Raw genomic sequence first — 144,179 nt, 5'->3', positions numbered from 1 at the left:
TTTGTCACCTGCCCACTCCAAACCCAACTGTGTCAAAGAGTGATCCCACCTGACCGGACCCAGGAAATAATCTCCATAGGAGAAGCAGAGATCCAGGTGTTCGGACAGCCAGGCATTAATCACAAGTTGGGCAGCTGTGTTCCTGGAATGCAGGCCCATCCCTGGACAGATCTACAGCCAGTGTCCTTCTCTGAGCTGCAGAGCTTAGACTAGAACATACTTGAGACAGAAGGAAAGGGCCTATCATCATCAGAACCCCAGGTTTGGAAATGAGAGGGAGGTGTGTGTGTGTGTGTGTGTGTGTGTGTGTGTGTGTGTGTGTGTGTGTGTGTGTGGTGTTTCCAGATCCCCTTTTCCACAGCACACAAACCACCTTCCCTGTGACTAGCCAATATCCTGTATGGAAAAGAGAGTGAAGCTCTATGTGGAACCCCCTCTTCAGAGCACTTGGACATTTAGTGACTTTTCGGTCTGATTTCCCCTTAACTGTCATGATTGAATGTGTCTCTCACTATTATCAGAGTAGGACTCTTCTAAGATTCTATGGGACCTGTCCTAGCCCCTGGCCAAGCGTTTCCTGGGCTAGCCGGAGCTGTCATGGACCTGTGTGATGCTGGGCACTGGAGAGAAGCTGCCATGGCTGGTGTGGGTGCTTCAGAATTCCTGATGGTGGCACTTGATAGAAAGGATGCATGTTGAGAGAGCATGCTAGTCCCTGGATGAGGGTTTCTACTCCACAGAGAGCTTGGGGACATTCTTGAAATTAACTAACACATGCATCTTTAGTTTACATGTCCCAAATCATGAGCAATGCCTCCTTAGTTGTGAACATGTTGGGAATAATACACCATGGGCCTTGAACAACTCTTAGAGCAGCGAACCTCAACCCTTGGGTCACAAACACTTAGAGGTCTTATGTCAGATATCCTGCCAATCAGGATTTGACATCACAACTCATCACAGTAGCAGAATTACAGTTATGAAGCAGCAAGGACTATAGTGTTATGGATGGGGTCACCACACCATGAGGGACTGCATAAAGGGCGGGAGTATTAGGAAGCTTCAGAACCCTCTTCTCACACTGAGGCTTCGCACTCTGGGGTGAAGTAAAACTTACTCTTTTCTTCACATCAGTCCCCAGCAGATCAGTACTTCTGCTGAACCAACCAGAGGAAGAGCGGACTATTAGAACAAAGAGACCTGCTTAAGACATCTAAACCCCGGTCCCTGTTTGATTTTGTCCTCAGAAAGACTCTGGCTGGGTGACACAGGCCTTCCTAAATGTGCATTGTCCCTCAGACCTGGGTAGACACTGGGCAAGGCAGCAAGATTCCACAGGAGGCACTGGCCTCTGCACTGGGCTCCACTAGCCTTTCATCTAGATCAAGGAAGGCCTGGCTGGATGTGCCTTTGTAGCCCACAGTTGTAGAAAAGTTCCTGACCACGGTACAAAGGGTCTACACGCCCTGAACACCGTGGAGGTATAAAATACTGCTCTATTTCCACAAACACAGGTTACCTAGGCTAACATTTGTGCTAACAGCCTCAGGATTTAGACAGGAAGGTGATGCCAACGCTAATTAAAATAGCAGCCACACAACACACACGCACAGTCCTGCTGTGGGAGCTCACATCCATTTAAAGCCTCCTCCCCACATTCTGTCCAAGAATGGAGGCCCTTTCCTGGCGGCAGCTCATGCTATTAGCATCGCTGACCTGTCTGATAGAGATTCCTACACTTGTGTTTGGGAGGGTCCCAAAGATTGACACATGCCACTAAGCAGGCTCTTGTGTGTGCTAACTATCCACCAAGTCATCAGAGAGATCCTTGAGAGACCCTTGCAAAAGCCTCTAACAGAGACCATGAGACTCATGGTGTTGGCCCCTCCTTTATGAGGGTCAAGACCCGGAGGCTGTTCCTGCCTTTATCCCAGGGACCCAGTGGAGACAGTACCATTCCTCACAGTGTACTGATTGGGAACTTGTGAATCAACTCTGCTGAAGCCTCACAGTGGCCCCGTCAGGAAGGCTGATCCCACAGGGCCTCATTGCACATTCTCTATCTCTGTCACAGCTTTCCCACGGTTCAAGGGAAGTCACAGTTGTTACTTGACATATAGCAGTCACAGTAGCATGACTTCAGATAATCTACAGGATAAAAATTAGAAAGAGACACTCTAGAGGAGTGTCTAACATCAGTGGACCGCTATGAGGCTCAGAAACCTGGCCATGTCACTTGCTGCAGTTGAAATAGATACACATGAAGGTTAGTTCCCCCCCACCCCCCCACACACACACACCACACAGGCACACAAAACCATCACACAACCCCTACACACACAGACAACAAACACAGACACACACACACACACACACACACACACACACACACACACACAGCACGCCACACCACACCAAACGTGACCCACACACAGACCACACAGGTATCCCACATGCTTGTTTTCTCATATGGACCCATATGAATGGGGATCCAGAGAAATAGCTGCTTGGATGGATGGACGGACGGCAGATATCACAGCTGACGCACCTGTCCTTACCTCGGGCAGCTCCAGCATTGATTTCTGCACCTGAGCTTTCAAAACAATGAGCTCCCTCCACAGATACGGCAGGGAGAGAGTATTATTTGCCTCTAGGGACTGTACTGCAGGCCAAAGATAAGCCAAACTATATAACACCCCCAGCGGAGTCAGACTCATCTGCAGAGTTCACGCCTAGAGCCAGTCTGTACATTGCCATCTGCTGGCTACTGTCCCCACCCCACAGACTGGGACTTAGGTCATCCTTAGTTGCCCATCATCAGGCTGAGGTACGATGGAGGTGGCACACAGTCCAGCCGGTCAGGGATCCCCTTTTCTCCACACTTGTTTCCTTCCTGCTCTGGGGCAGCACCTGCTTTCTCACACTCATTCCCTGCATTTGGGCTGCAGCCCATTTCCTTGTTATCCATTACCTATGTTTGGCCTCTCACTGTGGGCCCCGAGGCACTGACAGAAACCAGGGAGCCAGCTGCATGTGGAGGACTTGCTTCACTCTTGCACCTGACACGGCTGCTCTTGGATTCCTGCCCCGCTCCCCGTCTCCACACTCCCGTTGTCCTAGGTCCTCTCCCATCTTGGCTTTCCTGTCTCTCTTGGTTCCACAGGAGGCGATGGATCCACAGATCTTTGGCAGACAGCGCTCACAGGCATGTACTGGGCCCCGAGTGAGAGAAGAACACTCCACACCACCGAACACTCATACCCCACTTTGTCTTCCAGGCCATCCTTGGACACATGAACTGCTCCTCGAGAATGGATGCCCGTGTCCTTTAGCCACAGACAGCCACTTCACATATTTTGGGGTACTCTGAAGTACAGAATCATCAGAGCCCAATTCCTTATTAATGTGTGTGTGTGTGTGTGTGTGTGTGTGTGTGTGTGTGTGTGTGTGTGTGTGTCCCATTCTGGTGGTTGTTTAGCATCTCATGCTCTATGTCACATACATTCAGGTATGCTGAGCACATTGGATATCAATGTTATCCGTGGCCATACCTGCTCACCACACAAACATACCACATGTTTTAGTGTGCCCTCAAACAAGTCCGCCAATTCACAGGTACTTTTGAGGTACACATTGCGAGCATCGTATGCAGTCTCTGCTCCAGTAAGACAGGAAGGATCACCGAGCCCTATGAAGCCCACCAAGGGACGTTAACGATTTATTTGTACCTCCAGCTACTGCCCACCACGTAAGTCACTGAGGAAATCACACTACACGGTTAGTCCATATGACACACAGGTGCACACGGAATCACACAGACTCTTGAGAAGTTACCAGTGAATAACAAATGATTGATCTTTGGAGAAAGAGAGAAAATAAAAGATGGGATCTTAGCCTGGGCTGTTGCCCTAAGCTTTGCCTGGAAAATACAGTGAAGAGGCACAAGGTCTGAATGGTGTGGTCTGGATCTTACAAGACACAGAGACGAGGCGCTCTGCTGTGGTCATGTTTCTGTATCTGTGTCTGTCTGTCTTCCTGCCCCTGCTCCTCCTTCTGCTTATCTCTACTGCCTCCCTCTCCTCATCTCCTTTCTCCCTCTTTCCTTTCCTCTCACCTCCACCACACTGCTTCTCTGAGAGGGAGGAAATGCGTGAGAGACAGTAAACTTCCTCTTTCTGAGTGGCAGGTACTCTGAGATGGTGGCACATATACCACCTTAGAACACCAGGACACCAAACACCCAACTTCCTGGTGCCCAAACTGCACAGCTCGGGTGGTCAGAAAATGGTCATGGGCTCTCAGATCATTCTCTGCGCTCTCCTGGCTGTTCACCCTCCTTTCATGACCAGCTAGACACTGCCCTGAATGACAGAGGTAGACACTGTTATTGTGGAAAACAGGCTTCAGAATTCCCACCACAGAACAAGGCAGAGTGTGCAGTGAGTCTCTAGAGTATCCTGTACCTGCCATGGCAAGGAAGAGGAGAGTGACATGGGAGGTAGCAGGTCTTCACCTGGGCTAGAGTGTAGTGGACAGGACACGGTGGACCCCCATCCATTCTTGCCTGCTAGAGATCATGTCCACCATCATGTACTGTGGGTGTGCAAGTGTGTGAGCTCTGCTCCAACGGAGACCTGTGAACAGTGAGAGTAAGCTGCTTGTTCACACAGTGTGGTACTCAGGAAGAGGCAGACTGGCCATCTATTGGGCCTGATGTCACCAGGGCAGGCCTTCCTAGACTTTTTCGCCCCCAGAGCATGTTTCATCAGAGAAAGCTTTTCGGGACCCCAGACAAGCAGATATATGAATCAGGTACACAAATCAGACATATACGGATAATAAATCATAACGGTGGCATATTATGATAGTGGCGGTCAGGGAAGGCACATTTAGGGCCTGAGAGCCCAAAAGGTGCTTCCAGGAAGTGTCCACAGTTAGTGGCAAAACCTCCCCAGAGCTCTTGCATTCAGCAGGCACTGCAGGCCTTGTTCAAGTTGTACTCAACCGGCCTGCTCCAGCTTTGGCACATAAACGCCCTCAGAGGACAGCAGCAGCTCACACCCCGCACACGGACATCCAACTTGACCAGTTTGATTCAGACCGACTGTTCTCAGCCTCTCTTCCCGACCTGGGTCAGGCCTGATGGCTCCACCACCAACTAAGCAGCATGCGGACCATCTAGTGGAAATGTATACCACAGGAGGTCTGGCTGATGGAACCCACTGGGAAAGGGATCACACTGAGGGATTGCTAGTGCACCCCACACCGGGAAACAGCCCGAGTAGCAAGTCTTCCCCCAGCCTACATGAGAGTGTGCAGGACGAGCTTAGAGTGTCTCCATCACTTCTTCAGGTTGGCCTCTATGCCCTCCCATCTCCTGAAAGAAGGATCAATGCTAATGCCGGCTGTGCAGGACTGTTAGCAGTTTTCCAAAGCAACAAATTTAAATTGACCAACTTCTTAAAGACCTCGGTCCTGTCCTAACAAGCATTAGGATAGGAATTGTATTTCATGGGATTTTCTTGTCTTCTGGGCTCCCAGGGAATCAAGACAGGACATTGTCCTTGCTTTTGCTCCCACTTGCATACATCCTTTCTTTGGTTCACCTGCTCACCTCGGTAGCTAAGCATGTTTAGTACTCAAGGGAAGCTGAAGGCACAGACAGAAATCACCATCTTGCATTTCTGTTCATGGGGAACAGCAGAGGCTACCGAGATCAGTCCTGAGAGGATAGTCATCCATCTGGGGCGGGCAGCGGGGGCTACATGCACCTTCAGGAGCTCATGTGTCCTGAGAGACAGTTTACTTCCCAGGTAATAACAGTGACTTGTTGAACCACCTTGTGACAAGCAGAATGGAGACGACGGTCGTGTAGACAATAGCTGAGTAAGACTTGGTCCTTACACACATTAAATTTGGGTTTCTTTCTCTTTCAATAATTACTTACTCTATCAATTGAAAGAAATAGGAGCGAACTGAATGGTCCAACTTCTGTGAGTATTTCCAAATAAGCACATTTCCTGTCATGTATTAGAGCAGACAAACCGAAGCACCAGGAGACTACAGACATGCCCACACTCATATATAGAGACAGATTTTAAACAAAAGCACAGGCCCTGAAGCTCTAGCCTGGATGGATTACTTCACTCTTTAAGTCAGACTGCTTCAAAACAACACAGGGTATTTCCATAGATCTGGAGTGCCCCCCATAACTAGATGGAAAGCTTCTGTTGGTGAAAACACCACACATTCTGTTTGCAGGATACAGAGAACTCAAACTTGATGAAAAGGAATCTCTGCAGGCTAATACCCCACAGCAGACCAGGAGGCACAGTGCAGGTTGTTTGGGAGGCTGGGGGTGAGAATAAGAAGACATCAGTAGTCTATCCTGAGCTGCACCCTGCATCCGACCACAGTGACCTGCCAATTCAGAGGGTGTATGTAACATTGGTAACATTGTTTATGGGGGTAACCAACCACACTCTTGGTTGTATTGAAAGCCTCCTCCACAGGAGGAAATTCATGCCTGGGACTGTATGTAAACTAGCTTCAGAACCATGGCCAAGGAAATCATAGGCCTCAAGGGAGAACCTATTGATGTTGCTTTAAAAAGCATTCTGTTATCTCCCTGTCCACTGAAAATGCATCTGTTTATCCCTATATTTGTGCTGCTCTCCACACTGTGGCAATGGTACTGCTCGATGGAGAGACACAACACTCTTCAAAGTGTTGAGAATGAGAGACTCTGAGTGCTCAGACACAGAGAGAGAGGACACCTACATAAACCCTGCACCACGCCCCACCTGACCAAACACCCAAGGGCCAGGAAACATCCCAGAAGACGTGCCAGAAAGGCTATCAGAGCCAGAGAACAGGGAGGGGTGCTTTGAAAGGTTGTCCTCTGGACATGACATGGCCTTTGCCCACCTACATGGAACCAGGGCAAGATCAAGCCACTTAAGAATTCCAGCACATCGGGGGAGGGACTCCATCCCTAGACCAGCAGTTATTGGCAACTGAGTGCTGGTGTGGATAGGGAGAGTCAGTTTTCTTTGGAATGTGGCCTTTGGAAGTTTCTCAGGGCCCCAGTGGGTGACCCCAAGGCTCTGAGCGTATGGGCAGCATGAGCTGCACTCAATGGAAAAAAATGAATGAATGATTAAATAAGAAAATGAGCATTAAGTCAATGAAGACTCCTGAAGCTGTGGTGGGGATGGGATGGCATTGGTTTCTTTACCACAATAGTTTCTTTTGGTTCTGTTTGTTTGGTTGGCTGTTTTTCGAGACAGGGTTTTTCTGTGCAGTCTTGGTGCCTGTCCTGGATCTCTCTGTGTAGTCCAGGCTGGCCTTGAACTCACAGAGATCTGTTTGTCTCTGCCTCCTGAGTGCTGGAATTAAAGGCCTGTGCCACCACTGCCCGGCTGCTCTTGGCTCTTAAGCATTGTTACAGCGTACTGCCCTGTCTGTTCTCAGATCGTTTCAAATGAAGAACTGGTGTCAGCCAGCGTTTACCTGAACTCTCAAACTACTAGAGTGTTATGGACATTACAACTTCAACAAAAATCGGCACATGGAAAGGGATTGAAGCCCGTAGCTCACCACTACTGTATTTACAATTGCACAGATATGAAGGCACAAATTCTGCACATTGACTCTTGCATTTCAAGTATATACTCCAGTGAAGCCCGAGTTGGCCTTGAAGTCACTATGCAGCTCAAATTCTGATATTCCTGCCTCTGCTTCCCCACAGCTGGGATTATAGGGGTGTGTCCCCATGCCAAGTTTACAACGTGCTTGTCAAGGTCCCTAGCAGCAGAACTCCATTCTGTTCTCTGATACAGTCTTAACCTCTCCTACTAGAGGACATGGGAGTGGTTTGGGGTTTGGGGGTGCAGGAATGAGTCCATATGGCATCTCTCAGCTAGACTGCAGTAAACTATCATCTCCCTGCATTAACTGAGGCCTCCATATTGGGGAGTTACAGCCCTCCACCCCCCGCAACCTTCCTACACATCCACTCACAACATTTTCATGAACACATGGTGAGGTCACTCAGACTTAAACAGATTTCTCCCTGTGTGTCTCTGTCTCTGGCCCTGTATCCCTGCCTCCACCTCCCGCAAACACACCTCCATTCTCAGTCTCTATTCTCTCATCCTTCAGCCCTCCTTCCTTCCCTAACTTACTTTTCCTCAAGCCTTCCAACCTCATGTGAATCCTGCTACAACTTCCTATGGGAGGAAAGCATTTTCCTTACTCTTTCACTGTTGGAGACTGAATTCTGCTTCACAAAGGCCTCTCCCCGCCTCTTCCCCAGCATGCCCCATCTCCTAAAGGGAACACACATACTGTCCACCCCTAGGGCTATTGGAAGACCACAGATCCATGCAGAAAGAAGGGTAAATTGTGTTTCTCATATAAATATAGTGTCCCCATCATCCAGCTGCTTGTGGACGTTGCCCAACCCTGGCAGACACATCTCTGGGGACCATCATAGTCACTGATCCCTTTCTCACTAAACAGAGGCAGAGGCAGTGGGCTCCCGAGGCCAGGTGGGCACCTGGTATCCACTGGTCAAGTTTTCCTGTGATTCCCCCAGAAAACCTAAGTGCTGTAGGGCGTGAGGCAATATGTAGTAGATCTGTGGAATTTTAAAGTGATGTTTGAGCTGTCTGTTTGTCCCTAGAATTGAGGTAAAAGTCCTCCTGCATCCCATCATTGCCACACCCCATTGGGAATATTTACCCTTAGGTCAGGGACAAGCAGAGTTTCCTAATGATCCTGCCGGGATTTATCACAGTCTGGTCCACTGAAGGGTCAGAAGGAAGCAACCAAGAGCAGTTAGAACTGGTTTGTGTTTTCCAGAGAAATGTGCTCAGACAGAGATGTACGCACTGGGGGAGGTCGAACCACGGCACATGGCAATAAAAGGCACGTGGTCCTTCTGAGGCCCTTTGTGTCTATTTGCTCACCTACTGAAAACAGGCTGACTAAGGCAAAAACGTGGTAAAGACACACCTCAGAAAGGAGAACAGTGCTCTTCCAGAAGCATCCAGGGTCAACCACCAGGCTCATGAGACAGCGAATCCTTATCTCCTCCCATCCCCCACCTGTCCTTCTAAACCAAGACCCTGTGAGATATCCTTCCCCCCTGCAAACAGCTTGTCTTTCCCCCAACAAAGGAACGAATTTCGTTGTGAATCTGACAGGCATAGCACCCACAGGAACAGGCATAGACCTTCCCATCCCCTGAAAACCTTCCCTGGGATAACTGGGGACTAGAGAGAGGAGTGGACTGTGGGTGATGTTGAGGAACTCTTGCTCATTTTCTTGACTATGCTATGGTTCGGAGGGTATGTTTAAAAATGTCCTTATCTGTTTATTCCTGGAGGAAAGGATTTGATGTGTGTACTTGGCTCCTCAGCAGGACCCAGGAGGCGGGGATGATGGTGGAAGAAAGATGAAACAAGAATTGAAAAAAGTTAATGATTGTTGAAGCTGATGACTCTTGAGCCTAATGGGTACATGGAGTGCACTGATTACATTGTAGCACACTTTCTGCTTTCATGGGTTTGAAAATTTCCATAATAGATTATCAAAAAATTTTACAACACTCAAATACTCAGACTAGTGAGGGGCCGGCAGTGGCAGGGGGCCAGAAATCAGGACAGGAGAATAGCAAACTTGCCCTGTCGTGGGAACAACAGCAAATGGAACACAGACATATCCTGAGGACAGGTCTCTAGGCCTCCTTCCAATCACAGATGCCAGCACACAGAGGAAGCCACCCTCCACAACTGAGAAGCCACACACAGGGAAGGAAGAGAATGTCTTCCTAAGCTTTGATAGAGACCTTATTTACATGGGCTCCACTGACTGTCATTGCTTTTGAAGGACAAACAAGTTATATATATATATATATATATATATATATATATATATATATATATATATATCATAATGTATGTCTCAGGGTAAGGCAATTGGCTGTGGTGTACTGTAATACACACACACACACACACAAACTCGCACATGCACACGCACAGGCATGCACACACTCTCACAGGAATCAGGAATCCGCAGTAAGAAAAAGCCAGGTGGCAGAAATTTTTTTCTTAGTTTAGCAGAGAAGCCATCAAGACAGACATAGGTTTTACAAGGTCACAAGGAAGGTACCCTTTTCCAAAATAGTCAGGACCCTTTTCAGGCCAACAGCAACTTAATAAAGGATCCTTGCACCAGGAAGGTCCTTCTGGCTAACAGCTTCCTTCCCAGAGGTGGGGGTGACAATCTTTCCAGAGTGCAGCATCAAATACCATACCTAGGGGTGAGATGAGGTACTTAGCACCTGAGTCCAATTCCCAAAGTCTGTGTATGTGGGAGGCACACAGAAGTGCTTGGGAAGATGGTGCTATGTGTGTGGGTGCATGTCTGTGTGTGGATGCATGTGTGAAGTCCAATCTTAAGAAGTGGGGATCAAAAACCTCCCTCTGTGGGAAATGAAGAGTTGGAAGCACATTCACTCCTCATCACCTGCCTTGTAATACAATCTACATACGACAGTAACCAGAGAGTTTGAACTTCTTTGTTGCTCTTTAGTGGATGTCAGTATGCACATTTCTGCACTCAGAAAAATCACACTCTAACCCTAAGTCCACACCCATGAATATTATACATACCCACATACGTGCCTGTGAAGAATGAAAGCAACAGGCACTCCCTTTCAAACATTGAACATATGTTATAAGTGGTCAAGAGGACCCCAGAAGTGTTGGTCATGTGTGAGAGTTTTCCCCTTTACGTTCCTCAGCTGTAAAAGCAGGCATAGGAGTGAATCCCACCCAGCTGCAGAAACACTGAAAACAGCACAGCTTGCTTAAGCACACATGCACAAGTATTTGCACCAGGCCCTTGAACTCCACAGCATCCTGCCTACACAGGCCGCATGGATTCTAAGAGCAGAGGGGAAGGCCTCAATCTCCAGACACTAGAACCCTGTGAGGTGGGTGGTGGACACAGCAGGACAGGAGCATGTGGTACAGGGTTGAGACCTGACACACAGGACACTTGCTCCTTCTACCGTCCAGCTCATGCACAGTGCCTCAGCCCATAATTCGTGCACACACCAAAAAAAGAGGGGGTGGCAGAAACATACACGGACAGGCAATACAATCAATTCTAATGAAGAAGACTGAGAGGCAGAGGCGACCCACCCTGATTTCCATGACCACTTCCTCCTACTCCAATGGACCACATCACAGATGAAAATGGCAAAACCTTTGTGTCAGGTGTGGTACGGAGGGCATGAGGGTCAATAACCACCATGAGACACCACAGTCCCACTGAAAACAGAGGCCTCTGGGCTATCATAGACTGGTCACACTGAACCAAAACACCACGTTGTTCCTTTCCTACAACTGCTCTGTGGAAACAAACAAAGTTTGCCTTCCTATATCAGAAGATCAAAGAGAGAAAATGCAGTCACAGGCCATGATTGGAATCTTTAAGGTACAGGGTTGTCTGGCAGCTCTAGTGGTGTCCCCAGAACACACTGCACCTGCACTATACAGGAAGTCAATTGACTCACACCAACGTTGTTCCCCCAGCTTAGGACATTCATCTTGGAAGGCAACAGTCTCCATTCCTCTGAAGACTTTCATGAACCCAGAAACACAGGAAGCAAAGGAATGCTAGGAATGAGCCTGGACACCTACCCAGCCCAACACTTGGAGAGAAAGAGAGAGGCAGGAGGACTGTGAGTTCAATAAAGCTTAGGACACAGAATGCCATCTGCCTCAAAGAAAGAACTGAGAGAAAGGATCCTTGATTCTTTGTCTCTAAGTAAGTGTGACTTTTCTCCTCCATATGCACACTGAAAAGACAGGGCCAATGTAAACGTGCCTGTTTCCATTCATTCTGCAACTCCCCATTACAGAGCATTGAAAGATCTGATCCATTAAACAGGATGCCCACCTTGTACTGTCTGCACTGGTATAAAGGGGTGTTAGGCACTTCCCTGTGTTTCCTTGGGCTCCCTCTCCATCTTACTGAATCATGTTTTGCTAACTCTGGATTTTGAGACTGACTTGTGATCGTGCCTCTTCTAGGACCTATTCTGGGATCTACCCCTCAGGCCTTAGGTAACTCTCACATCAATGAGGAGGAATTAATGGCCAGGAAGGGACATGGCTGGTGTTCCATCCCTCCCAACCTAGCAAGCAACAGACTTTCAGCCGAAAGTCTTTCTTTGAGTAGATGTCTGGGGATGTTTGGTTGGCACAGACACGTAATCTTGGGAAGAGGTTGTGTAAATATTTCCCCCGCAGTCCTGGCTGCAATGTCGAAAGTGGTTTGATATGTTGACCCCCCCTGCCCCATCTTCTGAGAGAGCCCCTCTTTCCTGACTTACGTGTTATGTGAAGATTCACTAGAGGATAAATCATTGTACCTAGATAGAAAGGAGAGGAAATCATAGAGGGATGTCAGAATCTTGGAAAAGCCTGAGTCTGTGCTATGGGTCCCCAAAGGTTGATGGTGCTGTTCCCATAGACCTAGTTAGGGCAGGCAGAGGGTACAATCTCCCCTCTGGGATGCTGGCCTGAGGGCATTGAGATCACTGTAGGAGAACAGACCCAGGTTGGCAGACTGAACAGCGTTAGGTTTCAGTAAGGAAGGTCTTTTACAGATTCTGAGACAATGTAGCGAATAGCTAGACAGACATTTTCCTGGTTCCAAGGTTTCCTTTATCAGCATACATCTAAGATCCTTGTTGTACCACTGTATGTGGATATACAATGAAGATAACTCGATAAAATAATTCTGGGATCAGCTCTGCAGGGAAGCTTTCTGGATCTGAACAGGCAGAGCACCCTGTTCAGGGGGTTCTTTACATGTTCACCCATCGCAGTGTTTTTAAGTGCGCTGACGCCAGGCAATGTGCTATCTACTGGTTTGAACCTGAGCACAGAATACTAGGGTTACAAACGGTAAGGATGACAGGAAGAACGTATACGCTGCCACTCTGTGTAAACACGTCTTTGACCGATGAACTAAGGCTCAATGTGTTTATGGTTTTCCCCTGTAGAAGCAGCAAGTTGCTGGGCTGAGGTCTATTTCAGCCTGAATCATGTGCTTGTTTTTTTTTTTTCCTCTCCCCCACTCTCTCGATAATAACCTCTCCACTTTACTCTTGAGATCTGAATCTTACAGGTTCCGGAAGGAATACTGTAGAATTTGCCATCTTGGTAAATCCCTAACCTCACCTTGGTTAATTTGTTGTTGTTTTTTCTAGTTTCTTTTTTTTTTCTTTTTCTTTTTTTTTTTTCCTGTAGAGATTGCCATAGCCAGGTGAAGCCTGAGCCTGCTCAAGAGCTTTCTCTAAAATCTGTGGCTGTTGTTACCTCTGGTAGAATCCCTTTCAGGAAAGGTTTTTTCTGCCTAGGGGGACAGCGGTGCCATTCATCACTGCTGGAGGCCTGAATCCGGGGCTGGGGGCCCATACGTGGAGATGGGAGGGGCCAGGGGGCGGCCCCCTTGTGACCAGCCCTGAGGAGAGGTCAGAGAGAAGACTGGCAGAGGAGCGCCTGGACAGCAGCAGCAGCTGACTTTCTAGATCAAGCGCCTTGGGGCCCCAGGTAACAACCCAGACCTTTTTACAAATCCGCGGGCCGGGCCGGGCCGGGGAAGCTGCCGAGGTTGGGGGAGGGAGCAGGCACTTTGGGGGTCGCGCACTGTGGATGGGGGTGGTCATGCGTGAAGGGAGTCTGAATTCTAGGGGAAACCCTAGGAAATGAGAGGACAGGAGCAAGAAATGGGGTGTGAGGGCACAGGCACGAAAGAGCAAGAGAGGGCGCTAGAGCGTGGCATACAGCAAGTGCGCTTAGGAGTAAAGGCTGAAGCATAGGTAAGAAAGGAGCCTGGGGACACTTTCTTCTACTGAGTCAGTTTTTCCAAAGATAACCTCCTTTCAGCCATATTTAACATACATCGTTGACTTAAGGGTTTTAAAGATGCAAGGAAAGAACATAGAGAAAGGTGCACCAAAGCGAGGCTGCACAGAGCGCCGAAAAAGACAGGGGGTTGTGCCTTTTATAAAGAGTTGCCATCCTTTTCACCCTAAAGCTCAGGCCATCCCCCTTCCCCCTCCCCCGTACCCGCAGTTCTGGCGGCCTTTGGAGCAGGTAGCCGCGGGCTCGGCACGCCACGCGAGCCCCGGTGCAGGGGCGGAGCCCCGGTGCAGGGGGAGGGGCTGAGGCTAACGGCGCCGTGGCCATGACGCCGGGCTGGCCGTCCACACGAGTTCCTGTCTCCCTCCACCCACAGTCACAGCTCATTTCCAGACGCGTTTCTTCCCAGGCTTGGGAGTGAGCCGATGGCCCACGTTCGAGAAGCGTCCCGGTCCTCCCGCTCCTTCGCCAGTTGGAGTTCGGGAGGCGGTCGAGGAGCCTGTTTGGAGCAGGCGGCTGAGAAAGGAGCAGAAATGGAGCAGACGATGCGGGGTACACAGGGAGCCCGGGAGATGAAGCCGGAGCAGTGGCCGGAGCCCAAGCCCACGTCGGAGAACTTAACAAGGAGGGGCAGTGGCAGCGAGGAGAAGGTGCTCCCTTCCAGCCCGGCTGCTTGTCACACCAGCTCCAGCTCGGTTTGCCCGCGCCGCAAGCCCCGCCCTCGGCCCCAGCCCAGGTCCCGCTCCAGGGGAGGGCGTGGGCTCAAGGCCCCACCCCCGCCTCCCGCCAAACCTCCGCCTCCCCCGCCGGCGCCGCCACCTTCACCCCCGCCCCTGCTGCGGTCGGTGGCCCGGCGCAAATCCAGGCGTAGATCCAGGCCTGCACCCAGACCCCAAATACGAAAAAGCTGCTCTAGTGACCAAGGCTACTCTGGGGATCCAGATGTCGCAGAGAACAGGTTACTGGAGGTTGGGTCTGATAAGGGGCCCACGGGCTGTTCCCATGTAGAAAGCTTTAAAGTAGCCAAAAACTGGCGGAAGAACCTGCGGATGATCTATCAGCGTTTCATTTGGAGTGGGACACCGGAAACTAGGAAACGTAAGGCCAAAACATGCATCTGTTATGTGTGTAATACCCATAAGAACAGACTTCACTTGTGTCTGTCCTGTGTATATTTCGGATGCTTTACTGAGAAACATATTCATAGACATGCAGAGACAAAACAACACAATTTAGCAGTTGACCTCTATCATGGGGTTATATATTGCTTTATGTGTAAGGATTATGTATATGACAAAGATATAGAACAGATTGCCAAAGAAACAAAAGAGAAAATTCTGGGACTATTGCCTTCCACTGCAATAGATGGTTCTTATCAGCAGTGTATGACATTGGAGGTTGAAGAAAGTCAATCAACCTATGAGGCAAAAGAACAGGAGACCACACTGGTAAAACCCAAGAAAAAGAGGAGGAAGAAGACAGTGTATTATACTGTAGGCCCCAGAGGGTTAATCAATCTTGGAAACACTTGCTTTATGAATTGTATTGTCCAGGCACTTACCTACATTCCGCTACTGAAAGATTTTTTCCTTTCCGACAAACACAAATGTACTATGACAAGTCCCAGCTTGTGTTTGGTCTGTGAAATGTGTTCACTTTTTCAAGCGATGTACTCTGGGAACCAAAGTCCTCATGTTCCCTATAAATTACTGCACCTAATATGGATTCATGCTGAACATCTAGCTGGGTACAGACAGCAAGACGCTCATGAGTTTCTTATTGCAATATTAGATATGCTGCATAGACACAGCAGAGATGACAGCACAGAGCAGGAAAGTAACCCCAACTGCTGTAACTGCATCATAGACCAAATCTTCACAGGAGGCCTGCAGTCAGATTTGACATGTAAAGTCTGTCACGGTGTCTCCACCACTATAGACCCATGCTGGGACATCAGTCTGGATTTGCCTGGCTCTTATTATACCTCAGAGAGAGCTAGTAGCGCAGTGCGTAGGGCTGGCCACAAACCAAGAGTCCCCTCGCTTACAGATTGCCTACAGTGGTTTACAAGGCCAGAGGACCTGGGAAGCAGTGCCAAAATCAAATGCAGTCGATGCCAAAGCTACCAGGAATCTACCAAACAGCTCACAATGAAGAAATTACCAATCGTGGCCTGCTTTCATCTCAAAAGGTTTGAACATTTAGGCAAACAGAGACGCAAGATTAATACTTTTATCTCATTTCCTTTGGAGCTGGATATGACACCCTTTCTGGCGTCTACTAAGGAAAGCATAATGAAAGGCCAGCCCTTAACAGACTGTGTGCCCAGTGAGAACAAGTATTCTCTGTTTGCGGTGATTAACCACCACGGAACTTTGGAAAGTGGTCACTACACCAGCTTTATACGTCAAGCAAAGGACCAGTGGTTCAGCTGTGATGACGCTGTCGTGACAAAGGCTACAATGGAAGAGTTACTCCGTAGTGAAGGGTATTTACTGTTCTATCACAGGCAGGATATTGAGAATAACCTTACCCAGACGCTTTCCAGAAAAACAGAGTAAGGATCCTGCAATGATACACACACCTACCTGGATGGACAACAACCAGCACCTCTTAAAGAAACACAAAAATCTACCTGGAGTGGACAGTAACCGTAACACCTATATAAGTGACACTTGGGCAAAAAGGAACTGTTTTACCCTGTTCCGTGGGTCTATGGAAAGAAGACATTGAATTACCAGTGACCATTTAGCCTTAAGAATTGGGGGAAGGGAGGAGAGGTTGAAAAGGGTCACATAAAGCAAATTAAGTGAAGTCTCAAGGTGGAGGGAGGTGCGAATAAAATCAAATTCCTATGTGCTCTTTATTTCTTCAAAGATATTGTGTTAAGTTTGGGGGGTATCTTTTAGGAAAGGGGTTTTTAATTGATTGTAGTTCCAGTTATGAGTGCACAAATAGTCTGAAAAAAAAAACCAAATATTTTAAGAGAAAAACTTTAAAGCTTTAAAAGAAAAACGTTAGAAATACTTTTGAAAGTTTTAAGAGAACATTTTAAATGTCAAAATTTTAAGTTAAGTATTTTAGAAGAAATATTTTTTAAATGTTTTTAATTTAAAATGATTCGAAATTGTTAGTATGTGAAAATAGAGTATTTAGAAATTCTTACAATTTAAGACAAAATATGAAAATTTATAAGATAGTTATTGAAACAAATTAATTTAAAAATAGTAAAAGAAAATCTTTTAAAGACCCAATGTTTAAAGTGAAAATGCATAGATTCTAAAAATTTAAATCATAAAATATGTGCATTGGAAAACCAAAATTTACAAACGTATGCCTGTAATAGCAAAAAAAAAAAGTCAAAATATAGAATGAAATGAAATTTTAAGTTAAAATCAGATGAAATAGTTTAAAGGAAGAAAGTTTAGAACAATTCAAGGAAACAGAAAATTGGCTTTGAAGATTCCAAAAAAAAGCGAAATTTAAAAATGTTGAGAATCTTATGTAAGTTCAAACAAATTTTAAGTTTAAAAAGAATATTCACAAATTGACAACTGAAAGAACATGTAAATAAGAATGTACTTGAAAGTTGAAATTTTTATTTTGTACTTAAGTATATTGGAATATAGATGGATATAAAAGATATAATGAAAGAGAGAGTAATGATAAGATAAAAATGGTTTGTGAACATATGTATTTTTTTAGTTTAATGTCAATGCAGAATTAACTATATTGGAAAAAGTGGTGACATTCAGATTTTTCCCATTTAGAACTCATTACTCATATACATCCTTAGCTTCTGAAAGGGGGCTTTTCATAATTTTGTGGCTTAGAGAAATTAGATCATAACTGTGAAGTTCTGGCTTTTGGTGTTTCAGCCCCATGGTCTGACTGAGAAAGTAGCAGGGACCCATGCTAAGAAACTCCTGCCCTCCCTGCTTTCAGTCTTTTGCCTCATGGGGAAGCAAGCTCTTTAATTTCTACAGTAGAACTATGGCTTTGTGTTTTAACAGTCCTGCTAAGTCCTTATCCCTCTTCATGCCCACCCCATCCCCATTCCTGATTCCTGTGTCCCTCACTTACCTAGCCTTACCTAGATCAATATAACCCCAGCCTGCAAGGTTCCTTTCTTATACACCTGGTGACTTCATTCCTTCAGGATCATTCACAGATGGCTTCTCTGGAGCCTTCCCTGGATCCCCTGTGCAGGCATATATTAGATAATTGCCCCCATCTCTCCTATTGTGCCTCCAAAGTACTTTGTCTATACCTCGATGGATAGTACTTATTCAACTGTGATTCTACTGTAGCATTGTGATTGTCTGCCTCTCTGCACCAGGTCCTGAGAGCAGAGGGACAAGCCTTATTCACTTTTGTTTTAATAAATATTTGTTGAATGCAAAAGTAAGTTTCATTATTTTCTCTGTTCACCCTGCTAGGAATATATTTTCACACACTGACTCATTCACCAAGCTCTCATTAAATGCCCAGTGCTGTAATACAATATGATGAAGGTTGTATCTTGCCCCAGAGACGGTATGTGAAATGCTCCTTAGCTTTTGGGGAATAGCTTAACTAAGGTTATACTCACTAGGGGAATAGTCAGGAGAACCAGGACTAATAGAGGGAAAGCGCACAGCCGTGGAAGGACTGCATGGACACTGGGGACCCGCAGCTGCAGGAGAAGCTGAGCTCTCTGGTATGTATATGACAACCACCCCCTCACAGTTTCCCTCAGCTTCCCAGAGTGTCTGTAATTCCTCTATACCTAAGGCCCCATTGAGGCAGTGTACCTCACCACTCCACCGCAGTGTTGTATATCACACTGGGAAGCAGAAAAGTGATGTCTGCTGGCTGAGGTTCATCTGTTTAGCACTTTTGTTCTCCAGCTATTCTTTGTGGTCCAGGTGAGGGTATGAATCACTTTGCACAGTCTCTCCCCATGCCCATCATGTAACATAGGCTGTGTTAGTTTTCAGTTTTCCCATACCCCTCATACAGGAGCAAAGTTGTTTGGTTCCTAGTAGTTAGGAAGCAAAGTAGAAACTAGCAGGGGCCAGGAGCCCAGTATCTCCTTTAAGGGTATCCCAGTGGTATGACATCCTCCGACACCCCACCTCCTAAAGGTTTCACAACCTCCCAATGACTACAGACTAATGGCCTGTACTTTGGGGGGACATTTAAACTCCAAACCATAGCAACCTGTTAGCAGTTATTACCTTAAGGTAATATGGCAACTAGCAAGAATCCTAATGTGGTTGCCAGCTTGCTGATACTTGGCCTGTATCTTAGTTGCTTGTGCTGTTGAAATAAAATCCCTAAACCTGAGCAAGTTTAAGAACTTTGCTCTCACAGTTCTAGAGGTTGGAAAACCCAAGAACAAGGTGTCATTAGGGTTGGTGTCTGGGTGAGCACTATGCTTTTTATTATGATGGCACCTTGGTAACTTTTTCCCAAGACGAGAACATCCTGTTCTCAATTGGTGGACAGAGCAAGGAAGCCAATAAGGACCTAGTAGGGACCCATTCAGCCTTTTTGTAAGAGTACTAATTCACGCATGATGGCTGAGCATTTTAACTTCTTCTCCAAAGGGCCATGTTCCTTAATACTGTTGAATTGATGATTAATTTTCAATGTATGAATGTTTGAGATTCAGACTATAGCAGTCCTCAAGCTATGTAGTGTCCGTCTTAGTGTCTAGAAAGGCCATTGCCGATCACATGGTTCTGACTGCCACAGCCAACAGCAAAAGTAGAAGGCTGACTGGTTTCAAATGAGAATTCTTAATGTCTGTGAACACAGACAAAGCTCTAGTTACAGAAGCATTGGGAAGGAGCCCGAAGCCATGCCATGATCTCTTTTTTGTTGTTGTTTTTTTCTGTTTTTTCAAGACAGGGTTTTTCTGTGTAGCTTTGGTGCCTGTCCTGGATCTCACTCTGTAGCCCAGGCTGGCCTCAAACTCGCAGAGATCCGCCTGGCTCTGCCTCCCGAGTGCTGGGATTAAAGGCGTGTGGCACCAGCGCCCGGCTGCCATGATCTCGTGAATTGTAGTCATGTGTTCATATTAGTTTGTTTTCTCCTAGAGCAGCAGTTCTCAACCTACGGGTCGTGACCTCTTTGGAGGTTGAACGACCCTTTCATAGGGGTCCCATATCAGATATCCTGTATATCAGATATTTACGTTACAATGCACAGTAGTAGCAAAACTTCAGTTATGAAGTAGCAATGAAAATAACTTTATAGTTGGGGTCACCACAACATGAGGAACTGTGTTAAAGGGTCACAGCATTAGGAAGGATGAGGACCACTGCCCTAGTCTTCACCACAGTTTAGTTCTTTGGTTTTTTTGGTTTTTGGTTTTTGTTATTTTTAAGAATGAATGAAAGGACAGAAGCCCCATACTTTGGGACTTGGACCTTTGAACCTGTGGGGGATTTAGACCTTAGGTCTGGAACTTGCATCAGAAAGTGGAAGAGCACACATCCAAAGCTGCAGAAAGACAAGCAGAGGGAGGAGTGGAGTCACTGCTCGGTGCCCAGGAGGATTCTGGAGAAGGAGGGCAGAGAGGGGAAGAGGCACAGGGAGAGGGGAAGGGAGAGAGAAAGAAAAAAAAGGGAAGGAAAATGCCTTGCAATTGGTTGTTGAGTGTGTAGGTGGGTGGCAAATGATTTTGTGTTGGTGGCCGGGGAGGCAGTTCCTCCTGTCTGCCCTTGAAACGACTCTCTGTGTCGGGTTTTACTTCGTCAGCAGAAAATCTGAGAGCTATCAGGACATCCCCCATGGGCCTGCAAGTCGCAGTGGGGTCATCTCAATTGAAAATCACCCAGTTACCATCCATATGTACTAGTGTGAGTCACTCAATCATTGATGAGTCTCGTGTTCACCTAACAGTAGAGCCCAGAAACATTGCAACACAGAGAGGAAACAGATTCGGCGTCCTCTGGAAGCCATCCGTAATAGCCTGGTCTAGACAACCTCCATGGATCCTGCCTGAGATTGGACCCCAGTACTCTCTCCTCATTTCTTACTCGGAGCAGCCTTTGACAGCAGAGGGAAGTTGGCACAGAGCCACCCACAAAGGAGGAGGGTCACAAGAGATCTCAAAATCCCAGTCACACAGGAGTTCCTGAAGGGAGAGTGATTCAAATTATCCAATAAATTGTGAAGGAAAATGTGCTTCTTTTTCCTGTTCAATGGAAGAATGTTTATTTCCTTACCCACAGCTAATAAAGCGTCTTTCTGAGTTAGCAAATGTAGAAGGAAATTACAATTCAACTATTGGCTAGTTGTGCAAACTGTAGCTTGGATCCTCATCCTTCAGGGACTAACTTACATTCTTCTGTAAAGAGATTTATTTTTATTATTTTAAGTGTGTGTGTGTGTGTGTGTGTGTGTGTGCGCATTTGAGTACAGGTGCTGCAGAGGCCAGAAATATCAGATCCCCCGGAGCTGGAGTTACAGGTGGTGGTGAGCTGCCTGGCATGGGTCCTGTAGAAAAACAGTATGTCTAGACTGAGCCAACTCTCCAGCCACTGCTTTACATCTTCCATGTAAACTCAAGCAGGCATTACATGGTTTATAAATATAGTCAGAACAAAGGGAATGCTAGGTGTTTGTCAATTACAGTTTTCTAGGAGGAAAGACCCTCAGTTGAAAAAATGCTAAGCCAATAGGAGTGTTTTCATGATTCATAATTGAAATAGGAGAGGCCAGCTCACTGTGGACAGTGCCATTCCTGGGCAGATGGTCCTGGGGTATATAAGAAAACAAACGGAGCAGGTCACGGGGTACAAGAGGGTAAACATCACTTCCCTATGGTCTCTGCTTCACTGCCTGTTTCTAGTCTATGACTTGAACTCCGGCCCTGACGTCACTCGTGGAAAGAGAGTGAGCCTTGAGTTGCCAGCAGACATAAACTCCTCCTTCCGAAGTTATTTGTAGTGTGGTATTTTATCACAGCAGCAGAAACCCTGACGAGGATACTAGGCCCTCAGCGTCATTTGTCCACCACACAGGAAAAACAGACTTTACTATGCCAGGAACTGAAAATACAAACGATTACCTATTCACAAAGCAGATTGCTCATGGACTTGATGAGAGGGCATCAGGAAACCCACAGGAAAATAACGTTAGGATTAATGTCAGGTAACAAGTGGAGAAAGACCAGTTGTAAGCCATGACTCAACGTGGAGAAGGTGTGATTGCTACAGTGCTTTAAAAATGTTGGGAAGCAACTGGATGGAAAAGAAAAAAACAATCCTTAACGTGACCCGAAATATATCATCAGAAGACAAATGTCATTTTCATGGATCCATGTAGGAAAACCACAGGCAGGCACATTGCACAAGATTTCCAAAATTACACAAACAAGTCTGGGGGACTGGATGGTTTAGGACTTGGGGCGATCTCTGATTCCACTGATAGCATGAAACACCTGCATATGAATGGCCTCTTGCAGGTGAAATGAGTCCTCCCAGAGCAGAGTCTTTATCTAACAATTTCATCAGAAAAAGACCTTCCTTGCTGAAACCTAACGCTGTTCAGTCTGCCAACCTGGGTCTGTTCTCCTACAGTGATCTCAATGCCCTCAGGCCAGCATCCCAGAGGGGAGATTGTACCCTCTGCCTGCCCTAACTAGGTCTATGGGAACAGCACCATCAACCTTTGGGGACCCATAGCACAGACTCAGGCTTTTCCAAGATTCTGACATCCCTCTATGATTTCCTCTCCTTTCTATCTAGGTACAATGATTTATCCTCTAGTGAATCTTCACATAACACGTAAGTCAGGAAAGAGGGGCTCTCTCAGAATACGGGGCGGGGGGGGTCAACATATCAAACCACTTTCGACATTGCAGCCAGGGCTGCGGGGGAAATATTTACACAACCTCTTCCCAAGATTACGTGTCTGTGCCAACCAAACATCCCCAGACGTCTACTCAAAGAAAGACTTTCGGCTGAAAGTCTGTTGCTTGCTAGGTTGGGAGGGATGGAACACCAGCCATGTCCCTTCCTGGCCATTAATTCCTCCTCATTGATGTGAGAGTTACCTAAGGCCTGAGGGGTAGATCCCAGAATAGGTCCTAGAAGAGGCACGATCACAAGTCAGTCTCAAAATCCAGAGTTAGCAAAACATGATTCAGTAGGATGGAGAGGGAGCCCAAGGAAACACAGGGAAGTGCCTAACACCCCTTTATACCAGTGCAGACAGTACAAGGTGGGCATCCTGTTTAATGGATCAGATCTTTCAATGCTCTGTAATGGGGAGTTGCAGAATGAATGGAAACAGGCACGTTTACATTGGCCCTGTCTTTTCAGTGTGCATATGGAGGAGAAAAGTCACACTTACTTAGAGACAAAGAATCAAGGATCCTTTCTCTCAGTTCTTTCTTTGAGGCAGATGGCATTCTGTGTCCTAAGCTTTATTGAACTCACAGTCCTCCTGCCTCTCTCTTTCTCTCCAAGTGTTGGGCTGGGTAGGTGTCCAGGCTCATGCCTAGCATTCCTTTGCTTCCTGTGTTTCTGGGTTCATGAAAGTCTTCAGAGGAATGGAGACTGTTGCCTTCCAAGATGAATGTCCTAAGCTGGGGGAACAACGTTGGTGTGAGTCAATTGACTTCCTGTATAGGGCAGGTGCAGTGTGTTCTGGGGACACCACTAGAGCTGCCAGACAACCCTGTACCTTAAAGATTCCAATCATGGCCTGTGACTGCATTTTCTCTCTTTGATCTTCTGATTCAGGAAGGCAAACTTTGCTTGTTTCCACAGAGCAGTTGTAGGAAAGGAACAACGTGGTGTTTTGGTTCAGTGTGACCAGTCTATGATAGCCCAGAGGCCTCTGTTTTCAGTGGGACTGTGGTGTCTCATGGTGGTTATTGACCCTCATGCCCTCCGTACCACACCTGACACAAAGGTTTTGCCATTTTCATCTGTGATGTGGTCCATTGGAGTAGGAGGAAGTGGTCATGGAAATCAGGGTGGGTCGTCTCTGCCTCTCAGTCTTCTTCATTAGAATTGATTGTATTGCCTGTCCGTGTATGTTTCTGCCACCCCCTCTTTTTTTGGTGTGTGCACGAATTATGGGCTGAGGCACACTGTGCATGAGCTGGACGGTAGAAGGAGCAAGTGTCCTGTGTGTCAGGTCTCAACCCTGTACCACATGCTCCTGTCCTGCTGTGTCCACCACCCACCTCACAGGGTTCTAGTGTCTGGAGATTGAGGCCTTCCCCTCTGCTCTTAGAATCCATGCAGCCTGTGTAGGCAGGATGCTGTGAAGTTCAAGGGCCTGGTGCAAATACTTGTGCATGTGTGCTTAAGCAAGCTGTGCTGTTTTCAGTGTTTCTGCAGCTGGGTGGGATTCACTCCTATGCCTGCTTTTACAGCTGAGGAACGTAAAGGGGAAAACTCTCACACATAACCAACACTTCTGGGGTCCTCTTGGCCACTTATAACATATGCTCAATGTTTGAAAGGGAGTGCCTGTTGCTTTCATTCTTCACAGGCACGTATGTGGGTATGTATAATATTCATGGGTGTGGACTTAGGGTTAGAGTGTGATTTTTCTGAGTGCAGAAATGTGCATACTGACATCCACTAAAGAGCAACAAAGAAGTTCAAACTCTCTGGTTACTGTCGTATGTAGATTGTATTACAAGGCAGGTGATGAGGAGTGAATGTGCTTCCAACTCTTCATTTCCCACAGAGGGAGGTTTTTGATCCCCACTTCTTAAGATTGGACTTCACACATGCATCCACACACAGACATGCACCCACACACATAGCACCATCTTCCCAAGCACTTCTGTGTGCCTCCCACATACACAGACTTTGGGAATTGGACTCAGGTGCTAAAGTACCTCGTCTCACCCCTAGGTATGGTATTTGATGCTGCACTCTGGAAAGATTGTCACCCCCACCTCTGGGAAGGAAGCTGTTAGCCAGAAGGACCTTCCTGGTGCAAGGATCCTTTATTAAGTTGCTGTTGGCCTGAAAAGGGTCCTGACTATTTTGGAAAAGGGTACCTTCCTTGTGACCTTGTAAAACCTATGTCTGTCTTGATGGCTTCTCTGCTAAACTAAGAAAAAATTTCTGCCACCTGGCTTTTTCTTACTGCAGATTCCTGATTCCTGTGAGAGTGTGTGCATGCCTGTGCGTGTGCATGTGCGAGTTTGTGTGTGTGTGTGTGTGTGTGTGTGTGTGTATTAAAGTACACCACAGCCAATTGCCTTGCCCTGAGACGTACATTATGATATATATATATATATATATATATATATATATATATATATATATATATAACTTGTTTGTCCTTCAAAGGTAATGACAATCAGTGGAGCCCATGTAAATAAGGTCTCAATCAAAGCTTAGGAAGACATTCTCTTCCTTCCCTGTGTGTGGCTTCTCAGTTGTGGAGGGTGGCTTCCTCTGTGTGCTGGCATCTGTGATTGGAAGGAGGCCTAGAGACCTGTCCTCAGGATATGTCTGTGTTCCATTTGCTGTTGTTCCCACGACAGGGCAAGTTTGCTATTCTCCTGTCCTGATTTCTGGCCCCCTGCCACTGCCGGCCCCTCACTAGTCTGAGTATTTGAGTGTTGTAAAATTTTTTGATAATCTATTATGGAAATTTTCAAACCCATGAAAGCAGAAAGTGTGCTACAATGTAATCAGTGCACTCCATGTACCCATTAGGCTCAAGAGTCATCAGCTTCAACAATCATTAACTTTTTTCAATTCTTGTTTCATCTTTCTTCCACCATCATCCCCGCCTCCTGGGTCCTGCTGAGGAGCCAAGTACACACATCAAATCCTTTCCTCCAGGAATAAACAGATAAGGACATTTTTAAACATACCCTCCGAACCATAGCATAGTCAAGAAAATGAGCAGGAGTTCCTCAACATCACCCACAGTCCACTCCTCTCTCTAGTCCCCAGTTATCCCAGGGAAGGTTTTCAGGGGATGGGAAGGTCTATGCCTGTTCCTGTGAGTGCTATGCCTGTCAGATTCACAACGAAATTCGTTCCTTTGTTGGGGGAAAGACAAGCTGTTTGCAGGGGGGAAGGATATCTCAAGGGTCTTGGTTTAGAAGGACAGGTGGGGGATGGGAGGAGATAAGGATTCGCTGTCTCATGAGCCTGGTGGTTGACCCTGGATGCTTCTGGAAGAGCACTGTTCTCCTTTCTGAAGTGTGTCTTTACCACGTTTTTGCCTTAGTCAGCCTGTTTTCAGTAGGTGAGCAAATAGACACAAAGGGCCTCAGAAGGACCACGTGCCTTTTATTGCCATGTGCCGTGGTTCGACCTCCCCCAGTGCGTACATCTCTGTCTGAGCACATTTCTCTGGAAAACACAAACCAGTTCTAACTGCTCTTGGTTGCTTCCTTCTGACCCTTCAGTGGACCAGACTGTGATAAATCCCGGCAGGATCATTAGGAAACTCTGCTTGTCCCTGACCTAAGGGTAAATATTCCCAATGGGGTGTGGCGATGATGGGATGCAGGAGGACTTTTACCTCAATTCTAGGGACAAACAGACAGCTCAAACATCACTTTAAATTCCACAGATCTACTACATATTGCCTCACGCCCTACAGCACTTAGGTTTTCTGGGGGATCACAGGAAAACTTGACCAGTGGATACCAGGTGCCCACCTGGCCTCGGGAGCCCACTGCCTCTGCCTCTGTTTAGTGAGAAAGGGATCAGTGACTATGATGGTCCCCAGAGATGTGTCTGCCAGGGTTGGGCAACGTCCACAAGCAGCTGGATGATGGGGACACTATATTTATATGAGAAACACAATTTACCCTTCTTTCTGCATGGATCTGTGGTCTTCCAATAGCCCTAGGGGTGGACAGTATGTGTGCTCCCTTTAGGAGATGGGGCATGCTGGGGAAGAGGCGGGGAGTGGCCTTTGTGAAGCAGAATTCAGTCTCCAACAGTGAAAGAGTAAGGAAAATGCTTTCCTCCCATAGGAAGTTGTAGCAGGATTCACATGAGGTTGGAAGGCTTGAGGAAAAGTAAGTTAGGGAAGGAAGGAGGGCTGAAGGATGAGAGAATAGAGACTGAGAATGGAGGTGTGTTTGCGGGAGGTGGAGGCAGGGATACAGGGCCAGAGACAGAGACACACAGGGAGAAATCTGTTTAAGTCTGAGTGACCTCACCATGTGTTCATGAAAATGTTGTGAGTGGATGTGTAGGAAGGTTGCGGGGGGTGGAGGGCTGTAACTCCCCAATATGGAGGCCTCAGTTAATGCAGGGAGATGATAGTTTACTGCAGTCTAGCTGAGAGATGCCATATGGACTCATACCTGCACCCCCAAACCCCAAACCATTCCCATGTCCTCTGGTAGGAGAGGTTAAGACTGTATCAGAGAACAGAATGGAGTTCTGTTGCTAGGGGCCTTGACAAGCACGTTGTAAACTTGGCATGGGGACACACCCCTATAATCCCAGCTGTGGGGAAGCAGAGGCAGGAAGATCAGAATTTGAGCTGCATAGTGACTTCAAGGCCAACTCGGGCTTCTTGAAACAATCTCTCCCATCGTCGGGTCCACACAACCATTACCACTACCTCAACCAAAAAGTTTTGTCCTAGTTAGACAGCATTCTCACGCCAGGGTTCATGGCCATCTCAGAGTTTTGGTGAGCACAGCTCATTCACCCTGAAGAATTGACAGGGAATTTGGAGTAGCTCAGTCTACACGTGGGTTGGACAGACACACAGGGAGGCCACAAGAAGGCCATGGGCTGATTGGACAGAAATTGTAGAAATTCTACACATTATTATTTGATATAACATCCATTCAAGGAGTGTGTGTGTGTGTGTGTGTGTGTGTGTGTGTGTGTGTGTGTGTGCACTTCATGATGGCAATTCTGTAAGAGTCCAGTGTCTGAGACATACAATGTGTGATCTACTAAGTACACAAGAACTTGATTCATGTTTCCAAATACTCTTTCAGTGGTGAGTGCTCATTTCTCCCCAGGGTTCTAATAAATGCTCACCAGTGGAGTTAGTTCAGGAAAACACTAGATAGTGTTCTGCCACTGTTCTAGGTGTGGGTAGTGTCATAGGAAGGTGTCGGCAGGAAGGTGAGTCCTCCAATACCCCTAGAGAGACAGCGTCCTGTGTTCCAGCAGCCATCCCTGCTGCTCCTGACCTGGGAGGTGCTTCTACCTGAACTCAGTTTGTGCTTTCCCAGTGTGCTCCTCTGCTTCCCTGGCTCTGTCACTGCGTGCCCTCCATGCTTTCCATGAAGAAGTCAGTTGAGTTGGTATTGAGGTCTGCCCCAACGCAGTATGGCCTAATCATGATTAATGACAGCTAGGAACGTTTGAAACTTTGAAACAGTAAATTTGAGGGTGGAGTACCATTCAGCCCACAGACAGCTTCTGATGAAGAATATTAAGGCCTGCTGCAATAGTGAATTTCACACCAGACACTCACATTGCAGATCACCTCAAGTTAATGCTGAACTCTCTTCATCTAGCCACATGTTCAGAAAAGTAGCAGTCCAATAAGGAAGCAACACCCAAGTTGCACAGACACATCCTCAGGACCAGAAGGCTAGCACTCAGTCTGAAAGGGACCCAGAAATTCCCCTGATGAAAGTGACTCCTTTCCTCCAGGCTCCTGATTTCTACATGGGGAAGAAACGATGTAAACAGACTGTAGAATTAACACAGTTACTTCAAATTTAGTGGCTAAAGTGGAAGGGACTGAAGATTCTTTACCCATGTAACTGATCCCCTCTCGTTCCCACTGGAGTATATACTTGAAATGCAAGAGTCAATGTGCAGAATTTGTGCCTTCATATCTGTGCAATTGTAAATACAGTAGTGGTGAGCTACGGGCTTCAATCCCTTTTCATGTGCCGATTTTTGATGAAGTTGTAATGTCCATAACACTGTAGTAGTTTGAGAGTTCAGGTAAACGCTGGCTGACACCAGTTCTTCATTTGAAACGATCTGAGAACAGACAGGGCAGTACGCTGTAACAATGCTTAAGAGCCAAGAGCAGCTGGGCAGTGGTGGCACAGGCCTTTAATTCCAGCAGCCGGGCAGTGGTGGCACAGGCCTTTAATTCCAGCACTCAGGAGGCAGAGACAAACAGATCTCTGTGAGTTCAAGGCCAGCCTGGACTACACAGAGAGATCCAGGACAGGCACCAAGACTGCACAGAAAAACCCTGTCTCGAAAAACAACCAACCAAACAAACAGAACCAAAAGAAACTATTGTGGTAAAGAAACCAATGCCATCCCATCCCCACCACAGCTTCAGGAGTCTTCATTGACTTAATGCACATTTCCTTATTTAATCATTCATTCATTTTTTTCCATTGAGTGCAGCTCATGCTGCCCATACGCTCAGAGCCTTGGGGTCACCCACTGGGGCCCTGAGAAACTTCCAAAGGCCACATTCCAAAGAAAACTGACTCTCCCTATCCACACCAGCACTCAGTTGCCAATAACTGCTGGTCTAGGGATGGAGTCCCTCCCCCGATGTGCTGGAATTCTTAAGTGGCTTGATCTTGCCCTGGTTCCATGTAGGTGGGCAAAGGCCATGTCATGTCCAGAGGACAACCTTTCAAAGCACCCCTCCCTGTTCTCTGGCTCTGATAGCCTTTCTGGCACGTCTTCTGGGATGTTTCCTGGCCCTTGGGTGTTTGGTCAGGTGGGGTGTGGTGCAGGGTTTATGTAGGTGTCCTCTCTCTCTGTGTCTGAGCACTCAGAGTCTCTCATTCTCAACACTTTGAAGAGTGTTGTGTCTCTCCATCAAGCAGTACCATTGCCACAGTGTGGAGAGCAGCACAAATATAGGGATAAACAGATGCATTTTCAGTGGACAGGGAGATAACAGAATGCTTTTTAAAGCAACATCAATAGGTTCTCCCTTGAGGCCTATGATTTCCTTGGCCATGGTTCTGAAGCTAGTTTACATACAGTCCCAGGCATGAATTTCCTCCTGTGGAGGAGGCTTTCAATACAACCAAGAGTGTGGTTGGTTACCCCCATAAACAATGTTACCAATGTTACATACACCCTCTGAATTGGCAGGTCACTGTGGTCGGATGCAGGGTGCAGCTCAGGATAGACTACTGATGTCTTCTTATTCTCACCCCCAGCCTCCCAAACAACCTGCACTGTGCCTCCTGGTCTGCTGTGGGGTATTAGCCAGCAGAGATTCCTTTTCATCAAGTTTGAGTTCTCTGTATCCTGCAAACAGAATGTGTGGTGTTTTCACCAACAGAAGCTTTCCATCTAGTTATGGGGGGCACTCCAGATCTATGGAAATACCCTGTGTTGTTTTGAAGTAGTCTGACTTAAAGAGTGAAGTAATCCATCCAGGCTAGAGCTTCAAGGCCTGTGCTTTTGTTTAAAATCTGTCTCTATACATGAGTGTGGGCATGTCTGTAGTCTCCTGGTGCTTCGGTTTGTCTGCTCTAATACATGACAGGAAATGTGCTTATTTGGAAATACTCACAGAAGTTGGACCATTCAGTTAGCTCCTATTTCTTTCAATTGATAGACTAAGTAATTATTGAAAGAGAAAGAAACCCAAATTTTATGTGTGTAAGGACGAAGTCTTACTCAGCTATTATCTGCACGACCGTCGTCTCCATTCTGCTTGTCACAAGGTGGTTCAGCAAGTCACTGTTATTACTTGGGAAGTAAACTGTCTCTCAGGACACAAGAGCTCCTGAAGGTGCATGTAGCCCCCGCTGCCCGCCCCAGATGGATGACTATCCTCTCAGGACTGATCTCGGTAGCCTCTGCTGTTCCCCATGAACCAAAATGCAAGATGGTGATTTCAGTCTGTGGCTTCAGCTTCCCTTGAGTACTAAACATGCTTAGCTACCGAGGTGAGCAGGTGAACCAAAGAAAGGATGTATGCAAATGGGAGCAAAGGCAAGGACAATGTCCTGTCTTGATTCCCTGGGAGCCCAGAAGACAAGAAAATCCCATGAAATACAATTCCTATCCTAATGCTTGTTAGGACAGGACCGAGGTCTTTAAGAAGTTGGTCAATTTAAATTTGTTGCTTTGGAAAACTGCTAACAGTCCTGCACAGCCGGCATTAGCATTGATCCTTCTTTCAGGAGATGGGAGGGCATAGAGGCCAACCTGAAGAAGTGTTGGAGACACTCTAAGCTCGTCCTGCACACTCTCATGTAGGCTGGGGGAAGACTTGCTACTCGGGCTGTTTCCCGGTGTGGGGTGCACTAGCAATCCCTCAGTGTGATCCCTTTCCCAGTGGGTTCCATCATCCAGACCTTCTGTGGTATACATTTCCACCAGATGGTCCGCATGCTGCTTAGTTGGTGGTGGAGCCATCAGGCCTGACCCAGGTCGGGAAGAGAGGCTGAGAACAGTCGGTCTGAATCAAACTGGTCAAGTTGGATGTCCGTGTGCGGGGTGTGAGCTGCTGCTGTCCTCTGAGGGCGTTTATGTGCCAAAGCTGGAGCAGGCCGGTTGAGTACAACTTGTACAAGGCCTGCAGTGCCTGCTGAATGCAAGAGCTCTGGGGAGGTTTTGCCACTAACTGTGGACACTTCCTGGAAGCACCTTTTGGGCTCTCAGGCCCTAAATGTGCCTTCCCTGACCGCCACTATCATAATATGCCACCGTTATGATTTATTATCCGTAAATGTCTGATTTGTGTACCTGATTCATATATCTGCTTGTCTGGGGTCCCGAAAAGCTTTCTCTGATGAAACATGCTCTGGTGTTGAAAAAGTCTAGCAAGGCCTGCCCTGGTGACATCAGGCCCAATAGATGGCCAGTCTGCCTCTTCCTGAGTACCACACTGTGTGAACAAAGCAGCTTACTCTCACTGTTCACAGGTCTCCGTTGGAGCAGAGCTCACACACTTGCACACCCACAGTACACGATGGTGGACATGATCTCTAGCAGGCAAGAATGGATGGGGGTCCACCGTGTCCTGTCCACTACACTCTAGCCCAGGTGAAGACCTGCAACCTCGCATGTCACTCTCCTCTTCCTTGCCATGGCAGGTACAGGATCCTCTAGAGACTCACTGCACACTCTGCCTTGTTCTGTGGTGGGAATTCTGAAGCCTGTTTTCCACAATAACAGTGTCTACCTCTGTCATTCAGGGAGTGTCTAGCTGGTCATGAAAGGAGGGTGAACAGCCAGGAGAGCGCAGAGAATGATCTGAGAGCCAATGACCATTTTCTGACCACGCGAGCTGTGCAGTTTGGGCACCAGGAAGTTGGGTGTTTGGTGTCCTGGTGTTCTAAGGTGGTATATGTGCCACCATCTCAGAGTACCTGCCACTCAGGAAGAGGAAGTTTACTGTCTCTCACGCATTTCCTCCCTCTCAGAGAAGCAGTGTGGTGGAGGTGAGAGGAAAGGAAAGAGGGAGAAAGGAGATGAGGAGAGGGAGGCAGTAGAGATAAGCAGAAGGAGGAGCAGGGGCAGGAAGACAGACAGACACAGATACAGAAACATGACCACAGCAGAGCGCCTCGGCTCTGTGTCTTGTAAGATCCAGACCACACCATTCAGACCTTGTGCCTCTTCACTGTATTTTCCAGGCAAAGCTTAGGGCAACAGCCCAGGCTAAGATCCCATCTTTTATTTTCTCTCTTTCTCCAAAGATCAATCATTTGTTATTCACTGGTAACTTCTCAAGAGTCTGTGTGATTCCGTGTGCACCTGTGTGTCATATGGACTAACCGTGTAGTGTGATTTCCGCAGTGACTTACGTGGTGGGCAGTAGCTGGAGGTACAAATACATCATTAACGTCCCTTGGTGGGCTTCACAGGGCTCTCTGATCCTTCCTGTCTTACTGGAGCAGAGACTGCATACGATGCTCGCAATGTGTACCTCAAAAGTACCTGTGAATTGGCGGACTTGTTTGAGGGCACACTAAAACATGTGGTATGTTTGTGTGGTGAGCAGGTATGGCCACGGATAACATTGATGTCTAATGTGCTCAGCATACCTGAATGTATGTGACATAGAGCATGAGATGCTAAACAACCACCAGACTGGGACACACACACACACACACACACACACACACACACACACACACACACACACCCATTAATAAGGAATTGGGCTCTGATGATTCTGTACTTCAGAGTACCCCAAAATATGTGAAGTGGCTGTCTGTGGCTAAAGGACACGGGCATCCATTTTCGAGGAGCAGTTCATGTGTCCAAGGATGGCCTGGAAGACAAAGTGGGGTATGAGTGTTCGGTGGTGTGGAGTGTTCTTCTCTCACTCGGGGCCCAGTACATGCCTGTGAGCGCTGTCTGCCAAAGATCTGTGGATCCATCTCCTCCTGTGGAACCAAGAGAGACAGGAAAGCCAAGATGGGAGAGGACCTAGGCCAACGGGAGTGTGGAGACGGGGTGCGGGGCAGGAAGCCAAGAGCAGCCGTGTCAGGTGCAAGAGTGAAGCAAGTCCTCCACATGCAGCTGGCTCCCTGGTTTCTGTCAGTGCCTCGGGGCCCACAGTGAGAGGCCAAACATAGGTAATGGATAACAAGGAAATGGGCTGCAGCCCAAATGCAGGGAATGAGTGTGAGAAAGCAGGTGCTGCCCCAGAGCAGGAAGGGAAACAAGTGTGGAGAAAAGGGGATCCCTGACTGGCTGGACTGTGTGCCACCTCCATCGTACCTCAGCCTGATGATGGGCAACTAAGGATGACCTAAGTCCCCGTCTGTGGGGTGGGGACAGTAGCCAGCAGATGGCAATGTACAGACTGGCTCTAGGCGTGAACTCTGCAGATGAGTCTGACTCCGCTGGGGGTGTTATAGTTTGGCTTATCTTTGGCCTGCAGTACAGTCCCTAGAGGCAAATAATATTTTCTCCCTGCCGTATCTGTGGAGGGAGCTCATTGTTTTGAAAGCTCAGGTGCAGAAATCAATGCTGGAGCTGCCCGAGGTAAGGACAGGTGCGTCAGCTGTGATATCTGCCGTCCACCCACCCAAGCAGCTCTTTCTCCGGATCCCTATTCATATGGGTCCATATGAGAAAACAAGCATGTGGGATCCCTGTGTGGTCTGTGTGTGGGTCACGTTTGGTGTGGTGTGGCGTGCTGTGTGTGTATGTGTGTGTGTGTGTGTCTGTGTTTGTTGTCTGTGTGTGTAGGGGTTGTGTGATGGTTTTGTGTGCCTGTGTGGTGTGTGTGTGTGTGGGGGGGGAACTAACCTTCATGTGTATCTATTTCAACTGCAGCAAGTGACATGGCCAGGTTTCTGAGCCTCATAGCGGTCCACTGATGTTAGACACTCCTCTAGAGTGTCTCTTTCTAATTTTTATCCTGTAGATTATCTGAAGTCATGCTACTGTGGCTGCTATATGTCAAGTAACAACTGTGACTTCCCTTGAACCGTGGGAAAGCTGTGACAGAGATAGAGAATGTGCAATGAGGCCCTGTGGGATTAGCCTTCCTGACGGGGCCACTGTGAGGCTTCAGCAGAGTTGATTCGCAAGTTCCCAGTCAGTACACTGTGAGAAATGGTACTGTCTCCACTGGGTCCCTGGGATAAAGGCAGGAACAGCCTCCAGGTCTTGACCCTCATAAAGGAGGGGCCAACACCATGAGTCTCATGGTCTCTGTTAGAGGCTTTTGCAAGGGTCTCTCAAGGATCTCTCTGATGACTTGGTGGATAGTTAGCACACACAAGAGCCTGCTTAGTGGCATGTGTCACTCTTTGGGACCCTCCCAAACACAAGTGTAGGAATCTCTATCAGACAGGTCAGCGATGCTAATAGCATGAGCTGCCGCCAGGAAAGGGCCTCCATTCTTGGACAGAATGTGGGGAGGAGGCTTTAAATGGATGTGAGCTCCCACAGCAGGACTGTGCGTGTGTGTTGTGTGGCTGCTATTTTAATTAGCGTTGGCATCACCTTCCTGTCTAAATCCTGAGGCTGTTAGCACAAATGTTAGCCTAGGTAACCTGTGTTTGTGGGAATAGAGCAGTATTTTATACCTCCACGGTGTTCAGGGCGTGTAAACCCTTTGTACCGTGGTCAGGAACTTTTCTACAACTGTGGGCTACAAAGGCACATCCAGCCAGGCCTTCCTTGATCTAGATGAAAGGCTAGTGGAGCCCAGTGCAGAGGCCAGTGCCTCCTGCGGAATCTTGCTGCCTTGCCCAGTGTCTACCCAGGTCTGAGGGACAATGCACATTTAGGAAGGCCTGTGTCACCCAGCCAGAGTCTTTCTGAGGACAAAATCAAACAGGGACCGGGGTTTCGATGTCTTAAGCAGGTCTCTTTGTTCTAATAGTCCGCTCTTCCTCTGGTTGGTCCAGCAGAAGTACTGATCTGCCGGGGACTGATGTGAAGAAAAGAGTAAGTTTTACTTCACCCCAGAGTGCGAAGCCTCAGTGTGAGAAGAGGGTTCTGAAGCTTCCTAATACTCCCGCCCTTTATGCAGTCCCTCATGGTGTGGTGACCCCATCCATAACACTATAGTCCTTGCTGCTTCATAACTGTAATTCTGCTACTGTGATGAGTCGTGATGTCAATTCCTGATTGGCAGGATATCTGACATAAGACCTCTAAGTGTTTGTGACCCAAGGGTTGAGGTTCGCTGCTCTAAGAGTTGTTCAAGGCCCATGGTGTATTATTCCCAACATGTTCACAACTAAGGAGGCATTGCTCATGATTTGGGACATGTAAACTAAAGATGCATGTGTTAGTTAATTTCAAGAATGTCCCCAAGCTCTCTGTGGAGTAGAAACCCTCGTCCAGGGACTAGCATGCTCTCTCAACATGCATCCTTTCTATCAAGTGCCACCATCAGGAATTCTGAAGCACCCACACCAGCCATGGCAGCTTCTCTCCAGTGCCCAGCATCACACAGGTCCATGACAGCTCCGGCTAGCCCAGGAAACGCTTGGCCAGGGGCTAGGACAGGTCCCATAGAATCTTAGAAGAGTCCTTCTCTGATAATAGTGAGAGACACGTTCAATCATGACAGTTAAGGGGAAATCAGACCGAAAAGTCACTAAATGTCCAAGTGCTCTGAGGAGGGGGTTCCACATAGAGCTTCACTCTCTTTTCCATACAGGACATTGGCTAGTCACAGGGAAGGTGGTTTGTGTGCTGTGGAAAAGGGGATCTGGAAACACCACACACACACACACACACACACACACACACACACACACACACACACACACCTCCCTCTCATTTCCAAACCTGGGGGTCTGATGATGATAGGCCCTTCCCTTCTGTCTCAAGTATGTTCTAGTCTAAGCTCTGCAGCTCAGAGAAGGACACTGGCTGTTGATCTGTCCAGGGATGGGCCTGCATTCCAGGAACACAGCTGCCCAACTTGTCACTAATGCCTGGCTGTCCGTACACCTGGAGCTCTGCTTCTCCTATGGAGATTATTTCCTGGGTCTGGTCAGGTGGGATCACTCTGACACAGTTGGGTTTGGAGTGGGCAGGTGACAAAGTGAAAGGCCTTCAGCTCCACAGTAATGACTCTGCACGCATGACAATCCCTAAGGAGAAGAGTCATGCTGTGTGGGCCAGCTGGAGCAGGTAAAGGGCCTTGGGGTCAAATGTCCATGTGAGGACAGTTCTGTGTGTTGCTCTGGGCTGTCTGTGTGAGTGGCAAGCTGTCACAGGTAGGGACTGATGCAAGGAATAAGGACACTGAGAGCCTGGGCTCCTCAGCCTCAGGCACACAACAGTGCCAGCACACTGAGATTGTAGGGCCCTCTAGGAAAGTGGGGCGGGTGCCAGGCCTAGAGGCTGTGGCTTCTATGGCATCATTGACCGCGATAGGCCTCATCAACTGGGATGTCAGTCCTACTGCAAGAGGCTGACGGTCGTCAGTGCTGCCTTTTGATTTTGCTGAAGGTCCCAGACTAGGCTTTCAAAAATCTGGACAGACAGTGTGTGGACTCAGGCCTTCGGTCCCCTCTCCCCTGTTTTCTCTGTCTCCTGCCAGTCCACACCCTCCCCTTGTGAGCAGCTCTCTCACTTGAGAAATGGGCATTTTCATATGACCCATATTTGGGCCCTTTGAGGCAGGAGACAGCACTTGGGTACCTAAAGTGTGCCTGGCAGTTATAGATGCTCAACAGACCCTGGTACAATACACGGACTGCAGGCTGACCGCGGGCAACGGAGTTAACTGGGTCCAGAGTGCCTGACAGACCTCTAACCTGTCCAGATCCTGCTAATGGGCAACCTTTGATGGATGTTGGAAATGTGCCCTTCTGCCCTTCTGAACTATCAGTTCAGCTCTGCCACCCCTGTGCCAACCACTTCCCTCCCTCCACACCGTGTTCTCCACAGGCTTCTTTACCCCAATGTCAGCCATCTGGTGCACCTGTCTCCTACCTTGTGCCCACCTTTTGTCCACCCCCCACAGCAACACTGCACTTAACATGCTCATATACTCATTGGTCCTCTGCCTCCGTTGTCTCTTAACCCTCTGCAGATCAGGCTTGTCGTCCAATCCTGCGATGAAGTCGATCTTACAAATGTTGCAGAGACTTCCGTATTGCTGGAGGCAATGGCTGGTTTTCTGTCCCCTTTCAGCTGCCTTTGTCGTTCTAAGTAGTGTGGTCACCGTGGTCCTCTTGACAGAGTTTCCTTCTTATGGCTCAGAGAGGACTCTTGGTTTCCCTCCTTCATCCCTTGTGTGCCCTTCTCCAGCTCCTAAGCAACTGTCATTTCTCCTTGATGCTGTCATGCTCAGGATTCTTACTTGTCTACTGACCTTCTCCATGTACATTCGACTGCTACCCCCAGCTTAGTTCCGGCAAAGCTGTGGCCACCTGCATATCCACAGCACAGACCCTCTGTGCTGGCTACTTGTGTGTCAGCTTGACACAAGCTACTGTCATCTGAGAAGAGGGAACTTTATTTGGAAAAATGCCTCCATAAGATCAGAATGAAGGTAAGCTGTAGGCCGTTTCCTTAATTAGCAATTGATGTGTGAGGGCCCAGTCCGTTGTGGGTGATGCCACCCCTGATCTGGTTCTGTAAGAAAACAGCTGAGCAAGACGTGGAGATCGAGCCAGTGAGCAGAACCCTTCCATGGCCTCTGCATCAGTTCCTGCCTCCAGTTTGGGGTCCTGTATGTGTCCCTCTCCTGACATTCTGCAGTGAGGGACTCCTATGTGGAAGTGTGAGCCAATAAACTGGTTTTCTTCCCCAGGTCATGGTATTTCATCATATCATTAAGAAACCTAACAAGGACAGCATTCAACAAATTCCAGAGTTACCTTTGCCAGTACTTACTCAGTTCACATAGTACCAAGGGACATCTGGATCCCACATGGACTGTCTTCAGTTTCTGATGACCTCTCGAACTGTTTGCCCCGTTCTCCCCTGCAGCCCTCCCTATCCCTGGCCTTCTGACCACAGGTCAGTAACTTCCCAGAGGAGAGGAAGTGGAGGAAACAGCCAGAATCATTTCGCTCCTCCCTGCCATGCAACATCCAGTTCCTCAGGAAATCTGTGGAGGTTCCTTGAAATGTGGAGGGCCTTTGCTGTTCCCACCACACAGGAGTGTGTCCAGGAAGTCCTCAGTGCCCATCTCTGGCCTGGCTTCCTGCCTGTTCCCTGGGCTCCCCTTCCCTTGCCTGCAATTGCTCTATGGTTAAGACATTGGGTCAGGAGTGGTCCTCCCATCAGGCCTGTCCGGTCCCACCGCACAAGCCACACAGTGCCTCCTCCTGTCCAGGCTCACATTTTACTTGCAGACATGAGGGAGGGTCCTTCAAACGCCCTGCTTGTTTCAATGGAAGTCAGTGACCTGTTCTTGCCTCTGATTTTGTCTCCTTTTCGTTCCCCTTCAGCTCAGTGTACCTCAGACATGTTGGCTTTTCTGCCCTTAACTAAGTATGGTAGATGCTCTGGCATTAAAGCATTGTTCCTTATTTCAGAACAATCCTTCCTTTACATATCAGCAAGGTAAAGCCCCTCATGTCCTTTCTTTCTTTCCTATATTACCACCCTTCCAGGCAAGTCTACCTTGCCTATCCTAAACTATTGAGTCCAACTCTCAGGCCCTGGGCCAGCATTTCCAGCAGTCTGTGCGGTCTCAGCCAGCGCTGAGGGCCCTGCATATCTCCAGTACCACCTGCAGCCAAGGCAACCACCACCTTCTTCTGTAGCCTGACTCCTCGCTGGAAAGATGCTCACCTCATTTTCTACTCCTTTGCTACTATACGCACCATTCATGGAGAGAGGGAATTTGGGATTTGTTCTCCCTTGTATCACACAGGTAGACCGGAACCATATCTGAACTAATATGTACAGAGCGTGTAATAGCATGAATTGTTAGAGCACCCTGCCAGGTAAAATGAGGCAATCCAGTTCATTTTGGAGAACTAACAAGCAGAGCTGGAAACAGGAGGCTCCTTTATATCATCTGGAGCGTGGAGGGGGGCATGGTACCTCTGCCGCTTCTGCCCTACCCATTCCGAGATGACAGCAGGGAGGGTGCCTTGACCTTGTTTTCTGACCTTGTAGTTGTGCTCCAGCGTGATCTTCTTGCTATGACCCTGGGCTTGATGGCTTTTGACAACTCCTCCAAGGCTGTGTGGAGCCCTGGTGTCCTACTGAAGAAGTCCATCCTTGGAGCACTGGGATGCCAACTTCAGCCTTGACTGGGTCTGGTTTCCCATGCAAGCCTGCCATGGACCAGTCTTGGGACCCCAGGGGCCTGTGGCAGTGATGTTAGCTTCTGCTGTTCTCAACCTCGCCTGGAGACCCCTATCTCAAACTAGTGGCTGGCCCATGTATTAGAGACAATGCATGGAAACAGCCCAAGAAGTGCCTGGCATCATGTAGGTACTCAGTTGACGCCAGCTCGGTACTCTTGCTAGCCTTGGCAATCCCCCATCGCTGTCCCTTTCAGACTCTCCCTCCTACTCCCTTGTTCTTCCCTTAACAAGACCTTGTTCCCACTGCAGTGTTCCAGGACCCAGGTGTTCACTCCCTCTCCTTCAATCTTGCAAATTGAAACTGCAGCTTTCCCACTGATTTCTTGGAAACGCTGCAGGGGTGGGACCACTTTTGCCTTCAGGTTTACCGAAGCAAGGCATCAGAGTTTGCTGTCTCATCTCCACAGAATTCAAGGCTGAAAGAATTTGTGTCGATGTTACAGTGAGCATGCTCTTTGGCTCGCCCTCTTCCATGAGCCCCCTTTCCTGCCTCTCCCCAGTCCTGTCACTCATCTCACAACTACTGGGAATCTCGCCCTCCCTCACCTTTTACTCCACCGAAAGGAGGGTCACTTTGCAGGGCTTCGACGGTGTGGTGGGAGGACTGAACCTCCAGGGAGATGAGTCTAGCCCCTTGAAGCTTCCACCCCTGGGCTAAGCAGGCCACCCAAGCCTTGGTTTCCACATTCAAGCTGAGCAGAGCCTCCTGCTCAAGCTTTTGGGATTCCAGCAGCAATCTGTGGTACAGTGCAGCTGGAGGCTTACTCCTGTTCTTTCTCCCCATGTAGGGACTCTCCTGCTCTAGGGTCTTCATGAAGCTTCTTGGCCTGTACACAGCAATAACCACATTAGGCGTTTGGATCTTGTGCCCAAGGGAGCCGTCACAGACTCGGGCAGGTTTTAGATGATCATAAATCACATCCAGCCCTGAGCTAGCTGGCACTTCTGTAAAACTGGTTCATTGGTCATCATGGGCTGGGAGGGACAAAATGTGTCCCTCCTCTGGCATGCAGAAGTGCTGAAGAAACCTCTGCCACAGGCTCTCCTACTTCCTAGCTGACTTTGCTGGGGTGAACGACTGCTAAGAGGAGCCTCCGTGCAAGGAGATCAAGTGGGCCTCCCCTTCCATGGGACTGATGGCAGGGGGCTGAACCTTCACATCTCCTTGGAGGGCAGAGACCCTGTGAGTGTGCACTGGCAAGCCTTAACAGATGGCGGGGTGGCCTAGAGAAATTAACTCTGGGAGTGTGGAGAGGGACCCAGGATCTTGTCTCAGGCCCGCCCCTTCAGTGGCTCTGGCCCAGAAAGCCTACTGCTGACCTTCCCAGGTTTCCCTGGCCACCCACCTCTTTAGGGAGACTGACCCACATGTACCTTCAGGGGCAAGTGACAAGCCTCCTGACTGTCTGTGCCGGGCTTCTCGGGCCCTTCCTGCACCATAGAAGGTGCTCACCATATGTGTTGGGAGCCGCTGAAGCTTACTTACTTCATGGGCTCTGCTTCCGGATGAAGTCTTCTTAGCCTGCACACTGCTGGCTGTGGGTCTGTGCTTTGCAGGAAATGGTCTGCCACCCTGCCCTGCACCCAGTGACTGGGCCTTGTACTCAGCTAGGGGCCAGGTGAAATTGGAGTGGAGGCGGGCCTAATGCATCTTGGTCTCTGTGGTTTGTGTGGCATGCCTGGGTCAGGCACCTGTCCTTCGTGTTCCCCAGAAGGAGAGTGCAGTCTGCTTTCTTAGTACCTTCCTTGTGGTAAATGTGGTCAGCTCTAAAGCTGGAGAGTTCTCCTACATGTTCTCAGCCAGGTAGCAAGGAGAATGGGGAGCAGGCTACTGTATCTCCATACCTGCAGTCACCACCTTACCTCAAAAGGAAATCCCAACATTACCTTGACCCCGAAAACCCACACACAGACACACAGACACACACACACACACACACACACACACACACACACACACACACACACACACTGAACATTTTGAGCACTGTACAGTGCAAGAAAGTGTTACACCTGAGAAACTTGTAAGTGTCCTTGCTGTGAACTTACAGGTTTAATCTTCTCTCAGGCTCCTCCCACATGCTGAAGGCCAGATGTTTCAGGGCTTTTTTTCTAAGTGTCCCAGGGTCATCATGGCTATTCATGATTTTATTATCACTGCCTTATTGTAAGCTGTAACAGCACCTGATCAGTTCATTGAGGAATTTCTTATTCTTTAAATTTCTGTGTTGCCTTCAGTGACTGCAGATTTACTCTCACCCCAATATTACCTTTAGAACTCAGATTGACATAGCATCAAAAATTTTCTCATCATCTCCTCCTTTTCACTTTGAGGGTCCCCACAGCTACTTATTTTCTTCCTGCTATCCTTCTCTCAAGACAATTCCTGGTTATCTTCTATTTTAATCACATTCTAGAAAGGGTTCCAATCTTTGCCAATGGCTTTTCTGTCAAGGTGCATTAAGATTCCAATGACACACCCTATACCAAATAATATATTGGTATATATTATCATAATTGATGGCCCTTCCTCATCTCTTCTACATTCTCCAAGTGTTCCTTGGTTTCCCAGGCATCCTATGACACCCTCTTTTCCTGGTCTATCCCCTCAGGTGATGTCATCAGCTTGTCTACCTTCTCCTTACCTCTTAATTCTCAATCTCTACAACACTTGCTGCATTTCCTCCTTTTCCCCTCCTACACAGTGTAGAAGTTTCTTGGAAAATAGGTGCTTGCTATCTGCTAAGGACTGTTCCTAGAATGTAAACTTGAACCTCACTTAACAGGTGGACAATAAATGAAGAAAACAGACTATTTACTCTGCTTTTATTTATGCTATTTGCACAGATGTTTCTTTACAAGACATCAGACACAAAGGTAAGACAGAACGAGCCTGTTATTTTCCCTCACTCACGTTGTACTGGTTATTCCAAACTTTCAAAGAACAGCCCCTCTCCATGGTACAAATCTGTACATCCCACAACATGACAGAAGGCCTTCATTTAATAAGGTTTGCACAGCTGTTGTAGCAAATGTCAATGACATGAAAAAGAACATAAACATCTTCTCAATTATAAATTTAAACATATTGTGGTTCTTAATCAACAGTGTTATAAAATGAATACAAGATTACAACATCTAAAGCAAACACTATTTCGCACTTTAACAATTAGCACTGATCACAAATACCAAATACAGTGCCCTCCCCACCCTCCACATCATTTTGATTTTAGGACCCTGCCTATCTACTCCATGGAGTACTTTGGATTCTCTTTTCCACTCCTAAGGGTCTGCCTGGGATCTCTCTATGGAGTGGAATAACCCCTAGCACCCGAATTGAGTATAGCCTCAACCTCTGCATCATCATCCGAATCCCAGTCATAGTTACATGGCCAGTCTTTGGAGCATCGGTTCCGAACTCTTGCCACAAAATGCATGACTTTCAGCTTGCTGGACTCCACGTGTGCTCGAGGGCCCCAGAAGAACTCATACTCCACCGGACTGCTGCGGGGCACTGGCTTATAAAGCAGATACCCTCTGCGAACAAACTCTTCTGTAACGACCTTCTTCGGATCGCCAAAGATGCTGTGCTGCCTCCCAGGCTGCATCCCTAACTTCCCCAGGACTTTCCACACCAGGGCCTCCTTGGCGCTGTTGCCCATGATGAAGATGAGGGCTAATATGGACATGAGCAGACTTTTCTTGGTGCCCTGGAAATTGCTCCGGGTAATAGGCTTTTGCACTCGGGCAGTGCTTGAAGCTTCTTCAGGGGTAGTGGAGGCCTTCTCCGGAGTGCTTGTGTCTTCCTCAGGGCCGCTCAGGTAGTCTTCGGGTGTGCTCGGGACCACAGAAGCCGCCATCGGGGTCTTAGAGGCCTCTGAGGCCTGGATCTTGCGATTGTTGCGATTCTCCTCTGCAGCCTTTGCGTTCCGGCGGCGCCGACTCTTCCGTCCCCGAGGCATGGCTCCTGCCAAGCGCTCAAAGCCTGCAGCAGTTCTGGAGAAGGCGATCGGCAGCGTCGGAGTAAAGTGATTATCTTACGCGGGGAGAGCCGCCGAAGCGCAAACGCCAGCGGAGTCTTTGTAGCAAGGAACCGGTCGTTTCGGCCACAAAGCCCTTCCCCGAGCAAGCAGACTTGCGCAAGCAGTCGCCGCCCGCACTGGCCGCAGCGCCAAGCGCGCGAGAAACCGGAGCAGCGTTGGCCCCGCCTCTCCTGCCACGCACACGCCGAACACCCAAGAGGAAGTGGGACGCTCCCGCACAGGAACTTCCGCTCGCCGAAAGGAAAAGGAGCGGGCTGCATTTTGGGTCCCACAAGGGTAGATAAGACAGCTAAGGGTTGGCGGGGATTTGTCCTGTGCGCAGGAGAGAAGAATCTCGGTATTCTTTAGGCAGGTGCACACGTTATCCTATTGGTTCATAGGTTTTGGCAAACAGCAGGCCCTTCCATTCTCCCCGAAGGCGGGCTGAGCGGGGTGGGGGAGGGGCGCGGCGGAGCATAGTCTTGCAAGGGGTCAGCTGACCCCAGCCCTCCTTGGCTGTCTTGGCTTACGCAGCACATTCATTCTCCCGCCCGGGTTTCAGAAGGCGTTTCTGTGTGGCTAATTAATTCGTGGGCCCATGAGGGACCTGAATAATAGACTTAATGACCAAAGCGGTGGGTGAGGGGAGGAGATGGGCGTGCAGAGGCAGCTCGCAGTGCTCGAGAGGCGCAGAGCCTGGACGTGTTGGCCTGGGCAATTAAGCGGGGCAGTGAGAAGATCAGACCTAGATTTGCGCAGCCTCACAGAGGGCCAGAATACTTCCTGGCAGGCCACAGAGGAAGCAATTAGAATAAGAAGCAGCTGGATGAAAGTGAGCTTTAAGGCTGTTGCCATGGGGACTGAGAGACAGAAAGGCATTTGAAGGGAGACCACTGGCAGGCTTCAGACAATGGATGGGAATGGGGAGCAGAGAGATGGTACAGTGCAGTTGGATCTCGGCTTTCTAGGCCAGCGAGCCAGCACACCTGCCTTGCCCTGTTCCCCGGGTGCCCACTCTGACCTCTGTCCGCTCCTTCTTTTTGCTCAGATTCCTCTGCCTGAAATGCCTCCCCTCCATTCTGCACTGTCTGAGTTCCACCTGCTTGCTCCCAGGCATCTTCCTCGCTCAAGTTGATTTTGGCCTGCCCCAAAGAGTAATGAGTCAGTCCTTACTCCCCCAGGGGAGGCCCCACAGCTAGGCATTCTGCTTTTCTTGTGTCATCTGAAGCGTGAACTTGCTCAGAGCCTGGCTCCCCACCCCCACCCCACCCCCCTTTAAAGTGGATGTAACTCAAGTACTGGCTTCAGAGGGTTGTGTGAATGCAATGAAAAGCCTTGACTGCATAGTAAGCACAGGCTTTGCCTCTAAGTGTGTTTCAAGCAGCAGCAGGTGAGAGTGGCATTTAATAAGTGCATGTTGAAGGAATACGTGATGGAAAAGATGTTTACATGTGGTTTTCTAAAGATGTGTTTTAATTTGTGTGCATGCGTAGCAGAGGGCGTGGGATCCCCTGGAACCGAGTTGTAGGTGGTCGCGATCTGCCTGATGTGGGTGCTGGCAACCTAACTTGGTTCTTCTGGAAGAGCAGCAAGTGCTCCTAACTGCTGGGCCATGGCTCCAGCCGCTCCCAGGCGCTCTTATTTCTTAAAAGGCAAATGGATACTTTGTACTTGTTTGGCTAGAAGGGATGAAACGTGTACTTGACAGTCTGAGTTTATAATCCTACTGGGGAATGACCCCGTGGGGCTGGTAGACTCGGACATCTGCCAGCTTTTTGGTGGAGTTTGTGGAATCGGATATGGCTTTATCTAGTGAATGAACTCCGTGGCGGGGCAGTGTGTCACTGGCAACAGGAGTGCCAGGGGAACGTCACCCAGTGAGGCCCAGACTCCTGCATCTGTGGAGAAAGGAGATGACTGCTGGGGAGAAAGTCACTGATATCAGAGCTGGGCACATGAATTTGGGGCCAGTTTGTGTCAGTTCCAAGCCCTTGATGAGGTTATTGACTATCCCAGTCCTCTGACTTGTTCTGTACAGAAAAACCTGATCTCTCTTGCATTGTCTGTCCAGCTTGCTGTCAGTCTACGTGGAAGTTACCACTTCATACTAGTCATTTTCCAGTTTTTTATTTCCTTTTATTTTATTTTTGTGATAACAATATAATTACAACATTTCTCCCTTTCTTTTCCTCCCTCAAAACTGTCCCATATGTCCTTCCCTACTGTCCTTCCAATTCAGGACTCTGTTTTACAAGTTGTTATTGCACGCATATATGTATATTCATAATAGGTATATATTCCTAAATAGAAACTGTTCCTTCTCTATAATGTTACTTGTATGTATGTTTTCAGAGCTGACTGTTCAGCACTGGACAACCAGTTGGTGTCTCTTCCTCAGGGAATACTATTTCTTCTGTTCCCAGCTTTTCGTAGTTGCCAGTAGTTTTTTGTGTAGGGTTGAGAATTCATGGGTTTTTCCCAGTCCAGTTCACCTTGTTCATTGGTGTCATCCTTGTTCAACACTTGTTTAGGCTGTCATGTTGGTGAAACTTTATGGGTGTGCTTCTGACATTAATTAGAGACACAATCTCACAGCAAATTCTCTGATCCTCTGGCTCTTACATTCTTTATGCCCCCATCTTTCCCTATGTTCCCTGAACCATTACAGAAGGTCCCCTTGACTTAGGATTTATTTATTATATATTTATTCATTTATTACCATATTTGTGATTCTGTATGTATATTGAAAATTTGGGTAATTTCTTTCCAATTTTGATAGTACATACGAGAATGTAATTCCACTTCCTACTTGGTAAAGCAATTTGGGGTATATTTAATGCTGCCACACCAGTGGATTGAGGAAAAGGTGCCATTTCCCCTTGTCTTTACGTAAATGAACCATTGTTTCACTCCACAAGGACAATTCAACTCTGCATAGCACGATAGATAGAGCCAACTAACAATGTACAGCCGAGGGCCTCAACTCCCATCTAGTTTTCCTAGAGAAGTAAGTGGGAACAGGGCTTAGGCTCTAGGCTTTTTCTGCTAAGCCACAAAAACTGATTCCTATAGTGCTTTCTGGTCATTTATCTAGAGGAAAGAGTCATATACAGGTTTTAAAAGCATGGACTCCAAAGGGAGATATTTTTTGGCTCAGTTCCAGATTCTACCATATATGAGATTAAAATCCTTGGGATGTTGCTGAACCACTGCTATCTATGAAATCATGGAGACTATACTTGTCAGGTAATTTCCTATGGGAGGGATTAAATTAGTTATTATAAAGTAGTCCAAAATTAAATATTAGTGACAACAATAGCTCTGGACCAGAAATTTTATCTATGCAAGAGCCATAGTTATATAACATCTATTATGTGTTAGGCATTGATCCAAACTCATTGGAGTTTTGAGAGTGAGATCCCAGTCTGTTAGCAAAAACAGTTTAAAAGCTTAGCATTTTCAAAAAGCTTAGTGTAAAAGATGCTGGCTCTGATTAGCAGAACCATGCATGAGGCATCCAAGCATGAAGTGAGCGATATCAGATTAATTTAGTGTAATCAGGAAGGGTATATCTAAATAAATAAGTCAACATTGGGCTGAAACCTTACTGCTTAATGGGAGTTATGCAGTGGAAAAGGGAAAAGGTTGCCTACAAATAGATGTTTGAGGAGCTGAAAGCCAAAATGAACAGACTCAGAGGTTTCAGTGATTAGAAACTATTCTGTCTATGGCCAAATTTTAGTCCTATCATCAGTATGACATGCAGCTCTTGAGGCACACATAGAGTTTTTAGTTTATAATATTATATATGCTGTATAGTCACACCATAATTTATTATAGTATAACCCCACTGCTTAAACATAGTTGCTCACTTTTAAAAGCAACATTCCATACACATTTGTGTACTTGTCTACTTATCTGTATTTCTAATCACAGAATTAGTGATTTGGATGGCTTGGTACATATAAATCATGATGCAAATGTCCAGGCTTATTTCCTTGAATAGTTGTGTCCTTTCTTTGTAAAGCATCACCAGCAGTGAATGGATAGTATGTTTTTATCACATCTTCATCTTCCCTAAACATTAAGTGTATAATACATTAGCAATCTGATGGGTAAACTAGCACATCTTCTCCTTGTTATTTTTATGTGTGATTAGCATAAAGTACACATACTAAAATTGTACAATTTGATAGATTTTTACTTATGGGTGTAACTGGTACTAGAATTAATTAATTAATTAAGATAACCATTGCATTCTTTTAGAATATTTTTGTTACATTTGTTTCGTGGGGGTGCACCTATGCTGCAGTATGCTAACAGAGGCCAAAGAACAACCCTCAGGAGTGGGGATTTTTCCCTCCATTCTGTGGGACCTGAGGATTGAATTCTGGCTTTCAGGCTTGGAGGCAAGCATCTTTAGTCAGCCCGCTGAGCCATCTCACCAGCCCAATTGTTATATTATTCGTCATCGAATTTCTTCCTGCTCTGTTATAACTGTCTCCCTTTGTTGCTTTTCTCTACCTTTCCTCCATCCTAGGCACAGTTACCAGCTCTCTATCACAAGAGATTACATTACATTTCCTGTCATTTATGGGAATAAATTCAAACAGTAAGTGCTTTCCTAGAATTTTTAAATTGTCTTGAATTACCATGCAAAGTAATGGGGTTCAGAGCTTCATTGGCACAGCTTATGCCATTGTTTTTTGGTCTTTTTTCTTTTAATATTTCAATCATTTTTTAATTTTTGAGATTATAGTATAATTACATTTCTCCCTTCCCTTTCCTCCCTCCACACCCTCTCATATACGCCCCGCCCCACTTTTCTTCAGATCCATGGCCTCTTTTTCACTAATTGTTATTGCCTGCCCCTCCCCGCCTCCCCCCACCCCCCCACCCCCCCCCACCCCCGTTACCTGCTCCCCTCCTCCCTCTTGCTTTCTCCTTCCTCCTGAAATACTTCTTCCTCCTTTCATGTCCGCTCTTGTTCTACCTTCATCCCTCCCTTCTGGCACCTTCCTTCTCATAATCCCTTCTTCACTCTCATTTGCATATATGTACATAAACATGTAAATTTAGGCTTTGCATATGACAGAAAACTGAAGTATTTGTTTTTCTTTGTCTTATTTTGTTTAACCTAATGATCTCCAGTTTCAACCGTTGTCTTACAAATATCACCATTTCGTTCTTCTTTATGGCTGAGTAAAAGTCCATTGTATGTATGTGTATATAGCAAACTTTTTTTGTCTGCTCCTCTCCTGGTGCATATCAAACAGCAGTAAACAATGAAATAAATAATGAACATGTGCAAACATCTCTGTCAGGATGTCAAGTCCTTAAGGTCAATACCCAGGAGTGGTGTAGCTGGTCCTATGTGATTCAATTGAATTCTTTGAGGAACCAGCATACTGATTTGCAAAGTATCTGTACCACTTTATACTCCCACCAGGGTTCCTTCCTCTTTTCTTACATCCTCATCATATGTATTTCTTCCTTTGGCCAATACATAGTGATTTACAAAAAACAAAACAAGATATAATCTTGCTAAGTAGTCCTGGTTTTGAAGGGGTGGTCTTTCTGTCTCAGACTCCAAACTGCTGAGATTAAAGGCATAAACTACTACACCGAGATAGATAATCAGTCTTTTTTTCATTGTTTGAATGATTTCACTCATCATTTTTCTTTTTCTTTTTCCTGGATGACACATCAATGCACAGATGTGGCACACTTTGTTTAATCAGTCACCCGTGGGTCAGCATTTTAACCAATTTGCAGCTTGGGTCTATAATAAAAACCAGGTAGCAAGGACATGCTTTTACTTTTAAATAAACAGAAAATAACCTTCTTTTTAATTTACTAATTTTTATTAGTGCATTTTGTTCTTTGACAATTACTCATGTATTTTATCTTATTTATTATTACTAGTGTGTGTTGTGTGTATGATTTGTATGGGCACACTCATACCCTGACACACACATGGAGGTCAGAGGACAATTTTGTGGAGTCAGTTCTCTCCTTCCGCCTTTTCTAGGTATCAAACTAGGGTTGTCAGACTTTCATGGCTAGTGTTTTTAATCCCTGAGCCATCTTTCTGGCCCTTTTGAAATTAAAAATTAAGTTAGTATACAGCATGATGGGTTCATTACGGCATTTTCATACATACTTGTTCTTATCCACCTCCCTCTCCCAACGCTTTTCCTGTCCTGCCGCTTCCCTCTGGCTGGCTCCCTTTCCTCTTAATAGCCAGCCCATGCTTGGAAGCCATGTAAATTCCATTACCCTCTCTTTCTCCTTCCTCATCCCTCCATTAAGATATCTTCTTCCAGTCAAATGGGGTGGTACATGTCTGTAATCCTAACCCTTGAGAGAGGAAGGCGGGAAGTTCACGAGTTTGAGGCCAGCCTGGGCTTCATGAGAACCTCAAAAACAAAACAGAGGCCCATGAGATGCCTCAGTAGGGAAAGGTCTTGCAGCCAAGTCTGGCAGTCTGGGACTCACATGGTGGAAGGAGAGAACATACTACTGCAGGTTGTCCTCTGATGCTCTCACACTCACATGTGCACCAACACAGATACACACATGCACATAGGCACACACAAAACAAAATAAATAAATGAGAAAATGTAAAAACCCAGAAAAACAACCAAAAGAACCCAAAACAAAGCAAAACAAAACGATCTTTTTCCCTTCTCATGATCCCTTCTCTTATCCCCCTCCTACTCCTTCACTCTTCCCAACTAGTCCTCCTCAAGTGTGTGTGTGTGTGTGTGTGTGTGTGTGTGTGTGTGTGTGTGTGTGTGTGTTTATTAGAGCTGCTCGTATACCATGGGTAGGTTATTTACTGAAGCATGGACAATTTACTAGTGGCTCTATCACAGAAGACAGTTACTCTTCCTCCTCTAGCAACTATTAACTGCCAATAGCTCCTCAGCCAGGCAGGGGTGGGGGCCTCACAAGCCCTTCACCTATCCATGATAGAATGTTGAAGAGCTCCACCTTGTGTAAGCAACCATAGCTACTGTGTACATGATTGCAAAAGCCATATCATATCCAGAAAACACGGTTTCATAGTGTTCTTCTCCATCTTCCAGCTTTTACCCATTTTCTGCCTGGTCTTCCACAATGTTTCCTGGGCCTTGGAAGAGGTTATATAGAGGTCCCTTATAAGGGTAAGCACTCAACAGTTACTTATTCTCACGATTTTGACCAGTTATGAGTCTCTGCATTCACCATCACACACTGCAAAAAGAAGCTTCCTGCCCAAGGCCAAGAGCAGCACTAATCTATGGGGATAGATATAAGGATTTAGAAGGTAGCTTGACTATACACCCATTTAGCAAATTAATAGTAGTAGATTTCTCCCTGGGGTCCTGTGACCTCCACAGCCATCCGTTTAAGCCAGACATCAGACATGAGTTTCTTCCAGTGGGCAGACGTCAAATCCAATCAGAAAATGATCAGTTATCCTCAAAACAGTTATTTTAACTTTTAAGTTTTTAAGGTCTAGTCAACATATTTTAGGATTAAATCTATGATCTTTAAACACATATATAGATTTATGTTACTACCATCACAATCAAGATATAGAGTAGCTACAGCATCCCAAAATACTTCCTTATACAATTCTACCATGGTTTTACCATCTCTCACAACCTGATAAATGACCCCCACTGAATTTTTTCCTATATTCAGAGTTCTATCCTTTATTGAAATGTCATATATATATATATATATATATATATATATATATATATATATATATATGGGGAAATATAAAGTACTAGAATTTTCTCACTTAACAAGAGACCCACAATATTTAGCTTCATGGGTGCATAATTTAAGAGGTTTTTTTTTTTTTAAATACATTTGAGCTGGCGAGCTGGCTCAGTGGTGGGGCACACACTGTACAAGCCTGACAACCTGAGTGCGATCCCCAGAACCCATGTAAAGGAGAAGAGATTCCACAGGGTTGTCCTCTAACCCCCACAAGTCCATCTTGCCATGTGGGTCCCCACTCTACATGATGTACATATATACACAATAAAAGGATTACGTGTCTTAAGAGCCTGGAGGGCTGGCTCTAGAGGCCTCCTTCCTGAGGACTAGTTCTCAAGCCGCCAAAGGAGAAAAGCAGTCAGTAGTTTCACCTAGCTGTAGAGGCTACAAACCACAACAATGACTGGGGTGATATCCCCAGTAGTGAAATGGTGGCACTAATATCTTGGAGGTAACCAGCAGCTGTTGGTTTTCAGGCTAGCTGGATTTAAGGCCCACTCAATGGAAAGGAATTCATTCTTGGTACTATAAACATAGACAACTACCCTTGACTAGGGAGGTCATAGACCCTAGAGTAGAACATTTTACTGCCATTTACACAAACCAATATAAATTCTAAATATTTCTAAGTATTTATTCTTATTGCCACAGATAAGCATAGCCAATACCCATCGTCAAAGAAGTTTCCTTTTGCAACAGAGACTATTACAAAGATTCACAACTGATCAAAATGCAGAGACCAACAGACCGTGGGATGCCCAAACCCAATTGATATATCTACAACACAATTTCTACACCTAGGACTCAAGGGAAATCATGGAAGCAGGGGCAGAAAGAGCATAAAAGACCAGACCATCTGATGTGAGCCACTGTCCTCTAGACATGACAGGGAAGGTGTACCTAGGAAATCTCAACAGTATGTTGCCTAAACAAGACCATGACAACACCAGTCAACTCTTCAGCTTAGATGAGGCAAATCTCACAAGGCATCACACCTAAATGAAGACTTTCAGGAAATCATGAGCATCTGAGAGAGGGAGATTCAGTTTTCTCCAGGGATGAGCCACTCTGATGGATTAGCCAATCCCAAACGGTCATCTCTAAACACATACACATATAAGCAACAGTATATATAGATTCAGTAGGCTTCTGTGTATATGTGTATGTATATGTATATGTATGTGTGTAACAATAATGAAGAAGAGATTATTAATTTGAGAGGAAGCAGAAAAAGAGGAGAGGTAGAAATAATGTGATACAGTACTAATGTATGAATTTTTCTAAAGTAAACAATTGAAATAAATAATATCTTGTGTCTATGTGTGAATGTGTTCATGTGTATGGATGTAGGTGTGCATGTGCCATGGCGTGTTTGTGCAGGTCAGAGAACAGACAGCCTTAGGTATTCATCCTTGTAGCTAGAGTTTTCCTGCCTTGCCCACAGTCAGGACAAATCTCTGTCACTTGCCAGTCCCACAGCTGCTCAGACCCAACCAAGTAAACACAGAGACTTATATTGCTTACAAACTGTATGGCCATGGCAGGCTTCTTGCTAACTGTTCTTATAGCTTAAATTAATCCATTTCTATAAATCTATACCTTGCCACATAGCTCATGGCTTACCGGCATCTTCACATGCTGCTTATCATGGTGGCAGCTGGCAGTGACTCCTTCTGCCTTCCTGTTCTTTCTTTTCTCCTCTCTGTTAGTCCTGCCTATACTTCCTGCCTAGCTACTGGCCAATCAGTGTTTTATTTATTGACGAATCAGAGCAATTTGACGTACAGACCATCCCACAGCACATCCTTACCCTCAGCCTTGCTTAAGATAATGTCTTTTCGGTATAATCTGGGATTACAGATGCAAGCTACCACACTTGCCTTTACCTGGGTTCTGAGGTTTCAAACCTAGGTTCTCACACTTGCACAGTACTTTCCTAAGGGAGCCATCTTCCCAGCCTATCGTTCATCATTGCTGAGCGAGACAGTCCATTGTCTGGCTTTTTGTATATTCAGGAAAAAATACTCAATAAAATAAAACCACACAGTGAAATTTAACAAAAATCAGATAATACTTTTCTGACAACACTCAATTATTTTTACAAAACTGACCCTTCATTTGTTGCTAAATGATATTTATTATAGTCAAAACTTTCTAATATGATGTCAAGTCTACTGGGTATAAAATGATATGTGTCTTGTCTGTGTCATCCAATCTTCTGTAAACAACCATATTTAGCTGATCCCTATGAATATGCAGTTTAAAGATGCACATAACAAATATGGTAATTGTATTGGTGCTATGGCTCAGCAGATAGGGGTACTTGCTGCCAAGTCTGATGGCCTGAGTTGGGTACCTAGGTCCCACATAGTGGAAGGAGAGGGTTGACTCCCCCAGGTTGTCCACTGACTTCCACACAGGGGCATACACGCGCAAGATGGAGGGTGTAAATGTAAAAACACCACGGTAATGGTCACAATCTAGCAAATGGAACTTTCCGCATAAAGGACTTTGATGGAAAAATAAATCAGTTGCTATAGAAATACTGAATATCACTGTGACAACGGACCTCCTAGTCAGACATTTTCAATTTTTAAATGGAAGAGGCTGAAGCTTGGTTCCAATTTCCCCTACAAGCTTTAATGAATACTAACACTGACTGGTTGCCAGGAGTTGTGCAGGACTAGTGACCATCATAGGGACAATGCTGAAAAAGTTCTTACTATTTAGAATTTCACATTGTGGGCACAGGTAGACATCTCCATGATGTCCTTTATTTTTATTTTAAATTAACTTTCAAGTTAGCATGCCACACAGTGGGTTTCATTGGGACTTTTTCATGTGTGTATGTCATTATATTTTGTTCTTGTTTGTCCCTGCTCCCCACTTCCCAATCTATCTCCCTGTCTACTTCTTTTAAAAACATTTTTATTAATGCTTTGAGAATTTAAGACAATGTATTTTGTTTTGGTTTTTGTTGTTGTTGTTTTGTGGAGGGTGGGATGGGTGGGATTTTTCGAGACAGGGTTTCTCTGTGTAACAGCTCTGGCTGTCCTGGAACTCGCTTGGTAGCCCAGGCTGGCCTTGAACTCACAGAGATCTGCCTGCCTCTGCCTCCCCGAGGGATTAAAGGCATGTGCCACCACCTGGCTTATTTTTATTATTATTATTATTATTGTTATTATTATTATTATTATTATTATTATTATTATTATTATTCAGTGTATTTTAACCATATTCACTCCCCATTCCTCCCCCTGGCTCTTAACAGATCCATCTCCACCTCCCTACCCCCAGCTTCATGTCCTCTTTTTGAAAATGATAGCCCACTGAGTCCAACTTGTGTTTCATGTATGCTCATGGGTGGGGGCCATCTGATGAGTGTGCTTAGCTTACACCCTTAAAGAAAACTGGCTCTCCCTCCCCCTAAAAGGCATCAGCTGTCAAGAGCCATTCAGTTAGGGGTTGGACCTCTGGAGCCTGCCACCCAGCCCATGCTGGAATGTTGACTGGCTTGATTTTGTTCAGACAGCTACAAGTGCTGTGAGTTCACGAGTTTACTGGTCCTGTCATATCCAGAAAAGACCATGTAACTCCAGTCCCACCTGGCCTGTGGCTCTTACCATCTTTCTGCCACTTTCTTCCTCAGTGGTCAGCCCCTGAGCTTTTAGCAAGGTGCTAATGTAGATGGCAGATTTGTGGCTCTGCCGTACACATTTATTCTCTGTACTTGGACCCATTGTGAGTTTCTGTGTTAACCACTGTCAACAACACAAAGAAATTTCTCTGCTGAAGTCTGGGAGCCACACTAACATATGGGCATAGATATATGAATTTTCATTTACCCCACTCTTCCTGGACCCTTTCCCCTAAATGCCTCCCTTTGCTTTCTCATCATATGCATTTCATTATCCTCTCCATTTCTCCTCTAACTCCTCCTTCAAGATATTTTCCTCCCATAACACAGTCCCCTTTTTTAATGTACACACACACACACACACACACACACACACACACACACACACACATAAAAGAAACTGATAGTCCTATTCCTTACTGATAGAAACTATTCCTTACTGTAGTCATCAGGCCTTTTGCTTCTGTAATTTCCCTAAGACTTTCAATGTAGTTCTTGAAATCCCTCTCTTTCAGATAAGGAACTGAAGGAAAGAATTTAAGAAACTAAATGGGAGCTGGGCAGTGGTGGCTCATGCCTTTAACTCTGAAAAACAAGACAAAAAAAGAAAGGAAGGAAAGAAGGAGGAAGAAAGAAAAGAAGGAAGGAAGGAAGAAAAGAAGGAAGGAAGGAAAGAAAGAAAGGAAGGAAGGAAGGAAGGAAGAAAGAAAGAAAGAAAGAAAGAAAGAAAGAAAGAAAGAAAGAAAGAAAGAAAGAAAGAAAGAAAGAAAAACTAAGTAAGTGGCAAATTAGTAAGTAGCAAAGCCAGGGCTCGCATCTAGGTTGTGACATCAAAACCAAACCAAACAAAACAAAAAGGCCCAGCTGGTCCCAGGCTCTATACTGGTAATGGTTTACTTATACAATGTGCTCAAAGGTAGGTGTCAGCATCAGACAGTTAATAGCTTCCTTACCCTTCAGAGCATTATTAATGTCTCTCCGTTGTGTTTCTGTCCCTGTTCCTGGAGTTGCCTGTCTTTCCGTCCTGCCACAGCCATCATCAGTTTTTAGTGCAGTTAATGTGTTTGCCTGTTTGCCCACCTGCTTGACAATGAGATAAGAGCTCATATCCAGCCTGACATATTTCAGAGCTATCTATTTACTCAGCAGAACCTCAAACATACCACTCAGTAGAGAGGTGATTTGATTATTCATGATGATACATGCTCTTTGCTTGAAAAATAATAGTGACCCTTTTTTGGTCCTTTATAATAATCTGCAATATATTATTAAAGATAGACTGCTGCATCATTCCTAGTCTTATTTTGACTCTCAGGAGTATGCATTAGTGAGAGTAAAAAAGACTGGATGCTGTGTGCTTTTTACTCACACAAACACTCCTAAGGATGTTTCCTGTCAGGAGGCTTTTCTGAACATCTCTCCTCCAAGCAGAAAATGGAGATACCTAGTTTCCCTACAACCCATGTGATGACTACATTCGACTCTCCTAAAAACTGTGTACTTGAGAAATGAAGAGAGAAATAGTTGCAATGGGCTATCTCACACTGTGCTCCAGATAATACACATCACTTATGCCCATATGTCATTGGACAGAAGATAGGCCCAGCATTTCTCCTAGAACCAATTTGAAAGTGTTGCTGGCTGTGTGACCAGGATGAACTATCTTGTGTGACCAGGATAGAACTAGACGTCAATGAGCCTAACTGCCTGTGCCTTGTGGAGGGTTTTGTGTTTCATCTATGCTCTTGGATTAGAGCCTTCTGGTCTGTGTTTGTGTGTGCCTTCGTATCACTCTGCTACTTCACAATCAAGAAGGGGGCCTCACAGATCATTGAATACAGGACTGAAGAATTTTCAGGCAGGCAGTGACTGTTACTGATATAATCAAGGGCGTGATCTCAATCCCCAGTGAAATGCCAGGACAGGTGAGCTCTGTCGAAACAGGGAAAGCATGAGCTCTCTTGGTTTCTTGTTTGAGAACTTTTTATATTTGTGTTCAACTGGCTTCTCTCCAACAGAGTCCCTCACTCACACAGAGACCAGCACTTACAGGCTTATGCTTTACTTTTTAAAAACTTATTTTTTTAGTATTTAAAGAGCAGGAACCATGATTTTATAGCCTTACATAACCAGTTCTGAGCGTGGTCTGGGATATGATAGGCATTATAAATGCTTCGTTGATTGCTCGATTTTTATTATAATATTGATAAGAAAATTATCCTATACCTCTTAGAGCTCATATAGCAAGCATCTTAAGAAATGACATGTGTGTGCTGCTAGATGGCTATTTAGTTATGATTCATTTCTACTCTAGGTAGCTCATTTCCTACTCTGGTTATTCTTCAGATCATATAAATCTTTGCCTTTTACTATTTTTCCTTATTTAAGGAAAAACTTCCAAAATTCCACTAATTTTTAAGGCCACTGTCAAGGTATCTGTAATGTCTGATCACAACCCACACATTTTTAAAATTTTATTTTTAATTAAAATATTATATAACCCCCATGTTTTCCAGACTCCCTCGCAAATTCATGGCCTCTTTTTCTTTAATTATTATTGTGTAAGCCAAGTGTGGTGGTGCACACCTTTAATCCCAGCACTCAGGAGGCAGAGGCAGGAGGATCTTTGTGATTTCGAGGCCAGCCTGGTCTACAGAGTGAGTTCCAGGACAGCCAGAGCTACACAGAGAAACCCTGTCTTGAAAAAAAAACCAAAAACAAAAAAAGTATTATTGTGTATACATGAATAAACATATAAACACAACCTGTTGGTCCATTTAGTATTACTTACTTGTATATGATTTTAGGACTGACCACTTAGTATTGGGTAATTAACCTTTCTGAATTCATATGTAAAACTACCCTGCTGTGTGCAGAAACTGCTCATTTTTTTTCCGTAATTCCCACTTTTGGCTCCTACAATAGAGACCAACAACTGGTCAGGGTGCTGAGAATAGGAGACTACAGAATGCACAGGCTTCAATGAGGCATTTATATTGCACCCCTCCTCCCAAGGCTTGGATCATTGTGGAAGACAGGGTGGAAAGATTGTAGGAGCCAGAGAAAGGAAGGACAGGAGGGAGGGAGGGAGGGAGGGAGGGAGAAAGGAAGGGAGGGAGGAAGGCAAGCTTTTGAAATTTTCAATTAAAAATTTTATATCCTATTTTAAATTTTTTGCATTAATACTTAAAATAATTTTTGTTTTTAGTCATCTTCCATGAGCATTTGATATACCTTAAGGTTAATTATATTTAAAATTTATAAGGTATCATTTTCAAGGGAAATGTTAGTTCACTTATATTTCAAAATTTTGCATTATCTGAAAGTGCATAAATGTCACTCTGTTAGATTATACCCTCAGTACACTCCTAATATTGATTTGCCAGTCACAGTAGGGAGGTCACAATAGCAAAAGCTGAATTAACTTCTTGGATGGAACCAGGAATGTAAGAGAAAGTATACTTTTCAGCAGAGGTTTATTGGATACCTTTATAATTCCAAGTTGTTGTTAGAAATCTTGCTTTATTCCATTTCTTGCTGTGTAAAATTAGCACAATGCTAAAGTGCTGTTTATTCATCACTGTCTTATCTTCCAACTGAGATATTAAATGGGATATTGCATCTGCAAATGATAAGAAGTATGGTGTTCTAGTTTACTGGTGAGGAATCTAGTCTCAGACTATACCCTTAGATCTGTGTTACATTAGTATAAGTTTATACATTCATTTATTAATTTTCACAATTACTTATGATTTTCTACTTGTAAGATTTTGTACTTTGTGAGTATACATAGATTTATTTTTCCTTTCAATTTGAATCCCATTTACTATTTTTCTTATCTGATATTGATCTGCCTAGTACTTCCATCACAATGTTGACATCATGGATCTTTTCCTTGTTCCTAATGTTAAGGTAAATGATTTTAGTTTTCCACTTCTGAGTATTTCTCCTTACAGATTTTTATCACTAAGAGTTTGAGTACTTTAAATATTTGGCAAAATTAAGCCAGAAAGAATTGTGCACACCTGCAATTCCAGCACTTGAGTGGCAGAGCATCATGAGACCCAGGCCAGCCTGGGATACATAGAGAGGGCCTGTCTCAAAACAAGATTTGAAAATTTCAACAGTGAAACCAAATGAGCCCCAATTTGTCTTTGCTGCACGGTCTCTGACTACTAATTCAGTCTCCTCATTATATGTGTATTTAGATGTTGGGTGTTGTCTTTAAAAGACTTGGTGCATTTCCAGAAATTTACTCATTTAAATATTAGTCAAAGTTATCTGAAATTGAGGGTGGAGCCTACAGTGAATTGTAGTAATGACTCTCCTTTAATCAATGTTATTTCTGTAGTATCAGTAATAATATCCCAAATTTTGATTTTAGTATTTTTTATCAACTGTCAATCTTCTAAGTCTTTAAAGAAATAAATTTGGCATTTATTATTTCTAATGTTTTACTATTATCCATTTTATCTAACTCTACTCTAATATTTATTATTTTCTTCTTGTCAGCCTTGGTTTTAGTTTAATTTTATCTTTAGAATTTCTTGAGCTGCATTGTTTGTTAGGACCCTGTCCTCACTCCTGCACGTATGCAGTTTGGGGTCTTGTGTCTTACATCATCAGGGGGCACTGGCAACTACGTATGCGTGGTGTGGTCACACAATCTGTGCCTTAAAAGCTGGATGCAGACCCAATGCCTTCTCTGCTCTCTTCTCTCTGCTTTCTGCTCTCTGCTCCCTGCTCTGCTCTGCTCCCCTCTTCCCCCACCCCACCATCTTTCTCTCTCACCAGGCCTGGTCCCCTCTCTCCCCCTTTTTTCCTCCTAATAAAGCTCTGAATACTGATACTGGGTTCTGTTGTGACCATGACCTTTCCACGCAGTAACCAGCACCGCACACCGCAACCAGCACCATTTACCATCCTTTCATTGTTAGGTTATTTTGAAAATCTTTCTGCTTTTAAATATTGGTATATACTGCTATAAACTTTCCACTAATATTGCTCCACTGCAGCTCAGAAATTTTAGTATGTTGTGTTTCATTTTCATTTATCTCTAAGTGTCTTAGTTACTTTCCTGTTTCTGTGATAAAACACCATGACCAAAGCAACTTAGAGAAGATAGAGTTTATTTAGGGCTCACAGTTTCAGAGGTTTAGAGTCCATGACTGTCATGGTGGGAAACAAGAAAGCATACAGGCAGACATGGATCTGGAGCAATAGCTGAGAGTTCATCTTAATCCACAAGCAGGATTCAGGGGTTACTGAATGGGAACTGCATGAGCTTTTTGAAACTTTAAAGCCTGTGCCCCAGTGACTCACCTCCTCCAACAAGGGAATGACTTCTAATCCATCCCCATCAGTTTCACCAACTGAGGACCAAGTATAAAAATATATGAGCCTATGGGGACCATTCTCATTCAGACCACCACATAATAATTTCTCATTTTTATTGTGATTTCCATTTTGATGTCTTGGCTATTTAAGAGTTTGTTTAAATTCCATTATTGGCAAAATTATTTAGTGACCTAGAAGTTTATCCCAGAGAATGTTCCATATATCTGAAGTATAATTGATTTATAATTTTGTTCAAGTCCTCTGTGTATATGTTATATCTACTATTGAAAACAGAGTACTTTAATAATAAGCACTTATTGCATTGCTGTCTATTTCTCTCTTGTAGTCTGTCAGTTATGCTTAGTATTTCAGGGACTTTTTTATTGGTGAATATAGGTTTATAACTGTTATATCTTCTTGATGAATTAATCACTTTATTGTTATATGAAATTCTTCTATTTCCTATAAATTACTTGAACTTAAATATTATTTCCTCTGATATTAGTATGGTGATCCAACTCTTTTCCTTTGTGTCTTTTTTTAAGTTTGTTTTTATTTTCTATTATGTGTATTTGTGTAGGTCTGTGTGTATGTGCATGTATATCCAGATACCCATGGAGGTCAGTAGAGTTCATTGGCTCCAGGGGAGCTGGAGTTATAGACAGTAGTGACAGTGTGGATGCTGGGAACTGAATTCAGTGCTCTAAAAGAGTAGTAAGTGCTCTTAATTGCTGAGCCATCTCTCCTGCCCAAAGTGGCTTCTTCAATTTTTTAAAAATTATATATATATATATATATATATATATATATATATATATATATATATATATATATAGTGTGTGTGTGTGTGTGTGTGTGTGTGTGTGTGTATCTGTGGGCATGTATGTTCCATGGCATATGTGTAGAAGCCAGAGGACAATTTTCATGATTTGGTTCTCTCCTTCTAAGATGTGGTTCCTGTGAATTAAAATCAGGTTGACAGGCTTGATAGCTGGTGCCTTTACATGATAAGCCATCTTGATGGCCCCTGTGTATCATATACACTTTTTGTTCATAATTTATCTATAAATGCTTTCTCTAGTGTTTATGTTTTATCTGTGTTCCACTTTGAGCCCTTTTTCATTTCTTCTGTGTACATTATTCAGTTACTTGCTTTGTGGTTCTCATAATGACTCCTACTTTGCATAATAGCACGTAACCTCCCTTCCTATATAGTGTAGCTTCATTAACTGTTACCCATATTGTGTGATTATGTATCATTTGCCTTTCTGTATGTGGTTTATTAGACATAATATTCTCCGGTTTCATTCCTGTTCTCACAGATTATGGAATGTCATCCTTTTATGCTGGAAGCTATTCCTTGGTGTCTGTATACTACATTTCATTACCTGTTCATTATTCCTTATCAGTTGACAGGCACTGAAGTTTTTGGCTGTAGTAAGTAAGGCTGCAATAAACATAGGCGTGCAGGTGTGTATTTTACTTTATTTTAGTTTTCATCAAATTTCTTCTTCTTGCACATGTTCACAATGCATACTGACTGACTGTTCTCATTCCCCAATTCCCCATCATACCTGACAACCTCTCCTCTTCTCCACAAATCTCTCTCACACATTGAAGAATATCTATTTTGTTGGGGTTTTTTGTTCCACTGAGATTAATCAGTGCTGTCTTTGTGACCATTCACTGGAGCCTGATGAACTCAGCAGTGGGTACATTTATTAGTTACTTTTATTTTGATGTGATAAAATACCATGACAAAAAGTGAGCTATAGGAGAAAGAGTTCCTTTTTATTTGTGGTTCCAGAGGGATCAGAATCCATGATGGCATGGTAGCAGAAGCAGGAAGCTGAGAGATCACATCTCAAACAAAAGCATGAAGCAAAGAGAGTGAACTGGAGGTGGGGCAAGGCTTTGAATTCTCAAAGCCCATCCCCCAGTGACATACTTCCTCCAGCAAGGCCACACCTCCTAAACCTCTACAAACAGGGCCACCAGTGTGCAATGAGATTAGCCAGACTCGAAATCTATATATCTCACTGAACTTTTATATGGCTAGAATTGTCATTCTGAGGTTGGGGAATCTCACTATCAATTACACTTCCACTATTAGTTACATTTTATGCACTTATCTACCTACCACAAAAAAAGTCACAACAGAGTTAAGACTGTGTATACAATTAACTTTATATGCTCTTTCACAACTCATGTGTCCTTTACCTTCATGCTGTCCTTCCTCATCACCTAATATCTATCCTTTCTTGATCTCTTTCTACATGCATATATACTGTACCCACATGTACATTTGTTTATAAACACACACATATGTAATATATAAATGTATATCATATATATAACATATATATAGTATAAGCTAGGACTTGCATATAAGGAAGAATATGCAAGTTTTTTCTTTTGAAGATTGTGTGACCTTAATATTATACATTTAAAATCCATTCATTTCCCTGCAAATTTTTTTTTTTTTTTTTTGGTTTTTCGAGACAGGGTTTCTCTGTGTAGCTTTGCGCCTTTCCTGGAACTCACTTGGTAGTCCAGGCTGGCCTCGAACTCACAGAGATCCGCCTGGCTCTGCCTCCCGAGTGCTGGGATTAAAGGCGTGCACCACCACCGCCCGGCTCCCTGCAAATTTTACATTTAATTTTTCTTTATAGCTGAGTAGCATTCCATTTTATATATGTGCCAGATTTTCATTGTTTATTCATCTGCTGATGGACAACTAAGTTGGTTTCACTTCTTTGTTATGATAAAAAAAAATCAGCAATAAACATGATGATGAAAATACCATGCCCAGGAGTGCAATAGTTGGGTCATATGGTAATTCTATTTTAATTGTTTTGGGGGGAGGCTCCAAACTCATTCTGTAATGGCTTTATCAATTTGAACTGCCACCAGCAGTTAATAATGGATTTATTTTTCCCTGCAGTCTCTCCAATGCTTTTTGTCAGGTTTCTCTTTTAAATTATTATCTCCAATTTTATTTAATTTTTTTCTATTTTTATTTCTTTTAATTTTCTTTATGATCCTTACATGAATACGTACTATAAACTGCCAATCAACAAATGAGGCAATGAGTTGAAAACACAGCTTTTTTTTCCTTTTGTTTTGTTTTGTTTTGTTTTTTCGAGACAGGGTTTCTCTGTGTAGCTATGGAGCCTGTCCTGGATCTCGCTCTGTAGACCAGGCTGGCCTTGAACTCACAGAGATCCGCCTGGCTCTGCCTCCCAAGTGCTGGGGTTCAAGGCATGTGCCACCGCTGCCCGGCTAATACACAGCTTTTTAAAAGCCCACAAATGGCCAATATTTTAAAGTGTTCAGTATCCCTAGCCATCAGGGAAATGTAAATTAAAACTGCTTTCTGATATCACCTCATCCTAGTCAGAATGGCTATCAATGAGAAATCTAGTTAAGATCCTAAGGGGTGGGGGAAAGAAGGAGGCCTAGAGAGCGTTAGATAAATACAACCTTGGGCTGGAGAAATAGCTTAGCAGGTAAGAAGAGCACAGGCTGCTCATCTAGAGGACCCAGGTTCAATGCTCAACACCAACATCACAGCTTACAACCATCAGTTATAACAAGTCTTTCTCTGTCCCGCCAGCCAGCTCCCAAATAACGACACAGAGACATATTATTAATTAGGAAAGCTTGGCCTTTAGGTTAGGCTTGTTTTTTAACTAGCTCTTATAACTTAAATTAACCCATATTTTATTAATCTATGTTCTGTTATGTGACATGACCTTTCTTCCATCTTGCACCTCCTGTTTCCTCTCTGTGTCTCCTGGCATCTCCCCTGTGTCTAGATTCCCCTCCTCTTCCTCTCTCTCCCTGGAAATCCCACCTATACCTCCTGCCTAGCTATTGGACATTCAACTTTTTATTATACCAACCACAGCAGTATGTCTTCACACATTATACAGATACCCCACAACAATCAGTAACTCCAGTTCCATAGGATCCAACATCATCTTCTGGCCTCCACAGGCATATCCATGGTGCACAGACATACATGCAGGCAAAATACTCACAGCACATAAAATAAAATTAAGAAATAAAAAATTATAAATAAAGCCTTTAATCCCAGCACTCGGGAGGCAGAGCCAGGCGGATCTCTGTGAGTTCGAGGCCAGCCTGGGCTACCAAGTGAGTCCCAGGAAAGGCGCAAAGCTACACAGAGAAACCCTGTCTCGAAAAAACCAAAAAAAAAAAAAAATTATAAATACAGCCATTTAGTCCCTTTAGTGCTGCTTGTATTTATATATTTTTAGGATTGTCCATTTGGTATTGGATAACCAGTTAGGGGCTCATTCCCGGTGAAGACTGATTCTTTCTTTTTCAGCAGTCTTAGATGTTTGTAGCTCTTCATCTAGGGGTGAGGCCTTGAAAGAGTTCCACCATCTGTGCTGACATGTCAACTGATGATGTCACTGTCTGGGACATAAAATAATATAATTTCTGTGTTTTTTTAAACATCCCTAGTGTTAATTATCCCTCTTCCCTCCATTCCATTTGTATTGCTCTCTCTTATCCAATCCCCAGTTAAATCCCCCACTCCGTTTTCCCCATTTTCCCATTATAATACCAGTGACTTGCTATTTCCCTCTCTAGACCCACTTCCTTCCCCCACTCCTTGGTTCCTTAACCTTACATGCCAATCAACAAGAATCACAAAGCATTTTGATATCATAAGAAGAAATGCAGAGTCTCAGAGTCTCTTGGGAAGACAAAATGCTGACTACCTGCTTCTGCTTCATGTGTTGATGTGTGCATTTCCAGAGATTATGGATCAGAGTGAGCCAGGAAATGAGGAGGTCTGAGGGAGCGCCTCATACCACCTCCACCTCTCCCTAGCCCAAGAGGTGGCAATTTCCGTGCAGACCCCATTTAATCAGGCCTCCAGCTGCCAAGTGCAAACTCTTGTCAGTGCTTATAGCAAAGAGGGCATGAGCATCTGGTGCCTTTTAGTTGTCAGGGAGAAAGAAACATCAATAAGCACTCAGTGAAATGATTGAAAGGACTGTTTGCTCTGGGGCCTTCTTTCCGCTCCTGTGACTTTCCCAGTCCCTGATGAGGCTGCAAAAGTCCCATCCATAGGAAAAAAAACTCCATAATGTAAATAAATGGAAAGTCAAGCTTCCAAACACGCTTTGCTGAAGCTGCCCCCAGGATGCATTTGAATCTCCTTTTCACATGCTTTGTCATTTGACTTAATAGGAACTTAACTCTGTACATAGCTTAGTAAATGTACTGTATACATAAACCCAAGCTGTTAAATATGTACTTAGCTTATGCCATGGAAATTAGTTAATAAAAAGGGGAAAAATAAATATGGAGACTCAAACCCACACACCATGATAGGGCTATCTTCTCACTATGAGTTCACTTCCCTTGCATCCACAAAATGGTTTCATGTATATTCTTATTAGTCAATATTGATTCATCTAATGGTTTTAGATGTGCCTATTTATATAGTTTTAGTGACATTATAATATACACATAGCATAACTTATCCTAAGATTCTGGTACCATTTTATCAATGCATGTCAATTTTAAACTTCTTACCACCCTTTGCATTGCTGTGTTCTCCTTGACTATAAAATCACCATCTCAATACTTCCTCTCTAAGCATCTAGAAAACATCAGCTAGCATTGTAAGTTTTGTCTCAACCATTAAACACCATAGAGACAATTCTAGAAGAGAAGTCTGTTGATTTGTTCATGTCTGTTTGCTGTGCCCGTATTTCTTTCCTTTTTGAAAAGATCACTTCCTTTGTATGTGAGAAACTTCTTTCTATCATGCCTTTTAAGAACAAATTGTGTGTGTGTGTGTGTGTGTGTGTGTGTGTGTGTGTGTGTGTGTGTGTGTGTGTGTATGTGTACTTATTCCATGGCATACATGTACAGATCAGAGAAAATTTGCAGAAGTCAATTCTCTCCTTCCACTATGTGACTTGAACTCAGGTCTTCAGACTTGGTGGCAAATGCCTCTACTCACTGAGCCATATTGCAGACCTTTGACCATTCTTTTAGGGTAGAGGTGTTAGTGAGTAATTTTCTTAGTTTCTTTCATCTAATGCTTCTCTTAATATTGGAAAAATATTTGGGTCAGATATGGGCTTGTGAATTTGCAATGTTTTTCTCTTGCCCTTTGAAATGGTATAGCATTTCTTTTTTTAAAAAAAAAGATTTATTTATGTATTATGTATACAGTGTTCTGTCCGCATGTATCCCTGCAGGTCAGAAGAGGGCGCCAGATCTCATTACAGATGGTTGTGAGCCACCATGTGGTTTCTGGGAATTGAATTCAGGACCTCTGGAAGAGCAGCCAGTGCTCTTAACCACTGAGCCATCTCTTCAGCCTGGTACAGCATTTCTTTATGACATCTGTGTCTTCAGTTGAGAACAGCTGCTGTCACTGAGTCAGCTTTCCCATATAGGTAACGTTTTACTTCATTCTCAGTGATCTCAAGATAGTTTTTGTCTGGTTTTCAGATATTTCACTATGCTGTGTCTTGACTATAATTCTTTGGGATTATTTTCATATGGAATTATTATTGAATACAGGGCCTTATGACCTCTCTCAAACTTGAGGCATTATCAGGAATTGCTTTTTTTCAAATACATTCAAGCCATATTCTCTTTCTATTTTATGGTCCTCCAGTTTCCCAAAGATTTATTTTTCATGTTCAGTCATGTTTACCTCTGTTGTTCAGACTAATTTCTATTCATTTATCCCCAGTTTCAGGAAATCTTTCTCCTCTCTCTGCTCTACTCTTATGATGCTTTATTCTACTTCTAATTTCACTTTACTGTATTTTGCACCTTGCCTTTGCTGGAAAGGATGGAGCCATTGTTTTTCAGTGATGTTTGTCTTAAGAAAAGCAATTATGCCAGGCAGTGGTGGCGCACGCCTTTAATCCCAGCACTCGGGAGGCAGAGGCAGGCGGATCTCTGTGAGTTCGAGGCCAGCCTGGGCTACAGAGCGAGATCCAGGACAGGCTCCATAGCTACACAGAGAAACCCTGTCTCGAAAAAAAAAGAAAGGAAGGAAGGAAGGAAGGAAGGAAGGAAGGAAGAAAAGAAAAGAGAAGAAAAAAGAAAAGCAATTACTATCTAAAAGTATTATGTTAGCCCTTCCTTTGCCAGGTTCCTTGGCTAGAGTAAGCAAGTGTTTAGAAGACTCTATTATCTGCATAAGTTGGCTTTTATGGGTTGCTGCTTTTTCTAATACCCAGGCTGAGATATATTAGACAAAAACAAATGTATAGAACTCATCACTTTGTCGTTCCTTATGACTTAAGATCATATCTGTTCTTCTTCCTCTCTGTACCTTTCATTGTAGTGAGTCCCACCAGCCAGCTCCCAAATCATGACATAGAGACTTCTTACTAATTATGAAGGCTCGGCCTCTATCTTAGGCTTGTTCCTAACTAGTTCTTATAACTTAAATTAACCCGTTTCTATTTGTCTACCTCCTGCCACATGGCTTGTGGCTGTTACTTCTTCTCCTGCATGTCCTGCTTCCTCTGTGTCTCTCAGCACCTCTGCCTTCTTCATCCAGTGTTTTCTCTGCCCTGAAAATTCTGCCCAGCTATTGGCCATTTTGCTTTTTATTGAGCCAATCCTAGTAACACATCTTCACAGTGTACAGAAAGATTATCCCACAACATTTCATAGTATTATTATGTTTGTTTTGCACATAATATCTGGGGCTTTAGTTGTAGTTAACATAAAGAATATAAATATGTGTGTTTGTATTACCTCGATTCTCAAAAATCAATGTCAGATAATTTTCATGCTTGAAATTTTTTTTTGGAAAAAGTAACAAAACTAAGGTAATACAAACACCACAGAATATATAAACTGTTAAGAATTTAAAATTGAAACACTAAAAATGCTTGTATATTATCTGCTGAGTATAAGATCATTTACATTCACCACCATCAACTTTATGTCTTTACTCGTGGTCTTCTCAACATAAAAACAGGGCTGCCACCTCTTCTATAATGACAAACCAACAGGGACAATTAGTCCCGTATCTCATTAATGAGGCAAGCCTTCCTCGTTTGCAGAAACCTCTTTTCTCTTTTCCACAGCACACTCCTTAGTTATTTTTATGTAGATTGGGATCCTTATTTTATGAGCGCATGCACATACACACACACACACACACACACACACACACACACACACACACACACACACGCACACACACACACGCACACACACAATCTGACAATCTGGCATTCTTCAATACTACACAATATAGCTACCCAGTTTGTCACTTTTATAGTATGCTAGGTGGAATATATAAGAATAGAATTAGCTAGATGAAAACTAAATTTTTCTGCACAGAAAAGTGTAAAGCTTTTCCAAGACTTCAGAGAGGCAGATAAAAGAGAAGTTGTATGTCAAGGGAGAGAGGAAAAACCGAAAGACTAGAACCTAAAAAGACTTGGGGAGGAAGCATATCCAAGGTAGTTTCTGTTGTGAAATTCTAATGGAATAAACTCACCAATACCTTGAAGTCATTAGTAAAATTCAAACAGCCCACACAATTGGTGAGTGATTTTGAGTCATTTTATTTCAACTCTTGTTCATCGAGTAATTTGCATTTTATATATTTAGATTCTTTTTTTTTTTTTTCAAGTTTCAAAGACTCTGGATCTAGCCATACCAGAGAGTACTACAAGGCTAGGCCTCTGGCTTCTTCAGAACTAGAGAGTAATGGAAGACCAGGCCTCTGGCTCCAGTGAGATCAGAGAACAAAGGGATGACAAGGCCTCTGGCTTTCCCAGGAGCAGAGAGCAGCTGGCCTTCAGGGCTCTGCTTCTGTGGAACCAGAAGCAGTGTATGACTAGGCTTCTGGCTTCTACAGGACCACAGAGCACAGTGTGTCCACATATCTGGCTTCTGCAGGACCACAGGGCACAGTGTGTCCACATATCTGGCTTCTTTGGCACCAGAAAGCACCCCGCAACAAGGTCTCCATCCCAGTGACCTCAGAGATAAATACAGATAAATCTCAGCTTTGGCACCGAGTGTGCCCAGGGTTTCCCGAGAGACTGGGGCTTTGGTTCCAGTAGTCTCTAAGGCCAGTGTGGATGTGGGTTTCCAGAGTCTATATGACTGTGGTCTTAGAGGTTACTTTGAGTTCATGGCTCTATCCACAGCCCACTGATAGTAGACAGACTTTGGTGGGTCCGATGTTTGGTATCTCCCCCCTCCCCCCGCTCCCCGCATGTTCACAAAATCCAGAGGGTCACAAAGGTTTTGACTGTACCATGTCACCTTGCTGCTCAGCCTGCAGCCCCACCCTTGGTCCTGTTGGCACACTGACAAGTCCAGATCACATCAGTGACTGCATTTGACAATCAAAACCAAGTTTCGCCAGTCCCCGTAGCTAAACTTCAGGCAGATCTACCTCTCGGACAAATTACAGAAAACAAAATATCCAAATAGGATTGGGCAAGGGGAAAACTGAAAAACAAACCCACTATAATATGTGCAAAACACAGCAAAGAATATGATACGACCACCAAATGTTATCATCAGCCAACCAACTCCCCTATAAGGAAATCTAAAATTACAGAGAGAGCAGAAATATCTGAGAAAGGCTTCAGTCTTAATTTTTGAAAAGAATTCATGATCATATAGAAGAGTCAAACAAAAAGATGCAGAACGTATGGAAACTCACCCCAGGCCTCTACAAGACAGTCTCCAAAGTGAATGTCACAGTTAGTAAATTAGAGGCAAAAGTATGGGGGTGGGGTGAAGCAAGGATATTGAAACATTTCAAAACACTCAAACAGAAATACTTGGAACCAGGTGGACAATCAAATAAAATAGCAATACATGCCATCATCAACAGGCAAGACCATGGAGAAGAATTCATTTCAAGGATGGAGGACAAATTTGAGACAATAATACAAAGAGATGCATACAAGAGGGAAGAATGAAAGCATGTGAGCAATGTTTCCCCAATTCTGGGATATGCTCCAGAGGTTAAACCTGAAAATTAATGGTGTAGAAGAGCAGAGGCAGATCAAATGTCATAAAAGACAGTGGAATAAAAGCATAGGAGAATATTGCTCAAATTTAGAGAATGGAGGAGCCATCTAAATACAAGGAGCATGCAGAACTGCAAACAGACATGATCAGAGAAGAAACTCCTCAGGACAGATCACAGACAAAATGTTAAAAAAAAAAAAAAGTAGGTTCCTTTGAGACTTGGCCACTATTCCTGGTGTGAACCAAGGGTCTCCCTAGTTTTTCCTCACCACCTGCCTCAGCCATTCCTCCCAGGCCATCTCCAGTCTTCTGTGATTCTCCACCAAACACAGAACACTCTCAAGTGTTCCCATAGGCCACAACAAGGATCCCATAGCCACAACACTTGGCTGGGACCTAGGTAGGCTGGCTACCTGTGCCCTCCTTCCCCTCCTCCATTCTGGTCTCTCTTGGGTACCCCTAGGTCAGTTGCTACTGCATATCTCAGCCCCCTTTTCCAACCCATCTCCGTTCCCTTGGGACTCCTGCCATCTGTGGTTATATCCAGGCTGACTTCTGTGTCAGCCGCCCTTCATGAAGCTGGACCCCGAGTCCTGTTTAAGAGACCTCCAGAGTCAGCCCTTTCCCCTGCATGCTGGCTTTTCACCTACCCAACCCACTGTACCGATCTGAAACTGCTTGAGAGTATGAAACCTGCAACCCAGAGTGGCCACAAGATGGGAAACTAGTCGTCATTCTGCTGAGCCACAACACAGCAGACTGGCATGACAGCAATCAAAGACCCAAACGGTAACTCAACAAAGGTGAGATCAGGTATCCACACCAAGAAAAAATACAAATGTCATCACTCTAGATCCCTAGATCCCTTTGCAAAAGCACAAACATCAGCAACCAAGACAAATACCTCCTCCAGAAGCCAGCACCCCATTGTAAGATGCCCCAAGAAAGCCAATTTAACTACAAAAGAAATAAGGACTTCAAAATAGCAATTATGAATATGTTCAAGGACCTTAAAGAGGATGTGTAATTCATGCTACAATGAAGACCATTAAAACACAAACACGTGTATGAAATAATGAAAACAATTCAAGATATGAAAGAATTTAACAAAGAAATAGAATCTCTAAAGAAAACTCAAGCTGATTAAAACTCAAAATGGAAAACTCGGGTAGCCAAACAAAAGGATGAAAAATAAACCTCACCAACAGACTGAATGAAGTAAAAGAGAGAATTTCACATCTTGAAGACAAGGTAGAAGAAATGGATAGCTCAGTCAAAAACAATGTTAAATCTAAAGAGGATCCATGCAAAAAAAAAAAACACCCAGAAAATATGGGGCACTAAGAAAATATCAAACAGAGGAAGAAGAAGAAACCCAGGTCAAAGACACAGAAAATGTTTTTAACAAAATCATAGAAGAAAATTTCCCCAATCTAAGGAAAATATTGTCTATCAAGGTGTAAGAGGCACACAGAACAAGAAACAGATAGGACAAGAACAAAAATTCCCCGTGACACATAATGATCAAAACACTAAATGTTTTGAACAAAGAAAATATATTAAAAATGGCAAGGCAAAAAGACCAAGTCACATATAAAGGCAGGCCTATTAAATAACCCCTGATTTTTCAGTGGAGACTCTAAAAGCAAGAAGGGCTTGAATGGATGTTTTACAAGCTCTAAGACACCGTTACAGATGCAAGTCCAGACTACTATACCCAGTAAAACTATCAATCACAGTAGGAGAAAGAAGAAAAACATTTCATGACAAAAAGTTAAGTCTTCTGCTGAGTTCTCCCAAACAAGCACCATTGAGCCAGTCTGTGAGAGGGAGAGGGGCTACTCTGGGCCTGGGGTCCTCTTCCTCTAGGTTCTTCCTCCCCTGGGAACCTTCCCCCCATCCAGATAGAGAAGAGAGAGGTCACTGCCTTGGGAGATAAGTCACAGCTGTCCAAATTCTTCTTTAGGTCTGGTAGCCCATCTAGGTCAAAGGAAAAAGAACAGTTTACAAGAGAGCTGGTATATAGAAAATAACTTCATTCAACAGGAGTATATACAGAAAATTCAAGTTTGGTTTGAAATTTCATAAGCTTGGTACATTTTAAGATGTTCTAGCTGCTCAGGTTTGTCTCTTGGAACAGAAACCACATAGGATATTATTCTTTATAGTTTGAAATGGTTCATATGAGGCACAGAATACATAAAATATTGTTACTTTAAAATGTTTCCTTAGGAAGATTGGGTTTGCTATGAACTTTAATTTCACAGACTGAACTAAATCCCTAAGTCTTGCTCGGCCTAAAGTGTGACATGCTGAAACCCAAGCGGCAGCCATTGAACAGAGATTTAATTTCTTTCATAGCTGGGGTGTAGTATGCAGCTGTGAATGACTAAGCACTCTTTAAAAGCTGTTGTGAACACAGGCCAACAAATAAAGCTGAACCACTGACTACAACCAAGTGTTGTTGAAAAATCCGGCTAGTGTGCACTCTGGGCAAAGGTTGCCTAGTTATAAAGTATGTAGAATCCAACAAATTGAATGGCATTTAACCAGTGTTTGGGGCCTAAGTTCCTCATATGATTGGTGTATATGAATACACAGCTTCTGAAATAGTCTTTCTTTGGAAATCTGAGATATCAAAAGACTATTGTCCTTCCAGTTCGAAGGTTCTTGGGGAGCTGAGTTTGGGAGTTAGTATGCAAGTGTCCCCTCTCCCCCAGTGCTGTCATTTTTAATGTTTGGGAGGATCCTTGAGATTAAAGTTCTGGTTACAAATTATTTAACTTGAAAGTTTCTTTTTCATTGCAAACTCATATATGACAGGTTGGTACCAAGACCAGGGATCACACTTCTGTTGGAAGCCATACTTATATTTTCTTACAAATTGTTTCTGAATTAATGAAATTTAAGCATTTTTATATAATAGTCAAAAGGATATAAATGAAAGGCAAGGGGGAAAAGAGAAATAAAGATAGCACAAGTAAAAAAAATTCAGATTAAAGCTATAAGGTATCAGTAGTTGTAATTAAATAGAAATGGAAAATATACTACACATAAGAGACATGATATTTGAGAATAGATAGCAATGCGTGATACTGTGCTATCTGCAGAATGGATAACAATACACATCACAAAAATGTGCTATCTGAAAAAATTCATTAAATAAAAGGACATAGGGGCTGATGAGATAGCTCAGTAGATGAGCCACTTGCCACCTAACAACATGAATGAGATCCCTAGGATCCCTTGTTACAGAAAGAGAAAAGCAAGTCGTACAAGTTGTCCTCTAACCTTCACACACACACACACACACACACACACACACACACACACACCCCTCAGCACTGCAAGCTGAGAGTGCTGGCGGCACAGACAGAGAAGGACTGTGCTCTCCAAGGTATGCTTCAGAGACTGGACCTGGACCTTTCACCATATTTCATGTTCACGACTGAGATGATAAACTTGCGCACATTAGAGCTAAATGGACATTAAATTGACAATGCCGTGGAGAAAAACCTCTGAGGACTTTAAATGAGGATGCCTTCTAATTTCCATTTTCTATGGATGTGAATTTATGAGGCTAAGGAGAAAGATGCTAAAGCTGCCCTACAAAGCTTCCATTCTCTGATTCCTCAATAAGACATTCATATGGGTATTCCGGGGCAGACTTTTCCAGATGTAAGTTAAGACCTGAGTCAGCTGACCTTAAGATTACCTGGGAACGTGTGACCAAACCAGGACAGCCATTTCAAAGGAGTTTCATTGTCTTAGCAACAGAAGAGTAAGTGGAAGCAGTGCAGCACAGAGAATGGTTTTGAAGATGGAGAGGGCCGTAGAAAGAAGTCTCTCAGAACTGAGGACCTCAGACCAACAGATAGAGGCAAGCAACCCTAGTCCTACTATATGATAGGCAATATTCCAGCTGAGTTGACAGTTTGGTCTGTGGTTAGTGGAATAGTATGATCATTAGTCCTCTTTGTCAACTATTTTGGATTTGAAAATTAGTCCTCTTTGTCAACTATTTTGGATTTGAAAATTGCTAGGACATTAGAGAGGCATGCATTTGGATGTGTCTGTGAGGGAGTCCCTAGGGGAGAATTAACTAAAGCAAAACAGCACACTGGGAATGTGTGATTCACCATCCCATGGGATCAGGCTTGGGGGGCTGGACTGAATTCCAAGGAGAAAAGGAGGAAGCCAACTGAGGACTAGTAAGTACCCCCCCTTTCTCTGCATCCTTCCTTGTTCCAGAAGTGATGAATCCATGAGGAGATGTAGAATCCCAACCGCATACCTTCCTAGCAGTGAGCCCAAGTCAACCCCTCCTCCTCCAAAACCCTTTTTGTCAGATATGTTTTCCCAGCAATGAGAAAACTAACATAGCTTTATGATCTACCAAATGGGGATCCTGTCTGTTATCAGAGCGGGTTAGACTGTCTAGTACTACCTTGAACCTCTTGATTCGAAAATGTAACACTCAACTCAAAGGAAAGAAGAGTTCATTCTGGAGCCAAATATGAATCTTGGAACACAGATTCATGTTACCCCAAATACCATAGTCCAATGTGGTAACAGTTTCATGAAGTTTTTTATGGTAACAGGACGAAGTTGTACCTCAAGACACTTGAAGTTCATTGGCACATCAGATAGACAGGTTTGAGCTTGCTATGGGCCTCGGATGATATCTGGTGACATTCTTAGCTTTTGTGTAGCTGGGAGCTAGTGGTTTGCTCAGAATACATTTTAAAGTTTTGATAGTCACAAAAGTGTTTAGGTAATACATGGAGTGGCAATGAACAGCTTTCAAAGAAGCTAAAAGTAGCTCAAAATAATTTGGTTCTGGTCTGCAACATTTAACTCTCCATAGTCATGAAATTCAGTCATTTGACTTTGTAGAATCTCTAACACAGGTGCAGCTCTTATGGTTTATTTTTCTGGGACTATCAGGTCAGTTCCCAGTGCTGGCCCTCACACAAGGGCCACTAGTCCTCTTATTATATGCACAAATGGTATGCTTTCTTCCATGTGCCTGACAGTGTTGCACTGAACCACTGCAGGGACTTGGAGGCATGCAGCCGTAACCAATCCTGTGACTGAGAGGGGCTAAAACTGAGTAGCAGGGCTATTTCCATGTCTATAACTGAGACAAAGGTCTTCTAGTTTGTCTCCAGGGTCACAGACAGATGTGTCTCCTGGTAGGCTCCTACATGAGCAGTTCTGTTTTCAGAACACAGCCAAGATATTTGATTCCTTTGTCAAAGTTTATAGAGATACTAAGGTCAGAAGGTCAGCCTGTGGGGGTTACTGATTAATGTGGCTACCTCTGGGTTCCTATGTGGGCAAGTATGTCAAGCAACAATGGAGAGAAGTCAGGGAGGAGATTAACAGCTCTTTACCATCAGTTTTGATACTGATGTTAGAACGTCTGCCCCATAGACTAAGACATGTCTCTTAGCTTGGACTTTAAATACGCAGAATGTTCTGAGACCATGATTGAGAAGGACTTGGGATGATTTGAAGCAATTTCATATGTATTGTGTTATTGAGGTTACCAAGTGTATCAGTTACTTGTCTGTTGCTGTGATGAAATATCATGACCAAGGCAACTTATAGAAGAAAGAAGTTATTTTGGAGCTTATGGTTCCAGAGAGTCTATGCTACAGACCTGAGGCAGCAGACTGCAGGCATGGTATCCAGAGCAGAAGCTGAGACCTTGCAGCTGAAACCACAAACAGGAAGCAGAGACAGAGCACTGGGAATGGTGTGATGCTTTAAACAAGTGGTTCTCAACCTGTGGGTCTCGACCCCTCTGGGGTTGCATATCAGCTATTTACATTACGACTCATAATAGTAGTAAAATTACAGTTATGAAGTAACAATGAAATAATTTTATGGTTGGAGATCACCACAGCATGAGGAACTTTACTAAAGGGTCACAGCATTAGGAAGGTTGAGAACCACTGCTTTAAACTCTCAAATCCCATGTCCAGTGACATACTTCCTCCCACAAGGCCATACTTCCTAAATATTCCAAAGAGCCATCGACTAGGCACCAAGTATTTAAAAGTCCAAGACTATGGAGATCTCACTCAAACCACTGTTTTAGTTACTTTTCTATTATTGTGACAAAATATTATAACCAAGGCTACTTATAAAAGAAGCCTATTTGGCTTACAGTTTCAGAGGCTTTGAGTCTGTGATTGTGGGGCAAAGGCATGGTGACAAAAACTGTTGAGAGCTCACATCTTGATCTGCAAATAGTAGGTAGGGGAGTGCACCTTCGAACACTGGGAATGCTATGAGTCTTTGGAAACTTCAAGGCCCATCCCCAGTGACATACCTCTTCCCACAATGATACATCTAATACTTCTGGAACAGCTCCTCCAACTGGGTACAAATTAATCAAATATATGAGCCTATGGAGGCCATTCTCATTCAAACAACACTACTACAGCAAGCATGTTCCAGTGACAGATCACTGAAATCCCCAGGAAGCCTCCTACAGATGCAGGATTACTCTTAGTTTACAAGTCAGTGGATCTGGAGCCCAGATTTGGCCCATTTTAGATCTTCTGTGGTACCTAGGTTGGCAGACCTTGCCTGGCAATGATATATTCTGCTTTGGTACTTTGTGCATACAAAACTGATCTTAAATTACAGATCAGCAAGCTAGATATGAGTTAAAAGTTATTTCCAAAATTTATGGCCAACACTAAATTCATTGGTGCTGCTTCCTGAAACATTAATGTATGAGACTTCTCCAAGACTCCTTAGTAGTTAGTTAGTATTGATAGTTGGATCAAAGTCAGATAGAGGTGCAGATCAGTCTTCAGGCAAATGAAACATTTATGAGCATAGATCTGGGAACACATTCCATAAGTCTTCCACCTAAGTCAAGGTAACACCTCTGAAAGATTTTTTTTTGCTCTCGCTGGTCATTATTTTAAACTACCCATTCATAAGAACATTCACAGCATACATTTACAAAAAACATATTGTAAGTCATAAATCAATCTCAATGCTTTTAAAAAGAATTTCAACCATAAACCATGCTATCTGGTAATAATGAAATCAATGAGTAAAAAATAATGGGAAAATAAAAAAAAAAGAGGCTGGGGATATAACCTGAATTCATAGAAAGCTTACCTTTTATGTATGAGAGTTGAGGTTCAATGTCTCAGTGCCCCAAAAGAAAAGAAGAAAAAAGACAGTAAAATATTTATCCACTTAGACATTAAACATACCCTTCCAAATAATTCACTGATAAACATGAAGTATCAAAAAATAGATATAACTTTTAAAATGTAGGCCCTAAGTCAATAACAGTCTTATATTTAAAGAGTCCTTTTTAAGGGAACAAAATGAATAGAAATAAAGAAGGAGAAACATGATAAAGAATGGATCAGAAACTGATAATTTTGAAAATAGAAGACCAAAGAATATCAAAAAAGTAAAAGACTGGTTTTTAGAAATATCAATGAAATGGATAAACATTTAACAAAATTTGGAAGGATAAAAGGGATGGAAAGGGGGAGGAAAGGAAGGAGAGGGAGAGAGAGAGGGAGGGAGGGAGAGAGAGAGGGAGAGAGAGAATATGGTATCAAGAATGAAACAGGACATTCCATTAGAGTCTATTTCTATTGCTGTGGTAAAACACCCTTACAACAGGCAACTTAGGAAAGAAAGGGTTTAGCTCACTCCAGGTTGAGGTCCATTAAGAGGGAAGTCATGGCAGTAGAAACTTGAGAGAACTGGTCATATCACACACAGCCATAGTCAAGAGCAGAGAGAAATGAATGCATGCATGCTCAAGTGCACTCAGCTCGATCTCTCCACTCTTACATAGTTCAGGACCCCTGCCTAGGGAATGGTGCCGCCTAAAGTAGGATGGCTCTTCCTACATCAATTGAGTTAACTAAGACAATCCTCCAGAATAATGGAACAGGAAAGGTTAAATTGGAGTCGGGGAGAGGAGAGCAGGTTAGAGGAAGGAGTGTGGGAAGGAATAAATAAAGACCTTTCAAAAAAGCCATATGAAAACTACTACTGTAGAATCTTCCTTTAAAAAGAGAGAAGAGCACACCAATTGGTTGTCCAGTGCCAAATGGTCAGCCCTGAAAACATACATACAAGTAACATTATACTGACTGAGCAGGCTGTATTTATGAATATAAGAAACTGAAAAACAGCTATAAAACCTTGCCTCCCCTGATGGGCATCCCTGAATTTATTGGTTTTTTGTCCAAAGGAATTTGAGATTTCACAACATGTCCCTAAATGAGGACTGCAGGAGCATGGTAGAGATGACTTTCTTTAGGCTTTTTTTTCAAGACAGGGTTTGTCTGTGTAGCCCTGGCTGTTCTGGAACCCACTCTATAGACCAGGCTGGCCTCAAACTCACAGAGATCCACCTGCTTCTGCCTCCCAAAGGTGTGTGCCACCTCGCCTAGCTTCTTTAGACTTTTTAAGATATCCTTGTAAGGCATAGAGATTCATTTATTCAGAGACTAACAAGGGTGAGGTATAGATGCAGAAATTTTTGTCTCAACAACCATATCAGACCATTTTTCTATTAATTTCTCATTTTCTCTTAACACTTCCTCAAACTGCCATTTCTCATTCCAAATTCTTAGATCTGCTTAACCCAATGAGATCGTTTCATATCTCTCTCTCTCTCTCTCTCTCTCTCTCTCTCTCTCTCTCTCTCTCTCTCTCTCTCTCTCTCATGTGTGTATTTTAGCACAGCAATAGTGTTTTCTTGATATCTGTATATCTAATCTCCACAGGCTTACAACTTGGCTGATGTCACTATTTCTCAAAACCTTTCCTCATGGAAAGCGATATAAGTCACTCCTCAAACACACAAATGATTTCAAATAGGAATTTTTACATGATATGACATTTAACTCTTACTTTTCCTATACAGTTACAGTACCACTAGACTTTTGGGTAATAAGGAAGGCCAAAAATTGGTTCTGCATGGCCTGGCTAAGTACAAGTCTCATAAGAAAGCAAAGACTTTATTCCACAGAGTGGACGAGCTTCAGAAAACCACAGAGGTAATATTAGGGTGTCCAAAGAATGCAAAGAAAAGGATGGGCAGCCCAGTAAGGCAAACAGAAGGCAGCTCCAGCTGGGCTACTTGCCAAATAGGAGAAAGGAAGCAGATGCTCTGAACCGTAAAGCAGGTGACCCTGGTGCAATTCCATTGGTAGGACTATGCTTGCACAAGTCCACAGAACTCACGAGCCTCGAGTCATGTTGAGACTTTTGGTGGCACAGTGTTTCCTCCAGCAGATGAGTTAGCAATGGAGAGAGATCTCATTTCACCAGCCTATATGGTTCAGAGGACAGTGCTGAGATACCGATAACCTTGAAAAAGCATGTCATTTAAGAATGAGCCCCGCTCCCGGTGGGGGGACTGAGAAGAGAGAACAGCCATGAGCCAGGGAACCCCAGGGTATGATACAGCCCTGAGAGGTAGCTGTGGGAAGTAGGGGACAGGCTCAGCATGACCAAACAAAAGTGCAAGCTGCAGATGGTTCAGCTTAGGCGGTGAAGTATGTAACCTAGCCCCCAGCGGCCTGGAGCAGATCTCATAAACTGAAGAAAACAGCGACATTGGGTAGCCCTGAGTCTGAGGTCAGCAAGTGCATCATGTTCTTGAGCCATCTTTCCACTCTTGGCTGATACAGAGCCTGACAACTCTGAAGAGCATACGCAACTTAGGAGATATTGAATTCTAAAGACAGGTCCCCAGCCCGTATGCATCTCAGTGCTGTGGTTGCTTTTCAGGTTCCCATCACACTTGGGAGACGGTCCCCAGCTGGAACATGAGTCACACCAGAAGATGTGATCGAGGGAGCTTTGGGAGGGTCAGAGAACCTGCCTAGCCCACACACGGCAGAGCTAAATATGGCCAGCAGTGGCCCCTGGTATGTAAAACAGGGAAACGATATAAGAGGAATATAGCTCTAGTGGACATCATACACATGTTCAATACAGGCTCAACCCCAGCATAATCCATAGCAAAGACAAAAGCTCACACGTTCAGCTGACTCTCATCCCCTGGCCATATATTGGCAGTAGACAAGTTTTGAGGTTTGAAAGAAGTTTCTCCAACTCTTTTTGTTTGCTTTTTTTCTTCCTATTTTACCCATGTATTTCTCCATTTGTTTCTTTCTTTTTTTAACAGTTCGTGGTGCATTTTCTTAATTAGTGCTTGATGTGGGAGAACTCAGACCATTATGGGCAGTACCATCCCCGGAAAGGTGGTCCTGGGTTCTATAAGAAAGCAGGCTGAGCAAGCCATGGAGAGCCAGCCAGTAAGCAGCACCCCTCTGTGGCTTCTGTTTAGTTCCTGCCTCCAGGTTCCTGCCTTGAGTTCCTGCCTCAACTTCCCTTCATGATGGACTACAAGCTGTAAGATGGAATAAACCCTTTCCTCCCCTGATTGCTTTTGGTCAGTGTTTTATCACAGCAATAGAAAATGAAACACAATACTATGATACTGAAGTCATACTAAAAGCTTGCAAAGGAAAAAAAAAAAAAAAGCTCATGGCCAGCCAGAGTACCACTTCTTTCAAACCTTTAGGGAGTTAATTATCAACATTCCTCAGACTGCTTCACAAAATAGAAACAGAAGGCACACTATGAAACTCATTCTGTAAAATCAGTGTTACTCTGTAATCAAAACCAGATAAAGACAAGAAAACGAAAACTATGTCCCAGTTCCAAATATCAATGAACACAAGGACAAATTCTCAATAAATTCCTAGCAAATTGAATTCATGACTACATTAATGTGATCATGATAGGATAACCATGACCAAGTTGGTTTCATTGCAGAGCTGTATGGTGGGCTCAATATATGCAGACAATAAATTTAACACAGTACATACATAGACTCAGGGAGAAAAATCACGTGATCATGTCACTAGCCAGAGACTGACAAAGTTCAATACTGTTCTACAATAAAAGCCCTCAGGAAAGATGAAATAGAAGAAACACATCTCAACATAATAAAGACTATATATGGCAAACTTACAGCAAATACTATGCTAACTAGGGAGAAACCGAAAGTATTTTCTCTAAAAGCCGGAATGAGACGAGGGTGCTCACTCTCTTTACAGTATTGAATATGGGCTTGATGTTTTAGCTCCAACAAAAAAAATGATAAGAAAAGAAATAAAAGACACAGAAATAGGAAATGAAGATGTCAAACTATACATATCCAAAGAAGATATGATCTTATACTTAAAAGACCCTAAACACTCAGTCACAAAGCTTGGACCAGACACACATGTTCAGCAAATTAGCAGTTACAAAAACCAATATATGCATATCAGTAGCTTTTCTATATATCAATAACTAACTTGCCATGAAAGAAATTAGACATGGGATTAATACCTAGAATTACAATCCAAATACCCCAGATAGAGGATTAATATATAGAATACATTTTTAAAAACTGGAAAATTAAATACACACAGAAAATCAGATTATGAACTGTTGAATGGATTAATGAACTGAATTGACAGTTGTCAAAACAAGTAAAATAGCAAAAAGTATTTGGAAAGCTGTTTTGAAAAGTTAGCTTTCAGCCGGGCGGTGGTGGCGCACGCCTTTAATCCCAGCACTCGGGAGGCAGAGCCAGGCGGATCTCTGTGAGTTCGAGGCCAGCCTGGGCTACCAAGTGAGTCCCAGGAAAGGCGCAAAGCTACACAGAGAAACCCTGTCTCGAAAAACCGGAAAAAAAAAAAAAAAAAAAAAAAAAAAAAAAAAAAAAAGAAAAGTTAGCTTTCTCTGTTCTCTCTCCCCCCCACTACCTCTTCTCTGTCTCTCTGTCTGTCTCTCTGTTTCTGTCTCTGTCTCTCTGTCTCTCTCTCTCTCTCTCTCTCTCTCTCTCTCTCTCTCTCTCTCTCTCTTTCTCTGCTCTCTACATATGCGTCTCCCCCAGACCTGGTTCTTCTGCCCCACCTCCTCCTAATAAAGCTCTGATACTGGGGGAAAAAGTTAATCAATTAGAACCCCCTGTTTAAAACCAGGGTATATTTTAAGCCAACTGTTAGTATGAATGTATTATGTGTATTCTTAGGTGCTGATGTTCTTCACTCATTATGCATGAAACACAGTTAAATCGAATTGGGAGATACATTCGGTACCCATACTTAATGACTTAAAGTCCTCATCGTGTATTATTTCAGGGCTGACTACTTAAGGAGCTCATCCCTGGGAGAGTCTAATTCTCCTTCTCTCAGCAGTTGTTAGCTGTGTGTAGTCCTTTGTCTAGGGATGAGCCTGTGAGATTTCCCCCCTTCAGTGTGTCTGCTGCTGTTGTCCTTCTTCAGGTCTGGGTTAGGCATCTATAATGTTGAGGTGTCATGAATGGAAAGGGAAGGGGGAAGTGATGTAATTAAATTTTAATTTTAGAAATTTTTAAAAATTGTCAATCTAGGCCGGGCGGTGGTGGCGCACGCCTTTAATCCCAGCACTCGGGAGGCAGAGGCAGGCGGATCTCTGTGAGTTCGAGGCCAGCCTGGTCTCCAAAGCGAGTACCAGGAAAGGCGCAAAGCTACACAGAGAAACCCTGTCTCGAAAAACCAAAAAAAAAAAAAAAAAAAAATTGTCAATCTAAAAAAGTTAGCCAATTAGAACTGTTTTGGGACCTCAGTTCATCCTAGTCAGAAGGCCTCAGGAAAACAAAGGCACTAGGTGATACTGTGGCATGGGAAAAAGAAAAAGCCATAGCAATGCCAGTGGGCATATAAAGATTTTTCAATAGCTAGAAATTAGAGGCTGGAGAGATGGCTCAGCAGTTAAGAGCACTCGCTTCTCTTCCAGAGGACCCAGGTTCAATCTCAAGCACCCACATGGCAGCTCACAACTGTCTGTAACTCCTGTTCCAGGGAATCTGATGTCCTCTTCTGGGCTGTGATATACTTGCAGGCAAGACACCCATATACATAAAATAAAACTTATTCTTTAGAAACCTGGAAATAAAACTATCATATTACCCAGCTATATTATGCCTGGACAAATGTCCAAGGATATTTTCATATCCATTCTTTTGCCACTCTATTCACAATAGCTAAGAAAGTCAACCCCTCTTAGGTTCTATGGTAAAAGAAAATTTAGTATGTGCACCTAGTAGAAAATGTTTCAGCTGGAAAGAAAAACAAAATAAACCATGGCATTTTCAAGAATAAGGGCAAAATTAGAAATCATTATATTGAGTGAAATATGCCAACTTCAAAAAGACAGATACTACATGTTTATCCCATATTACACCACCCAGATTGCAAATTGTGCACGGGGGCATGGAGGTGAAATGGACCATAAAAGGGTGAGGGAAATGAGATGCATATGGCATGGAAGGAGAAGGGAGTACTTACTATTTGGGAGAAAGAAGAGGACCACTAACCATGGAGAACGAGAGGAGTGGGAGAGGACAGTGAGGAAACAGTGAATAAGAACAAAGTATAATAACCTATGTGTATAAAACTGCCATATGAAACCAGTACCAAGTTTATAACTTAAAAGTTAAGGAAAGTGCTGGGCGGTGGTGGCGCACGTCTTTAATCCCAGCACTCGGCAGGCAGAGTCAGACGGATCTCTTGTGAGTTCCAGGACAGCCAGCGCTGTTACACAGAGAAACCCTGTCTCGAAAAACAAGACAAAACAAAAATTAAGCAAAGTATACTAATTTATTTTTTTAAAAAACCTGCTCTTTTTGGACAGGAAACAGAGGAGCAGTGGATCTGGGGGAGAGGGGAGGTAGGGGGCAACTGGGAGGAGTAGATGGAGAGGAGGCTGTGGTCAAAATGTAGTGTATGAGAGAAGAATAAATAAAAAGAAAAAATATATAAAATAATAAAAATGACAATAAGTTGAATGTTCTCCTTATCATATATCATAGGTCATTCAGTTACACATAAGTATTATTCTATTTTTTTAATACAACATTCTACATTGCATGTTTACTTGCAACTCAATAGATATTCAGATCTTTTGCCTGTACTTGGCTCTCATATTCCTAGCTGACTTTGAAACTAATTATGCATGAACTATATTTTTTGCTTTTTTAAAAATAGAAATTGATTGAAAAGAATTCATTGTAGTCCCTGCCTTCATGAAATATATATATGTAATTTATAGCACGTACTCACATATGAATTTCATTATTTGTATATCTGTTATCAATAACTAAAAATTATCAAATGATATTTTGCAATTCTTTTTATATGAAATAATAAAAGAAGAGTAACCAACAAATGCAAAATAAGAGATGTATATTTTTGTAGGTTTTGTGACATTTTATGGTAGTTTTTTAGCCAGCAATTTGTATTTATATATTTATACCTATATATGTAACAATAATAATCAAGGAATAGAGTTCATTAATTTGAGGGGGAGTGAGGAATAGGACATGGAAGTAACTGGAGGGAGGGGACATGGGAAGGGTTAAAGGGAGGAAAGGGAAGGGTAAATGATGTAATTATATTTTAATCAATATTTTTTGAGACAGGATCTCACTATGTAGCTCTGGTTGTCTTGGAACTCGCTTTGTAGACCAGGCTGGCCTCAAACTCAGGGCTCTGCCTCTGCCTCCCAAGTGTTGGGATTAAAGGTGTGTGCCACCACATCCGGCTCAATTTTTTTTAATGAAAAAAATGTAATGCATTATAATGAGCTTCATTGTGAATAAAAATTAACTGATATATCTAAGTTTGTATTTACAATTTCCTACTTCTTTCTTAAAGCAGTATTTCCAAGTTGTATAAGCTTCAGGCTTATTTTCCCAGTCTGCTGCGTGTGGTGTTTGAATGGTATGTATAGAGGTAGTGTACAACTTTCTCTCTTATGCTTTAATTTTGCAAAGACTTTGTGAGAATCTGTTTTACATATATATTCATGTGTACATGTGTGTATGTGCATGTGAATATGTGTGTTTTGTGTGTGTATATGAATGCAGGATGCAACATAAAGTATTGAGAGAAATGCAGTCTCCAGGTATAAGACAAAATCTATAGATTTTGCTGTGTTTCAGTCAATAATCAGTCAATGCTAAGGAAATAAAGAAATGTAGTTTAGAATGAACTTATTTGATCAACACATGCAGTGTAGATGATAAATAATCCTTGTAGGTAGTTTGCTAGTCATTGGCAGCACATCTTTATCAGAGAACAACATTCCAAATTTTAATAAGACTTACAGAGTTTCCATCATTTCAGATTCTTGGAATGATTCACGTATTTTTTTTTTCATTTGGTTTGGACTAATTTTAGTTCATTATATATAATCTGCTCATCTTCTAACTTTTCTTCTCATGTATCCCAGGCTGACTTTGAACCTGCTATATAGCTGAAGATGACCTTGAACTTCTGATCCCCCTGCCCCTACTCCTAGTGATGGCATATACAGGCATGGCCACCACAGCCATTTTTGAGGGAGTCATTTTTGTCATTTTTGTTGTTGTGTAATGTGTGGCTGGGGATCAAACCCAGAGCCTCATGCATGTTAGGGAAGTATTCTATAGCTTAGCTATGTCCCCAGGCTCATTTTTAATATTTTAGTAAATTTAATGTTTATTGGTGTATATTCATTGTACACAGTATTGACTTGGATGAAGTCATTTTCTTTTTGTGTGGCTGAATGCATTTCTGTGGTGCATCCACATGAGGGTAGGGGTGAGACCCAAGCATGCAAGAGGGGAAGCCAGAGGAAGACCTTGGTAACTTCCTGATTTTTTAGACAGGGTCTCTCACTGAACCAGCCACATGCGGTTTCATCTAAGGTGACTTGCTAGCAAGCTCTTGGGACCCCCTGTTTCTTCTCCTCAACGCTGGGCTTACATGTGTGACGGCCATGCCTGGCTTTTTATGTGATATTAGACCTCAAGTACTCATGCTGCCAGAGAAAGTGTTCTTACACGCTCCCCATCCACTCAGCTCCATAAGGACATTTCATACAAGTAGATCATGTACTTGGTTAAACCATGTTTTTATTAATTCTTTGAGAATTTCATGCAATGTATTTTGGACATATTCACCCTCCCTCCCCCAACTCTTCCCATAACCACTCTTCACTACCTCATCCCTTCCCACTCGATTTTGAGTCCTTCTTCAATTTCTTCCTCCTCCTCTTCCTCTTCCTCTTCTTCTTCCTCCTCTTCTTCTTCCTCCTCTTCTTCTTCCTCTTCTTCCTCTTCTCTCTCCATCAAATTCAGTTTGTGTTGCTCAGCTAGTCTCAGTAGTGGGGTTTGAACTGGTGTGTGGTCAACCTAGCAGGTGTCACATCGTTAAAGAAAACTGACTCTCTCCTCAGCTAGTGGTGGGATGTTGTGCCCACCTTCCCATCTTTGTCCTGGGATTTTGTCTGGCTGGAGCTTGTGCAGGCTGTCACAATCACTGTGAGTCCCTATGTCCAACTGCTCTATTGTGTCTAGAAAAGTTTCCTTGATGTTATCAGCCACCTCTAGCTCTTATACTGATTCCGTTCACTGCTTCCACAAAGATCCCTAAGCCGTGTGTGTGTGTGTGTGTGTGTGTGTGTGTGTGTGTGTGTGTGTGTGTGTGTGTGTGTGTGATGTATGTCCCATTTAGTGCTTAGCACCACACAGTCTCTTATTCTCTGCGCATTGGCCAGCCAGAAATCTCTGTGTGTTAATTAATATTTACTGTAAGGAGAAGCTTCTCTGATGAGAGTCGAGAGATGCTTTGATCTGTTGGGTATAGCTAAAAAGTGTCACTAGGAATTGTTTTAATAGTGTGTTCATTCAGCAGAATAATAGTCTGGTTTCTCCCTTTGGGCCTATCACCTATCTAGCCACAGGATTTGGGCCCCTTTAATAGTGTCAGGTATGGATTCCATCTCATGGAGCAGGCCTTAGATCTGATCAGAAAGTGGTTAGTTACCCTCATAACACTTGTGCCACCATCACACCAGAGGGCATATCTGATTAGACCAGTCCTTATAGCTTTCAGCATTCACAGATGGGTGGTACTGTGGGTTATTTTTCTCTCCTAGCAGTATGCATAGCACCGTCCAGTGCCATACAAGCCAGCCAATAGGGATGAAGGTTTCAGGTGAGTACCACCTTGATTTCTCCATGTTTTGTGACTCAAATATGCAATGTCTGTAACAGTCGAGTCTTAATCATCAAGTTCTGGAAGGTGGTCAAGAGTACTGGCAATAGTCTATTATTCTGGGGAGGGTCTATGTGGCCCCCATTGACCAGCAACTCAAAAAGAGGTAACCTATTCCTGGTACTGGGGATTTTGTTTGTTAACAAAATGAGATGTCTATTTGGGGTATAGTACCTCCATTTAGGATAACTCCAATAAAATTTTATATTAATGTGTATGTATATATCTTATGATGCTTCTGTTGTGATAGGTCTCCATATGGCTTTTTCATAAGGCATTTAATGTTAGTTGTCTTTCCTCATATTCTATCCCCCACCCTCCCCTCCCATGTTCCACTCCAATTTAATGCTTCTTGTTCCATTTTACACCTTTAACATTTTATACCACTGTGTTCTATCTCCCTTCTCTTGAAAGGCCTTCCTAATGGCTCCTTACTAAATTTCTGACCTCTGTGGGTATTCCAAATGGACAATACCTATCTAAAGGTTCAAAGCTAGCCGGGTGGTGGTGCATGCCTTTAATCCCAGCACCCAGGAGGCAGAGACAGATGGATTTCTGTGAGTTCAAGGCCAGCCTGGTCTACAGAGTGAGATCCAGGACAGGCACCAAAACTGCATAGAGAAACCCTGTCTCAAAAAAAAAAAAAAAACAAAAAAAAAAAAAAAAAAAAAAAAAAAGGTTCAAAGCTAATATCAAGAACTGATAAGAAACATGCAATGTTTATCTTTCTGTGTCTGGGTTGCCTCATTCAGAATGATTATTTTCAACTCCATCCATTTACCTGTCAATCTCATTTTTTTTAACAGCTGAATAATATTCCATTGTGTACCACATTTTCATTATCAAATCATCAATTGATGGATGTCGTGGCTGTTTTCCATTTCCTGGCTATTGTGAGTAAAGCAGCAATGAATATAGATGAATGAGTATCTCTGTAATAGGTTATAGAATCCTTTGGGTATATGCCCAAGAGCGGTATAGCTGGGTCATGTGGTAGATCTATTTTCAGTTTTTTGAGGACCTCGACACTGATTTCCATAGTGGTTGTACTGGTTTGCACTCCCACAAGCAGTGTATAAGCTGTTTACATTCCCCCACATCCACACCAGGATATGCTGTCATTTACTTATTCGATAATGTACTTTTTATGCATGTGTGCACATTTGTGTACATGTGTGTTTCTGTGTATACTTTGGCACATGTATGTGAGTCTGTGTGCAAATGTATGTCCATGTGCATGTGAAGGCCATAGCACAGTCTCAGGTGTCATTCTCAAGAATGCCATCCACCACATTTGTAACAGGGTCTCTCATTGGCCTGAAGTTCGCAGATTAGCTAGAATGGCTGGCTGGAAAGGCCCAGAGTTCTCCTGTCTCTGCCTTTCCAGCACTAGGATTACAAGCACATGCTTCCATACTTTGTTTTAATGGTGAATTCTGGGGATCAAACTCAGGTCACCATGTTTGCAAAGCAAGTGCTTGATAGACGAGCCATCCTCCAGCTGATAAAGTGGACGTTAACCATGTTCAACCCATCTGTCCCCTCCTTCTCCCATTAGTCCCTCTCATTCATCTACAGTTTTGCTTCTAATTTAATACCACATACACATACATTAGTTCATGTTTCTAGAGAAAAATCTAGGTCCACAAATAATTTTAAAATGTGACGTTTGTCTTTCTGAATCTGAGTAAATTCACTTAATATGATAATTTCACTTGCATCCACTTTCCTGCAAGTGACATAATTTTACCTTAACAAAGAACGTAATTTTATTTTAAAATGTCATCAGTGTAAGTGCTTTAAATTTTACCACAAAATACATGAATTGTGATTACCAACTTATTTATTTTAGAGTTTTTGGCTTTCTAAGATTCTATATACTTTTGAGATGACAATGTCATGGTGAAGCTCATTCCTTTGTACAATTAATATGTGATTTTTTAAAGTCCCAAAAAAGCTATTCCAGCCTCAAGTTAATTTATCAATTTATTCCTAATTTTCAATTTAAATTTGTTTTATATTTAATTAGCTAGAACTCCAGGTGATTTTTATATATCCATAATAAAATGATATTATTGTCTGACACATTGCAACCTGGTCTGTGGGACAGTTGCTAAGATTTCATTTGAATAAAGATACTACACAGATTTCAGAAGACACTGTTTAATGATGGAATATGAGAAGGAAGGTTCCTTCCTATCATAGTATCATTTGGTATGGGGATATAAGTAGTCTCTGAGGTGAGGGATGTATCACTTATATAATTAGAGTATCCAAGGTAGAGTCTACTTCATAACATGGGACAGGAGAGGATGCTCTGTTTCTGTGTTGGAGTCGATCCACTCCTAGAAGCAAATTGATCAGAGTTGATATATTAAGAGACTTCTATCCTTTTGCAAATGTTTTCTTCATGGGGAGGATACAGTCCTATTTCCAGGTAAAGCCTTCTTTCATTGACAACATACTCGTACCCTTTTGTACCAGAAGTTCTGACATTAAGTACTGATGTAGAATTTTCTCAATCAATACACATCCAGAACAGATCTTACCTTTCATTTCACTGTGAAGCTCTGGAAAGTAGGCCAATCGATGGTGTTATTTCTTTGATCATTGCCAATGACTCTACCTCATGTTAGTCATATTCTATAAATGTCTCTCCTTTTGAATACATGCTTGACCTAGTGACTTGCTTCTAATATCAAAAAGAATGAGATGCCGATTCCAAGATAAGCATATGACTGTGGCTTCTGCCATGATCAGATTTCTGCTCTCCTATTTGCTCATTCCAATAAAGTACTTTGTCATGGTGTGTCCTATAGAGAGGTCCACATCTTCATGAGGAAATGGAGGTATTTTCTAGACAAAGATTAGCAACTAACTGAGGCTCTAGCAGGTTGCAACAGGTTAAATCTTTCTAAAAAAAAAACTTTATCCTTTTTATCTGGTCATTAATTTACTAGTATCTGATAAAGCTTTGGTGGAGAGGAACCCATTAAGGCTTGCCTGAACGCCTGATTCAAAATAAGTGAGATAATAAATATACATTGCTTTAAGCTGCTGAGCTTATTATGCAGCTACAAATAATTAGTATAAGGATATACTCCTTCACAGGAGTTAGGTATCCTCATGCCACTTTAATCACATTTGTTTTTCAAATCCACAATTAAAAATTACATTTATGTGGACAGCATGATGTTTTGAAACATGCATTATGCTTCACACATATATAATAAAAATGACTAGCCCTAAGTAAATTAAGTATTTATTACCTCCTATATTTAGCACTTCTGTAGTAGGAACACTTAACACCCACTGGCAGTATTTTCAAGAACATAATGTGTTGTTATAGTCACTGTATAGCACAATTGATCTCATGGGCTTATTCACCCTACTTAAATGCTGAAATTTTGTATACCTTGACCAACCTCACCCAACCATTCAACAACATAATCTCCTCACAACCACTCTCCTAGTCCCACCTTCTATATAATCAACTAGTTTAGGTTCTACGTATGTGTGGTGTTATGTGGCATTTATCTTTCTGTGCCTGCCTTATTTTCTCTATCCATTCCTCCACTGGATATTGAAATTGCTTTCACATCTTGTTGATTATTAATAAGTCATCTACTTTCCCTACTGTGTCCTCCCCAATCATGTAAATTATGGATCAGTTCATACAGAAGTTATACATTACAGAAAATGCTCTTCAGTTCATCCATATTTACTTTTCTTTGAGGCCATCCCCCTTCAAACAGATAATGAATTGATCCTAAGCCTTTGCCTTATTACTTAACTGTTCATCAATATCTAAGGCTATGGAGATAGCTTTCATGAAAGATCAGCAAACACTCTTTCTGTCCTCGCACTTCTGACAACACTGTGGTACAATCCCCTTGCAGATTCTAACACAGCTTGGGCATGGTACACTTACGAGCATAAGTTTTGCTGCTTTAGCTGAACCTTCACACCAACTTTTTATAGAAGAAAAATATTTTATTGTTACACAGACAAATAAGCATGCTTCAACCACAGTCAGTTTTCAAATTATGCTATTTTTTCACCAAAGAAAAACCAGGAAGAAGACAATCTTGTGAGCTAAACAACAAAAAAAAAAAATACGACCCCAGGTAATTTTAAATACTTTCTTTTAAAAAAAATAAATTTATACCTTTTATACCTTACTAATTCCTGAGACACTTTCGAGGAATATTTCCTATTGTGATTACAAAACACTTGCTTTCTTTTATTATGAAGAACTAACCTCAAACTGTGTCTCACAGAATCTAATTTGTGTTTCCTCGAATGATTTTCCTAACATGTGACCTATTATTTAAATGTACAGAAATCTATATTCTAAATCTCCAAGCTGATGTATTTCTACTTTTAAGTTTTAATGGCACTAATAATTGCAACTGCATCCTCTATGATGTTAGTGTTGATTATCAATTTGACAGTATCTGGAATCAACTAAGAGACAAACCTTTGAGCAGGCCTGTGAGGGAGCACTGTGATTAAGTTAATGGAGGTGAGAAGAACCACTCATCGTGATGGCGCCATTCCCTGACCCTGTGTCCTGAACCCTGCAAGAAGGACAGAGGCAGCTGCACACCAAAGCTCATCATTCTCTGCTTCCTGACTGCAGACGTAATGTGTAGACAAGCTCCCGCTGCCTGCCAGTGTTCCTGCCATGGGGGGCTGTCCCCTCACACTGTCTGCCAAAATAAATGCTTTCTCCCTGGAGTTGCTTTTGTCAGGGTGTTTTATCAGAGCAACAAGAAAGGCACCCTTAGACTGATCCTTTATTTGTACTTATTTTCTCAATAAACTGCACATCTTCATACATCTTTGCCCCTCCTCTGCCCATCCTATTAGAAACAGACAGTAACACCCACACTGCTGCCAGTCTGTGGTGCAGTTTCCTCCAGCAGATTAACTACTCTGTCAACTTGAAGTTTAGCTTCCCACAGAATCTCCTAAATGGATGAGATACCTCCAGCTTAGTGGTCACAGTGAAACAGGAGTGGCCCGCAGAACAATCTCTGTCAGATTGCTCATCTTTATCTGAAATCTCATCAGCCTGGCTGTCATCAGTCAGCATTCTGATCTATGCAGCCATCACCCCTGAAGCCACCTGCAGCATTCTAGGCTTTTTTGAGTTTGCTTGGTCCAAGTTTCCCAAACCTTTCCTGCAAACGAATTACCAATGCTCTTCCACAACATGTCAGGTCCAGCAACAGCTGTATTCTTTCTTTCTTTCTTTTTTTCATAAATAAACTATACTTTTTATTTCCAAATATCTTATCAAGATTGTTTTTAATAACTGTACAAATGTACATAATGCATACTGGCCTTTGCAATCCACCCTCTCCCATCTTCCTACAATTCCATCATGCACATTTTTAATTCACTCATTTCGTTAAAGTCTCCCATCATCTTGTAAGCCAAGGAATGATGCTCTCTTTTTTCTTTTGTGTCAATTTTTTTATTTTTGAGATTATACTTTGATTACATTTCTCCCTTCCCTTTACTCCCTCCAAACCCTCCCTCCCATAAGGCCCTCCCCACTGTCCTTCAAATTCACAAAGGTATTTTGGTACATTCCATTTACAAACACAAGTCTTGTTGCTTCAGCTGAACCTTTTCACCAAATTTTTGTGCTCTCAGAATCACCATTTTTTTTTTAGTTTGATCTGTCCTTTTAGAAGCTTTTAACCACCTCCTCAAACATTCTTCATTTCCTACTTAAAGAGGGAAAAACCCTTCCGAGTGTGTATAAGATGCACAGATAAAGATGGAACAATATTTTGGAATATACAATTAAATATATCAGTTCACATCAGAGTCAAATTGAATATAAATATAAATGCATATGACAAACTGAATATGAAAATAACTACTATAATTCTGTTTGTGGTGATATTGTGTCCCCCAATATATTGTGCACCCTAATAAACTTATCTGGGGTCAGAGAACAGAACAGCCACTAGATAGACATAGAAGCCAGAAAATGGAGGCACTGACACCTTTATTCCTAGCCTTCTAGATGCAGAGATCCATCCGGGTCTCTGTGAGTTCAAAGCCACACTGGAAACAGCCAGGCATGGTGACACACGCCTTTAATCCCAGGACTTGAGATCTCATGTCTTGCTTGGGAAAGACATATGACTTTAATCCCAGGAAGTGATGGCAGGAAGCAGAAAGATACATAAGGCGTGAGGACCAGGAACTAGAAACCTTTTTAGCTTTTAGGCTTTTTAGCAGCAGTTCAGCTGAGATACCTTCAGATGAGGACACAGAGGCTTCCAGTTTGAGGAAACAAGGTCAGCTGAGGAATTGGCAAGGTGAGGTTGGCTGTGGCTTGTTCTGCTTCTCTGATCTTTCAGAATTTACACAAATAGCTGGCACTGAGTTTTTTATTAATAAGAACATTTAAGATTCATGTTACAGTGTTTAAACTTTTTTTCTTGAATGGTTTCTACAGTCTGATTATAGCAATTTATTAGATTTATTAGAGAATTGCATAAGACCAATAACTTGGCCAAATAACAGTTTACTAAACAAAATTGAGACAAGGTCTCATCTATCTCAGGCTGGCCTTAAACTTGCTATGTAGCTGAGTATTACCTTGAACTTGTGATCCCCCTGCCTCTCCCTTCTGAGTGCTGAGATAACACCGATAACACCATGTACGGTTTATGTGGTATTAAAGGTTGGGAGTCAGTGGGTGCTCGCCAGGCTAGACACTGGAGGAGGATGTGGAAAGTCTGGGGATGGAGTGGGGTGGAGACAGCACAAAGTGTCCTGTGTGGGAACCTGGATGTTGGCTACGGCACAGGAGGAAGTGGTGGAACTAAGCCAGGGTTGGGGACCCTGCGGAAGCCTAGAAGTCCCTACTGCGAAGCACAGGTGTAGGTTAAACAACCAGCAGACCAGAGAAGAAATGAGGAGGAAGAGTAGAAAGTGCTGAGATGGATGAAAATACACTGTGCTAACCCCAAAAGATGCTACAGGAAGAGTGCTGAGGGGAAATTTATACTTACAAATGCTTGCCTGAAAGAAAGAGAACACAATCAAGACAATACACCTTATTAAAACCAAAAGTAAACTCAGGAAAAGAATTAATTTGCTGGGAAAATAACTACTATGTGAAAGAAAAAATAGAAAAACAATGAAGTAAAAACTGTAAACAAAGGTTAGTTGAAAAGGTCAACAAAACGATTAAGGAAGGTTTTCTAAGAATTCAGGAGAATTGCGGCGTAAGCAGAGTAGACACTGAAGAAGCAGTTAATCCAGTCAGTCCGCGCGTGAGTGAACTGAGCAGGCACTTGGCAGAAGAAGGTGCGAAAGGCCAGCCAGTCAGTGGGCGGAAAAGTACTTACAGATTCAGTCAACAGGGAGACGCAGATGGAAGCTACAGCAAGATTGTATCTTCCCCCAGCCCGAAGTCCGAAGAGTGGGTGTGGATGGTTCAGTGGTTAAGAACAGCACTGGCTGCTCTTGAGGAGGGCCTGGGTTTGCCTCCAGCATCCACATCACGGAGATGATGGAACAGTTCCGAATTCCCCTTGACAAATCACAGTGCTGAGTCCAGAAGACCTTGGTTGTAGCATCCCACCTTGTCTGCACCTCCCCACTCACCCTTCTTTTCTCTCTAAAAAGCAAACAAAAATAGGAAACTGGCCCACAAAAAAATCATAAACCAAAATATACAAACAAAAGATTAGTAAAACAAAAAATGTTCAAAGCATTATGAGATTAAAAAGTCTACAAAAGTAATATTAAGTTCATTTTCTTTTGGCGAGACTCCACTGAAGAAGACGTGTGTGTGTGTGTTTGTGTGTGTGTGTGTGTGTGTGTGTGTGTGTGTGTGTGTGCGCGCGCCCTTCATAAAAGCCACACAAAATACTAGTGAAGGATGCATGTTCAGTAAAGACTAGTATTGACAAACTTCTATAGTCTGATGAAAGAATACAAAACATGATCAACTAACTAATGAAGGACTATTTTGGCACAAGGTCAATCTAAAAAGAAGACTGAGAGGAACAGCTGGATTTTTAAATGCACAATTTTCATTGATATAGAACCCCATAAAGTGTGCAAAACAACAGTTTAAAAAAACTATCACATTTGGAGAAAGAAAGAAAATAAAGTTATCATGAACTATCCACAGAGAAACATAGGCAGAGGAGTAAGGAGTGAAATACTTCTTGGGAGTCAAATACTTCTTGGGTTTTGTTTTGTTTTGTTTCTTTTTGGGGTTTGGTTTTTTTGGGGGGTTAGGTTTTTTTCTTGGTTTTTTGAGATAGGGTTTCTCTGTTTCACAGTTCTGGCTGTCCTGCTGGCCTCTGTAGACCAGGCTGTCCTCAAACTATCTGCCTGCCTCTACATCCCAAGTGCTGGGATTAAAGGCATGCGCCACCACTCTTGGCTGTTGGATTTTTTTTTTTTTTTTGATACAAGATCCTTTGCTGTATTATATAGCCCAGGATGGATGGCTTCAAGCTTCCAGTTCTCATGCTCCAGACTCTTGAGTGCAGGTATTTCAAGCTCATTCTACAATGCCTGCCTTAGTCTAAGACCTTCAAACAACAGTCTTTGTTGTCAGGATTTATTTAGCGCTGTGTGTGTGTGTGTGTGTGTGTGTGTGTGTGTGTGTGTGTGTACATGTGCACACGAGTGTAGGTGCCCAAGAAGTCCATAGGATCTCCTGGAGATGGAGTTAAAGACAAGGAACCAAACTTCAGTTCTCTAAAAGAGAATCAAGTGCTCTTAACCAGCCCCACAGTGGCTTAAATATGTTCAAAAGGATAAAGAGAAGCACAGGGTACTAAGGTTTTCATTAAAGTGATATAAAATGAATACATCAACCAAGAGAAATAAAAATTATGAAAAGGAACAAAAACGATAAAAGCACTAGCAGTTCCAGGACCTGAACATACAGTAAATGTATAGAAGCGTTGAGTCTGCAATTCAATAGCAGATAGAAGGAATGAAATGAAACCTTGAAAACAAGGCATCTGAAATTGAGTCAAAGAAGAGACTTAAAAAGAGGAAGTGAACAGATTTGACAGAAAATATGGAATATGATCAAGTAGACCAATGCATACATCGTGGTAGTTTCAGAGGAGAGGAGAGAGACAAAGGTGGAAATGACTGCCTAAAGAAATGGTAACAAAAGATTCCCCACGAATGTACAGAAACCTGAATCCGAACACCCAAGAACCTCAATGAAATCAAATCAGAAAAGCAGAGACTCACATTGAGACAACTTATATTTAAACAGTTGATAGGCAAAGTAAAAGAGAAAAATTAAAAGCAAAAAGAAAATATTCATTACAATAAAATGATCCTCAGGCTGGAGAGATGGCTCAGAGGTTAAGAGCACTGACTGTTCTTCCAGAGGTCCTGAGTTCAATTCCCAGCAACTACATGGCAGCTCACAACTAACTGTAGTTGGAGCTAATGTCCTCTTCTGGCATGCAGGCATACATGCAGATGGAGCACTCATATACATAAAATAAAAATTTTTTTTAAAAAATGATCCTCAATGATATTATTAGTTTATTTTTCAGCAAGAAACTTTAGAGACCAGGAAGCAAAGAATGATATAACACACACACACACACACACACACACACACACACACACACACACACACACAAATAAAAATATTTAGGGTATGCACAAAAAGAAATGAAAAGGAATCAAATCATCTAATGAAAAAATAACTGAACACAAATTAAAGCAAGCATTGAATATATGAGGAGTAATATATCTATGTGATTTACAAAAAAACCAATGTAGAGAAAACTCATCACAATTATACACGATAAGTATTTCTGTAGTTTTTCTTTGAGGAGTTTTCCTTTTGTAACCTATTACAGATGCAACATACACGTAATGTAGAATAAAAGCTAAAGCTACATTTAATCACAAAGCAGCGGTGGGAAGCGCACTCACTTTGTTCTATAGCATCACCTGTCACTAATCTTCCGAATCTATTTTCATAACAATTTGAATATTATTTTTATTGTTTTGAAAGTGCAAATTTTAGTGTTTTAACCTTTTAATTCACTTTTTTGTAATTAACTCACCTATGAAAACATCACACATCTAGATTAAGGAAACTTCAAACAAACACTTGTCCAATCTCACACTACGAATCTCAGGGAACCTTTATATATTTAGAATGGCCGTTCTGAAGCCATGGAGTTTCACTCAGGGTTTTGTACTTTTACTACCAGCTATATTTTTATGGTCTGATCTAATACACATGCACACACACACACACACACACACACACACACACACACACACACAATTTATGGCAGAGTTGAAACTAAAAATAAATAGATAAGCCTACTGGCTTTATATTCCCTTTCATGACTGATGAAAGTCAAACAATGTAATGTAAAACATCTAGCTGAGCCAGGGTTCCTAAGATCATAAGAATCAGTAGGAAATATCTATCTTTAAGAAAGAGAAGGGAGGAGGGAAGAAACGGGAGGGAAGGAAAGAGAGATTCGTTATAAGGAATTAAATCACATAATTATAGAGAAAGAAGATCGATAATGAGTAAGCCGAGGAGTCAAGAATATTGGTGATGGCACAGCTTCATTCCAACCTTGAAGGCCTGGAAAGACCAGTGCTCCAGCTTGAAGACAGTAAGCCCAGAAGACAGGCTCTCACTTGTCCTGCAGTTAGTTTTAGTCAGTGGAGTGGGTGAGGCCCGCCCATACTGAGCAGTGCAATATGCTTTATTTATTCATTAATTCAACTGTTAATCTCACCCAGAAAGACGCTCAAAACCACATCCAGGATGAGGTTAACCAAATATATGGTCAGCAAAAATAATGCATACATAAAATTCATAATTCTACCATCATATCAATAGAATGAAGAATCAAAGTCTTTTGCGCCTTTCCTGAAACTCACTTGGTAGTCCAGGCTGGCCTCGAACTCACAGAGATCCGCCTGGCTCTGCCTCCCGAGTGCTGGGATTAAAGGCGTGCGCCACCACCGCCCGGCCAAAGAATCAAAGTCTTAATGCAGAAAACATTTTATAAAACTCAACGTGCTTTCACAATAGAAAGTCAGTGAGGAACTGTTATTACACTTAGGTAGGAAAAGTCACCTGTGGAAAAGCCACAGATAACTGAATACTCAGTGGCTGAAGGTGACGAGCGTTCTCTGAAACCTCAGACACAAAGCAGGGATGCCTACTCTCACCACTTGTATCTGACATAATACTGGAAACGTGAACTAATTAGGAAACAGATAATGAAAGAAGGTTCAAATCGAAAACTAAAGTAAATGATATGTTTATAGAGGACATGACTTCTTATGTATAAAATCCTGAAGATTCCACAAAATACACGTTAGAGCTAAGTCTGGAATAGAGCAGAGTAACTGGCAAAAGATCTGCCTGCAAAGGCTGCTTGCAGCTCTCTACCCATTGCTAACATACATCCTGGAAGGACAAATCTCCACTTGCAAGCTGAGTATGGTAGTGCATGCCAGGAGGCTGAGGCATAGAAACAAAATCATGAAATGGGATCAGCCAGAGTTACACAGGGACTTCTAGGCCAGCGTGAGCTGTACAGTGAGACTCTGCCCCTAAAACAAACAAACAAACAAACAAAAACAATTTACAGTATCATCAAAAACAATAAAATAATCTAGGAAGAATTCTTCCAACAGAGATCAAAGAAATGTACACAGAAGCAAGCAAACAAACTGTGGCTCAAAATAATTAAAAATAGACATAACTGGGAAAACATCATCATATTTTCATGGATTGGGAGACTGTATTACCCAAAGCAAATTATGTATTCATGGAATTACCGCCAGGATCCTAATAACACTTTAAAATATTCATCCTAAAATTCATAAGGAGTCAAAAGTGATCTTCAGATATTATAGAAGACAAGATGGGAAGAGACCCATTTCCTGATTTAAATATATAGTATAAAACTGTAATGATCACAAGAGTAGAGGAAGAATACTATCAGCAAACTTGTTCGATTCCGGCCCTGATCCCTTCATCAAAACATCAATATAATGGATATCCTTGGACAAAGATACCTATATGAGGGATATAGAGCCTAGATAAGAGCTTACAGAGCCACGTAGGGCCAGAAAACTGAGTAAGCATATTGAAAACGAGTAAAGTGCAGGGTGGGAGAGATGGCTCTGCAGTTAAGAGCACGGGCTGCCCTTCCAGAGGCCGCGTATTTGATGCCCAGCAACCACATGGCAGCTCACAATTGTCTGTGACTCCAATCCCAGAGATGCTGACATCCTTTCCTGGTTTCTGCAACAGCATGCAGGCATATGGTATGCAGAAATACATGTAGGTAAAACTGCCATTCACACAAAATAAAATTACAAAAAAAAATTGAAAAGAAAGAAAGGGTATCTCTCATGCCTAATCCTGGGAGTTTTATTAGATAGTCTATGGCTCTTGAGAGAGCATTGTCAGTCCAAGTGAAATAACTTCAATAAAAATATGTATGAATATATATCTACATACATATACAGTTATGCATAATACACATATGTGTATATTATGTGTAATTCTAGGTAAATAAATAATGTGATTCCTTATGCTTTCTCAAACTCCCTTAGTGTTATTTTTCCTCCGTCTGCATTGATCTCCCCTCCCACTCCCTAGTTACCCCCTCCTATCTGTTTCATTTCCCACTTCACATCGTTTGTATCATGCTCTGGCACTACTCACCCACCTCCCACAGTCCCTTTATACTTTTCTGATTTCTGCGGTTCTCCCAGGTTATATGCTCACATCTGAAGATTCAAAGCTAGGATCCACAAACAAGTGAGAGCATGTGAGATGTGTTCTTCTGGGTGCTAGCAAAACTGATTATCTCCCCATAGAAGAAGGAAATTCGATCTATATCGTCACCTTACATAAAAAGAAACTCAAAATGGATCACAGGCTTTAATTTAAAAGTGGAAACACTGAACTGCTAGAGGAAACCATAAGAAAGCACTTGAAGGTTGAAGTGTAGGCAACAATTTTCTGAACAGGACTCCAACAGCAGGGGAATTAGCTCTGAGAATTAACAATGAGATAACATGCAAAGAAGAATTTTCTTCACAGCAAAGGAAACTGTTAACAAAATGAAGAAACAGCCTACAAAATGGAAGAAAATATTTACTGGCTATACTTCATGAGCGGGATAAATATCTAGAATATGTAAATAATTGCAACGATTAAACCCCCAAACCCCCAAAGTGCTGGTTGAAAAATAGGCTCAGCCGGGCGGTGGTGGCGCACGCCTTTAATCCCAGCACTCGGGAGGCAGAGACAGGCGGATCTCTGTGAGTTCGAGGCCAGCCTGGTCTACAGAGCGAGATCCAGGAAAGGCGCAAAGCTACACAGAGAAACCCTGTCTCGAAAAAACCAAAAAAAAAAAGAAAAATAGGCTCATGATATGAAGAAGCAATTCTCAAAAGAAGAAACACAAATGACCAAAGTGAAAAGTTATCCAACATCTTTAGCCATCAGGAAAATGCACAGCAAAACCCACTCCAAATGGCTGCTATCAAGAAAAGAGAAAACAACAAATGCTGTGAAGGATGTGAGGGGAGAGGAATCCTTCTTCACTGCTGATCTAAAGTGTAAGCTAGTAGAGCTATCGTGGAAATCAGTCTGGAGGTTTCTCAAAAGATTCAAAAGAGAGCTTTCATTTAACCCAGCTATACCACTCGTGAACATATACCAGAAGGACTCTGTATCATACTACAAGAGATACCTACACAGCAGTGCTCATTGTTGATCTATTCATAACAACGAAATGGTACCAGCCTAGATGTCCAAAACAGATGAATATATACATACACATATATCATTTAGATGTATATTTATTTATGTAACTGTAAGGGAAAATGAAATAAATGTTTGCATAAAAATGAATAAATCTCAAAAGTATTATATTAAGCTAGGCAACCAAAACTTAGAAAGGTGAAGATTATATGTAGAACTGCAGAGGTGGCTCAGCAGTTAAGAGCACTGGCTGTTCTTTCCTTGGTCTTGAGTTCAATTCCCAGCAACCACATGGTGGCTCACACCCATCTGTAATGAGATCTGGCGCCCTCTTCTGGCCAGCAAGCATACATGCAGACAGAACACTGTATACATAATAAATAAATAAATCTTTTTTAAAAAAGAAAATTTTATGTTGTCTGTCATACATGGATCCTGGAATATAATATCTCTATGTATAGAAGTATGGGTATAGGCTATGAAACTAGAAAGGAGACTACAAGAGTGGGAAATGACGTACTGAGAATGATAGGGAGGTTGATATGATGCATGTGCCTTGAAAGCAGAAAGGAAGTCATCTGTTGGATGGGGTGGAAGTGTACAATGAGGAAAACAGAAGGATGTGGAAGAAAATAGAAGGGAGACTCGACAAATACTAATTTTGCTTGAAAATGTCACAATGAAACCTAATATTGTGTATACTGATTCATTTTTAAATAAAATAAATACTGAATCTGAAGCAAAAAAAAAGAAAGAAAGAAAAAGAAAAGAAAAGAAAGGAAGTACCAAAAATGACTTAAGAAATAAACCAAGCAGGGCGGGGTGGTGGCATGGGCCTTTAATCCCAGCACTTGGGAGGCAGAGGCAGGCGGATCTCTGTGAGTTCGAGGCCAGCCTGGTCTACAGAGCGAGATCCAGGACAGCCAGGAGTGTTATACAGAGAAACCCTGTCTCAAAAAAAAAAAACAAAAGAAAAGAGAAAGGAAGGAAGGAAGGAAGGAAGGAAGGAAGGAAGGAAGGAAGGAGCCAGAAAGCCGGGCCTAATTATGCAGGGTTGCAATCCTAGCTATTCTGGAGGCTACAGCAGGAGCACTGTACATTTAAGGCCTGTATACAGGGTGAGTTTAAGGCCCTTTTAAAGATATTTTAAATATATTTTTATGAAGTCTTTGAGAGAATTTCACACAATGTGTTTGACCCTAGTCACCCTCTCTCCCCCAACTCTTGCCAGATCTATCCAGCCTTCCCTTCTCACCCAACTTTGTGTCTTTTCCTTTCCCATCAAGGCCAAATTGTGCTGCCCAGATATTCTCGGATATGTGGTATTCCACTGGCATGTGGTCAACTTATCGGGGGCTCTATTCTTAGAAAAAGCTACCCTTTTGCTGCAGCTAACTTCATGCCCAACTCTCCTCTCCATGCTGTAATTGGGTAATTTTATATACAAATGTATATATACATCTAAATTATACAGATATGCATTTTATTTATTTATTATTTATTTTTATTTTATTTTATAATTTAATTTAATTTTACATATCAGCCACGGATTCCCTTGTTCTCCCCCCTCCGGAACCCCCCCCCCCGCCTTCCCCCCACCCCCTCATTCCCATCTTCTCCAGGGCAAAGACTCCCGTGGGGATTGAGTTCACAGATACACATTTTAAATGAAGTTATGCCAGTTGGAGTGATAATGCTCCCTTAATAGCCACCATACACTATCTACAATTACACCCGTGTCAGGCATGGGAAACCTCTCTTTTAGTTGTTGGTTATTGCTATTGCCCCTGGTCACCTCCCAAAACTTGGAGGTAAGACCTTACTGCTGAAGACACCAAACACCTCACACACAGGATTTGGAAAAAATAAAGCTGGAACTGATGTAGAACCTTTCTCCCTGAGGACTGGCTCTCAGTGTATTTAAAGGTTCTATGCAAACTCCCAAGGGAAAAAAATCATCAGTAGTCCTAACCAGCTGTGATGCCAAGAACAACAAAGGCAAGATATTCCCAATTGGACAATAGTGGTACTTATATTTCTGGTGATAGGCAATATCTATCTAATTGGATTAAGGCCCACTCAACAAGAAAAAAATCAATCACGCCTCTGGGTACTAGAAACCTAGCCAACCACATGGCTGGTGAGGTCATGGACTCTGGAGGAGAACCTACCATTGTCACTTTCCTAAACTAGTACAATTTCTAGTGCATTCTAAATATTTATCCTTATACCCACAGATAAGTGGAGTTCTCATCCCTCACTAAAGAAGTTTACTTTTTTTAAGCAACTATAGACTACTACAGAGCTCCATGACTGGTCAAAACACAGAGAACAGCTAAGCATGAGGGTACCCACCACCAACTGATGCATCTATAATACAACACCTACAACTAAGAAGGTTACAGAAGAGGGTTTAGATAGGCTGTGAGAGCCAGACGACCAGGGCATCTGCAGTGAGACCGTGTCTTCTAGACATGACACGGAAGCTACACACATGGCATCTCAACAACGTGGTTAAATAAAGACCTGAGCAATGACACCATTGGCTGAAATGACAATGATGGAAAGAAATCTCGCAAAGCCCCGAGGCTAGAGGAAGAACTACAGGCAATTAATGCTAGGAAGAGGGGGAGCATCAGTTTTCTCCAGGGCCAAGGCCCCGGAGAAGTTATCAAATTCTAAGTGGTCAGCCAAAAACACACAAGCAATATGAGCACCACTAAATGGACTCAGAAAGTTGTATTTACACACACACACACACACACACACACACACACACACACACACAGCGGTAACAATCATAATTAAAGAAGAGGTTATGAATTTGATAGTGAGTTAGAGACCGGGGTGGGGTGAAAATGATGTAAATACAGTGTTCATGTATAAAATTCTCAAACAAAATAAAAATTTAAATTAAAAAATTAGGAATAAAGGGGATACATTCTAATCAATACTACAGAAATAAAGAAGGTCACAATGCACTATTACACACCAAAACATCAACATAAAAGACACAGATAACTAAAACAATTTCACACTACCAAACTTGAGCAAACAAGAAACAGAAAACCTGAATCCATTAAAAACAAATGATGAGGTTGAATCAGTAATCAAAAAAATCCTCAGCTCCCAGGATCAGATGACTTCACAGACAGATAATACAGTTGCCTAAACAACCCTGAACAATGACAATACCAGTAGACATGTCAACACAGATGGGGGCAATATCACAAGACCCAAACCCTAGAAGAACAGGGTCAGCTCTACAGGCAGCTAATGGATGCTAAGAGGAGAATCGGTCTTCTCTAGGGATAAGCCCCGTTATGTTATTGAATCCAAGTGGTCAGTCTGAAACTCACGTACATAGAAGCAACACTATAGTGTGTGTGTGTGTGTGTGTGTGTGTGTGTGTGTGTGTGTGGTGTGTGTCTAACAATCATAATTAAAGAGGAAGAGATCATAAATTTGAAAGTGAATGTGAGGACACAGGAGGAGTTTTAAGTGGGAGAGACAGAGGTAGAAATGGTGTAAATACAGTACTCGTGTATGAAATTGTCAAACAAAATTAACAAATTAAAATTTTTTAAAATCAGGAATAAGAGTAAAAAGGGACCATGGTGTGGGGAAGCAACAGAGACAGAAGAGGTAGGGTAAAAGTAATTTGAAGGGAGAAATGGAGGCTGGAGGTAACTTGGGGAAGGGAGGGAGGTCAAAACACAACGAAAGTGAGAGAGAAGGGTAAAATAATGGTAAGGATGTCTGAAGAAGTCATGAGGAATCGTATTATCTATTTACCTAAAATTACATATAATACATATAAGTCTATGTGTATATATACTCATATCTCCATAGTTTAAATGAAATTTCCCCCCTGGGCTGGCAATGCTCCCATGAAGAGCCATAGACCATCTTAAAAAAATACCAGGCATGAGAAGCCTCCTTGTGAGTTGTTTCAAGAGACTTCCCAAACATTATAGGCTATTATTACAGCCCTTGGTTACCCACCCCCAGAAGTGGAAGGTAAGTCCCTCTTGCTGAGGACACCATGCATTTTGATACAGAACCCAGAGACTCTTGAGCTGAAACTGACCTGAAAGCCTCTTCCCTGAGGACTGTCTTTCATGGAACCCAATGATCCCATGCAAGATTCCAAGAGAGAGAAGTGACCAATGAATAGTCCTACCCCAAAATAACACTGTCCGAGTTAGGGTTACTACTGTTGTGATGGAACACCATGACCAAAAACAACTTGGGAAGAAATGAGTTTGTTTGGCTTACATATCCCGAGTCACAGTTCACCAAGGAAAGCTAAGATGGGAATTCAAACCAGGAAGGAACCTGGAGCCAGGAGCTGATGCAGAGGCCGGGGAGGGGAGCTGCTTAGTGGCTTGCTTTCATGGCTTGCTTAGCCTGCTTTCTCACAGAACCACCAGCCCAGGGGTGGTACCATCCACAATGGGCTGCACCCTCCCCATCAATTACTAGTTAAGAAAATGGCCTAAAGGACTGCGTACAGTCTGATCTTATGGAGGCTTTTTATCAATTGAGGTTCCCTCTTCTCAGATGATTCTAGCTTGTGAGAAGTTTACATAAAACTAGCCAGTACCCTTGAACTGCCACAATGACCAGCATGCCATGATAACCCTAAGGGTGCAATAACGGCACTTCATATCTTGGCCGTAACCAACACTTCTCTAATTGGACTTAAGTCCCACTCAACATGAGGGAAATCGTGCTTGGTGCTGGAAACCTAACCAACTACAAGGGTCCAGTGAGGTGATGGATCATAGAGGAGAACCTACAAGCGGCCCTTTTCTAAATCAACACAATATTGAACTGCATTATAAATAAGTATTCTTATATTTACAGATAAGTGTAGCTCACTCCTTTCAACAAAGAAACTTCTTTTTTGTAACAGACAGAGACCATTACACAATACTGCAACTGATCAAAATGCAGAGTACAAGTGATCCTGTGATGCCCATTCCCAACTAATCCATTTGCAACACAAATCCTATACCCAAGGCTCAGAGAACATCACAGAAGAAGGGACTTCAGAAAGATTGTAAGAGCCAGAAGAACAGAATGTCTTCTGCTTTGAGATTATGGCTCCTAGAAATGTCAGGGAATCTGTATCCATGAAGTCTTAACAAAATGGCTGCATGAAGAAAGCAGGAATAAAGATGGCACCAGTAGACATGCTAATGTGGAAGGGAGACATTTGATGGGACCCCAGCCCTAGATAAAGAACTACAAGCAACTAAAGAATGCTGAGAGGGAGAGAAATAGTCTCCTCCGAGGAAGAGCACATCAACTGATTATGCAATACCAAATGGCCACCCCTGAAATCATAAACATACTAGTAACATATGTATTGGGCATATAAATGTGTATATATATATGTGTGTGTGTATACATATGGATATATATATATATATATATATATATAAAAATAGGTATGTGTCTGTGTATAACAACAACTAAAAACAAGAGGCCAGAAGCCGTGAATGTGAGAGAGAGGAAGAGGAAGTGGATATATTGGAGGAGTTGGAGACAGGAAAATAAAGGTGGAAATAATGTAATTTTATTTTAATTTCAAGAATTAAAAATTAGGTGGGAAAGGGGACATACAACCAATACCACATAAATAATACCACATAAAGAATGAGACACCAGACAGTGACATGAAAGAAGCTAATAATTAAAACAATACACACCACCAAACATAAATAAGAAACAGAAAATCCGAATATATTAAAAACAAATGATAAGATTGCTTCTGTAATCAAAAACCTCCTCAAACCCCAGAATCAGGTGGCTTCGTAGATAACGTGGTTGCCTACAAAGACCTGAAAAATGATAAACACCAGTGGACATGCCAACATGGATGGCGGAAATTTCACAACCCCACCCCTAGAAGAGCACCTATAGGCGATCAATAGCTGCTAAGAGAAGAAAAATCATTCTTCTCTAAGGAAGGGGCCACTGAAGTGGTCAGCCCAAAATACATATACTTAGGAGCAACACTAAAGTGTAGAGAGAGGGACAGGGAGAGAGAGGGGGAGGGGAGAGGAGGGGAGGAGGAAGGGGGAAAGACTGACTCACTCTCAGGCCAGCCTGGGCTGCATAACAAGACAGTCTCAAAATAATGTGAATCAATAAAATTACAGGATAAAAAAATCAATATGCAAATTGTAGTCATTTATTTGTATTCGTTAATGATGAACTAACTAAAAAGAAAATCGAGAAATCAAATCCATTATGATATCAAAAAATAAAACTACTTATAAATAAACCTAACAAAGAACATAAGGAACTCATCTTATATACAGTTTATGTTTGTCTGTAGCAGGATCCTTTGTAAGGAGCAGTTTCTGTATTCACCCCAGTATGCACCTATGCTTCCTGCATACCACAGGCTGACTCAACTGAAGAGTCTTCTATTAGGAGGCCTCTACTTTTCTTCTCTCTCTCTCTCTCTCTCTCTCTCTCTCTCTCTCTCTCTCTCTCTCTCTCTCTCTCTCTCTCTATTTATCTTTTTTTTCTTTTTGTCTTTCAAGACAGAGTTTCTGTCCTGGATCTCGCTCTGTAGACCAGGCTGACCTCGAACTCACAGAGATTCGCAAAAGTATGTAGACCAATGAAACAGATGAAAAAAAAGAGAGCCAAGAAATTAGTCTACACGTTTGTTTGTTTGTTTATGTATTTATTTGTTGGTTTTTCGAGACAGGGTTTCTCTGTGTAGTCCTGGCTGTCCTGGAACTCACTCTGTAGCCCAGGCTGTCCTCGAACTCACAGAGATCCGCCTGCCTCTGCCTCCCAAGTGCTGGGATTAAAGGCGTGCGCCACCACCTGGCTAGGAGGTCTTTCTTTAGGCTCGCCATAGCGGCGGCGAAGCTACTCGCCACAACGGCGAAGCTGCTGCCACAGCAGCGAAGCTACTCGCCACAGCTCCTCCTTATAAAAGGCTCTGGACAGCAGCACTCTTGGCATATGGGTCCACCATGCCACAGACGGATTTACAGTTGACGAAACCACACAAAGGTCCATTTCCTTTCTATTGACAGGTTTAAAATTAGCCCCGCCTCCATGACATTTTCATCCATAGGCCAATTCTAGTGCTTACGTCAGCAGCGTCGTCCTATAGGAAATCTGGTTGAGACCCGCTTCTGGAACGTTCGGTTGGATTTTGCGAGGGCTGGCAATGAAAGGTTTTCCCGCTAGTTCCAGTGGTCTGTGAAGCTCTGCAACATTAGAGTCGTTTGTCTTCAATATAGGTAGGCTTTTGGTGATAATTTCACATACCCGTGGCCTCCTGTCGGTATTAGTACCCTCTAGGAGTTTTCCCGAACTTTCCAAAATTTCTTTTTAGTCAACTCTTCTGGACGGTATTCAGTATAACTACAAATATTATATTTCTAAAAGCTGCATAATATTCTTTAATGTGGTTTTGCTGTTTTTTCACCGGTTTCTATACAGACAGATATTGAGCCATTTTTTTTTCGTATTCCAATATGTTTGTAAAAATGGCAGTGTTCTTATGCTAGTCACTCGTCTGTCAGCTGATATGTTAGTGGTTTTTTTTTGGGCTTCGACTAATGTCGTGTGTGTGTGTGTGTGTGTGTGTGTGTGTGTGTGTGTGTGTGTGTGTGTGTTTAATACTGTTACTTTTCTAGGATGCCCACCTAGAAGCAAAAAAATTGGTGAATCTTTTTTTTTTTTTTTTTTTTTTTTTGGTTTTTTGAGACAGGGTTTCTCTGTGTAGTTTTGGTTCCTGTCCTGAATCTCGCTCTGTAGACCAGGCTGGCCTCGAACTCACAGAGATTCGCCTGCCTCTGCCTCCCAAGTGCTGGGATTATAGGTGTGCGTTCCGCTGCACGGCAGATTGGTGAATCTTAAGGTACACGGATTATAATTTTTTGTTTTCGTATATGTATTACTTATAGGGGAACATGCGGTGATGCATGTGGTGGTCCGAGGACAACTTCCAGGAGTTAGTTCTTCCCTTCACCGATAGGTGCCAGGGATGGAACACACACACACACACACACACACACACACACACGCACACACACACACACACACACACACACACACGCACGCACACACACACACGCACACGCACACGCACACGCACACGCACACGCACACGGTACCAGGCTTAGTGGCAAGCACCTTTAGATCTTGCTGGCCCCATATTATAATTTTTTTTTTTTTGGTTTTTCGAGACAGGGTTTCTCTGTGTAGCTTTGCGCCTTTCCTGGAACTCACTTGGTAGCCCAGGCTGGCCTCGAACTCACAGAGATCCGCCCGGCTCTGCCTCCCGAGTGCTGGGATTAAAGGCATGCCCCACCACCGCCCGGCCCCATATTATAATTTTTAATAAGTCATCTGGTTGAGTCAGTTTACCCTCCCACAGGTAGATGAAAATTTCCCTTCTTGTCAAAACTTGATGTTATTTCCTTATTTTTATTTTTATTTTTATTTTTATTTTTACCGAGATAGAGTTTCTTTTGTGTAACAGCCCTGGCTGTCCGGGAACTCGCTCTGTAAACCAGACTGGCCTCAAACTCACAGAAATCCATGTGCCTCTGCCTGCCGAGCACTGAGATTAAAGGCATATGCCACCACCACCCGGCATATTTCTTTATTTTTGATTTGCCAAAATAAGTGTGTGAAATGGTATAATGATAATTTCTCCAAGGTTACAGCCTCAGTTGGAACTCCATGTGTATTCCTCTTTAATTCTATTTTCCCTGTTTGCAGGAATTAAAATTCTTACTCCGTGTTTTTAAATTTGAATATTTAAGGTACTGTTGTTTTGCAGCGTTTCTAATTTCATTTAGATGAATGCATAACATCTATATTGATCTGCAAATTTTATTGTTTAAAATAATATCTTTTGCTGGGTGGTGGTGGCACACACCTTTATTCCCAGGGCTTGGGAGGCAGAGGCAGGCAGATCTCTGTAAGTTGGAGGCCAACCTGGTCTACAGAGAGAGTTCCAGGATAGCCAGGGCTACACAGAGAAACCTTGTCTCGGAAAAAAAACATAACAACAACCCCTCCCCCCCAAAAAAACAAAAAAATCCCATCTTTTGAAGTTAACCCATACCAAAATGTATATCTTTTGCTCAAACTCTAGCAGAGTAGTCCATTATAGTATTTATATTTAAATATACATAGCCTTTTGTTCACAGTGAATATCAGGTTGCTTACTTACTTTTTTGTTTGTTTATTTTTTCTTTTTATTATTGATTGATTGATTGATTGATTGATTGATTGGTTTTTCAAGACAGGATTTCTCTGTGTAGCTTTGCGCCTTTCCTGGAACTCACTCTGTAGCCCAGGTTGGCCTCGAACTCACAGAGATCTGCCTGCCTCTGCCTCTGCCTCCCGAGTGCTGGGATTAGAGGCGTGTGCCACCACCGCCCAGCTGTTTATTTTTCAAGACAGCATTTCTCTGTGTAGTCCTGTCTGTCCTGGAACTTGCTTTGCAGCCCAGGCTGGCCTCAAACTCACAGAGATTTGCCTGCCGAGTGCTGGGACTAAAGGAAAGTGCCACCACTGCCTGGCTGCTTTTTTCAGTCTTACTTATCCTCTGACTACCAAATGGGTTCCAGACAAGCTTCTTTCAAAATTTGGTTCACATCAATGTTCTGCTTTTACAACTTTTCCAGGAGTCTGTCTCATCTAATCCAAATTAAGTCTCTTTCATTTGTTTCTCTTTAATACAGGTTATGTTTGGGAATATATGTACACACACGCACACACACACACACAAGAATGTAGCAACAATTAAAAGAAAGAGAGGCCATTAATTTGAAAGAGAGCAAGAAGGGATGTATGGAAGGTTTTGGAGGGAGGAAAGGGAAAGGGGAAATGATGTGATTACATTATACTCTCGAAAATAAAAGAAAGAATGGGCAGGGACAGGTTAGTGGGTGCAGAAATAAATTGACAAATAATAACCTATGTAAAACATAATACCTGAAGGTGAATGCGTGCGAAAAGTATGGAGTGATTTCTCTTGTAGATATACTTAAAACTACAATTTCTAGGTTCTACCCTTAGTTACTTTCAAAATGGCTGCCTGTATGATGTATGATGTCACCTTTTTGTGGTTGTTTAGCTTGAGCATCTTTGAATAATAGCGAGGTCTCTAGTGATTTTGTTACTTGGGCCTTTTTTTTTCCCCTGCAAATAGAGCTCTGTATGTGGTTTGCCAGCTCTACTAAGTTGCTTGATCTTTTCTTATTGATAAGTCTGAGTCCCTTATTCAGTCTTAAGTTCCTTGTGTGTTCCTAAGTCCCTAACGCATTCCTGAACCCCTTAGGTTGTCCTGCCTGTGATTCCCCTAAATCTTCAAGTATTTAGTAGCTCATTTCTACCCTTCATTTACGTTGTTGTGGTGTCCGCAAGGACACACGATTTTTTAAATTTTACGCAATCAAATTTTGGTCTGTGTCTAAGAAGTCCTTCTCCAGCGACATAATGCATCTGTTTCTCTGTATTTTAAGAAGAATTCTAGCTTTGATTTCTTTACACCTGTGTCTTTATTAATTAACCAGTGTTTACTGAGGCTCCACATTTTTTGGCAGTAGGAATATCTAATTGAAACAGATAAATATCAGTCCTCATTGACCTTATTGTCTAATGGCCTTAGATAACAAATAATAGTTTTATAGCATGCTAGGGAATGAGTGCTAAGAAGACAGAGTGCTGATAACAGGGCTTATTTTTGAACTCACGTTCTTTGTCTTTCCTCATTAATAACACAGCTTAGTTGTAGTCTAGATATATAACAAGTCTTGGTCACTGGCACGATAAATCCCTTTACTGTGCTTTCTTTCTGTAACTTTAAGCATTTCCTTTTCCCTACACTATTGGGATTAACTTTAAAAGGATTTCTCTCTATAATCTTGAAGTTTTTATTGAAATATTGAATTTTTGGAATGTAATGCAAAAAGCTAGAAGTTTTTTCAATACTGAACTTTGCATATATATATATATATATGCGCATAGTTCATAGCTCGTCATTATTATAGACAACTTTTATGTTTTTTGATATGTTTTTTTCTGTCTCCTGTCTTTTTGGTAGGAGGCATCATTGATACTAAATGTGCTTTGGTTTTCAAAGCAATTGCTCATTTATAACTATAAATTCCTTCTGAATACCACTTTATTGTATCTCAAAAATTTTGGAATACCATGTTTTATTTTTGGACCTAGAATATGTTGTGATTTTCATTCTGAAATTTTTCACTAATGAGAATTTTGTTCTTAAGTTGGTTTTAATCATATATTTTATCATGTATAAAATATATGTATTAATGACTTTTTAAAAAAATTTTTGGTTTTTCGAGACAGGGTTTCTCTGTGTAGCTTTGCGCCTTTCCTGGAACTCACTTTGTAGACCAGGCTGGCCTCGAACTCACAGAGATCTACCTGGCTCTGCCTCCCAAGTGCTGGGATTAAAGGCGTGCGCCACCACCGCCCGGCTGTATTAATGACTTTTAAGGTGATATTTCAACACACATATATATACAGCATGAGCTAATCGAATACAGTCTTGTTTTAGCCACTCACTGTCCCCAACACTTCACAACCTTGGGCTGTCCCTGCTTTACATTTAGGTAAACAATTTTGGCTTCCACATTTGAAAGGAGCCACGTGACACTTACATTTCTTCATGGACTTAACATGAGAGCCTCCGGTTCCCAGTTATTTTAATGAGAAGACTTTGAAGATTCCAAGCATGTTTGTTGCTTTGTTACGAAGGGATTTTATGGCTTTTTCCAGTGTCAGCAGTGAAGCATCCGTATGTTGCAGATTGTGCAACATTTTTAAACTTCCCCCGTGTTTATGGCAAATTTTTGTAAATTCTTAACAATTTATGAAGTTCTTATTTTCTGTTTCTCGTCACTCTTTTCAATTGTATTCTTCAAAGCTTCCCATTATTATTTGTCTTCGCCTGTACAGTAGAGGGGGTTTTAATTTTGTCTCATTTGTGCAAATGTCTTCTTGCAATTCTGTCAGTTTTGCTTCACACATTTTAACCTAGTTTTTACATGCATTCAAGTCCATAGCTTATTGTTTTCTTTATTATTATGTAGTACTCCTTTTTAATGCAAACATACTTTTATTTTTATTTATGTGTACTTGTGTGTGCCTGCATGAGTTTCTGTGTACCCTCTTCATGCCAGGTGCCTGTGGAGGCCAGAAAATATTGTATTCTCTAGAACCACAGTTGTGAGCCGCCTGATGTAGGTGCTAGGAACTGAGCCCAAGTCCTCTGGAAGAGCAGTAAGCAAGTACTCTTAATTGCTGATCCATCTCTTCAGCCCTAGAACATCCTTTTTATTATTGATATGGTTTACTTCTTATTGTATTTCCCTGATAATATTGCTGCACGCCCTATTTCTGTTTTGGTAAAGCTTTTTTCTTTTTTGGTTTTTCAAGACAGAGTCTTTCTATGTAGTCCTGGCTGTCCTAGAACTTGCTCTGTAGACCAGCCTGGCCTCAAACCGACAGAGATCTTGCCTGCCTCTGCCTGGCATTAAAGATGTGTGCTACCACTGCCTGGCTGGTATAGCTTTTTATTTTTTATTTTTTCATTAATTGCTGTTACCTACATATGTGTATTTTTTAAAGCTAGGACATGATAAAGATACCTAATAATGACCTCTAGCCTCTGAGCACATACACAAACACATGCCTATAAAAACTAAATATCTTATCTTTTTAATAGGTTAATGCTTTGCTGTTCTTTAAGCTTTAATAGTCTATAACTCGATTTCAAAAATCTTTTTAGGTGTAGTTGTGGTCTCTGCTGTGGCCTAGGGTTAGATGCGCAGACTCTGTGGCGGCTTCAGAGCCCCTGCTTTTGGCCTTCTTGTGGGGCAATGACCTGCCTGACCCTGGACCCAGCTTGCAGCCTGCACCAGCCTGGCCAGGGACTCCGGACCTGGTGTGAAGCCTGCACTATCAGCCTCAGCAGGAGGAGCAGACTGATGGTGCCGCTTGCCTGCAGCTTGGCACCACAGATCCCACTGGTTCCAAGTTTGCCATAGACAGGCTGGTCTCACTTCTGAGGCAAGAAAATGTTAGACAGGTTTGTGTGATCAGGGTTCCTCCAGATGCAGACTACTTTGTAATTGGTAGTGAGACTGCCACCTAATGCTTACAAGCCATGACCTACTACATTGTGAAGATGTCCAAACTCCGGAAATACAGAAATGATCCACAAGATAGAATGTCAAGATAGAAAGGAGACACACCAATGACTGGCTGGCTGTGGGTGGACTTTGGCAGTATGGCATGATCCATTTGATGCTTCTAGAAATCTACAAATTAGAAAAATTACCGACTGGGCAGCGATGGTGGTGCATGCCTTTAGCCTTTAATGCCAGCACACAGGAAGCAGAGGGGGGCGGATCTCTGAGTTTGAGGTCAGCCTGATCTACAGCGGGAGTTCCAGGACAGCCAGGGCTACACAGAGAAACTGTGTCTCAAGAATCAAACAAACAAAAAATCAAAAAACAAAAAAAAGAAAGAAAAGAAAAAAGAAAGACAAAAAAAGAAAAAGAAAAATTATAGACTCTATGTTCTTTTGATGACAGTTCAGATAGCAGCTGAGCTGGGACATTACCTGAAGACTTCATTCTTGCAGCAGAAGCTGGCACTTCATCCCTGACTCCAGTGGAGTTCAAATGAGAATAAAACAAAGTGAATGTCTTTCATCCCTTAGATGTGACCTAGCCAGCTGGAAATGTAGGTCCTAGTCCCCACAGCTCGGTTGGTACAAGTCTTGTGGACTCCATGGACACTCGGTGGTGGCTTCTGTGCAGAGACTGTGGGTAAATCAGCTGACTAAGAGCTAGTAATTCAGTCCCAATTTTTCAGCATATTGTCTTTACTCTTGAGATCCTAGCAGGATTACCTCGGGTAGCCTTGACTTCATGATTAACTCAAACACTCTGCTCAGATTATTTAGTTTAAATGCAAATCTTATTTGCCATGGGATAGCTGAAGCTTGAAAAACAGCAGAAACCCCCACCCACATCAGGCCCCTGCAGCCCCCGCCCCATCCTGTTTTTCCAAGGTGACTGAGAGAGGGAGTAGTAAGTGACAGGACATGTTCTAGGTTAGGATCTCTGTAACCCTTCCAGAATATTCCAAGTAGAATTTTAGGGGAAAACATGAAAAACTGTAGTCTTAGTTCTTATTAAATAGCATAATCAAGGTTCACATTAACGTACTAGGAGCTGAGAAGAAAACTTAGCAGTAGGTTGGTTTGCTGTCTGGTGTAACATATACATTCACAGAAAAAGAAGAGAGAAAACAAACGAACAAAACCCTCAAGAACACTCATCAGAAAACACAGAAGCTGTGGCGAATGATAAAAAAAAAAACTTTATTCTGTGTCAAGGAATCTGGAAGATGGAGTTGCATTTGGGGGCACATTGTCAATGCAAAATTCAATCAGAGTTAATCTTAGTACTAGATACTCCAAACTCTCAGTGCTCAAGTGAAAGTAAAACATGATTTGCCACACTAACAAGCCAAATGTGAAACAGAAGAATTGAAACCAGCAGATAGAAATGCAGCAGCTGCCTGTGAAAAGCTCTGACTTAAGCACACACAGCCCTGAATTCCAAGCAGTTCATAGTTTGGTTTATTTTTTAAGAAATTTAAATTCATTGTATGAAAAACTATGAGTGCTAGATGAATTGAGTTGTTTAAAAGGGCACTTTTTGGCTAAAACTACAAAACAAACTGATTTTATGGCAATGTTTAGGAAAAGATCTTTTGATAATCTTGTCTTTACTCAGTGGGGTTAATTTGTTTGGATTATTTTATTGATACATTTTTCATTTATATTATCTTATTAGTTTTCTGGGGATTTTTGGTGTTTTTTTTTTCAGAGTTAGAATGGGCTTTATTAGAGAGAAGAGGGGATAGGACAGGAGAAGCCAGGCCTGGCAGAGAGGAAACAGAAAGAGAGGGGCGCAGAGAGAGAGAGAGAGAGACAGAGAGACAGAGACCGAGAGAGCCTATTCGTTTTCTTTTTAACATCTTCTTTCTTGGCTTTTTAGTTACCCTCTCCTGCTTTGGATGTTATAAATGTTATAAATGGCATTTATATCCTTATTATTTTGAACTTATATAGAGATAGATAAATAAATAGATACCAAACGGTAAACATTTCTATCGAAGCCTTCAGTAATTCTGTCCTCTTAACTATGGCAGAGTCCTCAGTATGCTTGACTCCCCTATTTAATGGAGGATTTTCAATAGTTTTATAATTTTCCATTTTGAACACAAAATATAAAACATAACTTTTTAGTTGTTTCTTTTCATCTGTTTTCTTTGTCTACATTTCCTTATAGTTAAAAATTATTGTGTATCTTTGCATATAGTGGTAATTTCTAAGAAACACTTGACTAATTCAAAAGCACAAAGATCTAAGTTATTTTATTTTAATATTTAAAATATTTCTAGCATCCACTGTTACCTGCACCAGTCTAATTGATGGTCCTTTAAAAGAAAGGCATTTTATCCCTCAGCTGGTTCTTAAGGTTATTTTTATTGTTTGTTGTTATTACTGTATAATTCTTTTTACATAAGACACAAGTCATCTATAGCAATAAAAGCTAGAAATGAACTGCAAGAATCAGTGAACACAAACTACAAAGAGGATAAGAAAATCCTCTATGGTTAGATGTTCTAAAAGTTATTCTGGATGGCATTTACATATATGTATCCATTTGTCAAAATCGTCCAAACTCAATATGTACATTCCATGCATTATAGGTATTATTTCTAATTTTAAATGTGTAAAGTGGTGATACTGCTTGTACAGTAGGTCTGAGCACCTTCTGTGTAGAGTCAAGTATTGAAGCAGCTTACTGCAGAAAGGTCTCGGTGGAGTCCCGATGAACTATTGGGAAAATTCTTCAAAGGAAAGAAGAATTGGTATCTGCATGTTCTTCAAGTTACACAGCAAGTCTGCATCAAACATCATTACACTGTAAAGTAAACCGGTGGCTTTCTGCCTGTGCTCTGGCTTGATCAATTACAGTCTTCACATAATTAATTAGTCTGCTTCTGCCACAGCCTCAGCATCGCTACCTACTGTTGTTTCACTGCCTCAGAAGAATAGGTTTAATTGCTGTCTCTTTAATTAGGTACATTCCACTGAAGTCCGGATTCCAGTGGCAGTGTAAAACAACATTTGTTCATCATGGTGATGGAGTTCATTCTAAACAATCCTGTAAACACTGGGGAAGATTATTTTAGATAAAGAACATGTCAGGAGTGGAATGTGTCTGACCTCTCAGAAATTCTGGGGACCAACATACCCCCATCAGCCCTTCCCGCTGTTTCTTTCTTTTCTGCTATGAAGTCTTTTTTCACTGTGTCTAGGAGTAAGTTGATGTTTTATGCTGCTCATTTAAATATGAAATCGTGTGTCGTTATTTAAATCTAGAGAATTATCAGTAATTTCTTTTCAGTTATTCATTCTTCATTCTTCACCTTATACTCCTCTGAAGATCCTAGGAGATGAATGTTACATAATCTCGGCATAGCCTCCATTTCTCTTGACTGTGCTTCGATATTGTTATGATTCCTACTATATGTTGACGGAGGCCATGAGTTCTGGTATTTCCAGTTCAGTGATCTCTTCTTTGACCATGACATTTTCATTTACCAATTGAAAAAATGTTACATGTATTGTATGTGCATGTGCACATGCATGTACTGTATTGTACATATGGAGGTCAGAATATAACTCCTTCAGACATTCCCTGGGAACTGAAGGCCACTCATTCGAGGGAGGCAGGTAGGCTAAATTCAGATCTTCATCTCTCCCTGTGCTCCTCCAAATCCAACCCTCCAGTCCCTGGCCATTCAGCAGAACACCTGCTGCAGCCTCCCTTCCCCCTTTACCCCCATCTCCAGTCTATCATACAAATCTTCCCCTGCTAACCTCCCTCCCCCCAATCAATGCTTATCCCAGCCCCCAACTCCAACAGACACTCCCTGGACACACACAGGCCACTCCTGCCAGGGAAGCGGGTAGGCTAACTGCAGATCTTCACCTCTCTCCACTCTCCTCCAAATCCAATCCCCCAGTCTCATCCCTAGCTCTGCAGCAGACCACCTGCTGAGGCCTCCCTTCTCTCCCCTGCCCCCATCTCCATTGGATGACACAATGGCCACCTCCTAATCTCCCTCCCCCGCTCATTGCTTTATCGCAGACCCCAACTCGAGCAAGCATTCCCTGGGAACCCGAAGGCCACCCCAGCCAGAGAAGCAGGTAGGCTGACTGCAGATTTCCACCTCTCCCTCTGCTCCTCCAAATCCAACCCCCCAGTCTCATCCCCAGCTCTGGAGCAGACCACCTGCTGCAGCTTCCTTTTCTCCCCCGCCCCCATCTCCAGTGGATCCCACAGATCTTCTCCTCCTGTTCTCTCTCTCTCCCTACTCATTGCTTGATCCCAGCATCCAATTCCAGCAGGCACTCGCTGGGACCCCACAGCCACTCCTGCCAGAGAAACAGGTAGGCTGACTGCAGATCTTCACCTCTTTCTCTGCTCCTCCAAGTCCAATCCCCCAAACTCATTCCCAGCTCTGCAGGAGAACACCTGCTGCAGCTTCCCTTCCCCCTCTACCCCCATCTCCAGTGATCACACAGATCGTCCCCTGCTACTCTCTCTCTCCCTCCCTTCATTGCTTTGTCCCAGTCCCCAACACCTGCAGGTACTCACTGGGAGCCTACAGGTCACTCTGAGCAGGGGAGCAAATGTGCGGACTGCAGATCTTCTCCTTTCCCTCCATTCCTCTAAGTCCGTCCCCCAGACACATCCCCAGCTCTATAGCAGGCCCTTTGTTGTGAACTCTCCTCACTCTCTACCCCCATTCCCAGGGAACTAAGCAAATCCTAGAGGAAAACTCGGCTTTTCTCCCTCCTGTGGACCCCCTCACCTTCCCTAACCCATCTCCATTCCTACATGTCAGCTCCCAATTTCCAGAAACACATTTTAATTGGAAACCTCAGTGGCCAAACCTATCAGGACCCCAGATGAATTTCCAAGGCAACAGACAGCCACCACACTCCTCTAAGAACCAGAGAGGAAACAGAAACCAAGGAACAAAACACCCACCCAACAAAGACATGACCAGACATCAGCACCTAGAATTACAATCTTCCCAAACACAGATGCCAATACACCAGCATAAAAACACAATCAGTAACAGCCAGGACGATATGTCTCCACTAGAGCCCAGCAACCCCACCACAGCAGGACTGAATATTCCAACAAAGCTGAAGCACAAGAAAAAGTCCTTACAGCAGCCCTTATGGATATTATAGTGGTCCTCAAACAGGAAATGAATAAATTCCTTAAAGAAATCTATGAAAACACAAACAATGGAAGGAAATGACTAAAACAACAGTTCAAGACCTGAAAGTGGAAAAAGAATAAAGAAAATCCAAACTGAAGAAAATATGGAAATTAAAAATTTAGAAACTCAAACAGGAACCTCAGAGACAAGCCTCACCAACAGAATACAAGAGAGAATCTCAGGCATTGAAGATATAATAGAATAAATGGATACTTCAATCAAAGAAAATTTAAATCTAAGAAACTCCTGGCACAAAACATCCAGGAAATCTGGGACACTATGAAGAGACCAAATCTAAGAGTAATAGGAAGAGAGGAAAGGGAAGAATCCCAGCTCAAAGGCCCAGAAAAATATTTTCAACAAAATCATAGAATAAAATTTGCCTAACCTAAAGGGAGAGATGCCTATCAAACTACAAGAAGAATACAGAACACCAAATAGACTGGACCAGAAAAGAAAGTCCCCTTGACATATAATACTCAAAACATTAAATGTAAAAAAAGAAAGAATATTAAAAGCTGCAAGGGAAAAAGACCAAGTAACATATAAAGGCAGAGCTATTAGAATTACACCTGACTTCTCAATGGAGACTCTAAAAGCCAGATGTCTTAGCCAGAGCAATAAGACAACTGAAGGAAACGAAGGGGACACAAATGGAAAAGAAGAAGTCAAAGTATCTTTATTTGTGGATGATATGATAGTATACATAAGTGACCCTAAAAATTCCATCAGGAAATGACTACAGCTGAAAAACACTATTCAGCAAAGTAGCTGAATACAAAATTAGCTGACGAAAATCAATAGCCCTCCTATATACAAATGACAAACGGACTGAGAATGAAATCAGGACAACACCACCTTTCACAATGGCCTCAAATAATGTAAAATATCTTGGGGTATTCAAGCAAATGAAAGACTTGTACAATAAAAACTTCAAATCATTGAAGAAGGAAATTGAAAAGATATCAGAAGATGGAGAGATGTCTCATGCTTATGGATCAGTAGGATTAATACAGTAAAACTGGCCATCTTACCAAAAGCAATCTACAGATTCAGTGCAGTCTCCATCAAAATACCAAGACCATTCTTCACAAACCTAAAAGGACAATCTTCAGCTTCATATGGAAACAACAACAGAACAGGATATTTAAAACAATCCTATACAATAAAAGAACTTCTGGAGGTGTTACCACCCCCAACTTCAAGTTGTACTACAGAGCTATAGGAATAAAAACAACATGGTATTGGCATCAAAAAAAGACATGTTGACCCGTAGAATCGAATTGAAGACCCAGACATAAATCCACATATTCGAATTGAAGACCCAGACATAAATCCACATATTCGAATTGAAGATCCAGACATAAATCCACATATCTATGTACACCTAATTTTTTTTTATAAAGAAGCCAGAAACACACCCTGGAAAAAAAAAGCATCTTTAATATGCTTTGTCTTTGGTGCTGGTCAAACTGGATAGCTGCATGTAGAATAATGCAAAAAATCGAAACTTATCACCCTGCACAAAACTCAACTCCAAATGGATCAAAGACCTCAACAAAGAGCTCAAGTTATACTGCACCTGATAGAAGAGAAAGTGGGGAATAGCCTTGAACTCATTGGCACAGGAGACAACATCCTGAACAGACCACCATTAGCACAAACAAGTACTAAGATCAACAACTAATAAAAGGGACCTCATGGAACTGAAAAGCTTCTGCACAGCCAAGGATACCATCAGTCAGACAAAGTGGCAGCCTACAGAATGGGAAAGGATTTTTACCAACTACGCATTTGATAGAGGGCCAGTATCTAAATATATAAAGAACTCAAAAAACTAGATATCCAGAAAACGAATGACCCAGTTTAAAAATGTGGTATAGATCTAAACACAATTCTCAAAAGAAGAAATTCAAGTGGCTGAGAAACAAATAAATGTTCAACATGCTTAGTTATCAGGGAAATACAAATCAAAACTACTTTGAGATTTCATCATATACCCTTTAGAATGGCTAATATCAACAAAACAAGTCAAAGCTTTTAAGACCTGACAAGGATGTGGAATAAGAACACTCCTCCATTGTTGGTGGGTGTGCAAACTTGTACAAGAAATCAGGGTGGTGGTTCCTCAGGAAGGTGTGGATTGATCTACCTCAAAATCCAGCTATATCACTCTTGGGCATATACCCAGAAGAGACGTCATTCTACCACAAAGACACTTGCTCAACCATGTTCATTGCTGCTCTATTCATAACAGGGAGAAATTGGAAACAACCTAGATGTCCCTCAACAGAAGAATGGATAAAGAAAATGTGGTTTATTTACACAATGAGTTTTACTCAGCCTTTTAAAAAAAATGACATCATAAAATTAACAGGTAAATGGGTGGAACTACAAAAAAATCATCCTGCGTGAGGATCCCAGACCCAGAAAAAGAAATATGGTATGTATTCACTTATATGCAAATATTAACTGTTAAGTCAATGATAATCAAGCTGCAATCTGTAGAACCACAGAGGTATGTATCAAGTAAGAGACTATAGGGATTAGATGGATCTCATTAGGAAAGGCAAATGGGATAGTTATGAATGGATGGGGGTGGACTGGAATGGGATCAAGTGGGAAGAGGAAGCAGAGAGGGAGATGAGGGAGAGAATATGGGAAGAGACAACTAAAATTAAGGGCCCTTGTATGGAAACTTAATGTAGTAGATGCTTCCTAAAATATATACGTATATTAAGGTGATCTAAATGAAGTAGACAAATAATGGGGGAGATAGAGTCCCAACTGGCCATCTCTTGTCACCAAATGAAGCTTGCCAAGACAATAAGTTGCTCTCCACAAACTGACAGCAAACCCGCATTGCTGAAGTCAACACCCACACAATTCATTGAACACGGAGAAGTCAAGCTGGTGTGTCTACATGGAGCCTTCACCCCTGTGTTCTATCATCTTTGGTACAGGAGAGTACTCTGAGGGCTACCAAACGAGAAATGTAAACACCAAGCCAGCCACAAACCCTTTGATCTACAATGGTGTCCTGCACCCAAGATATGCTAGGACAATGGTGGCACAAAGCTTGTATAGGTGGGGGGAGATAACTCCTTCAACCTTATGGGTCTTGGGAACTGAACTTGGGTCATCAGACTCGGCATCAGGTACCTTGCCCTTTGAACCGTCTCACTGAGCCATTTCTCACATTTTTAATGACTTCTTTCTCATTTATACATGTATGTGTGTGTGTGTGTGTGTGTGTGTGTGTGTGTTCCTTTCTTTATGTGTATTTTATATATCCAATTTTCAAATATCCTAAGTAGATGGATTTATAGTATCATGGTTTGGGGAATGTATACATTATATAGTTCTTAAGTCTTCTTATTAATAAATTTTGTGTATTTTGTGATGAGTTTTCAGTCTAATTTTAATTGAAACTTGATTTTTCTATTCTTATATACCTTTACTCATTAGTTTATGCACCTTGTGATCATTAATCTTGGTTGTTAACTTTATTGGATTTGGAAGTATCTAAGAGACTAGTAATGTATGCTCGGTACTCCATGAAAGCATTTCCAGAAAAGACTAAGTATGGGGACTTCATCTTTTAGGTGGTACCATCCCATCACATAGGCTTGCAAAAAAAAAAAAAAAAAAAAAAAAAAACAGAAGAAGGTGGGAGAAGGGGAAAAGGCAGTGGAGTCCAGGCTCAGGCTCTCTCACTCTGTTTCTGTCAGACAGTCAGTGGTGTTCCCCTCAATCACCCTCTTCTCTCCTTCCTGACTTTTGGAATCAGTTTTTGAGAGGAACTTTTATAAGTTGGTGATATGAGCTAGTGAAAATGTAAAACACTGTAACAGAAGTGGTTTCTGAGATCAGGGTGCTTACATAAATAGTCAGTGAAGACTGTTTATGAGGCTTTAGGTAGCAATAAGCACTGTATTGGGAACTACACTAGAAGGCATTCAGTCTGGCAAAGAAGTTATGTGCATTTTATCTTACACCCTAAGACTTTGTGGAAGACTCGGTTAAAAGCCATGGACTAATATGGTAGAGGAAATTTTATGGCATCCCAGCATTGAGCTTTGAAAAAGTTGGACAAATTTGCTATTTCCCTAGAAAAGAGAAGCCTATTAACACTAAGGAAATCGTGGCTGCTTTAAGGATTAGGGTCATTAAAATGAATTTAAGGGCCAGGCGGTGATGGCACATGCCTTTAATCCTGGCAATAGGGAGGCAGAGGCAGGTGGAGCTCTGTGAGTTCAAGGCCAGCCTGGTCTACAGAGAGAGATCCAGGACAGGCACCAAAACTACACAGAGAAACCTTGTCTCCAAAAAAAATTTTTTTAAATGAACCTAAGTACTTTGCATCATGGCAATAGGAAAGATATCTTGAGGGAATCTGAGAAATTGGCCAGCCCCACCTATTTCTACGTCAAAAATGCAAAGGATGTTTTTTTTTAGTTCACTGGAAATACTGTTTTAAGGAGAGAATTGATAGTATAGGGCACACCTATGCAAGTATTCCCAGAGTTCAGCTGCTCAGGCGCAAAGATTTGTTTTGGAGGTTGTTGGGGCCAAAATAAGTCTTTCTCCAAGTTGTTCTGCGCATGTGTTCTGTCACAGTGACCAATGCCTAACACATACTCCATTTCTTTCTAAAATAGTTTTGGTTGCTCCCTGTTGGCACTCCAGCTTTCAAGTCTACTACTAGATGTGAGGCTGAAGATTCTGAATTACTGCCACACTCTGGATTTCTTCCTGCTTGGTGTTCAAAAGGTCAGTAAGCCAATGACTTCAGTTCTACTCATCCGTTTTGTAAAGTTTCTGATGTAATGAGGGTTTTTTTTCTTATACTTGTGATTTATTGTCTTGTGTGATGTATCTCTTTCTCTGTGTAATTTTATTACTTATATGTTTGAAGCAAACAGGAAGGGCTTACCAAAATATGTGAAATCACTCTGCTAAATTGAACTGGCTACTATATATGTAGACATTAACATATGTGTGCTGTTGTGAATTGTCCTTTTGAGAATGACAAAAAGCAGATGATGTGCTATGAAATATGTACTAGACCTAAGAGCCTGACACTGCTCTATGTACTCTCTGTATTTTTACAAGTCATTTAATGCCTATTATAAAACAAACTCTTGCAATGGACTGTGTGAAATTTGCCCCTGGTGATAGCCATCTAGACAAGCTTTTCATTTGATTTTTGATTTTATTTCATAGAATCTCCTTTGCTTATCCAGGAAGGTGAGGTAATGCCTTTGGAAAAGAATCAGTAAGAGATAAAGGAGTTATTAGCCTTCAGCCTGTCTTATAACCAAAAGGTATTACAAATAAACGAGGACATTATTTCAGGACTTTCAAAGTGCTGGAATAAAATAAATCAAAATTTGTGTCTGAGACTTTTGAACTCATAATGCAGAGTTCAAAGAACCTTCAAAGTTAAACATTAAAATCAATTCTCAAAGAATATCAAGATTTCCTCGTATAGTCATTAAAATCAGTCCTCCTTATCTTCCAGTATGATTTGTGTATGGAAGATTCATGATTAGGAGCCTATATTTCAGGCTGGAGAGATGGCTCAGTGGTTGAAAACACATGCTGCTCTTTCAGAGGACCCAAATTCAGTCCCCAGCATCCATATAGAGACGCTCCCCCAGCATCCATATAGAGACGCTCCCCCAGCATCCATATAGAGACGCTCCCCCAGCATCCATATACAGAGGCTCCCCCAGCATCCATATACAGAGGCTCCCCCAGCATCCATATACAGAGGCTCCCCCAGCATCCATATAGAGACGCTCCCCCAGCATCCATATAGAGACGTTCCCCCAGCATCCATATACAGAAGCTCCCCCAGCATCCATATACAGAGGCTCTCCCAGCATCCATATACAGAGGCTCCCCCAGCATCCATATGCAGAGGCTCCCCCAGCATCCATATACAGAGGCTCCCCCAGCATCCATATACAAAGGCTCCCCCAGCATCCATATAGAGACCCTCCCCCAGCATCCATATAGAGACGCTCCCCCAGCATCCATATAGAGACGCTCCCCCAGCATCCATATAGAGAGGCTCACAGCCACCTGCTACTACAGTTTCAGAGGTTCCAACAGCCTCTTCCAGCCTCCACGGGCACCTACACATGTGCACTAACACGCACACACACACACACACACACACACACACACACACACACACACGCACGCGCACACACACAGAGAGAGAGAGAGAGAGAGAGAGAGAGAGAGAGAGAGAGAGAGAGAGAGAGTTCAAAATAATAACATAAGTAAGATCTTATATTTATGGAATATCATGTGTCAAACATTAAAATTAGGCTTTGATATACACTATAAATTAATTAACTTACATTATTTCATTTGATATCAGTGGCTAATTGGGTTAAGTTTCTTCCTTTTTTGTTTTGTTTTTGTTTTTGTTTTTTTCGAGACTGAGTCTCTCTTTGCACCCTGGCTGTGCTGAACTTGCTCTGTAGACCAGGCTGGCCTCGAACTCACAGAGATCTGCCTGCCTCTGCTTCCCCAGTGCTGGGATAAAGGTGTGTGCCACCACCGCCTGGCAGGCCAAGTTTCTTATTATGCTTGTTTCATAGGTGAGGAAACTTAGTATGGCATGCCAGAGATAAGTTGAGTAAAATAACAATAATTTATTCTCAATGCCTACTATAGTTTGTACATGGTTTCAAACATACCTAGAGTGTGTTCAAAATGGAATTCTGCTGTGGTTTTTCTTGCATTTATTTATTTATTTATTTGTGTGGGAGGGGGATGTTCAGAGCACACGTATATGTGGAGGTCATAGGACAGCTTTGTAGAGTCAATTCTCTCCTTCCATGATGTGAATCTCAGGGGTCAGACTGATGTCATTGAACATGATGGCTAGTGTCTTTACCAAATGAGCCATCTCACAGCAGCCCCTAACACTGTCAATTTTGGTACATGGGTATGAACTTTGATCTGATTGCTAGAAAGAGAAACTAATGAAAAGAATAAATTCTTGTACGTGCTCTTTAGTGTCCAGTGGCTTTTGTACACTGAGGGCAACTTGTTACTCTTTGTGTTTTGCTTACTGCTCAACTTTATTAAATTCAAGTAGCTCATAAACCAGATGTTTAAACCAATTTTAAACCACTTTTTCTTGGCCACCTAAACATTGGTTATCAATTTGATGAACTGAATATCCTAAAATCTATAAAGTGTAATTACAAATTCAGTGTGGCTTTTTTGGAAACAAGTTAAACCGCTTGAGTAGCATATTAAGTCTACACAAATACAACAATTAAAAATACATCATGTATTTCCCTTTAAGCCTATTACAAGGTACAAAGACAGAGGGGTTAACTTACTGTTCTTTATTTCTGCCCTTGTACTTTTCGTCCTTCGTTTAATGTTATACTTGTTTTATTTTTATGTCTTTTCAGGATTTTACTACACCTGAATTTCATTAACTTTACCCAACTACCTAGAAAACACATCTCAGACTTGCCAAGGTAAAAGAATAAAACTGATTTTCCAGGCTCATAGATATTGAACTGTGTGTGGTGGGTTGGGAACCTTTTCATAACAGCATTTCATTTGTTATCTCTTAGAACTGCCTCTTTGTAACTCGTTTTTATCAAAAGCTGAAGCATTCTTTAATTTATGCATGTTTTGTCATCCCCATTACCCTGACCTCTTACTATGTATTCAGTCTTTTAGCATTATTCAGATTAATATATTATTTGCATTTTATTATAATTTGCATAAATTTGTAGATAAGGGATTGAATCTTTTTTGATTATTCTCTTCTTTAAAATATGTTTTCATCTATTGGATTTTTTCTACGTGATTATTATGTGTAGCCATCAGTGTTTATCATTCTTACAAGTTCTTAGTTATGTGTGAATTAGAAACAAGAGTCCCTCTCTGCAAGTATTTGATTTCTGTGCGAATCAGAGAGAGGCACCTCCTGCCGAATGACACAGCCCCAGAACTTGGGCACCTGGTTTTGAAAACAAAGACTGAACAGACTTCCATGTTCTGTTCTTGGGCCCCCTTGAACTTGAACTTTACCCAATCGGTATATTCATACATAGCAGCCATTGATGTGTGCTTGTTTTTTCTGAAAGAACTTATGATTAACTCATTGCTTTTCCTATGTTCTTTCCTGCTTGGCCACTGATAGAAGCAAGGATATATCTATATTTGCATATGCTTAAAATAAATATTCATGCATTTTGCTATATAAAAGTAACAAATCTTAAATGCCCCGAAGTATTTGTTCTTTTCACAAGTTTTGAGTATATCATCATAAACTCAGTCTTTTACTAACTAAAATATTTTCAATTAATGACAATATGTGTAGTCAAAAGATAAAATTTAGTTTTGGAAGCCCCTTGAAGGTGGTTTTCCATTCTTTTAATACTACCTCTGACATTATTGAAACAATTCAGGAGACTCATAACAGCAAAAGAATTTATTTGGATTTTTTTTTCATGACCTAAAACATCAGCTATCTCCTTTACCGGTCCTTTGGTGAGAGGCAATATCAGGGCAGAGGGATGCTTTAGAATATTAAAGGGGCTGGGTATGGTGGCAGAGACAGGCTAATGAGATGTCCCACTTGCTGCCAAGCCTGGTGACCTGAGTTCGAGTGAAGGAGAGAACCAACTCCTACAAATTGTCCTCGGACCTCCATTCCCATGCTCTAGCATGTGTACATGCGCGCTCTTGTCTCGCTGGCTCTCTCTCTCTCTCTCTCCCTCTCTCTCTCTCTCTCTCTCTCTCTCACACACACACACACACACACACACACACACACACACACACACACACACACACCTGTGCATGCATGCACAAGAATACACAGTAGTGCACTGGTTTTATTAAACACTCTAAGAATTGGGCTCTGTTCTTAAAGATGAAAGAGACATTCTGTAACAGTAGAGCCTGCCTTTAAAGAATAATGGACCCCTGAAAACTCAAATGTTGCCATGATGTCTGGAATTGGCACAATCTAAATATTTCAGTTTCTGTCCCATGCTTTCTCCAGGCCAGTGCCTCACTGTGAAAGGGATCCATTTATATGGAGGTGAAAACAACATTTCTTCAATCTTAAAAGATGAGTAGAGGTCCAGCAAAACAATTCAGTGGATAAAGGTGCTTTCTGTGCAAACTCCATGACTTGAGATCTATCCCCGGAATGAATATAAAGGTGGAAGGAGAGAATCAACTCCACAGTTTTCCTCTGACCTCTCCAGGCACAGTGGCGTGAATGTCCTCCTCCCCTCTCCCTCTCTCTCTCTCTCTCTCTCTCTCTCTCTCTCTCTCTCACACACACACACACACACACACACACACACAAATTTAAAAGATGAGTAGGTATTAGGTAAACCAAGGTACTTGGGCATAGGGCATCATTCTATGCAGAAGTTCTTGATCAAAGGGACATAGGGGAAAGATATGGTGAAAATCCTAGCATGTTAGTACTTCTGATACATGAATTATGAGGCAATGATGCTAAAATGATAACTATGTTGTAGGATTCTGTGTTGTGATTCAAAAACAATGGAGATTAGTATAGTGAGTAAATCGCACAGCTAGATAATGGTGAAGCTGGCATTCAAAGCATGTGATTTACTCTTACAAGTTTTCACTCCACAGAGAAACCCTGTCTCAAAAAAACAAGCAAAAAAAGAAAAGTCATTCTAGATGCTTGTATGAACAATATTTTTGAGCAAATTAGTAGCAGAAAATAAGAAAGCATAGGGAATTAGTGCCCTTTAGTAGTTGCCATGGTCATTTGTTGGAACCTTTGTGATATAATCCTGTATAACGGTTTTAGTGCAATCATATGCTTTATAGATTTTTTTTGAGACCAGCTAAATGGCATCTTCCTGTTTTTTTCTTCTTGAAAATTTCCTTAGCATGAACCTACATGAAAGGTAAGTTTTCACATGATGTAGCAAACCTTTGATGGTGCAATATTTAAAGTATAGCTTGGAAGCCATAGCCTAGGAAGACAAGCTGGAGAAGTAGAAGCCAGCTGATTCTCAGAAGAGGACTGACAATAGCATGAGTGTGAGTCTAACGGGCAGTCTTCTCATAGGTACAATTATATTCTACAACTCAGTTTTGTGCCTACTTTATATAGTACATTGAATGAGATCAGCAGGCCATGGGTATTGTGAAAGACTAGGAAAGGGCTATAGATCCAGCTGTCCTATATTTATTTAGGTATACAGTTCCAAATATTCTGTAAATGTCAGTTCCCATATCTGTGACATAAAGTTAATGATATGCACCATGTTATCTTACAGAGCTATCAAAACACCTTTTGTGATCAACAGCGAGAAAACACTTGGAAAATTTGGCAAGCAGTTTTTCCTGCTCAAATGCTCTTCTTCTCAGTTACTGTTTTCAGCTGTGTTCCAGAAAGCTGAGGCTTCTCTGAGCCAGACTTCTGATCAGTGAAGTATCGGTGTCCTCGTGCGAGCACTTCCAGCAGGCCCCTACTGATAGAGTGCACTCTAGCTGAGACTTCTTGCATTAAATAGTGCCCTACCAAAAAAAGCTTTACAAAGTGCCAGAGAGACTTTTTACAGTTTGAAAGCTTTTCTTCATCTAGCTCTCTTTACATCCATCTAGTAAAGATGGATGTTAAGCTAAAAGATCGGGACTTCTGGTACAGCCTCCATGGCCAAGTCCCCGGGTTGCTGGAGTGGGACATGGGAAATGAATTTTTCCTGCCTTGTACCACAGATCAGTGCTCTTTGGCTGAGCAGAGTCTTGCCAAATACAAAATTCAGCTGCTAAAACCACCACCACAGCCTCAGGAGAGGAAGCCCAATCTTGATGATGATGGTCCTCCCACTGAACCCAGCTTGTGGATGTGGGTGAATCCCAACATTGTGTGCCCCGCCAACAGCAAAGAGGCTCCAAATCCCAGTCATAAAGTCCTGCCAAGTGCACCAGGCCCAAAGACTGATGAGTCCGGCTGCTTAGGGACTCAGAGAGTGATGCAGCCCTTGTCTTTTCTCCACACTGAGCATTGTCAGCAACCAAAGCTGTCCGCGTTCTCCAACGACCCTGATTTCATAGAGGAGGAGACTGAGGAACAGGAATGCACATCCTCTAACAAATACAACAGGAAGCCCCACACGCTGTACCCTGAGAGGCAGTCCTGGCCACGCCCTCCTCTCAACTACAGCCACCTAGTTGCTCTAGCATTAAAAAGCAGCCCTTCCTGCGGCCTCAATGTGCAACAGATCTACAATTTTACTCGACAACATTTCCCCTACTTCCGGACAGCACCAGAGGGCTGGAAAAACACCATTCGCCACAATCTCTGCTCCCTGACCTGCTTTGAAAAGGTGCCAGTCCCCCTTGAGGATGACGTGGATGGGAAACCTCGCTCTTTTCTCTGGAAGCTCACTGATGAGGGACACCGCTTCTTTCAGGAGGACACCCGTGTCCTGGCCTATGCTCGAAAGGAGAGCATCAAGCAGTGCATGCGCCAACCAGAGCTGATAGACCTTCTCTTTCATTTTTAATGTTTTCTTCTTTTCTTGTGTGTGTGTGTGTGTGTGTGTGTGTGTGTGTGTGCGCGCGCGCGCGCGCGTGTGTGGTATGTGCAAGTGTGCGCATGCATGCTTATATGTGTGTGGGCACGTGTGTGTGGAGACCCAAGGTTAACATCAAGAATTTTCCTCCATTCTCAGCCGGGCGGTGGTGGCGCACGCCTTTAATCCCAGCACTCGGGAGGCAGAGCCAGGCGGATCTCTGTGAGTTCGAGGCCAGCCTGGGCTACCAAGTGAGTTCCAGGAGAGGCGCAAAGCTACACAGAGAAACCCTGTCTCGAAAAACCAAAAAAAAAAAAAAAAAAAGAATTTTCCTCCATTCTCTTCTACCTGATTCTTTGAGGCAGGGTCTTTCAGTCAAACCTAGAGCTTATAGATGCTGTTAGTCTTCTTACTAGCCAGCTTGCTAGGATCCCCGATCTCTGCTTCTGAGGCTGAGATTGTAGGCAGATCCTCATGCCCACCCAGTTTGGCTCTGGGGATCTGAACACAGGTCCTCTCGCTTGCATGGCAAGCACTTTAACTGCTGAGCCATCTCCCCAGCCTTCTCTTTCGTTTTTGAAGTACAGTTGCTCACTTTCTGGAACACTGCCCTGCTTACTGTACCGGACTAACCTTTACTCATCCATAACCCTGCCTTGTTTGATTAGTGCCAAGTCTGTCTCTAGCCACTGTTAAGTAGTCAGAGGTGACTACAGACAAGGCCTAGATTAAATCCAGATGTAGAATGATGGAAAGTTCCACAACAGCTGCAATTGCTCTATGCTTTGAGCAGAGACAGAAAGTCTTAGGAACCATGGCAGGCAAGCTAGGGATAGAAAAGCATGTTATGCTTATTGGAGTAAACTGTGAAATATAAAGGACAAATACAAAATAAACCCAGGCTATGGGAACCTTGGGTGCCATGTGACGGTACATGTGCATAAAGAGAACTAGCCTTTGTGTTTGAAGTGTGGAGAGTTAAATATCCCCTTCTACCATTCATCGACTGCATCTTTTGGAGTGACCTGTTTTATCCCTCAGAGCCTCACTTTTCTCTTTCTAGTCCTAGACTTAACAGCTTTGTTCTCTTGCTATTCAGCTCCCGCAGTGACAAACGCAGGCAGCTGTTGTTTGTTTCAATACTGAAAGTCCTTACATTGCTTCTGTATTAACCCTAAGCTTTTTGATGACAATGTATTGGTGCTCATTTGTGTTTTTCACCAAACTTCATTTGTGGAAATGTAAGGTCCGTCTTAAGTGTTAAAGATAAAAAGCAAACACTTATTTGTGAGGCCTAGATAATTTATGTGTAATTAAACGGAGGTGCGAAGTTGCCATGGAAACAGGGAGACATCCTTCCTGGAAACAGAAAAGCATTAAAAATGAAGTGCCTTTTGAGTTAGCTTTGAAGAATAAATGGGAGTTTGCTGAGCACATAAACTGGAGAAGAAACATCATCGGGGCAACAGTGTGAATAGCGTTAACCAGGTGCTTGGCGAATTCAGGAACTCAGCTATCCTAGGGTCCGGAGCCACTGTATTAAAGGTAACCAAACAGCTTGTCAGTTGTACTTTGGTGTTTAAGGCTCTACAGAACTAAGGACATAATTTGTACATTGCTAAAAAGCACAAACAGAATACCAACATAGCGAATATTTCAGCCTTTGGCTTTCTAATTTCAAAATTCGTTTTTGTAGGTACTAAGCTCATGAAATTGGAGTAGTTTTTTGCCTTTTGTGTTAACGCGTTTTTAAATATATGCCAACATCTAGAAAATAGCTTTTAACTACGTATTTAGTTGCCAAGTATTAGATGAGAGTATAAAATATCCGTTCAGTACAAAAGCAGCTAATTTGACATGATTAGAGTAAGGGAGACTTCCTATGGTAGACACAAACCTGTTTGTTTCAGTTTAATTGCAAAGGCTGTGTAACCAAACAAAAGGATTCCTGAAAGTCATTGTAAATGCTACTTCTGTATCATAGTTACTTTGAAAATGTTGACACAAGATTCTGGAAGTAAAAAAGTTTTCTAGCTAAAGGAGCTGATATTGGTTTCTTGGTTTTCACAAAATTAACACTTCCAGGTCAAAGATGCTGCGCTGAACCTCAGAAGACTCGTTTCCTTCAAAGCGTGATTCCTAATGTACTTTCCGCAAATGACCTCTTTGGACATTTCCTAACGAGGGAAATGGCCATGTTCAGAACTCAACCATTGTGTGTGTGTGCATCCTGACACTTGTGGGGTTTTCATCTCTGCAGCTGCTCTGGTCCTTCTTTCTGCCCTGGTTCCATGAACAAAGCAGTAACTAGTCACAGTACCTGTTCACTCACCTCAGATGGTCCAGGTGTCCCTGAGTTTGTTATTTATTTGAGCCCTTTGAAGTTAAACAGAACTGGAAAACAGATACACACTTGGCATGGGATTATGTTCTTCTAAACAAGTGTTATCTGTAGTTTTCCTTTGTCTCATTTTAAGAACTTTCCCCCCTCCCCGTGTGTGTGTGTGTGTGTGTGTGTGTGTGTGTGTATGTGTGTGTGTGTGTGTGTGTGTGTGTGTGTGTGTGCTCGTGCACGCGCACGCCAGCACACACATATGGATGTCCAAGGTTGATATTGGGAATCATCCTCACTCATTCATCTTATGCACTGAGCTACAGTCTCACCCAAATCCAGAGATCACAAATTTGACTAGCCTTGCCTGCTGGCTTACTCTGGGAATCCCCTTCCTTCAGCTTCTGAGGCTGGAATTATAGGCAGGTCGCTACACCTATCCGGTATTTATGTAAGATTTGGGGGATTCAAACTCTGGGCCTTGCAGTGGTAGCCATCTCCCTGGCCCCGAGAATTGCCTTTAATAAGAATCAGTTAAGTAGCGCATTTATACTTCTCGTTTTATTCTTTAAAAAATTTACTTGCATTATTTTTAATTATGTGTGGGTGTGTGTGCACATGAATGCAGTACCCTGGGAGACCAGAGGCCTAGGATCTCTTGGAACTGGAATTATAGGCAGTTGTGTGCTGCCATATGGGTGCTGGGAATCGAACTTAGGTCCTCTGGAAGTGCAGAAAATGTTCTTAACCTCTGAGCCATCCCCCCAGCCCCTGCTTTTTTTTTTTTTAACCTGAAGAGCTTTTATTATATTATCTTCATTGTCTATCTTCAGTATAAGGGTTTCTGTTAAATCTACCAAATCTCCACCGTTAATTTTTCTAGATCTCACAAGTCCTTTATATCCCCAAGCAAACTGCCTTTGGACATTATAGGCATTATCCCTGCCATCACATAAGTTTCAAGCTCTTGTATTTGGGAACATTTGCTAAACCTTCCTGTTTTTAGTAAAGCAGCAAGCAGCTAGCCATTCCCGGTTTAAGGTGAGGGACTCCCAAGAGCTGAACTGAGTAATGGAACTAGTAGGTATTTCCATTCTGTTTCTATTCGGCCATCCTGCTGGGATTTAGTTTAGACAAAAAGATCCAATTTTTTAGGAAAGATAAAACAGAGAAAGGGGACAGGGTTTGCTCCCCTAAGAGTAGTCTGATAGGGACTAGAGGTAAGTGTGGGGTGGAGAGAAGCGCACAGAGCCTTGGATTTGGTCAATTGCCGATGGCTAATTCACTTCCAGAAGCAAATTATTTGAAAACCTCTTTCTCGTCACCTGTGAAATGGAAATAAAATTCTGGAGATTACAGAACATGGGAGAAGTTATCTGAAGTGGCCTGTTACATGATATGTATTTATTCTTCCTCAGAATTTATTACCACACACATAATTACGTATTCTTGCCCAGTAGCTGGCTTCTCTCTTTGCCCTAGGAATGAAAATATCTAGGCTCCTTGTTGAGCCTGTTATGGACAAAAGAGAGAAAGATTGGCCCAATTATCCTTCTAAAACAGCTAGAAGGCCTCACAGTAGCTCCTTTAGGTCATGTGAATGCTTTAATGAGGAAAAAAGTTTCAATTCTATAATTCTATCATCTGGACAGTAAATAGGCATATAGCAATCATGCAAAATGGAAATGGCCCAAAAGAGTATAATATCGCAAAGTAAATTCTGAACTATTTTACAACAATTCTAAAACTTATTTATTCAATCTATTAAAATGTGAACTTCAGAATAGGTAAAATGTGAATCTAACACAATGCAAAATGAACAAGGATGGCTTAGGATATACCTCAGTGGGTAAAGTAGTTGCCTAGCATGCACAAAGTCCTGGATTCAGTCCCTAGCACTTCGTAAAATGAGTGTGGTTGCGCATGCCTCTGTGGCTGACACTCAGGAGTTGGAGGCAGAAAAATTAGAAAAATTAGTTCAGTGTTGTCTTTAGCTATACGGTGCGTTCAGGGCCAGCCTGAAACACACAGCATCCTACCTCAAAAAGAAAAGAAAAAAAGTTTAAAAAATAAATACAATTTGGGCTGGGGAGATAGCTCAAGTGTCTGTCATGCAAGCATGAGGGCGTGAGTTCAAGGCCACACACACATCTAAAAAACCTAGGCACAGTCAGTAGTGCATGCTTGTCCTCTCAGCTCTGAGGAGGTAGAAACGGCGGAGAGTCCAGAGGCTCTAGCCAGTGAACCTCAGTTTCCAGGAGAAATTCAGTCTCATAAAGCAACGTGGGAGGCTTCTGCGGGATGACACCTGAGGTTGACTTCTGGCCACACACCTGCACACACATACCATTTTTTCCCTCATTCATTAAGAAAACGTCACATCTTAACAACCGTTTCAAAGGAAGAGTCAAGCCTGGGCTTTGTATTATTGAAGGAACATTGAGATGAACTACAGCAGTGAGTTTTCAACTGGGGATGGGAGATCTCAATATATCTGAGGCTAAAGGACACGTGTGCATTCCAGTTACCTATAATCCAAGAGTTTTGAGGTAATTCAAAGACAACAAACAATGCTCAATTTTTGACAACTGAAATGACATAATGAGTAATTTCCCATTGAAATACAGAATATCTCTTTAGTCTTCCCTCCATTTTTAATCACAAATAATTTCTCAAGGAAGCATCATTCTTGCTCACAAAATAACAGCAGCGATCCTGTTAGATTTAGCCTAATTATTTTTTCTCTTCTAGCAGTTTTTATGTGGATTCTCAGATGGAACTTTAAATATTTCTTGATGCTAGATAATACAATCAATGACTCACTATCAGATTTCAGATTTCACCTATAATACTTACAAATTTGAGAAAAATTCTCTTTCCAAGGTCCCCAAACACACTGGGTTGGTTGGGTCCACTTGGGAGTGACTTTATTTGCATACTTGAAAGTGTGGGGACGCTGTGAGCTCAGCGCCACTCTGACTTTCTCAGAAGAGTTTTAGAAGCATTGATCCCAGAAAGGCAATCTTAGGTCTCTAAAACTCTGGTCTTATCAAATTGAGTTCCATCCTCAAATATGATGCAGCAGATGAAACCCTGACAATATAACAACTGTCCAATTATATCCAGATAGCAATGAGGAGAGATTCTTGTTGCCTCTTCTTATGCCAATAGTTACCTTTCCATTAGCATAATTATATTCAGTAAGCGTTTACAAATTCTGGAGGAGTCAGACAAAGACAAAAAATATATATAACTGTTTTAACTTTGAAAATCAAGATGGATGAATTAAAAAGTACTCAGCACTGACTTTCTTCTGTAGCTGCATTTTGAGATGAATGACTATGGGGAAAATCGACAGGGGGTGGAATAACTTTCTAATATTCATAGACCTAAGATATCATAGAGAGAGAAACAAAACTCCCTCGTATATGCTACTCAGGCTTCACAGCTGCAGGAGGTGAGTCTTCCCTTTGCAGGGAAGAGGCGGACTCCCAGGAAACTCTCCCAGTGTGGATGCTGGCGACTCGAGCTACTAAAAAGTGTCACAGTCCTCACATAATTGTAGCCCACTTCTACAAATAATGTGAAAAACACACAGTAACCCTGCTTTGGGAAAGGACCTTACATCATCTCCCAGTGAGCCACCAGGGTGCTGGAGCCCGAAGTTATCTCAACAATGAGCTATTGTGTGAACTGGCTATTTAATGGGTCAGAAATTCCTGCATTCTCCCCCTCTGTGGGAACCCTATTGCACTGAGTAAGGGATTAACAGCCTAATCCTAATCTGTCAATAAGAGTGACTGTGAACCACGCCCACTCAGAGCCTTGCACTGTAGGGTATGTGCGAGTGTAACACAGCAGGTATTGCAAATACCACCTTCCTAAACCAAGAGATCAGGTTTGCCCTGTAACCCCAGGGGCATGGCCAGCTGCATGCAGACCCACGCCATGGCCAGGACTAAATGCAGGTGCCCGTGAGATGTCCACCATTCCTCCCCACTATACTATGCTCAGGTGCCCCTTACCGGTGGGGTGATAGGGGATATTATGGTTCCCACTGCTGCCCTCCCCATAGGCACATGCTGAGGGGGCCTTGGGCAACCTCAGGGCTCTAGCCATCACAGTAACAGCCAGGGGCACAAGGCCAAAGAGACTGAGAGGAGCTATGCCTGATTTCAGCACTCTTCCTGCTCTTGGGAATGCACTGAGTCAAGGGAGAAATGCCAGACTTCAGTAGCTTCCCAGAGGAAAACGTCACATACAATACTCAGGCTACAATCCTGCAGCTGGGATAACAGGCCCATCTATCTCATCAGCAAGAACACCTCTTTCAGGTGAGTACATTACTTACATTATCTATGTCAGGAATTCGAGGACAATGAAGTTCTGAATCCTTTGTGGGTGTTTTCTCCCATGGAAAGCATGGATACAGGTTGGGTTCTTTCTACTAGTATGGGGTATCAGCTGCACCTCTGTTTTTCCCAGTGTAGCATCTTTGCATCACTTCCTCAGAACACTTTCACGTAGATGAGATCTCATACTATGTATCGATAGAATGTTTCTTCTTATGGACCCTTTCAGGTCTTTACAATTTTATGTCTCGGGGCTCTTAGACATTCAGAAGTGGGAGTACATTGGGTCTTTGGGGTCAAAAGCCACTCTGTTTTAGGTAATCTTTTTTTCTTTGTAACATTAAAATGATGTTCATAGTAAGAAAGTTTAACAGAGCTTGTTTGGAATTTGTTCTTCCTACAACTAGTGGTTGGAATATAAACAACTACTTAACTTTTCTCAACCTCGCACTATGTGTAAAGCACAAATTTAGTCTGGTGCTCTTTAGAGGCTCTTAAGTTTTTTGGGGGGGTTTTGTTTTTTTTTGTTGTTGTTGCTGTTGTTGTTGTTTTTTGGTTTTGTTGTTGTTTTCGAGATAGGCTTTGGTTTCTTCATGTAGTTTTGGTGCCTGTCCTGGATCTCGCTCTGTAGACCAGGCTGGCCTCGAACTCCCAGAGATCCACTTGCTTGTCTCCCAAGTGCTGGATTAAAGGCATGTGCCACCACCACATGGCTGTGAATAGGTATTTTTGTTCTCTAAATCACACACACAAAAAACGTGCAAGTATATTTCAATAAATAGAAAATTTATCAAGTTCTCCCATTATTCCCAGAGGGAGTTTAGAAATATTCCTCCCTTATTATTCTTTCAGGAATAGCTTGGGAAAGACGAGGAATATTTTTCCTTTAAGTATTTGATAGAATTTAGCCATGAAACTACCAGGTCCTGGATGTTTCCTTTGTAGGACATACTTGAGTATTCACTCTCCTTACTTTTTAGAGATTAGTTTATATGGTCTATTTCCTCATGCTTCCATTTTTGGTAGTTTGTGTGTTTCCAAGAATTTACCCATTTGGTCAAGGTGATTCAGTTTATTGTCCTAAAACTGTTCACAGTAATCCCTTATAATCCTTGGGAAATCTTCACTGTCAGGTCTAATAACTCCTGTTTCTTTTACAATGTGAGGGCTTTGGAGGGAGGGCTCGTTTTTAATTAGCCTAGCTAAAGGATTTCCATAGAAGTTTTGTCTTCTCTCTATAAAGAATTCTCCTAGCTGTGCTCTGGCTTCCTCGCCTTTCCCTCTCCAGAAGTTTTGTGACAATCATGTCTTCTCTTCTCATTGGCTTTACTCCCTACAAATCTTTAGGCAGTCTCATTCTCAAAACACACAGATGTATTTGGGGTGCTAAAGAACTGACTAGCTGTCATATATTTTCCTTCTTTCTGTTACTAATCAGAAATTCCTTTTGGTTTTAATGTATTTGTCCCTATCTTTGGAACAAGTACTCAGTGAGTAGCAAGTATACACCCACATTCTGGTCTGTGAACCTAGTGTAGCAGAACATTTTTAAGTGCTTGTCTTCACAGAATTTAAATAGAAATTCTGTACTCAGAGGGCAAATAAACAAATAAACAAGATTATTAATATGTCAAAGAACTATAGGCAACAAAGGAATGCTCAGAGCAGGAGAACCAGTCTTCCCTAGGGAAGAGTACACTGGTTGGTTATCCTATACCACATGGTCAGCCCTGAAAATAGGCATGTAAGTGAGATTATCCAAGATGAGCCTGTAATGAAAAAAGAAGGGCATGAGTTTGAAAGAGAGCATGGAGGGTTATATGAGAGGGTTTGGAGGGAGGGAAAGGAAAGGAGCAATGATGTGATTAGAGTATAATCTTTTTCTTTTTTTTTTTTTTTTTTTTTTTTTTTTGGTTTTTCGAGGCAGGGTTTCTCTGTGTAGCTTTGCGCCTTTCCTGGAACTCACTTGGTAGTCCAGGCTGGCCTCGAACTCACAGAGATCCGCCTGGCTCTGCCTCCCGAGTGCTGGGATTAAAGGCGAGCGCCACCACCGCCCGGCTATATAATCTTAACAGTAAAAGAAAAAAGAAATATTATGAAGTAAAAAGCATACGATAGGAAATAACTACTGGCGGTACAAAGGGTTATCCTGCTCTACTAGAATGTGGATTGGGAGGATCTCGGAGGACATTAAGTGTAAGCTGAGAAAGTTGAGGCCATTGCAAAAGCAGAGGGAATGCTATTCTAAACTGTGACTGACAAATTCAGTCCTTTAAAGGAGCATCCACCGATGTAGCTCCCTTTCCCAGCCTGTTTCCCGGAGGTAACATTTAAGAGAGTTCAAAGAATAAGAAACTCTTAGTTTCCGAGGCTGGAACCTGCTGACCTAGGGAGAAGAGATGGGAGAGCTAATTGACAATTCACTTAAGATAGGTCACAAATGAGAAGCCACTAAACAGTGTTAAGGCAAGAAGTGGCAGGATCCGTTTAACCTTTCAAAAGATCATTTTCGGCAGGGTGTGGGAGGGAAAGGATGGGGTGTGTGACAGCTCAGCAGGTGTAGGTAGGTGCTTGTGGCTAAGCCTGAAGAACTGAGTTCAGTTCATGTGAGAGCACTAAAAGTTGTTCTCTGACCTCCACAGGCACACCTTGGCATGGCCCCACTTCCCGCCCCCCCAAAAAGAAAAAAATTAAAAATTAATTTTCGGTGCGATACCCTTTGTAATGAGTACAACAATGTTAGAAATATAGACAAGTGTGTTTGTGTCTCTCCACAATGTCATAATTTATTGAATAGCAATAAAATTATAAGGTTTCAGTGGCATCAGTGTGTCAGATAATCCCACCTATCCTGATAATCTGGCTCAGGCAAATGAAAGTTCCTTTTTGTTTTCCCAAACTTAATTAGTAAGATTAATTCTCACAGCACACAGCACACAGTAAATATATCTATATGTGTATATGGTTTATATGTGTATATGGTTTACGGAATGAATACAAGAAATAGAGGCTGAGGTGGAGCTCAAGAGGTTTCATAAGTAGACCAGGAGAGTGGCTTCCTTAATAAAATAATAATCTAGAGCAGTACCAGCAGGGACCTGCTGCTGGAGCTGCTGGAATCAGACTCCACCAGTGAAGCAAAAGATCAAGCCCGGCTCTGAGAACAGGAAACAGTGAGTTCCGGTTCTGAGGGGCAGGCGAACAGCTGCAGAGACAGTGGAGTAGACGGTGTCAATAGCAGGACTCCAAACCTAGTTGAAGCTCCAGACATAGTTGTGGAGTCCTCTGCTTGCTGATCCTAGATGCACTCACAGGTATCAGATAATTGGTTGGTGTGTGACCGCGCCATCACAGTGTTAGGTGTCCATCACTTTATGTGGTCCATGAGAGGACCCGTATGGTCTGATATGTTTGATATGTTCCTCAGAATGGTTTCTCTGATAGGATTTTATTAAGTCCATGTGCCCTTACAGTCTCAGTTTACTCCCAATAAACTTATTGGGTACCTCCTTTTCTAGTCCCAGGAATAAGACATTTATTAGTCTGAGTTCAATGGGTAGTGCCTAACAGATGGTGTCCATTGTGGATTTACATAGGAACAGCTGCTTAGAAAACCACTCTTTTAAGCAAGACGGAGTAACTTAGAGTGGGACATAGAACCTGGTCTCAATACTCTGCAAAAGGGTAGGACAGAAACTAAATCAAGTACCAACATGATACATTATTTATTTAAAAGTGTGTGCTTAGCTGGGCATGGTGACACATTCCTCTAGTTCCAGCTACTGAGGCAGGAAGACGGCTTCAAAACCAGCTTGGGCAACACAATGTGACCCTGTCTTGAAAACAAAAACAGCCCAGTTAATTTAAACGTGTAAATCTGAACACTAGAAAAACCAAGGACAATATAATAGAACAACTAGAAGAACAGCTAATAAGAAATATATTTCACCACATTTCAAGTGGAAGTTAAAAGTTATTTTCTAATAAGTGATAATTTAATAGACACAGGCTTACATGTAAAAAGCTATCCAGATAACACTAGAGGTAAAACTGAAATAAAGCATCAAGATTATTGAAGGGAAAACTTGAATTCACATACTGACCCAACACAAAGAAAACAAAAGGAAAAGGCATGCCACGGGTATTTTTTTTTAAAGGACGCTAACAAAGGCAAAAACTAAGGTAAGAGACTGAAGCAAAACATACCCACTAGATGGATTAATCCTGCTGTCTGGAACAATGTGAGGCATACAATAGACATTCAGAAAATACCTGCAACGCTTAACTAGGAGCGCAGCAAAGCTGAAAGCTGAACAACAGAAGACCCCACCAGGGAAGTGCAAAGGAGCGCAAAACAAGACCATCTCTGCGCCCTTTCAAGAGTGTGCTGGCTACTTACCATAAATTTAAATATGTTCCAGGCTTTCCTCTGATAGTGATTTCTAGTATTATTACATTGTAGTCAGAAAAGCTCTTTATGATTTTAATGCTAGTTTTTAAAAAGAATCTTTTGTGGAACATAGTTAAACATATGGTCTACCTTTGCTCACATGTTCTAGTTAGGTAAAAAAAATTATGAACATCTCTGACTTTGTTGGCTAGAATATTCTACATATTTTTTGTCAGGCCCAAGTGGTCTACGGTTTCTCTCAAGTTCATTTTCTCATATATCTTCTCCATGATTGTTTAATCTCCTTTTAAAACAAAGTATTTAAGTCTATAATTGCTATTTGAACTTGTCTGTTTCTTCAATTCTGTAGATACTTATCTCATATATTTAGGAGATGTTTGGTGCATCTACATTTATATTTGTTATATATTCTTGATAGATACACTTGTTTATCATTGTAAAATGTCTCCTTCATAACTTGTATTCAAAGTTGGAGTTTTACGTTTGATTTAATGTCATTTTTATCAACCATTAGTGTGGTCATCCCAGCTTAGTTTTGGCTATTTGCATGGAATATGTTTTCCTATCTAGTATCTTTTTTTTTTTTTTTTTTTTTTTTGGTTTTTGGTTTTTCGAGACAGGGTTTCTCTGTGTAGCTTTGCGCCTTTCCTGGAACTCACTTGGTAGCCCAGGCTGGCCTCGAACTCACAGAGATCCGCCTGGCTCTGCCTCCCGAGTGCTGGGATTAAAGGCGTGCGCCACCGCCGCCCCGCTTATCTTTTGATCTAACACTCACAGTAGAGTATTTATTTTCATGAGGCATGGAAGTTGTGGAGAAAGGGGGTCATATGGGATCTCAGCTGGGCTTGGTAGGAGCCGACAATACTTTTGCTTCCTTGACTGTCTTCCTTCCTTCCTTTTCTTTTTTCCTTTTGGATTTTCAAGACAGCCCTAGCTGTCTTGGAATTCATTCTGTAGACCAGGTCAGCCTCCAATTCAATTGTAATGGCTGGCTGGCTTTTTCTCTTTGCTTCCTTTTCTTTCTCTCTCTTTTTTTTTCTTTCTGTCAGTTGTCTTTCTTTCTTTTCTTTTTTTCTGGCCGGGGGGGGGGGGGGAAGGAGGGGGTTTGAGACAAGGTTTCTCTGTGTAGCTTTGGAGCCTGTCCTGGAACTCGCTCTGTAGACCAGGCTGGCCTTGAACTCACAGAGATCCGCCTGGCTCTGCCTCCCGAGTGCTGGGATTAAAGGCGTGCGCCACCACCGCCCGGCTGCCTCCTTTTCTTATCAAACTAATGTGTGCATACACATAATGTATATGCGTTTTATATATATAATTTGCATGTAATGCATAAGGGTTTAAGATGAAAAGTAAATCCCTTTATGTCACATCTTTCTCTCCTGCTCTCCCGAAGCAATTCTTTAGATTCTTAAGTGGCGTCTTGTTTCTGGCAGTCTCTATACCCGAATATAGTAAGCATGGTCCGTTATAAGTTTTATACTTTCCTAACTTCTTATGAGAATACCGTCTCTTATGAGAACTTGTTTTCCACACTAAATTTTGTATGCACAAGCACTACATGTTAATCAGAAAATTTTAAAATACATCTGCAATTTTTTCAAGTTAAGTGGTGAATGTGTTAAACCCTGTGTGTGTGTGTCTGGTCCTGGCAATAACAACTTATTGAGAGTTTTCTATGTGAAAAACAGTTTAAAGCGCTTTAGATGTATTGCTTTTTTTAATTATTAGAACTGCCATAAGGACTAACGGGCGGAAAAGTTACTACG

At 42.6% G+C, this 144,179-nt stretch overlaps 3 protein-coding genes across 7 annotated transcripts; 2 read left to right on the top strand and 1 right to left on the bottom strand.

Moving 5' to 3' along the window:
* Window positions 1–13,380: 13,380 nt before the first annotated feature.
* On the top strand, window positions 13,381–18,344 carry Usp51 (ubiquitin specific peptidase 51). The gene is made up of 2 exons (XM_052744548.1): window positions 13,381–13,634; window positions 14,356–18,344. Exon 2 carries the CDS (start codon window positions 14,372–14,374, stop codon window positions 16,505–16,507), a length of 2,136 nt encoding a protein of 711 aa, XP_052600508.1. The 5' UTR covers window positions 13,381–13,634; window positions 14,356–14,371; the 3' UTR covers window positions 16,508–18,344.
* Window positions 18,345–42,424: 24,080 nt separating this feature from the next.
* On the bottom strand, window positions 42,425–43,779 carry Mageh1 (MAGE family member H1). The gene has a single exon (XM_052753752.1). The coding sequence runs from the start codon at window positions 43,575–43,577 to the stop codon at window positions 42,921–42,923; it is 657 nt and encodes a 218-aa protein (XP_052609712.1). The 5' UTR covers window positions 43,578–43,779; the 3' UTR covers window positions 42,425–42,920.
* Window positions 43,780–43,948: 169 nt separating this feature from the next.
* On the top strand, window positions 43,949–133,360 carry Foxr2 (forkhead box R2). 5 transcript variants are annotated; one of them, XM_052753471.1, is made up of 8 exons: window positions 43,949–45,027; window positions 46,795–46,883; window positions 48,178–48,249; window positions 50,729–50,806; window positions 66,639–66,839; window positions 124,419–124,530; window positions 127,203–127,271; window positions 130,080–133,360. In XM_052753471.1, exon 8 carries the CDS (start codon window positions 130,413–130,415, stop codon window positions 131,310–131,312), a length of 900 nt encoding a protein of 299 aa, XP_052609431.1. In that variant the 5' UTR covers window positions 43,949–45,027; window positions 46,795–46,883; window positions 48,178–48,249; window positions 50,729–50,806; window positions 66,639–66,839; window positions 124,419–124,530; window positions 127,203–127,271; window positions 130,080–130,412; the 3' UTR covers window positions 131,313–133,360. The 5 variants fall into 5 exon arrangements, with proteins under 5 accessions (XP_052609431.1, XP_052609502.1, XP_052609589.1 ...); XM_052753542.1 differs by lacking the exon at window positions 46,795–46,883; XM_052753629.1 differs by lacking the exons at window positions 46,795–46,883; window positions 50,729–50,806.
* The last annotated feature ends 10,819 nt before the right edge of the window (window positions 133,361–144,179 follow it).

This window comes from Peromyscus californicus, unplaced genomic scaffold, assembly GCF_007827085.1.
Source record: "Peromyscus californicus insignis strain IS unplaced genomic scaffold, ASM782708v3 Scaffold_10__1_contigs__length_136768540, whole genome shotgun sequence".
Lineage (NCBI taxonomy): Eukaryota > Metazoa > Chordata > Mammalia > Rodentia > Cricetidae > Peromyscus > Peromyscus californicus.
The sequence above is the reverse complement of the archived record's forward strand: the minus strand, read 5'-3'. Positions and strand labels throughout refer to the sequence as shown.

Excerpts from the sequence above, each read along its gene's own strand:
- Foxr2 (XM_052753629.1), top strand. The coding sequence starts at position 130,413 with ATGGATGTTAAGCTAAAAGATCGGGACTTCTGGTACAGCCTCCATGGC.
- Mageh1 (XM_052753752.1), bottom strand. The coding sequence starts at position 43,577 with ATGCCTCGGGGACGGAAGAGTCGGCGCCGCCGGAACGCAAAGGCTGCA.
- Usp51 (XM_052744548.1), top strand. The coding sequence starts at position 14,372 with ATGGCCCACGTTCGAGAAGCGTCCCGGTCCTCCCGCTCCTTCGCCAGT.